General features: G+C 42.9%; 1 protein-coding gene and 1 long non-coding RNA gene across 3 annotated transcripts; both read left to right on the top strand.

The window, feature by feature from the left end:
• The first annotated feature begins 12194 nt into the window (after positions 1–12194).
• On the top strand, positions 12195–31758 carry LOC115482456. 2 transcript variants are annotated; one of them, XR_003944088.1, is made up of 4 exons: positions 12195–12321; positions 24763–24870; positions 28816–28953; positions 31706–31758. It is a non-coding gene; the product is annotated as an uncharacterized LOC115482456 (long non-coding RNA). The 2 variants fall into 2 exon arrangements; XR_003944089.1 differs by lacking the exon at positions 31706–31758 and adding an exon at positions 29545–29688.
• Positions 31759–31820: 62 nt separating this feature from the next.
• On the top strand, positions 31821–106111 carry SPAG5 (sperm associated antigen 5). The gene is made up of 15 exons (XM_030222216.1): positions 31821–33390; positions 39551–39743; positions 40830–40946; positions 46317–46409; positions 55246–55380; positions 60932–61004; positions 76774–76900; positions 80247–80379; positions 80574–80707; positions 85529–85697; positions 86915–87029; positions 87236–87319; positions 98109–98232; positions 104386–104517; positions 106031–106111. The coding sequence occupies exons 1-14, from the start codon at positions 32054–32056 to the stop codon at positions 104501–104503; spliced, it is 2952 nt and encodes a 983-aa protein (XP_030078076.1). The 5' UTR covers positions 31821–32053; the 3' UTR covers positions 104504–104517; positions 106031–106111.
• Positions 106112–119971: the final 13860 nt, after the last annotated feature.

Genomic DNA, 119971 nt, shown 5'->3' on the forward strand with positions numbered 1-119971 from the left:
TGGGAACTCCCCAGCCAATGTCAGGGTTTTGCAGTGTGTGCAAGCTGGGATTCCCTTAAGCTACCCACAAAGCTCAACTGGGGACTAGCTGTCCAACTGGACTGGGAGCAATGCACTCAAACAGAGGCTGAAAAGTGTGTCCATTCACCTGCTGGAGATAGAGAACGTCTCTTGGCATCCAGTCCAGCTCCTCAGTATTTTCTATCTCCACCTGCTGGTTGATGGATACAGTTATCCCACAGGTTCTGCAATAGGGAAACTATGAAACGGAATAACTCAATAACAGCAAATTTAAGAATACTTTGATACATGGAATGACAGTTTGTTAAAACCAAGTGGTCAGCATTTCTTCATTTGACAATATTTGTACCTTAGCAGTTACTCTTATCTGGATTATTAACTTTGGAATCCCATGTAAATTCTCATTAAGAAGTCTTTCTTCTTGATGAAAAAAAAACTTAGGAACATCAAAAATATGTTTTATACCTATACCTTTGGGCCCATTCTTGCTTTTGTCAATCTTAGATTGTAACAGTATTTATGCAGGTTGGCAGAAGAATCTGATGAAAAAAAAATTTAAACAGTACAAAACACAGCAATACGCTTGATTTTTATTCAGCTCATAAAAGTGATAAATCAAAAACAATGCAATCTGACCCCCCCCCCCCCCCCCACTGCTTCATAACATCTCACATCCCACTTAAACTTCATGCTTCAGCAGGGTATCTTCCCTAAAGAAAAAGGCAACATCCTGCTCACCCCAATACCAAAAGACACCAAGAAAAAACAAACAAACGACATTACCAACTACTGCCCAGTAGCATGTATCCCATAGTAGTCAAACTAATGGAAGGACTGGTGACCAAACAACTTAATGACTACATAAACAAATTCACTATACTACATGAGTCACAATCAGGATTTCGACCCCTACACAGCACCGAAACAGTACTACTTACTCTCCTATACAAATTCAAACAGGAAATAGCACTAAGCAAGAGCATTCTCCAATTTGACATGTCAAGTGCGTTCGACATGATTAACCATAACATACTGCTAAGACTCCTAGAATACTTCAGAATAGGTGGTAGCACTTTCAATTGGATCAAGGGTTTTCTAACCACAAGAACATATCAAGTGAAATAAAAAACAAACACATCGTCACCATGGAAACCAGACTGCGGAGTACCACAAGGATCACCACTATCACCGATACTTTTCAACCTCATGATGACCCCACTAGCTAAGACCTTATCCACCCAAGGCTTTAACCCATTTATCTATGCTGATGACGTTACATTATACATCCCCTACAAACATGATCTGGCAGAAATCACCAACGAAATCAAGCTCAGCTTAAACATCATGAACTCATGGGCAAATGCATTCCAACTAAAACTCAATACAGAAAAAACACACTGTCTCATCAGCTCATCCCAATACAATACATACAAATCCACAAACATCAATACCCCAGAATACACCCTCCCTATCTCAGACAGCCTGAAAATTCTCGGAGTAACAATCGATTGTAACCTCTCACTAGAGACCCAAGCAAAATCCACCATAAAGAAAATGTTTTTCTCAATGTGGAAACTCAAACGCGTGAAACCATTCTTCCCGAAGGAAATATTTCGTAACTGATACAGTCAATGGTACTAAGCCACACAGACTACTGTAATGGAATCTATACGGGATGCAAGGATCAAATCATAAAGAAACTTCAGACCACCCAAAACACAGCAGCCAGACTTATATTTGGAAAAATGCGTTTTGACAGCGCCAAGCCACTCTGAGAAAAACTACACTGGTTACCAATCAAAGAACGTATCACTTTCAAAATCTGTACAACTGTTCATAAAATTATTTATGGCGAGGCACCGGAATACATGACAGACCTCATCGACCTGCCAACCAGAAACACCACAAAGTCTAAACCTCCACTACCCAAGCAGCAAAGGACTCAAATACAAATCCACTTATGCATCCAGCTTTTCTTACTTAAGCTCACAACTATGGAACACACTGCCAAAAACAGTTAAAAACTACGCTCGACCACCTAAATTTCCGGAAAGCACAAAAGACAGACCTGTTCAGAAGAGCATACCCCACCGACCCAACATAAAAACACCTGAATACATGCGACACAACGTAACCAAAGACCATAATGGTCATTACCTGACTCTTCCTCTCCAAGTTCCCCCCAATTATACCTACCATACATGTACCTCATTCTACCACTATTATCAAAAACAGCGAAGATGACGCAAAAAAGGAAAAGGAAAAGAGAAAAAAAAGAGAAAAAAGCAAAAACGAGAACAAAATTAATAAAGAAATAAAAAATAGAAAAAATAGATGAGGAAAGAAAAAACTAAAAAATGAAATGGTAGGTAAAATGTAAAAATAAGAAAAAAGACGACACAAGCAAAATGCAAAGGATAAAAAAATGATGAATTTATTAGGGTGATATGACTCGACACAGCTGTGTTTCGGCCCAACTGGCCTGCGTCAGGAGTCTAAATAAAACAAATTAATTTTAATTTAAACATGTAAATATACAATAATATATTTTTGAACAGTGAAGTAAAATAAAAAATAAAAAACAAGATAAAAGATGTACTACGCTCAATGGTACAGAATTTCTTGTAGGACGTTTTTGTAAAAGAAGAAATCTAACTTAATACAATATATAAAAAAAATTTATAAAAAAAACACAAAGAGTGAACACAGAAAGTACATGTTTTAAAGAAACTGATAAATAAGTACCAATGACTCTGCTTTAAATTTATCTATCAGTGAATTTCATATTATCAGCATAAATTGTATCTTTAACAAAATTTTTTGAAAAAAACAATTTTTATATTTTGCATTTGAATTAACAAAGTTTCTAAATATCTTACAAATCTAAACGTTCTGTGCATATATATATATATTATAATGCAAATTAATGGTCATAATAATATTAAAAAATGATATATAAAACCCTAATATAGGGTGCAAATTAAGAAAAAAGAGGATGATCTTAATGTCTAGTTTTAAATTTTACCTGTTACACCATATATGTATTCTCTGATAATGGAAGTCCTTGTGAAGTATTCAATTAAGCACGCCTTTATTCAGTAACACTCTACCTTTAAAAAGGCTGTGTGCACAGTTTAAAAAGAGTCTGTATAACAAAAGAAAAAGCAATATGTAAACTATGCAGGAAAAGCAATATGTAAACTATGAAGAAAAAGATGTTGAAACTATAAAGAAAAAAATATTTTCAATTTTGCTAAATTTATTGTTGTGCGTTGTTATAGATGATATGTCTCAAATCGGTTGTTTACCCGCTTCTACGGGCTTCAAGTTTAGAAAAAATTTTTAAATTAGGAATAATGGTGGGACACGATGTTTTTTATAATGTAACGAGCGAAAGTCTCTCAAGTAAAGTGGTATATCTATAAAGAGAAGTCTTTTGAACAACACTGATTATATTTATTGCAAGTCTATCAGCGAAGTAGGGATTGTAAATGATATGAAATATTTTTATATTCAGCTACATGATCTGTGCTGTATAAATTTTTCTTATGGTCAGATTAGTAAGATCAATTCTAACCAATTTTAATTCCTCAGGAAGTTATCTAGTTTATATAATATATACGCATTACTATAAATTTATATGATGTTGATAATATATACTCTAAATTTAATCTCTTGTCTCTTACCGTTGTGGAGGACTCTGATGTTGTTGATATATATATATCTCTCGTGAACAGAAGTTCTAACGATACTTGTGTTCGCTGGCAATCAACTATAGTGGCGTGTGCATTTTTCTTTTATAGGGATGTTAAGTCTACTGAACACATCGCTGCTCGCGTCATATCCGCATTGTTTGAAACAGCATCTCCCGCCAAAAGTAAACTGTAGCTATTGTTTGAAACAGCATCTCCCGCCAAAAGTAAACTGTAGCTATTGAACGTCACTTCCTTTATCTTAAACTATTTAGATGATGATGTCTATTAACCCAATCAAACGCACAAATGACTATAAACATAGATAATATATTTATTAATGAATTCACTTACATATCGTGAATAAAGTGAAAATAATAAGACAATATCCTTAAAACTTGTAATATGATTTCTATTAAATGAATACCCATGTTTATAAATCAAACTTTGTTGTTCAATTTGTAATTAGACAAGTTGTTTGTGTTCGTGATTTGAAATTGAATAATGAACATAAAAGATTGAACATCATTAAAAAAAATCCCAATATGTTACTAATTGAATTTTGATTGTGCAGTTGGTAATTAGACAAACTGATTATACTCGTGATTTGAAGTGAAATAATAAACTTGCAAGATTGAACGTCATTGTAATGATACCAATGTATCGCTGATTACCTGTAGATATATTGCTAATTAAGTCAATACCCTTGGGAATTAGACAATAATATATGGCTATTAAGTTGAAATAAAAATTAAAAATTAAAGATTTAACTAACTTAATCAAATACAGTTAAGTCTTATAATATATGTTTAATAATACTGGTCAATTGTTTTATCTATTTTCTTCTGCTATTTTTTATTTTTTATTTTAAAACAACTTGTCTAACAATGGCTAATAAAAAATTTTTTGTATCATCTAAAACGTATAGTGGATAATGAAATATTATTTCTAATCCTTAATTTTATTGACTATGGACAATAAGTTTAGAAGTAAACTATTTTCTGATCTAAGGATATCACTTTAAATATATCTAATAGAATAGTACAAACTACATCACTTCACAAAATGTTTAATCACAAAGTACTTGTATTTTTTAATGTTGTATCAAATAAAATTATATATAAAAATGTTATATACCATCTTACATAAAAATTATTTATATTTGTAAAATAATTGTATATTGATCATTTTAAAATTAAAAATCGTTACTTATAGGTGTTTGAGGTGTCGTATATTACTCTTATATAGATTGTTATGAAAATAGTGATCTATATGTTAAAATTAAAAACTTCTGTTGGAATTTTGAATATAATGAATTGCATGATAGAGTAGATAAAATTCATAAAAAATCTGTATGTCAGTGTTCTACAAGAAAAATATATTTTATAGAAGCAACAAACTATATTCTGAACAAAACTTTCTGTGTTCACTCTTTGTGTTTTTTTTATAAATTTTTTTTATATATTGTATTAAGTTAGATTTCTTCTTTTACAAAAACGTCCTACAAGAAATTCTGTACCATTGAGCGTAGTACATCTTTTATCTTGTTTTTTATTTTTTATTTTTTATTTTACTTCACTGTTCAAAATTAAAATTAATTTGTTTTATTTAGACTCCTGACGCAGGCCAGTTGGGCCGAAACACAGCTGTGTCGAGTCATATCACCCTAATAAATTCATCATTTTTTTATCCTTTGCATTTTGCTTGTGTCGTCTTTTTTCTTATTTTTACATTTTACCTACCATTTCATTTTTTAGTTTTTTCTTTCCTCATCTATTTTTTCTATTTTTTATTTCTTTATTAATTTTGTTCTCGTTTTTGCTTTTTTCTCTTTTTTTTCTCTTTTCCTTTTCCTTTTTTGCGTCATCTTCGCTGTTTTTGATAATCCTCATTCTACCACAACATCACATACATGTACCTCATTCTACTACATCACCTTGTATTCGTTATACCTTGTATTTGTTCAGACCGGAATCGGCTAACGCCGTTAATGGAACTATGTAAGCCACATTGAGCCTGCAAAAAGGTGGGAAAATATGAGATACAAATAAATAAATAATTATAAAAAAAATAAAGTGTCACCATTGTTGCTGGACCTCCACTGGTTACCAGTGGAGGCACGTGTATATATATATATATTGGTCTAGGATTCTTCAAGGGAAGGCTGCAGCTTATTTGTCAAATTAGACACCGATAAGAATAGGGGTCTATGCAATAATTTTCAACTGCATTATCCCAATCCGAGTGGTTTAAAGTATAAGACTATTGTTTAAAATAGTTTTTTTCTATCAAGTGCCTGTACCTAGAAGAATTCAAAACTATATTATTTTTAGGAAATCTTTTTAAAAACTTTCCTTTTAAAGACATTTTTAGGATAACTTTGAGTCTTGCTTGAAGTCAGAACTGGTAAAGGGATTAGTTATTTTTATTATTTTAAACTTGTATTGTCAATTTGCAGGGCCTGCCTGCTCCTCTTGTTTTCTATGAGCTGCACTGAACCCACTGGATAGTTGCTGTATATAAGAACCTAATGTAATGTAATATAACAACAAGGCAAATCATCCAAGAAAGATGAAAGGCCTACTCCTCACAAAATAAGAACAAAAAAATATTTAGTAAACCAAACCCTTAGAACTAAGAATAAAATGGTGATATTTATTCATACTTGTTGAATTCCTTCCTTGATTCCTTCTAGTCCAGTTTGCACAATCCATTGGTGCAAACTGGTCTAGCGGGATGATAAGGAATACTCTTACAAAACAAAAATTTCAGGTTTAACTTTAGCTCTGTGTTCAGTTATTTAAGGCTCAATTTGCCTTGTTAAATAATAAAATGCATAACACTTCCATTTCAGGGACTCTGCACATCACCCACATCCACTAGACTAAGGCAGCTATTAATACATTAATTGAACAAATATTCTCAATACAGAGTTAGACCAAGGAAAGAACAACTATGCGCATGGTGAGCACTCTGGAGGGCTGGTGCGAGGGAAAGGGGGAGCACTCTGGAGGGCTGGTGCGAGGGAAAGGGGATAGTGGGTCTTTCAGCCGGCATCATCCCTGTTCATTCAGCCCAGCTAGGAGAACAGGGCGCCATCTAGGGATCAAACTGCCAGGGAAAGCTGTAATGCAGGAAAAAAAACTACACTCCCCAGAAGCCAGTGCAGGGTCAGCTGAACTCCCAGGAGGGGGAGGGTGGAGTGACTGATTGGGAGATGAGGTCTGATCCTGGAGATGGGGAACAGCTGATGGAGCTTGGGGAGGAGGAGATGGGAGTGGAATAAAGAGGAGGTAGAAGGAGAAGGTAGAGAGGAGTGCATGGAGGTTGGAGGGCTTGCTCAGACTTCCACAGGAAAGGTAAAGGCTCTGGTGGCAGGAGTGTGGCCCAAGCTGTGCATACTTGGAGAGGATAAAATAATCCAGTGGGGAAGCCACTGGTGGAAGAAACTAACCCATAAACTATCTAAGGGTAGAAGATAGTGCTGATGAGGGGAGGCTACAATTGGGAGCAAGACAAAGGTTTGCTGGGTGTGATATTCTGAGTAAAGATTGGACTGTGTTAATAAGCTGAATGTGGAAAAACTGAACTGACTCTTGCATTCTTGATGAAGAAACTGCTTTAAGATTAAAGCTGTATTAAAAGATGCTGAGAAAATAAAGACCTGTGGTTTTCAAGAACTATAAGACGGCTGGAGTTTTGTGTTTCCCAGTCGTGAGCTGATCCTGGGCGCAGGTCAGCTGGGCAGCAGTTAAACTAGGACAAGCAGTGCAGCAAGGCGGTGGTTGCAGCTCGTACCGGGAAAAAGCTAGCCAAGCTAAGCAGGGTCGACCCCGGCTCTCACCTGGGTGACCTGGTTACAGCATGTACTCTAATGCGGGCACATACCTATTTATAAAGTACACAACAAACATGCTACTCAAACACAGACTTCTTTTAAAAAGTACTCCTGTTAGCACATATACTTACACATGCATGTCTACACAATTTTATAAAAGAAGTGAAGAACTTCACACACAGAAAATGCTTTATGAAATTATTAGTAAAACAGGCCCGTTTCTGACATAAATGAAACGGGCGCTAGCAAGGTTTTCCTCGGAGTGTGTATGTTTGAAAGACATGAGTGTGTGTGTGTTTGTGTCAGAGAGAAAGAGAGAGTGTATGTGAGAAACAGAGAGTGAATGTGTGTGTGTGGGGCTCCGAGTTCCATGACTCCCTCCCCTCCGAGTTCCAGGCCCCCCCCCCTCTCCTCTCCTTCCCACCGAGTGCCATGCCCCCCTCCCTCTCCTCCCCAGCATGTTCTATGCCCCCCTTTCCTCGGAGTGTGTATGTTTGAGAGAGAGAGTGTGTGGGTGAGAGATGGAGTGTGTATGTGAGAGAGAATGAGTGAGAGACAGACAGACATGTAACCAGATATTAGCAAGTAAATCAAGAGGCTCGAGACAACGGATCCGAATCAAGAAAACTTTATTGCTAGCAGTGATGCAGCTGAGTGGCTCAGTAACACTGCATGCCCTGTATCATTTGCCACTAACATTTATAGGTTTTATCAGCAGTCATGCGCATTGAGTTCACAAAAAATTACACAGAAGTCAGGAAATCGAAACTTCTCACACAGTTCATTTTCATTACACAGACCAAAGGAATATACTGATAAGCATATGGCAGAAGCGAAACTCAGCACAAGCTATAACTGTTATCTGGTTGCACCTGCATCCTCTAGGCAAACTGTCCTTTTTGCAAGCTTCAGCAGTTCAGCTAACTATTACAAGTTATAGCTTCTTTAGCTAAAACACAATAGAGTGTTGTTTATAGCAAAAGCCTAACCCTGAATCTCCAGTCTCTGTAAAGCTGCCCCCAACAATCCCCCCTTTGATACTTTATCATCTTCATAGTGGAAAGTATCATATTCTTGATTCGTAGGTTTGACCACGGAGCTGATGAGACCTTTAACCTTTCCAATGCTCAACCGGTGTGGTTCGTAGCTGCGAGGGAGAAGAAAAGGTTAGCCCTTCACCAGCTTGCTTATAAGTATCACCATTGTCGCTGCCCCTGAAATACAAGAAAAGCAGTTACTGGGTTGGTCCGACTAGGTGGCCCTAAACCCCTGCTCCGGCGATGGTTGCTTCACCGGTTTGAGACGGGGGGCTCCTAGTGATTCCCCCCCCCCCCCTTTGTAGCCGGACTAGTCGCAGCAGGAGTGGTGGCCCTCTAGCCGATCCTGTAGGGAAGAGATCAACAGTCAGTATCAGAGGTAGGGGCGGGAGAGTATGTTTGCAACGACATAATCTGGATGGCAGCCCTGCGGTCTGCTATACTTTCCATCATTCCCCTCACGAAGTTCATCAAAAGGGGTACAGTACAGGGTACAATTAGACAGAGCAAGAGTATGCCCGCTAGAATGACAAACATTCCCTTTAGACCACCCACCCCTGAAAACCAGTCCCCTAAGTTTTTTGTCCAATCCCACTCGCTCTTCCAGGTCTGTACTGGGACGTGGGCCATCTTCACCATGCGGTCAGCTATGTCTTGAATAGCCTTCTCCGTGTCATATATGAGGGTCTTAGTCTGATTCACATAGCCCTCCGCCTGACGTGGCACTATCTTTATGCATTTGGTGCAATTTGGGCTTAGCGAGGTGGCTGCACAGGAAGGGCATCCTAGGGCTGACAAGAGGACTATCAGGAGGCAGGTGGTCACTAGGGACTGATCTTGCTTCTTTGGATCGTCATCCTTAGGCCTTCGTCTCGAGTTATTCTCCACCCCGAGGATGCAGGCCTCGGAGATGCAGGCTTGACTTGGGTCCAATGTATCCATGTTGGATTTCCTGCAATTTTAACAGCAGTCGGGGTGGTTAGTAAGACAAGGGATGGCCCCCTCCATTTGGGTTTCAAACAATCAGCTTCATTCCATTCTTTAACCCACACCTCGTCCCCTACCTGAAACTGATGTATAGGGGTGGTCAGGATTAGAGGGCCTATGCTTTCCGTGTAATTCTGAATTTCCTGCACTGTTGATACATAGGCCTTTCATTTGCTTCACTAAAGAGTTCTCTCCCTGTATCTGTAATGAATCAGGAAACGAGGGTAGGGGTGGTGGTTGGCCATACATCATTTCATAAGGGGTGAGGCCCGTGGCTCTGGGCGTGCAGCGGAGGTGCAGCAGAGCTAGTGGGAGGAGATCTGGCAAAAGCCTAACTCTGTATCTCCAGTCTCTGTAAAGCTGCCCTCACTAGACAGTGTGTGTGTGTTTGTGTCAGCGAGAGAGAGAGTGTGTGTGTATGTGAGAGACAGAGTGAGAGTGAGTGTGTGAGAAAGTGAAGCCTTCAAGCCTTGAAGCATTCGTGTGCTCTGTAAGGCTCCATCTCCTCAATTGACGACACGTAGTTCCGGAACGTTGCAGGAATGCTTCAAGGCTTGAAGGCTTCACTTTCTCAGCTTCAGAATGTTGGAGGTGCGTTTTATTATATAGGATATTCAAAATCGTTAAAAGGGAGTTTTTGTTTTTCAAAATCACAAGAGTAAAATAGAGCTACAGGGCACAGAAAGGTATTGCATTTAAATTCAAAAGCAGTAAGTGTGAGAAGATACAGTGCATGTGCAAGTCCATGTATGCACCCTCATCCTTCCCGTTTCATCTGCCCGCAACCTCGGAGTCATCTTCGACTCCTCCCTCTCCTTCTCTGCACATATCCAGCAGATAGCCAAGACCTGTCGCTTCTTTCTCTTTAACATCAGCAAAATTCGCCCTTTCCTCTCTGAGCACACCACCCGTACGCTCGTCCACGCACTCATTACCTCTCACCTTGACTACTGCAACCTACTCCTTACTGGCCTCCCACTTAGCCATCTATCCCCCCTTCAATCTGTTCAGAACTCTGCTGCACGTCTTATATTCCGCCTGAACTGATATACTCATAGCACCCCTCTCCTCAGGTCACTTCACTGGCTTCCAATCAGATACCGCATACAGTTCAAGCTTCTCCTTCTTACCTACAAATGCACTCAGTCTGCAGCCCCTCATTACCTCTCTACCCTCATTTCCCCTTACGTTCCCGCCCGTAACCTCCGCTCACAGGACAAATCTCTCCTCTCAGTACCCTTCTCCACCACCGCCAACTCCAGGCTCCGCTCATTCTGCCTCGCCTCACTCTATGCTTGGAACAAACTTCCTGAGCCCTTATGCCAAGCCCCCTCCCTACCCATCTTCAAATCCTTGCTCAAAGCCCACCTTTTCAATGTTGCTTTCGGCACCTAACCTTTATACCTTTCAGGAAATCTAGACTGCCCCTATTTGACTGACTGTACATTTGTCCTTTAGATTGTAAGCTCCTTTGAGCAGGGACTGTCCTTCTATGTTAAATTGTACAGCGCTGCGTAACCCTAGTAGCGCTTTAGAAATGTCAAGTAGTAGTAGTAGTAAAATAGAGCTACAGGGGCACAGAAAAGTATTGCATTTAAATTCAAAAGCAGTAAGTGTGAGAAGATACATTGCATGTGCAAGTCCATGTATGCATTCCTAAAGGGGAGTATAACTTCAAGAGTCTAGGAGCGATTTTGGCAGGCTCCTAATGCCCTCTGCTGGGCACAGGCAAGGCCTATCACAAACTGCAGCTCAGGGCGGGAATTCTCTCCTTAGGGCAGCCATTATTAAAGCTGTCCTGGGGGAACCCGCCACAGGTTTTCAGGATATCTGCAATGAACATTCATGAGATTGATTTGACCGCACTGCTTCCTACATGCAAGTTTCTCTCATGCAAATTCAATGTGGATATCAAGAAAACCTAACTGGTTGGAGGTTTTCTCCTCCCCCCCCCCAATCCTCAAATCAGCTCCCGGACAATTCCGCCACGCGGGGGAAGTGAATAGGTCAAAATGAATATCTCTGAAGTGCGGTGTCAGTGTTGTCAGACAAACCAGATGCTCAACAATCTGATAGTCTGCTCTGCACTTCCTCAAGCCCAAGTCTGCCAGCCCGTCCGTCTCTGGCTGGTATCTCTCTGGGTCTCTCACTACTCGGTTTGGCATCTCTAGACTTTCTCAACACCCCCATCACATATTCTCCTCCCCCACCCCTTCTTTATTGCCTTTTAGACAACTATGTACAATGCTCCTCGCTTCAAGACTGTTGTTCATTGTCTTACCTGTATATTGAAAATCAATAAAAAAAAAATACTAGACAAAGAAAGAACTTGTTTTTGAAGTCGCCTGCAACCAGCCCGAGGATCTCCTGATTGGTCTCAACGTTTTGACGTCATTGGTAATAACCTCCTTCCTTGTCCTGCCCCCTCTAACAAATTTCTTCTTCCTCTCTCCGCATTCGCCCTGCAAGAAACGAGAAATTACGTACATCGGGTCGTCGGAGGAGGCGGGGCGTTGGAAAGCGTTGAATTTGAAGGTAGGAGGAGGAGAGGACGCGGGGAATTTGAAAATGAGGGAGAGAGAGACGTCGGATTGTGGCGGGGGCTGGGAGGGAAAGACGCTGGATTAAGAATGTGGAGATTTGATGGACTGGAGAATGCAAGAGAGGGCTCGCTGATAGACCGTGGGAGGGTTCTTGGTCCTTGAATGCGTGTGAAGAGTTGTTCTCGGCGGGTAAAGGCAGTCAAGTACGTGCGATTTTGTATCCCTGTGTGTAGTTTTGACTTCACGTCGTCGGGACGGTGTAAAAGCCAGATCTCCGGGATCTTCCGGATCTACAAATGAACTTTAGACTGGAGCGCGTCTTTGTTTTGACGGCCGCTGCTGCTTACAGTACACTGCAGCGATCACCAGCCACAGCCCAGCACTGCGGCGATTCTCTATTCTCCTCTTTTCGTGGCGAATCTTCAAGGAGGTTAACCAAGGAGGTGTAATAGCCTGGAGTGGAAGGGAGCTTACCTAGTCCACTGACACTGTAAGTTACGAAGACATTTGATTAATCTCTGTTTCCACTCTCCCCGCGCAGCCGTCATTGCCGTTCACTCAACACACAGCAAGCAAAACCTGTGAGCTGCTGCATCCACGTTGTTCTTTATTGTCGGTCCATCTGTAACAAGTACTGTCTAACACTGTTTTTGTTGGATAGAGCATAGGCGCCCGGTATAAGAGGCTTGGACAGGCTAAGCCTCCCCTGCAGTGCTCTGAGAGGTTTAAATTGTTGATTCCATATCATCAAGCTGATCAATCCATAGACTGGTGGGTTGTGTCCATCTACCAGCAGGTGGAGATAGAGAGCAAACTTTTGCCTCCCTATATGTGGTCATGTGCTGCCGGAAACTCCTCAGTATGTTCTCTATCTCAGCAGGTGGTGGTCACACACAGCAGCAGCTCTGGCTAGGCCTCCAAGCCTAATTTTTAGGTTTTGTTGAGTGCCTGGGGTTGAGGGCTCTTTTGAGCAAGTGCAAACCTGGTGGTGCCAGGTCCCTCCTTTTCTCCCCCCTCCCGCTGGCTCCGTTTAAAAAAAAAAAAAAATTTTTAAACGTCCTTAAAGGCGTTTATTTCGACATTTATTTAAACGTTCATTGCAGCTACTCACTGGGACACCAGTTCGTTACAGCTCGGAGCGGACAGCAGGTAATTTTTACCTTTTTATAGCGGGCAGGGGGTTCCCCGATTCTTCTCCTCGTGGCATATGGCGTCGGAGGGCGAGGGCGCAAAGGGTCGCTCCCTGGATCGCTTGAGCGCTTCTAGAGGGGATGCGGGGGTCTTACAGCCTGATTCGCCCTTGTTGGGTGACAGTTTCGTGACCGATGAATGTCCCGGTCCTTCCTCCGGCGTGGCGGTTTTTCCCGCCATAAGCGCCCATCCCCCGCTCCTCGCCTCCGCCATCTTGGCCGGCCACGCGGCTCGGACGGCTTCTTCGTGGGCCGCCCTTGAGGTTGGAGACATTAATGCCATGAATGCCCTTAATTTGGGCGAGGGCACAAAAGCGGCTAAAGTTAAGCGCCGCTCTTCCCGCGCGGCTCCTTCGCGGAGTGTCGCGCCGGACGCCATTTTGGATGCGCAGCATGTCTCTCCCCCGCTCTTGCGAGCGCCGGTTGAGGGTGCGTCTAGGGCTGTTGCCCAGGCTGCGGAAGTGCACAGTCTGGGGGGTTTCTCCCCCGTGTTTGTTTTGCTGCTGCATCAGGCTTTCCTCATGCAAAACGCTGCCCCTGCTCCCTCGTCTGGTAAAGAGGTTGAGGTTCCCAGAGGTAAACGCCCTCGGGTTGATTCCCAGGCCTTGGAGGACTTTGTCTCCTCCGATGTAGATGAGGGCAGCGTGTCTGAGGTCTCCCAACGGTCCTTTGCGGATTCCTTGGAGGAGACGGATCCCCGCTCGGATGGAGCGGATGACCCCTCTGCAGCGGCTCTTTAGCTCAGAGGTTTTGCCCAACCTGTTAGTGCAGGCCATGGGCATTTTGAAGATTTCCTCTCCGGAGGACGTCTCTCCCTCAGCCCCTGTTGGCTCTGCCATTATGCTGGGGACGAAGCGCCCGCCTAGAACCTTCCACATGCATGATGCCATGCACTCCTTAATTTCGGCTCAATGGGATGTCCCGGAAGCGAGCCTTAAAGTGGCTAGGGCTATGTCCCGCCGCTATCCTTTGCCTGAAGGTGAACGTGAGGCCTTTCTGTGGCCTACCGTGGATTCTTTAATCACTGCGGTGACTAAGAAAACGGCGTTACCAGTGGAAGGTGGCACGGCCCTAAAGGATGCCCAAGACAGAGGATTGGAGGCGGCCTTAAGGTCGTCCTTTGAGGCGGCTGCTTTAAGTTTGCAGGCCTCAGTTTGCGGCTCCTATGTGGCCAGGGCGTGCCTGACTATGGTGCAGCGGGCTTCCCCCTCGGATCATTCCTTGAGGGCTGTTTGGCCGGCCCTGGAATCGGGCTTAGCCTATTTGGCAGACTTGCTGTATGATGTCTTGAGAGCCTCAGCTAAAGGCATGGCTCAGACAATCTCTGCGCGGCGGTGGCTTTGGCTGAAACATTGGTCTGCTGACCATGCCTCTAAATCCCGCCTGGCTAGATTGCCTTTTAAAGGCAAGCTGCTCTTTGGGGTCGAGCTGGACAAAATCGTGACCGATCTCGGCACGTCTAAGGGCAAGAAGTTACCAGAGGTCAGGGCTCGGGCTAGTACTCGCCCTGGTACCTCCAGAGGACGGGCTCAGGAAGCCCGTCGGTACCGCCCGGGCAGGTCGGGCTCCTCTGCCCTCTCTTCCTTCAAGAGGAACTTCTCCCCCAAGCAGCATTCCTTTCGCAGAGACCGCCGTCCCGGAGGTGCTCCCTCCGGTCCTCCCCCAGGGTCTCGTACCCAATGACGGGGCCTTGGTCCACGCCTCAGTGCAGATTGGAGGACGGCTGTCCTCGTTTATGGGCGAGTGGACCACAATAACTTCAGACGCTTGAGTGCTGGAAGTCATCAGAGACGGCTACAAGCTAGAGTTCTGCCGACCCTTAAAAGACGGGTTTGTACTCTCTCCCTGCAAGTCTCCGGTCAAAGCTGTGGCAGTGCAGCAGACCTTGGACAATCTGTTCCGCCTGGGGGCGGTCGTTCCGGTGCCAGAGAATCAGCCTGGCAAGGGACGTTACTCCTTTTTCTTTGTGATTCCAAAGAAAGGAGGTTCTGTACGGCCTATCCTCGACCTCAAGGGGTCCATTGGGCCTTGAAAGTTCGGCACTTTCGCATGGAGACCCTCCGCTCTGTTATAGCGGCAGTGAAGGCAGGAGAGTTCCTGGCATCCTTGGACTTCAAGGACGCGTACTTGCATATTCCCATCTGGCCTCCTCATCAACGCTTTTTGCGTTTTGCAGTACTGGTCGACACTTCCAGTTCAGAGCCCTCCCGTTCGGGTTGGCTACTGCTCCGCGGACCTTCTCCAAAATAATGGTGGTCATCGCGGCCTTCCTGTGGAAGGAAGGAGTTCAAGTCCATTCTTATCTGGACGACTGGTTGATCCAAGCCCCTCTTATGCAGAGTGCGGCAAAGCTGTGAACCGGGTGGTTGCTCTTTCGAGCTCCCTGAGGTGGATCATCAACTGGGAGAAAAGCCAGCTGCGCCCGACTCAGTCCCTGGAGCATCTGGGAGTTCGATTCGACACCCAAGTGGGCAGAGTGTTCCTGCCAGACAATTGGATTGTCAAGCTTCAGGCTCAGGTGGACTAGTTCCTAGTAGCCTCTCCTATTCGGACTTGGGACTATGTGCAGCTGTTGGGCTCTATGTCGGCCACGATGGATGTAGTGCCCTGGGCCAGGGCTCATATGAGACCACTTCGACAATCTCTGCTGCTGCGCTGGACTCCGATGTCGGAGGATTATGCTGTGCGCCTTCCCTTGGACCCAGCAGTGCGCAAGGCGCTGAGCTGGTGGACACAGACAGACAAGTTGTCTGCAGGAATGCCTCTGGTGACCCCGGAGTGGATTGTCGTCACGACGGACGCCTCTTTGTCGGGCTGGGGAGCCCTCTTCTTGGGAAGGACAGCGCAGGGGCTCTGGTCTCCTGCAGAGGCAAAGTGGTCTATCAACCTCCTGGAACTCAAAGCCATTCGGTTGGCGTTTTTGGAGTTCATCCCGGTACTGGCGTTGAAGCCAGTACGGGTCCTGTTGGACAATGCCACGGCTGTGGTCTATGTCAACCGCCAGGGAGGTACCAAGAGCGCCCCTCTAGCCAAGGCAGCCGTGAATCTATGCCAGTGGGCGGTAGCGAGCCTGGAGCAGCTGTCAGCAGCCCACATTGCCGGAGTCATGAATGTCAAGGCGGATTTTCTCAGTCGACATACCTTGGATCCCGGAGAGTGGCAGTTATCGGCTCAGGCGTTCTTGGATATCACGAAGCGCTGGGGCCAGCCGAGCCTAGATCTATTGGCGTCATCAGCCAGTTGCCAAGTGCCGCGTTTTTTCAGCAGAGGACGGGACCCTCGATCTCTGGGAGTCGATGCTCTCCTCTAACAGTGGCCAACACAAGAGCTTCTCTATGTGTTCCCGCCCTGGCCCATGTTGGGCAGGGTGCTAGACCGATTGGCAAAGCATCCGGGCTGGATAATCCTGGTGGGGCTGCCAGTGGAGCAGGGTCTGTTACATCAGAGTCCCGTGGTGATGGAGGATCCCTCCCCCTTTGGGCTTACGGCCTGGCTATTGAGCGGCAGCGTCTGAGGAAGAAGGACTTCTCAGACAAGGTCATCGCCACTATGCTGAGAGCGAGGAAGCGCTCTACTTTTACTGCTTACGCCAGGGTTTGGTGTACCTTTGCAGCGTGGCGAAGCAGGCTCATTTTCTTCATTCACTGCTCCAATTTCTTCAGTGTTGGCATTCCTGCAAGAAGGTCTGGAGAAAGGCCTGTCGCTCAGTTCCCTTTAAGTCCAGGCAGCGGCCCTGGCTTGCTTCAGGGACCGCCTGAAGGGTGCTTCCCTGGCTTCGTAGCCAGATGTGGTGCGTTTTCTCAAGGGAGTTAAGCACCTGCGCCCTCCTCTGCACTCAATGGTGCCTGCGTGGAATTTTAACCTGGTGCTCAGAGCATTACAGAAGCCGCCTTTTGAACCCTTGTTGAGGGCATCTCTGAAAGACCTGACATTGAAAGCAGTCTTTTTGGTGGCTATCCTTCAGCCAGAAGAGTTTCCGAGCTCCAGGCACTCTCATGTCGAGAGTCTTTTCTACAGTTCACTGAGGCAGGAGTGACTATTCGCACAGTGCCTTCCTTCCTGCCCAAGATTGTTTCTCGCTTCCATGTGAATCAGCAGCTCTGTCTCCCTTCCTTTCGTAGGGAGGACTACCCAGAGGAGTACTCTGCTCTTAAATATCTGGATGTGAGACGAGTCATCATCAGATACTTGGAAGTGACCAATGATTTCCGGAAATCGGATCATCTGTTTGTCCTGTTGGCAGGTCCTCGTAAGGGTCTGCAGGCTGCTAAGCCTCCAGTGGCAAGATGGGTCAAGGAAGTCATTGCCGCGGCTTATGTGGCCGCGGGGAAGGTGCCGCCTATCCAGCTGAAGGCTCACTCCACTAGAGCTCAGGCGGCCTCGATGGCAGAGGCCGGGTCCGTCTCCTTGGAAGAGATATGCAAGGCGGCAACTTGGGCATCGGCCCATACATTCTCCAAGCATTACCGCTTGACTGTGGCGGCACGGGCGGAGGCCCGGTGTGGAGCTTCAGTGTTGAGTTCAGGGATTTCTATGTCCCGCCCTGGGTGAGTACTGCTTCGGTACATCCCACCAGTCTATGGATTGATCAGCTTGATGATATGGAAGGTAAAATTATGTATAATCATACCTGATAATTTTCTTTCCATTAATCATAGCTGATCAATCCATAGCCCCGCCCAGATATCTGTATGGTTTCTATTCTGGTTGCATTTCAGGTTCAAGTTTAGTCTTCAGTTACTTCAGGAAGACTTCGGGTTCAAGTTTTTTCACTTGGATTCTTCAAGAGTTGAGACGAGTTTGTGTTACAGTGAGCTGCTGCATTCCTCTCCCCTCCGTTTTACGGGGCTGGATTGAGACATAAATTCTGCCGGCACTCCCTCCCGCTTCGTGCGGTTGTAGGGCAGTTTTGTACCCCTCCCGCTTCGGCGGTGCTAGGGTCAGTCAGCTCCTCCCGCGGTTGCGGTTGCAGGATAAGCCAGATCCCCCCGCATCGGCGGGTGTGGTGTCCCTCCCCCGCTCCACGGGGATGAGCTGGACGGATTCCCCTCCCCCACTTGTGTGGGGATGAGCTGGGTTAATTCCCCTCCCCCGTTTCGGCGGTGGTGAGCTGGGCAGAGTGTCCCTTTGTGGGTGTAATTCTCTAAGTGCTGAGTCCTGCAGATGGAGCTTTGATATCGACATACTGAGGAGTTTCCGGCAGCACATGACCACATATAGGGAGGCAAAAGTTTGCTCTCTATCTCCACCTGCTGGTAGATGGACACAACCCACCAGTCTATGGATTGATCAGCTATGATTAATGGAAAGAAAATTATCAGGTATGATTATACATAATTTTACCTTTACCTCTATCCTCACAGCAGGAGATGCAGTGAAAGCCCTCTAGCCTTGTGTAACCAATTGTAGAAATTGGTTTATAGTTTGTTTACCTTACTGCTGGGGGAGGGGGGGGGGTTGGCTGGAGGTGTCCTGGGTTGCCAGGGAGATATTTAAGGAGGATGACTTCCTGACCTGCACTGAGGACAGATAGCAGCAGAATCGGATACTGGACCAGCATGATCAGAAAGTCACCAGACAAAGGTAGATCATTTTATTTTAATTTAGGTGTTTGGAATATGTCCACTTTGAAAATTAGGTGCTCAACATTAAAAGTTTATATTTATTTACTTATTTATGGCATTTTATCCCACATTAAACATGAATTAGGGTGTTTTGTGGCTCTACATGAGAATTGTGATGATATGATATCCCTTGTTTCATATTGTTGACTCTCTGCATTTTCCGTATGGGTGTTATATTGGTGTATTAGGTTCTGCCCAGTGTAATATTTATGGTACAGTAAGGTTCTGAGTGTGTTTTTGCACAAAGTTGTGCATAGTGTTTTGCAGTTGAGCGATTGTGCTTAGAATATGCTTTGAGCAACCACTTTATTCTTTGACATCATATGATACATATCTAATATCTACATTTAATAAAAGGTATTAATTGTGACTTTTATTTTTATTTATTTTTTCTGTGTGTTGTCAGACAATTATGGATTTAAGGTCCACCCCTGGCCCCACCCCTAACCCCGCCCCCTTTAGCCTCCCCAAACAGTTGGGCAGTGTCTTTACAAGGTGGAGGAGAAAAGACAAAATTGGATATCACTAAAACAACTTCAAAAATATTGTAGCTATTAGAAAAAACAATTATAAATTCAGTAGTTTGTGCTCATATTTTTCTTCAGTGTTATTCTATACAATTCAGATGGCCAGATTTCAGTGAGAATATTCTGTTTCCTGATGGGTTTATCTTAACTGGTTGTAATCAGCCTTGGGAAGCCTGGAGTTTATAAAGACGATGGAATATATTGAAATTAAATGGAAGTAGAATTAAACTCTCCTTTCATTGGGGCACATGAAATCACATTTTCATCTGTTTTGTAGAAGTTTGCCTTTTAGATACACAAATGGATTATTCTGTTTTGGAACATGTTTCAAGGGCAAGTGATTTTATAACTCCAAATAAAAATATTTTGTTTCATGCAGATCTCTTTTGTTTAAACATAACTAAATGGGCTATAATCCCCAAATGCAGTCCAGTGGTTTTCTTATATTTTGTTCTTGTGATGTCTTATACTGTGCCAAAACTGAAAACTCTTATCTCCTTGAGGATAAATGAGAGGACATGGGATAAGTTTATCTAGTCCACAGGAGACAGTATGACTATAAAGTTGAAGCCGGGCCCCCTACAGCAGCCATCTCCGTTTGTCAAAAACAATAGCAAAGTAGATTTGCATTCTCTCTTGTAAGGGGGGGGGGGGGGGGGGAGAAGATCTAAGAGGAGTTGTGGGAGCTGGGCTGGTGGAATTTTCAAGGGTATGTGAAGGGGGGGAGGGTTATTTTCAAAATATATTTGTCATTACTGCAGAAGCTGCTTTGTTATTTCAAGTGCTGTATTGTGGTTTTCATTGAAGCTCTAGATGCCTGCTTTTTTCTTCATGATGACAATAAAGATAGTCCTCTATAAAAATACTTGCAAAAGTTTTAATGCCTATGTGTGTCATTTGTTTTTAATTTGACAAAAATGTCATTTATTTTAAAGCTTCCCCTATGAACACACAACATAACATTTTAAATCAGCAAAACAGCATTAAAAATTATTGTACCTGCTAGACACAACAGAAACTCTTTGCATATGTCCAAAACTTTCTGGAAGGGCTGCTCACACCTAAATCCACCTGTATTCATTGTCTGAGGGGCAGCATACACCTAGATTCAGCTCTGTTTCTCATCAGAACGGCCACATCCCTTCTGATCGAAAAATACACCAGGATCCTGGTGTATCCATCCCTTCTGATTGAAAATACACCAACCACTTGCCCCTGAAACATGTTCAAAACAGGGAGACGACACTGGGTGCCACATATGATCCACAGGTCTGGAAAAGAATATTTAAACGTTTATTGGCATTTTCAGTAGCTACTCCTTTACTGGAAAATGGGTATAAGATGTTGTATCAATGGTATATGACCCCGAGCCGACTTTTCCGCATTTTTAAAAATGGATCGGCACTCTGCTGGCGTAGGTGCGGGGCAGAGGGTACATTCTGGCATATCTGGTGGGATTGCCCAATGATACAGCAGTTCTGGCAGGACTTACAGTCCAGACTGCAGAGCGGGATGGGGCTGGTGATAAAGTTGGAGGCTGACATATGTCTGTTAAATTTAGTTGCAAAAGAGAGTAAAGGCTCCTGCTCAGCACTTTTACGATATATTGTTACAGCAGCCAGGACTTTAATTGCAAAGTACTGGAAACAACAGACACTGCCCACTGTGGACCAAGTGCTCACTAAGGTGGACTATTGCTGTATGATGGATAAATTGACTGCCATGCGAAGAGGAGGAATGATGAGATTTCTTAAAACCTGGTCCACTTATGTAGAGTGGCGAGGGCTTACAGAATGAGGAGTATATTGGGTGATCTTGGTGGCAAAACAATGTGTAACCTTTTGATGATGTGTTCCTGAGAGGGGGGGGAGGGGGGAGTTCAGGGGGGTTTAAGGTTTTTTTTTTTTTTTTTTATTTGTACTGGTACTGCATAATGTATGGCATACACTGTCAATACGCGTTAATGTATGCTCTGAAAATTGTTAACTTTAATAAAAAGATAAATAAAAAAAAAAAGAAACATGTTCAAAACAGAATAATCCATTTGTCTTATCTAAAATGTAAACTTCTACAAAACAGATGAATATGTGATTCCATGTGCCCCAATGAAAGGAGAGTTTAATTCTACTTCCATTTAATTTCAATATATTCCATCGTCTTTATAAACACCAGGTTTCCCAAAGCAGATTACTATAACAGTTAAGATGAACCTATAAGGAAACAGGATATTCTCACAATCTCACTGAAATCTGGCCATCTGAATTGTATAGAATAACAGTGAAGAAAAATGAGCACAAACTACAGACTTATCATTGCTGTTTCTACTAGCTACAATAATTTTTGAAGTTGTTTTAGTGATATTCAATTATGTCTTTTCTCTCCCACCTTGCAAAGCACTGCCTATCCAACAAAAACTGTATTAGACTTGTTACAGATGGACAAACAATAAAGAACGACAACTTGGATGCAGCAGCTCATAGGTTTGCTTGCTGTGTTTTGAGTGAACGCCAATTACGGCTGTGCGGGGCAGTGGAAACAGATTAATCAAATGACTTCCTTGCTTTCAGTGGACTAGGTAGGCTTACTTCCACTCCAGTCTATTAAACCTCCTTGCAGATTCGCCAAGAAAGAGAATAGAGAACTGCAGCGCTGGGTTATGGCTAGTGATCGCTGCATACTGTAAGCAGCGGTGGCCGTCAAAACAAAGACGCGTTCCTTCTGTCACTAAACTTTTATTACCCTGAGAACGCTAGTTCCCGCTAAGTCACGCCCCCTGTGATGTAATGTTACTGTCGCACGACAGGGGTTTCACAACTTTGAAGGAGGACAAGATTGCTACGCAGATATGAGGATCTGGGAGAATAATCTTCAGCGCTGAATGCATCAACAGTCTTTTAAAAACAATTTTTTTTTGGTGGATATGTAAAATGCCCCTATCTAAACGACTGGACAAAGAAAAAAATGAACTTTTAAAGGTGTTTTTAATTGAATCCGGGAGGATCCCGCTATATCCGTCTTTTACCTTTTGCCCACATCTATCTAAAAAAAACAAAACAAGGAATGTGAGATTCCTCAATTCATACACTAAATTCCACCTCCCCTGGTGTTTATTTTATAAATATGTGACTCAAACAAAGCTAGTCCCATTCAGTCTAACGCCCCCTTGTTTGTAGCGTTCCGCTGCTGTAAGGAAATGTCATTTATTAAGAGAGAACACGCTGGGATCCTGAAAATTTTATATTTTCATCATACAGACACATATTGGAAACTATAAGTAACATCTAATACTGGGATGTGTTTGCTTATTATAGGAGTTGTTTGGGTCATATATTTAAAGTATTTTACAGAGCAGTGCAAACAGACCATCACAAAACATTCTGTCTGATGTTAAAAAGAGAAAAGGGCACAACTGTGTATCTGTTGACTAGGAAAGGCAGATGAAAAGAAACACCTTGTTTTCAGCTGTGTAATAAAAGGAAATAAAATGAATGAATTTATCTGACCATGGTAGAGGGGAATTCTAAATAGTTAGTAGACAATAATTTACTTTTCAAAAGACTTCTGGGTTTGAGTTTCACTGAATCTGAGCCCAAGTATATTTAGCAGAAGAGTGAATATCCCTCAGCAACTTTGGCTGACTTGCATGACATATGCTGAGTTGTGCTTGTGCTGCATGAACAAAATTTCTTTGAGAGTCCTTGCTCAGCCCCACCCCCCCCTTATCCCCATGGTGCACTATCATCTTGCCTTGGTTCCCCCACCAACCACCCATCCCTCCCAATGGTGCTTAGTCCTACCACCACCAGCACATGGTGCACAGTCGCCTAGCCCTGCCTCCTGCTATGCATGGTGTTCACTTTATTTTTCTTTCCTGCTGAAATCGCACTGCAAGAAGAGAGAGTTGGCGGCTGCTTCCTTCCCCTGTGCCTGCCTAGAGAGCTGACTGTTTATATGAGACACCTGAGGCTATACAGAGACCCACTGCAGTTGGTTTTAGGCAGACACAGGAGGAGGAAGCAACCCAATATGCAACCATTCACTCTCTGCTTTTGCAGTGTGATTCCAGCGGGGGGAGGGGGAGAGGGTGAACTGTGCAGCTTGGGTCTCTACTGAATTTTCACTGGAGTCTGGAGGGGGTGCATATGCTTGAGATGGATTTGCATACACTATCTCCATTGTATGCAAATCTCTTTCATGCATATTCATTGTGGATATCCTGAAAACCTGACTGGCAAGAGAGTACCCCAGGACTGACTTCAGAAATGCTGGTCTTACTGGGTAAGTCACTTAACCCTCCATTGCCCCAGGTACAAAACCTGTATATAATATGTAAACCTCTGATTGTAACCACAGAAAGGCGGTTTATCAAGTCCCATCCCCTTTTCTCTTTCCCAAGGTCTAGCTTTTCAAGCCTTTTTACTATTGGTTGCAGACAAGGCACTTCTTGTACTATTGCACAATGCAACAGCAGTGGCTTACACAAACAGATAAGGAGGCACAAGAGGTCAGCCTTTGGCAGAAGAGGCCGCAACCCTTCTAGGTTGGACAGAAAACCACCTAGGAGATATGTCAGCTGCGCATGTGGCTGGAGTGGAGAATGAGCCAGCACGAAATAGAAAAAAGATGCGAATCGCCAATGGCAATGTTGAGAAAAATAATTTAGTCACCACATTAGTTAAAATAAGCCTGACACAGCCGCATTTCGCCCTCCTAAAGGGCTGTGTCAGAGGCTAGCATATAACAACTGTAAAAATACATATATGTATAAATAAATCATACCAGAACAGCGTACTAAAAAATAAACATATTATAAAACATAAATAAACAGATAAATCACACAAATCTATACATACTCCAGTGCTGCAGTAAAACCAATTCCACCTACTGGACTAAAACAACTAAAAACAGTGGCTTAGTGTATGAAATGATGGAGAACCAAAGAAGTATATGGTACAGCATATAAATGAGCAGCATCAGCTGCCGCCCTTGGAATTATACTTTATGGCCGAAAATGGATGTCGTTATTAATCACATGATTAAAAATATATATTTTTCTTTTGTCCTTTCCTACCCCTAAATACTAATTTGTTTTAGCAAGGAAAGAAGTGCACATGCTTAGCAGTACAAAAAGCCTGATGACTTATGAGTATTTAAAACTGACCATAGCATTCCATAGTGGATATCTGTCTTTGAATTTTTCATATTCGCATCCAATCTCATGAATTGTGGTCTTTAAATTGTATATTGATTGTATATATATACCAGTATCGTGATATAGGTAACTATGATTGATTGTTTCTTAGCCCTGATTTGAAGAAAAGTGAAACCTACATTTCCTGATTGAAGGTGGGAGGATGTGGACTGTCAAAGAAGCTGCATTAGATGAAAATGAGCTGGGACCTCTCCAAACAGTGAGTAAATACAGCATCTCAGCTTTGTCTGTGTATGTTTTTCGTAATAGGAAAGACATTGGGTAGGCGAAATGGGTTCTTTGGTCTTTGGTATTATGCTGTTTTTCTATAGAATTTATAGTGTCTTTATTATTATCACCTACAAGAAAATTGCACATGAACCCTTTCTCAACAATTTAATGGTGATTCTTTATTGTCCACCAGACTAGTCCAGATAGACAGGTTTTGCTTTTCAGCAGATGAAGACAGAGAATAAAAACTTGTGGAGCCTTCCCTAAATAGGGCACCAGGTAGACTGCAGCTTTTCAGCATTCTCTTATCTCCAGCAGATGGTAGATGGGCAACTCATGTAGGTGTGATGGATTCTGCAGGCGCTTCTAGGGTCCAGTTGAGCTGGGGGTGGGCTCTCCTAGGTCTCTCTCTGCTGGTCCCTTGGTACTAGGGGTGATATCCTTAGGAGTATGAATCTCTCTTCCTTTACTTGCCTCCTCTCTCTTTCCTTTCGGTGTCTGTGATGAAATAAAAAAATGGAGATGTTTGAGAAGAAGTAGGAGAGAAAGTACTGCACAGGTGAGTGTAGTGACTACACCAGCAACCAACTTGTTGCACACTGGGTGTAGCGTTTTTCTATGGGCTTCAGCTGTGGAGAGAGCCAATCAGCAGTCACATCAGAGTCTGCAAAGTGCTGTTTGTACTACAGGGGAGCTCAATCACAGCACTTGCCTTCCAGAGCCACTCAGAGGAAGCTTCTATGGGTACCCCTTGCACAGAGTGAATCAGTTTTGAGCCTGACAGGGGTGAGCCATTTGTTTGAGGAGCCGAAAGGAGAGTGACTGCACATGATCAACATGGAAGCAGTTGCCTTTTTAGCAGCAGAAAGCTGCATGTGTTAGATGGCTTTGAACCTCCTGCTTTGGCTCCGGAGGGGGCTTATGGAGGCTTGGCTCTCCAATGAAGTACTTCGTCTTAAGAACATAAGAATAGATATATACAGGGTCATCAGCCTAGTATCCTGCTTCCAGCAATGGCCAATTCAGGCCACAAGTATGTGGCAGAATCCCAGAGTCCCAAAGAGTATCTGTTACCATATCCCCCAGAAATTAGTTCCAGAGCTTAACTATTTGTTGAGTGAAAAAATATTTTCTCTTCATTTTAAAAGTATTACCATGAAACTTCATTATTCATGTTTACTTGCCACTGTAAATTCTTATCTGAGCTCTTGCCATGGAAAATCTCTGAATAACAAATATCAACTGTCACCCAAAAAAAAATAATGGAATGAATGTATATGTTGTAATATTCACACCTATTGAGTTCTTTTCACCAACATTTTCCTTATCCAAGGAAAGTTACAAACTCCCAATAGGTTCTTCATCCTTTTTTAACAGAAAGTGACCGTGTAGCATTTCCTCCTCCTCAACAGAAGGCACTAGAGAGCCTGAACTCTTCCACAAGAAAAAAAATTCATAGGAAAGTTTTTGTTTCAAGTGCTTTATTTCTCTTTCAAAATCAATCTACAAGACTCCCCTTTAATTCAGGGTGAATAATCATAACACATTTGTTATTTTGTCCAACATCCCCTCCTCTGAGGTTTTCCTGATAATGTCACATCTGATACCCTCCTTATGCTACCTGGCACTCTTTCTGGGGAGTACCACTTGACAAACAGTTTGCACAAGATATGCAAATTAACCACTTAGAAGGCAAATCTTCTCTTACAGGCTATAGTATACTTTAATTATTCTGAAGGGGTAGTTTTGCACCAAACACTTTAGTAAGTACTCTTGAACTTGAGCCCTCCACTTATGTAAATTAACTATTCTAAGTGCAAATACCTGACTCTTCTTCTCCCTTTCCCTCCCTAAGTTCCTCCCAATTGTACCTACCGTACATGTACCTCATTCTACCACAATATCACTTTGTATTCATTCATACTATGTATTTGTTCAGACCAGAATCAGCTAACACCGTTAACGGTTATATGTAAGCCACATTGAGCCTGCAAAAAGGTAGGAAAATGTGGGATACAAATGTAACAAATAATAATAATCCACTTCAATTAGCTTCTGCTAACCATTCTGTAGGGGTTCTTCTTCTTTCAACAAACAATTCATTATAGTGAGAGATGAGTCTTGGATAAAAACAGCCATCAACCCTTGGACAGGATTTTGCTTCACCTCCAACTTTTGCCTGTCCTCCACCCCCGGCTGTTAACATCAGAGTCTTACTTCAAGGCTCACAGTGTTCCTTATACTTCTCATTATTCTATATTTCAGGTAAGACCTTGTCTGTCTTTAGAGATCCTTTCCTTTGGTATCTAGTCATTAGTTACTTGGAATCCTTCATGCTTCTTAGAGGGATCCTTCTGCTCTCTTCTTGGGGATAAGCCCATTTTTAAAGGGCTGCTTCCTACCAACCCCATCCTTCCTGGGTTTCTCCTATATTCTGGAAAAGATACAGAACTTTATCCAATGGGCTTACCTTCTGAAGGGAGCTATTCCCACCTTCTGCCATGGGCCCTCCCTTTTCTACTTAGTACAGGGTTAACCTCTGCCCCCTCCCCCCCAGCTCTCTGTGTCAGGGCGATCGTTGAGGCAGGGCTCCCTTTAGTGGCCTCTATAAAATAACACAAGTGCCTCCACCATTAGAATGCCCTCTAGTGGTCACTACCCATGTAAGCAGGCTGCTTCTACTCCTGAGCGTCTTCTAGTGGCTCCCTTCAGGTCATTACAGCTGTCTTCCACCCTAAGAGCTCCCTCTGGTGGCTGGATCCTGTTGACGCATGTCCTATATTTATCACAATATATAATCCATTTGGGACAGAAGCTTCAGCATCCTGTCTCTTAGCTGTAAATAGCTTAGGCTGGGGAGGTCCTTCTCATTTTCAACTTCTAACCTTGCTAGATGTCATATATTTTCCTTGTATGTAATTAGCAGGGTTTTTTTTTTCCCAAATGCAGATGACCTGGATTTTACTTCTCTTTCAGCTGGCCTCTAGACTGACATATGAGTTTTATCTTTAACATCCTTTTACTTTGTAATACTTCAGATTGGATGTTGGATTTCATGCTCTAGCAGACATCTGTTCACTCCAGCTCATTGGTTTTTCTATTCTAGTCTGTCTCTGCATACTGAAGCAAAACTAGTCAGGCCTCTTGTTTATCTCTGTCAACTTAGCCAAGTCAGAGAGGTGAATAGCAACACATGGTTGCTTCTTCATTACAGACATAATATTTATTCTCTCAATTCTACGGAGCATTACTTTCTGATAAGGGTTTATAGGCCCACTCATATTCGGGACTGTCCCATGGTGGTGATGGTAGAGAAGGAAAAATTATCTTACCTGCTAATTTTCTTTTCTTCAGTCCTACCAGACCAGTCCATTGTCCCTCCTTGGCATATCTTTGGGGTGTTTAGCCATTCTACTGCCTTTTTATTTTATTCCAGTGATGTCATCTGGTTTTCTGAGGGTTTCAATCTTGGGTTAGCACGTTAATCTGAAACAACATGTTGCTTTGTCAGTCAAAATGCTGAACCTGTATGCCTCCATGATGCCCTTAAGGAATGAATCACGTGAAACTACTTTGATTCTCTGTCTCCATCTGCTGGTTGAGGACAAAACCCACAGGTTCTGGGTTGGTCTGGTAGGAATAAAGGAAAGAAAATTAGCAGGTAAGATATTTTTCCTTTCTACAGATATGGTGGTGGTAACTTTAGATTCTATTAATTAGTAAAGCATTGGCTTTGACTGAGGAATCCATAGGCTTGTATGAACTTGTACAGATACTTAATTATAACAGAAAGTGTGTGTGTGTGTGTTTGTGTCTGTCTGTCTGTCTGTCTGTCATTAGCCCGAAATAGACTGAAGTTCAATGTGGCTTATAAACAAACAATAAAGTGGTATATCAAATCCCATCCCCTTTCCCTTTTTGTGTTATCTTCTAGCCTCAGCAAAAGTCATCAGGAAGAAATCCACTTCAGGATATCACAGCCCAAGCTGCTACTATCCTAGAGCCAAACATTTTGGCTGCTGCCCAATCTTCTGTATCCAAGCTGTCATCTTTGACTCCATTACTGAACACGGTAAGTTTAGAACCACTCTTAACTGATGCTCTAACCAGTACTATTAGCACGGTACTTCACTTTAACATAACTACAAAACTGCATAACACCCTCCAAGGTGTGCACAAGTCTAGTAAATATGTATGTTTTCTTTTAGTGAAACAATGTTGTGCACTCCTATAAGATTCCATTGCATCATACTACCCCTTCCCCCTTTATCCATAGTTCACCATCTCCTCTTTCCCCCTCCCTTCCCTGCATGTAGTCCAGTGTCTCTCCTTTCCCTCCATGCTCCTCCCCCAGGTGTCCAGCATCTGTAACTTGGGCACCTACATTTATGCAACAAATGCATGTGTAAATTATAGAATACTAGCACTTATGTCTGTCAGTGTTACATCCTGCTTGTCCCTGGAGAACTGTAACGTACTCACTGATGGGTGATGTCCTCCAACTGAGGTCCCAAAAAACAAATGGGCAGGCAATCTACAAAATCCAGGATGGGCAACAAAACAGCAGATCGATTGGCACAAAAAAGAGTCCAAATTTATTCACCACATAAAAATATAAATGCATAAATAATTAAAAGCCCACTGGTATGGCTTTTTTTCACAGCCTTGGCAGTGCTGCACAAGAAGGCTTGCGCTTCTGGCTTTAGCCTATAAAGGAGCTCTTCAGCTTCCCTTGGGCTACAGAGGAAGAGCTCACCACTCAATACCCTTTCCAGCCCACATACGAGACCATCTCAGTCCTTGGTCAGCTTTCATCTGCTCTTTCATTGCCATGTTTCTGATCATTAAGAAGGTAATTTTATAGCAAGATAGGGTGCATAAATGCATATGATGTGCCTGTTTTATAAAGGTGAGACAGGCTAATAAAATTCTCAAAATATTAACATGGACCTCAGCAGTGTCACTTAGATCTGTCTTCATTGCTCCAAGATTTACACACCCACCTTGTCGCTGGTCCTGTATTTTAAGATAGCTTTATCAAAAACATCTGTTCAAAATTTCTTTACTTTAGGAGCTTAAATTATTGAAATATTGAAAAATTCTAACAAGATAAATACTCATTTTTAAATGCTTGGGAAAAACCCCCAAATTTCAAACAATTACAAAAAAAAGTTTTAAGAGAGAGAGTTTAAAGCTGTACAAGCATAACATGCTGACTACGCCATCCTGACTGGTAACTAATACACCTTCCAAGATGGCCACAGTGTTCTTTTCACCCCTTTTAACCAAAATCTAGAAAATCATCTGACTCAAAGAAGCCAGTGAGCAGAACCCACAAGTTAAACCAAAGTCATCCACTTTATTTCCACATTTAAGCCATCTAAAGCACAACGTTGGATTTTCCAGCTGGGTACTGTATATGTCCCGATGGCTTAAATGTGGAAATAGAGTGGATGGCTTTGGTTTAACCTGTGGGTTCTGTTCACTGGCTTCTTTGAATCGCATGATTTTCTAAATTTTGGTTAGAAGGGGTGAAAAGCATGCTGCGGCCATTTTGAAAGGTGTGTGTGTGTGTTACCAGTCAGGATGTCGTAGTAGGCATGTTATGGTAGTATAGCTTTAAACTGTTTTTCTTAAAAAGTTTTTTTTTTTTTCTGTAATGGTTTGAAATTTGTTATCATTAATGATGTGGTTTTTTGCAGGGTAAGTTCCTTGATACAGCCTTGTGATAAAACATGCTGGACACAATCCCCTGACTGACTAGAAAATTGTTTCTTTTTCAAACATCTAAAGATGAGTATTTATCTTGTTAGAATTTTTCAATAATTTAAGCTCCTAAAGTGAAGAAATCTTTAATGGATGTTTTTGATAAAGCTATCTTAAAATACAGGACCAGCGACAAGGTGGGTGTGTAAATCTTGGAGTAAGGAGTTATGAAGATAGATCTCTAAGTGACACCTCTGAGGTCCATGTTAATATTCTGAGGAGAGTTTTATTATGACTGTCTCATTACTTGTGCTTTAAACTCTCCTGGTATCTATTATCTGCCTATGTTTTATAAAGGTACACACATGTGCCTATTTAAAATTATCTTAGGGCAAGGGTATTCAATGTCGGTTCTCGAGGTTCACAATCCAGTTGGGCTTTCAGGATTTCCACAACGAGTATGTATGAGATCTTACATGCACTTCCTCCATTGTACACAAATAGATCTCTTGCATATTCGTTGTGGAAATCCTGAAAACCTGACTAGGACCTTGAGGACCGACATTGAATACTCCTGTCTTAGGGAACGTAGGCGCACACATTTATACCTGCTCTAAGGCAGGCACAATTGTGTGCATATATATATACAAGTAATAAGTGTACATGCACATATTTTATTTAATATGCCCAAAAGTGCCAGTCCATCCCCTCTGTCTCTATTCTCTGCTCTTGGAAATGCCTACTCATATATCTCATAAAAGCAGGTGTTTCTGTGTGCTTACACCATATGTGCATATGCCTACATGCAATTTCATAAGTAGTTAAACTCATAAAATGCTGTTCTACACACTTGAATCTCTTATAAATTACCCCTTAAAATGGTTGTTTTTTAAATGATGCCTAGTAGGTGGTCAGAGAGAGAGGGGAGGGGGCTGAGGGGCTAAAGGCCATGTTTTTAGCTCCTGTTTATTATTTTCACCATGTAAGGTTCATTTATTTCCTAGTAAGTGCTTAATAAATCTTCTGTGAAATAGCTGCGACTTCGTAAACATGCTTACATCCTATGGTCATTTTACCTGTTATATGGTTTTTCCTAATTTTTGTATTTTTTTTATCAGACTGACTACCAACCTAAAGCGTCATTGAGCAAAACTGAAAAGTTAGAATCTAGGACAGCTGCAGACACTGACTCGTCCATAGTCTATCTTCAGCCCAGCACCTCTCCCACAATATTATTCAGTACTGATCATAACCCAGAAGAGAAACTTAAGTCTGTTCTAGATCAGTTAGCTCTGGAGAATCATGACTTTGAATGCTGTGAAGGCAGGATTTCTCAGCTTTCTGAGTCTATTTCGTGCTTCCAACTGAGTCCATCTGCAGATTTTGCACTGCTCAGAGAACAAGAACAAATAGACATTTCAGCTCTGGATCTGTACAAAACCTTGGTTCCTGAGTCACATGATCTAATGACTTTAACTTCACAAGTAGAATGTGATGGTGGTGAGGTAGCCTGCATGCTAGGGATGCCTGGAGGTAATGAAGTTGGGATAGTTGAAAACACTGAGAATGAGATCAGTGAGACACTTGAGTCTTCTAAAGCAAATGCTTGTAATTTCCTAAATTGCACTGCAGTGCATTGCAACTTGGAAGCATTCAAGAGCATACAACCTCCCTTGGAATGTGACTTATCTTCTGTCTCTTTGACACACATTTCACCCCAGGCCCCTCTTCTCAATGGTAGCACAGATGTTGCTTTTAGTAAAGTCTTGGCAGCAGCACAGTCTGATCCTGTGGTAGGTGAGACTTGTAAGGTAGATACATCTATTCTCTACTCAGCTGATCTGGAAGATGGAGATCTGTTTGTTCATGATGCAACTGAAGAATTAAAAGCATTGCTGGATGTTTCCCAGCTGTGCAAACTGATGGCAAGCTCGCCACAAGTCGCTAAAGGACAGGAAATTGACCATTTTTCTAGAACTGTAAAAGCAGATGGCATTCCATTCACAGAGAGTACATTTCCCCTAGATATAACTTATTCTGAAAGCTGCCTATCAAATACTAAAACGTCTGAACACTCAGCACAGGATACATGGAGTTCTTTGACTGCCAGAGGAGATTTGTCAAAATCTTTCACCTCTAATTTGTTGCACCTGCATGAAGATGGAAGCTTGGGGTATTCTTTAAACAAAGTTGATACTGCTGAGGACAGATGCCCCCAAACAGAGAGTGATAGACAACATCTGTTGCAGTTAAAGGAAAATGACCTTCAAACCAAGACCCCTCACACAGAGAACAGATCTACTTCAAGCTGCAAAGACCAAGAAAATAGAGGAGAAACTGATTTAATTGTGAAAAAAGAGGAATACATCTGCAATTTCATCCTTCCTTCAGGAGATGAGAGCCAGAGTCTAATTTTTTCTGAAGAAGAAAAGAAGGAAAGACTTTCGATTCATATGCCTGCAGAAGCAGACACCTTGACAATGCCCAAGATCAGCAGAAGCATGAGCCCAGTCATTAGCTCCAGTGCAGTGACATGGGTGACCCCCATTATGTTACTGGAAAAGAGCACGAACACTTCAGTAGCGTGTGAGGCTGTGAGGTGTGGCATATTGTCGCCAGTTTCACAGCGATCTAGCAGTACCAGCATAACTCCTGTTACTAGGTCCTGTGCGGTGACATGGGTGACCCCAATAGCCCTACTGGAGAGAAGCATGAACACATCTGGAGACTTCAGCAGGATCATGGGGAAGGGAGAGACATGTGTGAAGGACAGTGCTGCTGAAACTGACTCCCTGCTCTGGAAGTAAGTGCTTTATAAAGCAAACTTTATTGCAAGAAGTACTTTGCTCTCTTCTTTGTAATGTGCCATTTCTGGATGTATTGTAAACTTCCAGTATGGAAGACATGAGATGACATGGGACCTGGGCTGTACTCTGAAACCTGCTCAATCTGAATACATATTGACACATGATATATAAACATAAGTATCCAGGATGTGCTATTGCAATCCAGAATTAAATTGAAATACCAAAGACAACATACAGTAGCTAACTAGAAGATCTAGTGGAAATGTAAGCACGCATGCAGCCAGGCCTGTCTGGTAAGCTATCAGGAGAAAGTAGGCGGTCGGGAGTTCAGGCAATGACCACACTAGTAGGGGATAATATTCAGCCTGTGGTGATCAGCTGTTTAAAAACTGGTGTTTTTCTACTCATTGGGCTGACCACTGTGAGTAGACTTGACCCTGGATATTCAGTTCTGGATCATGTCCAGCTGGGCTCCAGCATTGAATATTTGGATATGTGCAGTTACCCAGAAGATATTCAGACCAGTGCCCAGTTAGGTTATCCAAACATTATCTAACATAAAAACATAAGTGTTGCCATACTGGGACAGACTGAAGGTCCGTCAAGCCTAGCATCCTGTTTCCAACAGTGGCCAATCCAGGTTCTAAGTACCTGGCAAGGTCCCAAAACAGTGCAATACATTTTATGCTGCTTATCCTAGAAATAAGCATTGGATTTTCCCCAAGTCCATCTTAATAATGACTTATAGACTTTTCTTTTAAGAAGCTATCCAAACCTTTTTAAAACCCTACATTCTCTGGCAATGAATTCCAGACTTTAATTACACGTTGAGTGAAGAAATATTTTTTCTGATTTATTTTAAATTTACTACTTTTAGCCTCATTGCATGCCCCCTAGTCTTAGTATTATTGGAAAGAGTAAACAAGCGATTCACGTCCACCCGTTCCACTCCACTCATTATTTTATAGATCTCAATCATATCTCCCCTCAACCGTCTTCAAGTTGAAGAGCCCTAGCCACTTTAGCCTTTCCTCATAAGGAAGTTGTCCCATCCACTTTATAATTTTCGTCGCCCTTCTCTGTACCTTTTCTAATTCCACTATATCTTTTTTTGAGTTGCGTTAACCAGAATTGAGCACAATATTCGAGGTGCGGTCACACCATAGAGCGATACAAAGGCAACATCCTCATTTTTGTTTTCCATTCCTTTCCTAATCATACCTAACTTTCTATTTGCTTTCTTAGCTTCTGCCGCACATTGAGCAGAGGGTTTCAGTGTATATCATTGGTGACACCTAGATCCCTTTCCAGGTCAGTGACTCCTAATGTGGAACCTTGCATCATGTAACTATAGTTCAGGTTCCTCTTTCCCACATGCATCACTTTGCACTTGCTCACATTAAACGTCCTCTGCCATTTGGATTCCCAGTCTCCCAGTCTCGTAAGGTCATCTTGCAATTTTTCACAGTCCTCTTGCTATTTAACAACTTTGAATAACTTTGTGTCATGAGCAGATTTAATTACCTCACTAGTTACTCCCATCTCTAGATCATTTATAAATATTTTAAAAAGCAGCATCCCAGCAAAGACCTCTGGAGAACCCCACTATCTACCCTTCTCCTTTGAGAATACTGACCATTTCATCCTACTCTCTGTTTTCTATCTTTTAACCAGTTTTTAATCCACAATAGAACACTACCTTCTATTCCATGACTCTCCAATTTCCTCTGGAGTCTTTCATGAGGTTCTTTGTCAAATGCCTTTTGAAATCAAGATACACAGTATCAACCGGCTCACATTTATTCACATGTTTGTTCACCCCTTCAAAGAAATGTAGTAGATTGGTGAGACAAGATTTCCCTTCACTAAATCCATGTTGGCTTTGTCTCATTAATCCATGCTTTTGAATATGCTCTGTAATTTTGTTCTTTATAATAATCTCTACCATTTTGCCCGGCACCGACGTCAGGCTCACTGGTCTATAATTTCCCGGATCACCTCTGGAACCTTTTAAAAAAAAATTAGGATTACACTGGCCACCCTCCAATGTTCTGGTACCATGCTTGATTTTAAAGATAGACAATAGTTCTGCAATCAGTACTCAGGGATGAATACCATCCGGTCCAGAAGATTTGCTACTCTCCAATTTGTCAAATTGCATCATTACATCTTCCAGGTTTATAGATATTTCATTCAGTTTCTCTGACTCAGTTTTGAATACCATTTCTGGCACAGGTATCTCTCCCAAATATTCCTCGGTGAAGACCGAAGCAAAGAATTCATTTAATCATTCCGCTATGGCTTTGTCTTCCACAAGTGCCCCTTTTATCCCTTGGTTATCTAGCAGTCCAACCGATTCTTTTGCCGGCTTCTTTTAATATACCTAAAAAAATGTTTTACTATGTGTTTTTTGCCTCCACGTAATCTTTTTTTTTTTTTTTCCAAAGTCCCTCTTTGACTTCCTTATCAGCACTTTTTCATTTGACTTGCCATTCCTTATGCTATTTCTTATTATTTTCAATCGGGTCCATTTTCTGAAGAATTTTCTTTTAGCTCTAATAGCTTCCTTCACCACACTTTTTAACCATGCTAGCTGTCGTTTGGCCTTCCTTCCTCTTTTTTTAATACATGGAATATAACTGGCCTGGGCTTCCAGGATGGTATTTTCGAACAGCATCCAAGCCTGATGTAATTTTTTGACCTTCATAGCTGTTCCTCTTAAGTTTTTTTTGTTTGTTTGTTTGTTTGTTCACTGTTCTTATTTTATTATAGTCTCCTTTTTGAAAGTTAAATGCTAATGTATTGGATTTCCTGTGTGTATTTATTCCAAGGCCGATATAAAATCTGATCATATTATGATCACTGTTATTTATCAAGCGGCCCCAGCACCATTACATCCTGCACCAGATCATGCACTCCACTAAGGATTAGGTCAAGAAATTTTCCTCCTCTTGTTGGCTCTGATACCAGCTACTCCATAAAGCAGTCCTTGATTTCGTCAAGGAATTTTACCTCCCTAGCATGACCCGATGTTACATTTACCCAGTCAATATTGGGGGTAATTGAAATCACCCATTATTACTGTGTTCCCCAGTTTGTTAGCCTCCCTAATTTCTGATAACATTTCTACATCTGTCTGTTCATCCTGGCCAGGTGGACGATAGTACACTTCTATCACTATCCTTTTCCCCTTTACACGTGGAATTTCAGTCCATAGGGATTCCAAGATGTGTTCTGTTTCCTGCAGAATTTTCAGTCTTTTTGATTCAAGGCTCTCCTTAACATACAGTACTATCACTCCACCAATTCGATCCTCCCTGTCACTACAATGACAGTGTCCCACTGATTATCCTTCTTCCACCAGGTCTCGGAGGTGCCTATTATATCTAATTGTTCATTTAGTGCAATATATTCTTTTTTTTTTTTTAAATGTTTATTTATATTTATTGAACATACACAAATCGCACAGAAATAATTGTGAACAAACAGTATCGACACTTCCCTCTGCTACATCAACATTAGTTTTTGTTTTGTTTCCATTACTCTGTAATCCCCTTATATGCCCCTTACCCCCTCCCCCACCCTCTACCCCCTTCCTCCCACTTAGTTAATTGTCAAGGCAGGGTCCGGCTGCGCCGACCACTCAATATATGAGTCCCATATTCGATGATACACTACCAGGCGACCTTATCGCATCGCCGTTAGCTTAGACATTAGGTGAATGTAGTCCAGTTTCCTTATAACAGTCCTGAGTCCCGGCAGAGTTTGTTGTTTCCATGCCGCTGCTAGCACCAACTTGCCAGCCACCAATATCTGGGTAGCCAGCTGATACATATATTTTTTGGACCCCTGGGGTCGCATATGCAAAAGGCAAAAGTCCATTGTCATAGGAAAGTCTGATTTCGTTATGCTTATAATCAACCTCACCACTCCTGTCCAATACTGTTGAGCATGAGGACAGGCCCACCATATGTGAGCCATATCTCCCAACATTTCACATTGACGCCAACAGAGAGCCGACCCCCCTTTAAACATTTTAGCTAATCTCTGTGGTGTGTAATACCAACTATACAATATTTTGTAGCCATTTTCTACAAGAGCATTGGAAATTGACACCTTAAGCAACGAAACAAACACTCGTTCCCATACTGAGTATTCATGAGAGACCCCCAGTGATTAGTGCAATATATTCTAAGACTTCCATCTTATTTCTTAGGCTTTTGGCATTCGTATGTAGGGGGGAAGGGAAATGGGACTTGATATACAGCCGTTCTGAGGTTTTTGCAACTACATTCAAAGCGGTTTACATATATTCAGGTACTTATTTTGTACCAGGAGCAATGGAGGGTTAAGTGACTTGCAGTGGGAATCGAACTCAGTTCCCCAGGATTAAAGTCCACTGCACTAACCACTAGGCTACTCCTCCATGTAGACATTTCAAACTGTTTGTTGTTCCTATTTACATCCTGTTCAACTGTTGACAGTGATAATTTGCAATCTTTTAGTCTGCTTTTTACTTAGACACTTGGTCTTCTATGGTCTCTATTGCAACCTCGCTATCGGGATACGCTGTCTTCCCTGTTTTGGTGATACCTTTGAAAGATACCTTGTTCCGAACCTTGCACTTTTGAATGATTGTCCACCAAGCTTTCTGCTATCCCAACTTTATCTTCTCACTTAAGCAGCTAGCAGACTGAATATCACCACTAACCAGTTAAGCAACTGCTCTGTCTAAACTCCGCCCACAGACTGCTGTTTGGCTAGCTGGTTTGCAGATGGATTAGATTTAGCTCACACAAAGTGAGTTACTATACCCAAATGTTTTTTTTTCCAGTTCCCAGAGGGCTTGCAAGATCACAAGGAGCAGCAGTGGGATTTGAACCTGGCTTCCCTAGTTCTCAGCCCACTGCCCAAACCTTTAGCCTATAACTGTCTTATATAAGGTGAAATCTTCCAGATGGTCTCTCTGGGGTGCATCCTTAGGAGTGTGGCCAGGATAACTGGGCAGATTGGATAGATTAATTGATTCATTTTTCTCTGGTCATCTGCTATTCTATTGTGTATAATGGGGGGTCATACTGATTTCTAAGAATTGTACAAATTAAGCACACTTTTCAATTTGTAACCATATACTCTTCAATTGCATTTAATAAAACTTTAGCAAAGCAGGTCTGCCACAAAACACCTAGCTACCTGCCTGGGGTTACCCTTTGCCCACTTAGAGGGTGTATCCCCAGCATAGCTCAGGTCTGCCTGCACTTGCCACTTGTGCTCCACACTAGCACCCTCCTCCCACCGACTGGGTCACAATCGCTTCTAGGCGAGTCTTCCACTCTCAACTTATCCCCAGTGATTTCTAGGTTACTGGGACCAAACTCCCTGTGGTTCCACAGTTCCCAGAAAGCACTCGCAGACCCGACACACAAACCACTAGGATTTATTTTCAGACCAGACAGGCAGAGGCAGTGAACAATTGTTTATTGTCTTAAAAATATATTGAACAATGAACAAAAAATGTGCAATCACCGAAGAATAACAGGTAACTGAAATATGGATAAATTATAACACTAAACATCTGTTTTCTTTCTAAAAGTACCTGGGGACATATAACTGTTCACCGAGCCTCAGCAAAGAGATCCGTCTCTCTTTTCTCCATGGCTAAGACTGGGGTGGGGGGGGGGGGAACTGTAAAATCCAAATGAAAAGAGCTGGGCCAATTGGAGCCCAGTCAACAAGATTTAAAAGTATACTGCTCACAATACAGTAGATCACTTCTTCACTGAGTGAAACTAAAAGAGGGAGCATTCACTTTTCTATAACAGCTTTAACATAAAACATGCACCATGTGCTGGCCACTAGAAGAAATACAATTCAGGAATTAATTAAGGCAGGAAAATATCCAATACATTTTACAGGCTTAAAACACACTTTCTTTACAACATCAAATTAAAAAAAGAAAAAATGTAGATCATTGTTTGAAACATTGCAGATGTTTACATGATGAGATAATCACTGTATCATAAAGACTTTGAATCACTGTTTCCAAATGAATCTTAAACAAACTGAAAGAGGTCTTCAGGAGGAACATGACAAACCTTTCTATCTAACTGATTTGCCAGTGATACTGTAAAATGAGGCTTTGTGATTTCTTGATAGCTTTTCTCGAGAGAATTTGAATTCCATGTCCAAGAATGAGCTGGAGAATCACTTGGAACACACACTCATTATAATAGAAGCGCTCTCGCGGCAGCTACAGGACTGGCAGCGTAACGGGGGATTGGTGACTCATCTGGGACCTTCAGAGCAGAGAGAGACCTTCACTCAGACAGATGAGACTCATGCAACTCAGGTAAAAGAGACATACCAAAGCTCCTTGTAACTTTGGGAGCACATTAATGTCGTGCCACCATTAAGAAAGACACTATAACCTACTATCTGTTCCCTGGGTTCTGAAAGATTCTGTTTCCCTTTCCCTCCCCCTCCAATTGTAATGAAATGAAAAGTAAGTGCTTTATAAAGCAAACTTTATTGCAAGAAGTATTTTGCTCTCTTCTTTGTAATGTGCCATTTCTGAATGTATTGTAAACTTCCAGTATGGAAGATATGAGACATCTCTTTAGGCTGTCCAAAATCCCGTCTGAAAAAACTTCACTCTCCAAACTGCTACCATTTGCCTTCTCTGCCATACCCACCGTACAGATCATGTCTCGCTGCTGCTTCAACAACATCATTGGCTTCCCATGGAACAGCGAACTGTTTATAAAACACTGCTTCTTACTTTGTGTAGGCTACCCTGATTACTTATCATCCCTTACTATCTCTTATGCTCCTTCACCCTCCCTCTGTTCTCTAAATAATCATTGCCTTGTCTTCCCAAATCCCAAATGGGCAATTCTAGAATCTACCAGACACCGAGCTTTCTTTTTCGCTGCACACGCCAGACCTGAAGGTTTATTATCCTGATCCACAGGGATTTCTGCCTTACTTTATTTTTCTTTCTTTCTGATACTCAGGCTATTTCTGCTTTATATATTTTGCTTTGTTTCTTCGTATGATTGAGTCTACTCTTTCCTATCTGATATTGTAGTTCCTTTCAATCTTTGTTTTTGTTTTAATTTTTAGATTGTACACCGCCTTGGTCTGCCAGTCACAAAGGTGGTATAGAAAGTAAATAAAAATGAAATGATGAAATGTAAGGGGAAAGGGCCTATATTCTGTTTTGTTTTCTTTGAAGGAGGAAGTACATTCATTGTAGAATGTATCGTCACAAACTCTGCAGAATACATCTGTTTTAAGCTGTTCTGAGTGCTTTTTGGAAGACAGGGGCATATAGATGTCAAAAGAAAAGAAATTTTAAAATAAATGTTTAGAATGAATGCCCATATTTAATCTCATCTGGCTAATCCTATATATGCATGTGCAAAACACTTTGTAGGAGAAGTACCACTACAATCTGTATGTTAAAGCCGTAGAAAAAATTAATTCACTGCAAAATTCCAAGCAGGATGAGGAAAGACTGAAAAAAGAACTGCAAACGGCATTTGAGAGCTTGGTAAGTACAGCTTCAGAGGTGAAGGGAGGAGTGATGTCAGTTGTGATCTGTATATAGCAAGCGGTGTAAGTTCAATTGAGGGGCCCCCAGGCAAAATTTTGCTTGGGGTCCACCATGGGAGTGGGGAGGGAGAAGAAGACTTCCATTCCGTCTGTTCACCTCATCTTGCCTTGCCTATAAGCATGGCAGAGTATAGCAAAGGTTACTTACTTTTAAATAGAGCTGAACTGAAACTCTTCTCCCCCCCCCCAATCCCCCTCTCGCCACACACCCCCACCACCAGAAGAAGTCATGATGGTCTAGCAGCCTTTTTGGGGCAGGAGCAGTCTCCAATTGCTCCTACTCAGGCTAGCCACACTCAAAATGGCTGTCACAACCTCCCAAGGCAGCCATTTTGACTGCAGAGCTGGCATGGGCAGGAGCGACTTGGGCTTCTAACTTAAGGCCCAGGGAGGGCCTATGGGTAGTGGGAGGGTGGAGCTTGTGTTTGGGGAGGCTGGGTGGCTTAGAGGGACATGCCTTCTGGTGGGGGTGGGGGTCGAGGAGCGACAGTTTCAGCTGAAAGGTTTCATCCAAAACCAAAAACCCCAGTTTCGGTTGCCTTCTACTTTTAAATAAGTTACTGAACTACCTCCCTTCGGCTTTCTCCAGTGAAAGTATTTCAGCCCTACCTCGAACAGCTGAAGGAGCTCATAAGCTTCTTGCCTCCCACTCCCATTTCTTGACAACAGCTGCATGATTTCACTGCTGCTGTTGTGAGGGTTTGGCTTGCAAGTGGGAGGTGAGGAGTTTGTATGGTTTTCGGGTGGTGAGGGGGGAGACTTAGGGCTGAAGTACTTCTATTGAAAAAAGAGGGTAGTAGCATAACAATTTATTTAAAATTAAATTCAAATCATTTTTGATAGCTCTGCATCTATCACCGCAGTGTGGGCTTGCTGGCCTCTTGACTGGCTCCTCCCAGATTGTGGGGGCTGCTTGGTCAGATTTCTACTACTGCTGTATAGTAACATCTTTGGAAACTATCTGGTCAATATTCAGCTGACGATGGTCAGTATTTTTTTTTTTTTTAGCACTGACTGTGGCCAGCCAAATTAAACCCAGATATTCAGTGTCAGCCATGTCCAAGCACTGGCATTGAATATCCAGGTCTGACTGGACAGTTGCTGGCCACTAGGATATTTGCAAATTCTGGCTAAATATCGCCAGGGACCTACATAAGGGGGTTATGTCTTTCCCCTCCACATGATCCCAACATGTTCGATTCCCTCCGCCTGACCCCCTCCAACTTGTGCAATTCCTCTAACAGAACACCCCATGCCTATCTTCACATCATAGTAACATAGTAAATGATGGCAGATAAAGACCTGTATGGTCCGTCCAGTCTGCCCAACAAGATAAACTCATTTTACATGGTATGTGATACTTCATATGTATACCCAAGTTTGATTTGTCCTTGCCTTTCTCAGGGCACAGACCATATCTCCTTGCCTTTCTCAGGGCACAGACCTCAGAGAAGAGGACATTTCTCTGGTACATCCCTGGTGGTCAGGCAAAAGTGAACCCTAATCGCTGCTGCCCCCTGCCTGCTCTAGTGGAAAAATGGCCACGGCCTCTTGCAGGGGACAGCCTTCCATATAACGGCCCTCAAAAACAGACAGTGGAGGAGTGGTCTGAGAGCAGAGATGAGAAGGAGCTGGGAGTTTTGCAGGTGCAAGCCCTTGTATGGAAGGCTGACCCCTAGAGGTAGTACCATAATACTACCACTAGATGTCATGGCCACCATTTTTCCATGATTTTGGCTCACCATTCCTTGTCGATCACCCCTTAGACCACTAGGGATGTGAAAGTAGACCCCAGGGGACCTCCTAGGTTTGGGGAGGGGGTTTTTGGATGAGAGGATCTCACATGTTGGAGTCTCCAGAGAAGCACACAGGCTGCTACCTGATGGTAATGTGGGTGTCTGTGGGTATTTTGTACTGGCACTCGCATAAGTAAGCAACCAAGGACAGCCTTTTATGCAGTCCCATTTGGTCACTTTCTATGCGCCACTGGCAGTGAATATTGCTGGCACCTGCATAACTTCTGGCTCCTCCTGGACTGCCCAGTTTTGAGATGGCCAGATAGTGTTGCTGAATATCGGTTGGAGCCTCTCCTGCCTGTTTAATCCTTTTGAATGTCGGGCTCTACAGTTTTATAGAATATGATGATATTAGACCAGTGGTTCTCCACCTTTTTCAGTCTGGATACACTTGACGGATGATACTTGTATACATGACACACCTGCGTTCATGACCCTTATGGACCTTTGGTCTGATACAGTATGGCAGTTCTTATGAATTAAATTTAAACATTCTCTGCATCCACAAAAACCCTATCTCTCCCCCCTCCCCCCAACAGGTGAAAATCTGAATTTGCACGCACTATAGCACTAATTTCTATGATTCAAGCGTGAACCCAGCCTAAGAATAGGAAGACCTACAAATATTACACGGGGTCCTAAAACACCAATAAACCTACCACTGGCAAAACAGTGGGACTGTGAAACTGCTACAGAGTTCTACACAGAAATTACATGCAAACAGAATATCACACCTCGATCGCTCACAATACAGAACAAGGGATGAAAAATTAGAAATATAAAGACAAAAATTGAACTGAGAACCCCAAGAAGTCAAACTAGGTAGGTACCACAACATGAGAGAAATAAAAAACAGACATGCATTTCATCCTGTATTGAACAAGGTACAAAGACGTTTGTGATGCACATTTCCCTTTTTCTACTTTTGTCTAGGCATTTTTATTTTTCAAAGCACACTGGTCCCAGTTTTTCTTTTCTGCTTTCCTGTCTGTCTTCTGCTCTCTTTCCAGTGGGTGCTGTCCATATGCCCTTTTCTCCACTTTCCTCCTCTTCCACCATTCCCTCGCTACAACTGTCTGACATATTTTCTCTGTCTCTTTTTGTTTTTCTGTCTGCTTGCTCAGATTTCACCCTTATTCTTCAGTCCTCTACCGATATTTCACTTACCTATCAACATTCCATTTCCTCCTGTCACGTACTAGCTCTCCTGTCCCTCTCCTTCCCTGGCATTCTGTTCCCTTCTCTTTCACCCACTCCTCATTACTACACTTCTACCCTCCTGTACTCACCATCTTCTTCTCACTCATCTCCTTGACAACCTGTCTCCCACATGGTTCCATCATACCCAGTATCTCCCCTCCCTCTCCTTCAGCTCCCTGTCCAGCCCCTCTCCCTTCTCCTTAATTGTCCAGCAGCAGCACTAACCCGATGTCTGGGTCAATTTGGAGCTTTTCTCTGCCGTTGCCTGCCCCGCTGACGCAACTTCCTGTTTACACCTGGGTGGAACCTACAAGAGAAAAAGCTCTGGGTCAGGCCAGGCATCGTGTTAGCACTGCTGCTGCCAGACAAGTAATGAAGTTTGAAGGTGGGAGAATGAGGAAGAAGTACTAGACTTGCGAGGGGGAGCTGTGAGAAAGAGGTGTTAGACTCACGGGAGGGGGGGGGGGGGAGTTGAGAAAGATGCTGCAACCTTTGGAAATAAATGGGAAAAGAAAACAGACAATGACCGCATGCCATTGGAGCCACTGCTCTGCCTGTGTACTGGCCCCACACAAGACACCTGTTTGTTCAGAACTAATTAATTAAACTAAGGTGCATGAAGAGGAGTTGGCTTATGTAATGTTCCTATTTGTTTTCCTCTCAGATTTTCTATCACTTTGAGTGAGTAGATGAGCATTTACATTCCCACACTTAAACTAACACCAGCTCCCCCTTATCTTTTACTAGTCTATGGAACCTCTTCCCACTACCCTCTATTTTTTTCCAAGTATGTTTAAACTCAATCTTCCATATACCTTTGACCAGTCCAAATGTGTGGATTTAATGCTCCTCTACCACCAGATGAAGACATAGAATTAGTCTGATGGCACATTGTGCAAGAGAGGTCTCTATCTTTCTATACCTGGATGATATTCTTGTTGGTCTCTGTATCTTTCTATATTGTTTATTTACTATACCGTTACTTATTGCATTGGCAAAGCAGAACAGTTTACATTGTAAAATATACATTTGGAACACAACATACAAATAAGAAATCCAGTAATTGATAGGAAAGCACAGCAAAACAGAAACATCCATACTAAAGAAGTGAGTGGACAAAATATAATACCATTCATACTAAAAACTGAGATTATAATGCTGCTTATTGAAATAGCACATTATGTCTGTGTTTCCCTTTATCATGCGATGTGTTCAAAACATACTCTGGGAAAAAGTAAGTTTTTAAGGCTTTACGGAAGCGGGTATATGATTCTACTAATCTATTATCTGTAAGTGACCGGAGTGTGATAATCAATGTGATGTAACCTTGTTCCAGTCTAGAATGTACTTCACTTAGAAGGGAAGTCAGAACCGGGATAAACATAAAGGAATCCTGTTCAGAAGGAATGGATCCTAAGGAGCTTAGCCGAGATTGGGTGGCAGAGCCGGTGGCGGGAGGTGGAGATGGTGCTGGGCAGACTTATACGGTCTGTGCCAGAGCCGGTGGTGGGAGGCGGGGATAGTGCTGGGCAGACTTATACGGTCGTGGCCCTGAAAAGGACAGGTACAAATCAAGGTAAGGTATACACAAAAAGTAGCACATGTGAGTTTATCTTGTTGGGCAGACTGGATGGACCGTGCAGGTCTTTTTCTGCCGTCATCTACTATGTTACTATGTCTCTGTACTATGGCCTTTCCTAAAACCTGATTATCTGGATGATAGTCTTCAAGGTGCCAGGATATATGGCCACTTCATTTCACATTTTAGCTTCAGCAATACTTTGAATGCAACCTCTTTAGTAGCACTTGAAGCTCCAATATAATTCTTTACAGGCAGAATTTGTTATACTGCTATTCTAATTAAATATCAAAGTAGTTTTACAATATCTAAAAGTTACAGAAAGAATCATAAGTTTAGGGTTCAGTACTCAACAAAGACCAAAGGACAGGTTTAACAAATGGAAAGAAATGTATAGTGCAACAATTCAAGCCAGAGGACAAACATATAACTGTGACACATGAGGAGAACAGCATCTGCAAAGACTAGAAACCCTGAGCTTTATTTCTTAGGGTTCTAAGAGAGATCAAGGTTTGAGCAAAAAGCTATGGGGCTCATTTTCAAAGCACTTAGCCTTCCAAAGTTCCATAGGTTTCTATGGAACTTTGGAAGGCTAAGTGCTTTGAAAATATATGTCTTCACACCTATTTTGAATTTCTTATGCAAACTTTCTTGATATTTATCTCTAATGGCAGTGAATTCCATAATGGATAAGCATGGGTTTTTTGTGTGTGTATTGTGTTTTTTCTTACAGAAATCACTATATGATACATCGCTCAGCACCTTTGAGTCTGCAGAAAAAATCTATCGGATGACCCAGGAGGCAAAAAAAGCAATGAGCCAAGATGTAAGTTACCAGCAACTGTGGTGGTACATGGGGTTATATATTATCCTGTTTGAGAGCATAGACACACATTTAATATTAAATTATTAATTTTAACTACATATAGCAAGAAAATTTTACATAATTGGCTGCAGAGTTTCCATTAGAATAATTCAGTAAGCACTGTGTTGCACTCCGATGCACACTGTATGTAGGTGTATAATCACACTTCCTGGATGCTGAAAGCTGTAACGGACATGAATTTATTCTATTATCAGTTCATAGCCCTGCTATTCTGAAGTTCACAGATAAGTGTATAAGTTATTAGTTGCAGAAACTCAAATGCTGAAAATGGGTCATGAAAATATGGCAAACAACTCAGAAACAAATGACAAGTTTGTACCACTCCTGTGGCTATATGAAAGCAACTCGATGCCAGAATTATAGAGGGCATTTTTCAAAAGTGTGCAAAGAGGTAGAAATTTATATTTACCCAAGAACTTTGTACCAGTTAATAAACGGAAATATTTTTCCTTTGATAATTGCCCAGGAAAAGGTTCTACAAGTATTGTTTCTTTGGAAAATAACTGTAACCTGTATAGTTTTGAAAATTCAAAAGTATGCTGTAATAGCATGTAAGAGTAGCCTGGTTTGGGGGCCTGTGGTGAAGCTCTTTCAGATGCCCAGAACAGAAGAAAAGTTTTTATTTGATACAGAACAAGGAAATGCTTCCTAGACTGGGCTTTTTCCCCTTGCTCTGGCCATGGGGTTTTGACTTGCTTCCTTGGGCTTTCTTCCCAACTTCAGGCTCCCCAGCTACGCCCTATTAAATTGGGATGAGCTTTTCCTTAAGGAGAACTAGGGATTCCTTTTTTATCTCTTAACTAATATTAGTGTATACTAATGCATGTAGTAAGGGAAATAGTTTTGGATCTAGAGACTACTACTACTACTACTTAACATTTCTAGAGCGCTACTAGGGTTACGCAGCGCTGTACAATTTAACAAAGAGAGACAGTCCCTGCTCAAAGAGCTTACAATCTAATAGACAAGTGAACGGTCGGTCCGATAGGGGCAGTCAAATTGGGGCAGTCTGGATTCACTGAACGGTAAGGGTTAGGTGCCGAACGCAGCATTGAAGAGGTGGGCTTTAAGCAAAGACTTGAAGACGGGCAGGGAGGGGGCTTGGCGTAAGGGTTCAGGAAGGTTGTTCCAAGCATAGGGTGAGGCGAGGCAGAATGAGCGGAGCCTGGAGTTGGCGGTGGTGGAGAAGGGTACTGAGAGGAGGGATTTATCCTGTGAACGGAGGTTACGGGCGGGAACGTAAGGGGAGATGAGGGTAGAGAGGTAGTGAGGGGCAGCAGACTGAGTGCATTTGTAGGTAAGAAGGAGACTGTGATTGAATAAGCTGATTTAGATTTAGTGGCAGTCATGGATACATGGTTCACAGAGAACCATGACTGGGATATAGTTATACCGGACATGGCCGGTCTTAGCAATTGCTGGGTCCTGTGCAGACGTAGTTCAGTGGGCCCCTCTACATACCTACCCTCGTCCGCCACCATAAACCATAATTTATCAGAGTTTAAAAGAGTTTAGAGCTCTCAGAACCCCACCATTTCAGTGATTTTTTTTTTTTTTTTGTATCCTGTCAGCTGCCGAGCCCAGAGCCTCCTCGCTGCTGCATCCCGCCCTTTCAGAAGCAGGAAGTGAAATCAAAAGGGGGCGGGTTGCAGCAGCGAGGAGGTTCTGGGCTCTGTAACTGACGAGATATGAAAATCGCTGTCGCTGCCAGATGCTCTGTACTGAAATGTGGATACACATTAAGATACGGAGCAGGGAGTTGTTCCGAGATAGACGGACAGAACGTGCCAGAGATGCAGGGCCCCTAGGAGCGCGGGGCCATGTGCAACCACCCCTGTCACCCCTGCCTAAGACCAGCCCTGATGCTGGGCTATAATCTATTGAGGAAAGACAGGGTAGGAAGAAAGGGAGGGGGAGGGGCTTTGTGTTAAAGATAATATTAAAGCCACACAATTGCAGGACCTGCAGGATAAGGAAGAAGCACTGTGGGTCAGTCTGGAAAGAGGGAATGCACGTACTCATAAATCAGATATTACACTTCCCTTTACCCAGTATCACTGGTTGCCTGTATTCTATCATGTTCAGTTTAAGATTCTCATTCATAAAGTTCTGCATTCTGGCATCTCTCCCTATCTTTTATTGTTGGTTGTTCCCTATGTCCCCCCTCCCCAAGATTTCTTTGTTCTGGGTTTCTGCCAGGTACTTGTGACCTGGATTGGCCATTGTTAGAAATCAGATAGTTGGCTGGATGGACTATTGGTCTGACCCAGTATGGCTATTCTTACATTCTAATGACTGCCATTTTCATATTCCATCAAGTGGTGACTCAATTCTACTAGACAGTCTGCCTTTTAATGTACTGCTCCATTGTTGTGGAATGCCCTTCCATCCTCTCTCTGTCTCGAGCTTTCATTTGCAAAGACTGCACTGAAGACCCATCTATTCAGGTTGGCCTTTGGGGATGGGGCGGGAAGCGCTCTGGTAACAAGAAAGTCTTTAACCCCAGTGCCTGATTGATACTGTTTGAATACTTGCTTTTTGATGTGACCATTCTGTTTGTATATTTCCTGCTTACTTTCCATTTATGTAAGTTGGAGTCCTTTCTGTTTTCCTTATTAATTTGTACACCACCTTGTTATGCATCAGGAAAGGCAATATAGGGGCTCATTTTCAAAGCACTTAGCCTCCCAAAGTTCCATAGGTTTCCAAAGAAACCTGTGGAACTTAGCCTCCCATAGTGCTTTGAAAATATGCCTCATAGTAAACCATTAAAATTAAGCTAAAAAAAGATTTTCATTTGCTGTGTTGTGCAGAATTTGGTCTATAAAGAATCTTCTTTTAGTGCAGAAATTCAACATTCTTATCCATTCACCAGTCATTTCCGGAATCAATTATTGTAATATATTTTGTAGTGGGCTCCCTGGAGTACTGCTTTGTTGGCTTTAGCTTATTCAGAGTACAGCTGTTAAAATTACTGAAAGGGATTGTAAATGTGATTGAGTTTCACCCTATCTAGTAGCACCACATTAGCTACCTGTACCATATCATATTAACTACAAGATTTTGGTTTTGTCCCATTGAGCATTCCATTTGACATGGCCAGTCTGTTTGGCTAACTGTCTGATTCCCTTCTGTCCCTCATGTGATCTCAGGACCTCACAAGCTTTTTAGCTTTCAGTTCTCCCCTTCCCCACCTTGAATTCATTTCAAAAGCATCCATCAGCATGTGTTTGCATTTTCAGATCCTTCACTTTGGAACATACTTCCTTTTTATTTACACATATACTCTTCAGGTAGAACAAATGACAGGCAAACATTCAGAATATGCACAAAACTCTCTAATAAATGAAAGATAAGGAAAAAGCCTCAGAACCTTATCCTGGCCGTCTTCCAAACAGTGCAACGGGGATTTGGTAACTTCATCAGCATAAAAAAACCTTCTCTCTTCAAAATCAAAGTGCTCTGTGGAATGCAAATTCTCAGAAAGAACTTTACAATAAAGAGACTTATCTGCAAGAAGACGAGTTCCAGTCCAACTGACAATGGCCAGCATTTCGCATTAAAGCTGCCTCGGAGTTCTTCCGGACTAAACCAAACTAAAAAGAAAACAAAAATCAGAAACTCCTCCTGAACTGTTCACAAAACCAAATTAACCACTGAATACCTTTCTCAATCGAGTGCAATATCATTTCATTCAAAACCACCTTCACAAAGATGGCCGAGGGATGCCAATGAGTGTCTTACTACTACTACTACTTAACATTTCTAAAGCGCTACTAGGGTTACGCAGCGCTGTACAATTTAACAAAGAAGGACATTCTTTGTAAGCTCAAAGGAGCTTACAATCTAAAGGACAAAATGTCAAGCTGGGCAGTCTAGATTTCCTGAGTAGAGGTAAAAGGCGACATTGAAGAGGTGGGCTTTGAGCGAGGATTTGAAGATGGGCAGGGAGGGGGCTTGGCGTATGGGCTCAGGGAGTTTATTCCGAGCATTGGGTGAGGCGAGGCAGAAAGGGCGGAGCCTGGAGTTGGCGGTGGTGGAGAAGGGTGCTGAGAGGAGGGATTTGTCCTGTGAGCGGAGGTTTCGGGTAGGAACGTAAGGGGAGATGAGGGTAGAGAGGTAATGCAGATCGAGTGCATTTGTAAGTTAGTAGGAGAAGCTTGAACTGTATGCTGTACCTGATCGGAAGCCAGTGAAGTGACTTGAGGAGAGGGGTGATATGAGCATATCGGTCCAGACGGAAGATAAGATGGCGCAGCAGAGTTCTGAACGGATTGAAGGGGGGATAGATGGCTAAGTGGGAGGAGTAGGTTGCAGTAGTCTTAACTAGCTTCATCCAATGTAATATCCTATCTAACTAAAAATGTTTCTTAACTGTTCCCGCTTAATAAACAGCGTCATCAATCAGTTACAGCCTCAGTAATATGATCTATCACACAACATTGTAATTGCCTGAAAACGTGATTTCTTTCCAAACAATGTTCCAGTAATGGAGCTTGCAATTTATTACATTTCAAGCAACTCTTTTATGTTCCATTAAACGAGTTTTGTATTAATAAGAGGTCTGTCATATTAAATAAAAGGACAAGGACATATTTATTTATTTATCACATTTGTATCCCACATTTTCCCACCTATTTGCAGGCTCATTGTGACTTATATAATACTGTAAAGGCGGTTGCCAGTTTGGTAGATATACAAATACAAAATAGTGTAGTAAACAATGAGGATCATGTGTTTTAAGCACAAAGGGGTAAAAGGTAGGGAGGGTTATAAGTGTCCAATACGGTCCTTGGATGTGTTGTGTTGCAGGATGTAGGCATTTATGTTGGATCCGTGGGGTATGCCTTTTTGAACAAGTTGGATTTTAGTGATTTTCTGAAGTTAAGATGGTTGTGTATTGTTTTCACAGCTTTTGGCAGTGCATTCCATAGTTGTGTACTTAAATAGAAGAAGCTGGATGCATAGGTCGATTTATATTTGAGACCATTACAATTTGGGTTGTGTAGATATAATCATATACACTACAAAAGAGGAAGTACAATATGTTGTAATTTTCGTTATATGTTATAATTTTGTTAAAACTTGATGAGATCACAGCAGTTCAAGAAGTTATTTTTTTTGTTAACTTTGATTGAAATCCTTATATACCATCATTCCTTAGGAGGAGGCTTTAGAGATTGTCACTGAAGTTTTGGATTATGATGCTGACACCAGAAGAATACCAACTGCATTTCTACGGGAACTATTATCTCTGGCAATGCATAAAATCTATTTAAGGTATCGAGATATTTTCAATAGATCTCTGGTGTAACCGTGGGGGCCACTATTATGGCTCCTTCTGTGGTGAATCTTTTTATGCAAAAATTTGAAGAAACGTGACTTTCATCTAATTCTTTTAGTCCTTATATCAAAATATGGCTATGATCTATTGATGATATCTTTGTAGTGTGGACTGGCTCTGAAAAGGCTTTATTGGAATCTCATAAATGGTTGGATTCACATCATATCACTGTTAGATTTACTATTTCCTATCATCCTACTTGCATATCTTTTTTTTTGGACGTGGAGGTCGTGAAGAATGGAGATAATTTTGAAAACAGTTTTTAGGAAACACGTTCTTGGAACATTCCAGCAATCATCCAGTAATACTACGACAGTAGTTTATCATTTTTCCAATTTGCACGTTACAACTGGATCTGCAGCAATATTGATGACTTCAAAGGCTTACAATTTACAAGAGTGCTTGAGTGTGAGAGGTTATCCTCATCAGGTATTACGGCATGCTTATAAACGCACGGTTTTTGAACAGAGACCTTTTATTTCTACCTTGAGATAAAACTGATGTGGATCATGCTCTTTATTTGTCCTACAGTATACACCAAGAACTGCAAAGATTCTGCATATACTCAAGAGATATTGGTGCATCCTTGAAACTGTTCTGGCCTTTCAGGACTTTTCTTTTTGAGAATGGCTTATAGCCGACAACCTATCTGAAAAGAATTATTGAGTCCATATGATGTTCATAAAGTACCTAAGTTTGTTGCACCTTTATGGTATCATTGGAGATGTCAGGAATGTAGTATTTGTAGTGTTACTATGGAATTTGATGGATTTGAAGATCCTATCTATATATATAAAAGGCAACCCCAACGTTCTGAAGCCTCCACGGAAGTTGAGGCGCCCGAGATATCCGGTGTGCCCTGGAGTGTGTGCACCGCCCTCGTGTCAAAACGTCATGACGTCGAGGGCAGAGCTATTGACACTCGAGGGCCGAAACGGCCCACACAGCGAACAAGGCAAGTAGCTTCGAGGGACGGAGGGAGGGGGCCCCTTGCTAGCGCCCGTTTCATTCCGCTCAGAAACGGGCATTTTTTCCTAGTTTCTTATAAGAGGTTTAAATTACAATATATAACAAACTGTACTTCCTCTTTTGTAGTGTATATGATTATATGTCCTTGTCCTTTAGTTTACATTGGACAGACTTCTCATTCATTTAAAACTATTTAATGGAACATAAGAGTTGTTTGAAATGTAATAAATAAGCTCTGTTAGTGCAACATTTTTTAGAGAGAAATCACATTTTCAGTCAATTACAATGTTGTGTGATCATGTTACTGAGACTGTTACTGATCGATGATGCTGTTTATTACAGCAGGAACAATTTTAGATTTAGTGGAATGCTTTCTATTACATTTTCTGACTTTTCTTTTTTCCTGAAGCAGTTTTTTAGTGTCCTGTTAGATAGGATAGGACTTTGGATGAAGCTAGTTAAGACACTCATTGGCATCCCTCGGCCATCTTTGTGAAGGTGGTTTTGAATGAAATGCTATTGCACTCGATTGAGAGAGGTATTCAGTGGTTAATTTGGTTTTGTGGACAGTTCAGGAGGAATTTCTGATTTCATGTTTCGTTTAGTCCGGAAGTACTCCGAGGCAGCTTTAATGCGAAATGCTGGCCATCGTCGGTTGGACTGGAACCCGTCTTCTTGCAGATAAGTCTCCTTATTGTAAAGTTCCTTTTGAGAATTTGCATTGCACTGAGCGCTTTGGTTTTGAAGACAGAAGGTTTTTATGTCAATGAAGTTATCAAATCGCCGTTGCATTGTTTGGAAGACAGCCGGGGTAAGGTTCTGAGGCTTTTTCCTTATCTTTCATTTATTAAAGTCTTGTAGAGTCTCCTGCATATTTTGAATGTTTGCCTGTCATTTGTTCTACCTGAAGAGTATATTTTGATTTATTTGTGGGTTCTCTTCTATTCTATGATTAGGGTTATACTAGTATAGTAGTCCATTTTATTTACAACAGAAACGGTCTTTTTTAAATTTAAGGAGAACCTGGAAACATGTTTTGTTTTTTGGTCAGACAGTTACATAAGTAATGATGGGGAGACTCTGGGAGCCTGAAGAATAAACTCAAAATGGTCATTTCTAATTTTTTTAAAACATTTTTTTGTCTTTTTTAATTATGATTATTATTTAAGTTTATGGCTTATTTTTTAGTCTTTTTATTGTAGCCACCTAAATGGGCTATTTGCTTGAAAGGCAGTGAAAAATTTTGTAAATTAAAAGAAACAGAATAGTACCTGACAGCCCATTTACCCTCCCCCCCCACCCCCATTCGGTATTGGTAGACATTTTAGTATCAAGAAAAATCCTCTGTTGATTGGGCTCAAAGAAAATATACTTTAAATGTAAAAACTTGACTTACTGATTTTGACCATCTAAATGCAGGTTAATTTTCACCTACAACTCTTTGCAACTGAAAATTCATCTAAGATGGCCAGCTAAGGTTTAGCTGGCCATCTTAGATGCTTCAGGTCCCGCTGAAGTGCAGCCCTTAGTTTTACATGTTTTTAGTATTTATATAGTTTAACATACAAATCGGAGTATATTGCTGTGATCTACATATGAAAACTCCCATATCCCCTCCCCTGTCCCTCCCCTCCCCAACTCCCTGCTCTTATGTCTTTTCTGTTTTCATCCTGCGATAGTCCCGATACTGCTGCCCCCATGACTGGGTCGATGGTATATTTCAGTCCATTCGCTTTTAGCAGTGTTCAGAGTCGTGGTGTCATCAACTGGGGTGCATCAAGGTCAATCCCAGCCTGGTGTCTCCACTCCTTGTAATTATCCCAAATTTTTGAGAACTGGGCTAATTGTCCATTTTTTAACGCCGTCAACTTAGACATTTGGTAGAAGTAGTCCATTTTATGTATCACTTTCACTGCTGGGGGAGTCAATTGTTGCTTCCATGCTGATGCCACTGCAATCTTGCTCGCCGCCAAAAACATGGAGGCCAATCGATGTAGAGGTTTCGAAAGTCCTGTGTGTTTTTAGTCTTTTTAATTATCAGTGTGAAAAAATATCACTCAAAAGTAAACTGAGTAGATATGGCTTACAATCACAGTATCTTTACGCAGAAAATTGTAAAAGTTTCCTTTTTACAAAGTAGCTTTTACTTCTTGAGGCCTGCTTTAAGGCAACATCAAGAAAGTGTGTTACTGTTAAATTAGTCCTCCTAATGGTCCCTATTGGTGAAGAGAATCTTAAGTGGTACAACTGTAAGGATATTTATTAGTATTATGAACAGATCTACTATCTTGAGCTGTACATTATTACATACCTGTCTCAGAGCCTCAAATTTCCACATGTGTGCCATAGAGCTGTATTTGGTCACATATCTGTATCTGCCATTGTGCTGTCATTTGTCTTGGGGAGATTGCCATCATGGAACTGGTTCTCTACCTTCCTACTGCTGAAATATTTATGCTCCAGGTTTGCCGGATAAGGGAGTTTCTGTCAAAGCATACAAAGCTACTGCAGAAGATCAGTGTGAAGATGCAGGGCTGTCTGCAGCTGCGAGAAGAGATGAAATCTCAACTGGAAGAGGCCATCCAAACTAAGGAAGCGGTAATATAAATAGGGGGATTATATAGGAAACCACCTTGTACTGAATTTCTGAAGGGCAGAGGAGTACTAGCCTACATGAGAAAACATATGAATATGAATGTAGCTCTGTTGCTTCTATCCTGTTTTAAAGCTCCAGTTGTAATTAATGTTCTGAATACATTTATCATAAAAAATTAAAGCTTTCTTAACGTCTCCTAGACCAGTCCACATCTTGCATGTTCTTGAGTCCATTGACCAGCAGGTGGAGATAGAAAATACTGAATTGTGCTGTGGTCTTAAGGACCAGAAGGGTCTCAAAGCTTCAAGCCCTTTCCTATAGAAATCCTTTTCTCTGCTTTACTGAATGTGGAATTTCTATTTGCATGGTCCTTTCCTTTCTGCCAAAGGTTTTCATATGAATCAGTCAGTAGATTTGCCATCCTTTACCAGGGACAATGTGGTATTCAATTTGCTGCCTTCAGACTTCTAGATGTTAAGGTGTTGATTAGATAGATAGAGTTAACCAATGAATTCCAGACATCTGATAGGTTCTTGTCATTTGGGAAAGGAATTTGATACACCGCCTTTCTGTGGTTGCAATAAAAGCAGTTTACATATTATATACAGGTACTTATTTTGTACCTGGTGTAATGGAGGGTTGAGGAGTTGCAATGGAAATCAACCTCTATTTCCCTTGGTTCGCAGGCCAGTGCTCTAACCATTAGGCTACTCCACTCCTATTTGGTTAGGCAGGAAAGATGAAGTGGCCTCCAAAGCTACAGTTGGTAGGTGGCTGGCGTCTGTGGTCACCATGATCCATTCCGGCGTCGCCAGAGGCATCCCCCTCTGCTGAGTTTCCGGAAGCAACTACAAGCGAATGGCAAATCGTGTGCGTGGAGTCCAAGGAATCTGGAACATGTAATCAGCAGGGATAATTGCAGGGGTCGCATATGGCTCTTGGACCACGGTACCACCTCCAATGTTGCTGCCATCAAACCCAACACCTAAACGTAGTCCCATGCCTTGGGGGCAGGGGTTTGCATCATGTTGGTTATCTGACCCTGTAGGCGCAGGTTGCGGGGCTCCAGCAGGTACACCCTGCTCACCTGAGTGTTGAAAAGTATCCCAGTTATTCTAGAGACTGCTACAGAGTAAGGTGGTATTTCTTCATATTGACCACCCAGCTGAAGGATTGCAGCAAACAGACCACCTTCTCGGTTGTGTTTGGGCCTGTTTGTGCTGGGCCTCAGAACCAAAAACCCAATACCTCACCCATACAAATTCCCCAACTGATTTCTTAGGACCACTTGCCTGATAAGTACCAAAAACAGCTATAAACAAAAGAAGCTTCTCACGTTAATAAAGTGGAGTGGAGGAAGGGAAGGGAAATGGGACCTGATATACTGCCTTTCTGAGGTTTTTGCAACTACATTCAAAGCAGTTTACATATATTCAGGTACTTATTTTGTACCAGGGGCAATGGAGGGTTAAGTGACTTGCCCAGAGTCACAAGGAGCTGCAGTGGGAATCAAACTCAGTCCCCCAGGATCAAAGTCCACTGCACTAACCACTAGGTCACTCCTCCACTCCAGTGGTTAGTGCAGCGGACTTTGATCCTGGGGAACTGGGTTAGATTCCCACTGCAGCTCCTTGTGACTGTGGGCAAGTCACTTAACCCTCCATTGCCCCTGGTACAAAATAAGTACCTAAATATACATAAACCGCTTTGAATGTAGTTGCAAAATACCACAGAAAGGCAGTATATCAAGTCCCATTTCCCTTTCCCTTCCTTTTATTCTTACCGGAGATGGGAAGGCGGTAGACCGAGAGGACATGAAATGAGATTTAAGGGGGGCAGACTCAAGAAAAATGTCAGGAAGTATTTTTTCACGGAGAGAGTGGTGGATACTTGGAATGCCCTCCCACGGGAGGTGGTGGAGATGAAAACAGTAATGGAATTCAAACATGCGTGGTATAAACATAAAGGAATCCTGTTCAGAAGGAATGGATCCTCAGAAGCTTACTCCCCCAGTGGTCACCAACCCCCTCCCACCAAAAAACAAAACTTTTTTGCCAGCCTCTATGCCAGCCTGAAATGTCATACCCAGCTCCCTGACAGCAGTATGCAAGTCCCTGGAGCAGTTTTTAGTGGGTGCTGTGCACTTCAGGCAGGTGGACCCAGGCCCATCCCCCCCTACCTGTTACACTTGTGGTGGTAAATGGGGCCATCTCCTCTACACCCGGTGATTGATTTAGCCGGCCCCAACCGTATTTCGAAAATACAGTTGGCTCCGCCCCCTTGCGGCACAGGCCCCGAAGTTGGCCAGCCAGCGCCGTTCGATTATGCCCCTCTGTTACCCAAGAATATGAAAAATAAGAAATTAGTAGCATCAAATCAAAAGCAGGGTATTAAGTGAACATAAACAAAAGAGATTTGCCATGGAAATAGACGCCTATTCCTTAGTATGCTGAGGCAAACTGAGGAAGACTGTCAGCGTTTCCTCCTGCCTTTCAGACCAGGCATTTAGTTTCTCAAACCAAAGTAGAAAGAATTATTTTTTTCCAGGAATATGTCATATAGGGTATGTCGTTTGTCACAATTGCCAAAAGGTACATAAAAAATATTACATTTGCTTAAAAGATAACATTTCAGTCCTTTTGTTAAATAAACACATCCTCAGTAAAAGAATCCTTATCTCACTTCAAAGGGTCAAGATCCAGTTCTCACAGAGGGCCAGATGCACTAAACTTAACGAGCCATTAACGAGCAAGTAGTAAACCCTGGCATGCACTAAAGATTTTTTCCGATGACGGTAGCAGCTAACGAAAACAGAATGCAGATGAGCAAATTGTGTAGAAACCCTATTGTAATGAGAGACACTAACCGTTTCCGATTGCCTTAACGCTGGAAAATCTAACGAGAGGCCAGCAGGGAATCAGTGAGCTTGTTCGCAGAGGACACCCTCTGGACCCACAAGAGACATGCACATGCTGTATAGGACCCGCATACCGATGACTAACTGTAGGCATAAGGTCGCCACCTCAAGTGCCATCTTAAGGGAAGACTCCAGCTTATGATCCTGTGGGCCTTTAAGAGCTGTACCCCCTTCCACCAGCAAACTGGTCTTTTTTGTGACTGCCATAATCAAGGAGTTCTCCGTCAGCATCCGAAGGGATTCTAAGCCCAACGAACGCAGGGGCTAAAGGCGCGCCATAGCCCGTGCCACTTGAAGACCAGCGTCCGGTTCATCCCACTGCACCGAAATGAGGACCTTCATGGCCTCATGAATATAGAAGGACTTTGAGGGACTCTTGGTCTCTGACATAATGGAAGGGGTAGAAGACACTGCAGATGCAACATCTGAAGGGGAAATGTTCAACACCTCCAGTGCCTGGATAATGAGGGAGGGTAACCCTTTCCGGAACAGGCATGCCATTGTGGGATCGCCCCCCTCCAGCGGTAATTCCCCCCTCCTCAAGCGCGTCCAAGGGTATCTGAAGGGATTCCCCCGACAGGTGGCCCTCCTCTGTGTTAGAGTGCCTGGAGCTGCTATCTGTGGCCCATGGGGCCTCCACCCATGGTCTCTTAGGCAACAGCGGAGGGAGGATGTCCAGGTGCCCCTGGGGGCATGGAAACCTGGAAGAGACTTGACCCCCGTACACTTCAGTAAAAAAGCCTTGTGCATTAAAAGCACAAATTCTGGGGAAAACTGGGCAGCATCGGCTCCACCAGTCCCGTCCCCTGAAGTTCCCACCTCCCGGTTTCTGCCTCCGCTAGACCTGATTCAGTAAACTGCTTCAGCTGTGTTCCTGCTGCTGCGGTAAAACCCACATGATTAGAAGGGGGAAAGATGGCACCCACAGGATCACACAGCAATTCTTTGGCCAGAGTTCCACCAAAACAGCCTTGGGCGACTCAGTGCTTTCTGCTGCCGACATTCTCGCTGCAGAATCCAGATGCTGCAGTCCCTGCAATCCTGATGCAAGCATACTTTGCAGCTCCCAGATACTGCTTTCTGGCCCCCATACCGGGAGCAGCCCTTTTTCTGATTCTGATGGCGCCAACATGCTTTCCCCTTAAACAGCTGGCTAAAACTAAGCCCCCCCCCCCCCCCCCCAATGTGCTGCTGGTTTGTTTTCAGCCCAGTGCTCCTGTGGTTTGTCCTTTGTTAGAATTTTTTTTTTAACCCCACTCCACAGCAAACCCCTTTTTTTTTTTTTTTTTTAACTTGAGAAACGGAGGCATGAGTGAAGCTGGGAGCAAGCAGACCAAAACTACACAGCCCACGGAGATGGGGAGGGGGGGGGGGGGGAAGGGACCTGGCATCACCAGTTGTGCCCCCCAAAATACAACAAAGGTAGCCTCAACCCCAATTCAGGCTCAACAGCACCTCAACAGAGCTGCATGGGTATGACCCTCCACCTGCTAGATGGAGAAAATACTGAGGTTAAGCTGGCTGCACATGACCACATATAGTAAACCTAGGAGTTCTGTCTATCTCCACTTCTGGTAGAGGGACATAACCCATAAGTCTGGATTAATCTGTGGAGCGTAATGGAAGGAAGCCGTTTCATCTGCTTATCTTCTTGCAGATATGCAGCCTTCATTAATTCTTAAATTCTCTCCACATGGGGAGTGGCAACCTCTTAAGCAGAGCTAAGGGTAGTCTCACCATTGGATATTTGTAGAACAGCTGTGTGGTCCTCCTTACATAGCATTCATTTTGTAAACATTATAGAACTGGATATTTTAACACAAGCAGGATGCCTTTCTTGTGGTGTCAAGTTATTGAGGGCAGCAACCGTCTTATTTCCCACCCATATTGAGGACTGCTTTGGGACATCCCACAAGTTCTGGACTAATCTGGGGGATGCTAAGGAAGGAGAAATTAGATCTTACCTGCAAATTTTCTTTTCTTTAGTCCTACCAGACCAGTCCAAATACCCACCCTTCCTTCAACATTCAGCTGCAATTTTTTAAAAGTTTCATCATGGCATTGTCTTCTACATTCAAGTTCAAGTTTGACTAGTATGGTGAAACATTAACATTTCCTTGTGGTCAAAGAATTAGAAGGAAGAAAGTATTCCTCTTCTGAGCGTGTTCACAGCTTTATCATTATACTAAATTGCTGAAGTTTCACACGGTCCTTAGAAAACACATAATTGTGCTGTGGTCTTACCTCTAACCGGCAGGTCAATGAACTCAACAATCTGCAAGTTCTGGACTGGTCTGGGGGATTAAAATAAAGAAAATTAGCAGGTAAGATCTAATTTCTTCTTAGTTGAAACAGGTCATGTTGAAAAATATATTTGGTTTTGGAAAGAAAGTCAAAGGAAGGTACATATTGCAAGAATAAATCACTTTACATATCTATTTAAATCTACTTTTAATCATTCTTCATGCTACTTTCTTCTGCTAGTAGATTTTCTGTACAATCTGCTGGAGGTCAGCTGGTGTTCTGTTTAAGATCTACCAGAACCCTTTTACTTGTGAAGCAATTCAGACTTTGAGTTCACAGTCTGCTAGGCCACCTCTCCTGCATAAAACATTGATTTGTGCTTTTGTTCTTAGGTATGTGCTGAGCTAGAAAACTTGATAACTCAAAATGAGCAGATCATATTGGAAAGAAAACGACTGGCAGCAGGTGTGTACATGCTCATAACTCCTTCTAATATGATATCTTTTAGTCAGTCTCTGCCATCATCCAAAGCAAATGCTATGTAGATTAATGTCTTAAATGAAGTGCTTCTTTTGCAAATGTTACCTTGCAGGAGCTTCAGCAAGAAGGCTATGACTAGCAGGTCTTTCATTTCATGGGAAATGTGATTTCTCTGTACTTAGGTCCCTGAAACCCAAGGCAGCATGATGGCAGCAGCAGTGTCTCCAAAGTAGAGTCTGATGGGGGAGGCGAGATAGAGCATATGTACTTGAATCAAACTTAGGGAATGGTTTGCTGATCTTAAAAAGACTTCATTGTATACAAATATGAATTGAAGGATGCAGTCGTGCACATGGAGCACCATGAGCATGCGACTTCAGAGGTGCGCAAAAGTTATAAGCAGTTGCTGCAGGATCAGGAGACACCGGAGGACTTAGAAAATTGGTTCTGCAGGAGCAATCTTAGAATAAGAAGTGCCAGAACTGGATAAATATAAAAATTGCACAGAATTAGTGCAAGAGATATGTGGTATTTTTCTCAAAGAAGAGGGTCGAGAGGAGATGGGAGCCGATATGAAAGTAGGACCCCCCCCCCCCCCCCAAAAAAAAAAAAACCAAACAAACAAAAAACCAAAACACTCTCCCCAGAGATATGATTGTATGGCTCACTATTTGTAGAAGGAGGTTCTGAAAAGGTTTGTCAGTGGAGGAAGCATAGGAGCAATTGAGAAAAGAGGGATTTGTCAATATTTGCAGTGGAAAGTAATATTAAGTGTGTGTTTATGTAAAAGGGACTGAAGAAGTAGTGACAAGATGGAACATCCCTTCAGCTTTTCCTACAGAACAACCTTCCAGTTATGGTACTTTGCTCACATCCAAGCCTGTAATACCTCTACCGCTTACTGACCGCTGGTCTACTAGCCCTGCATGATGGCATCCCATCTTCTTTCCCCTGAAACCCTAATATCTGCCCCCCCCCCCCCCAAGTTCCTAACCCTCTTGTACCACAGGCTGCTCTTTCCTTTACTGTCTTAAAGGAATTCTTTTCATCCCTTTGTCCTCCATTATATTATATTATGTAAACCGCTTTGATGGATATCCCACAAGCGGTATATCAAGCCTCTAAATAAACTTGGAATATCCTACTGGACAGTGGGGGAGGCAAGGAGAGATGCAGGGATAAGATTGAGCTAATACAATTACAGCAAGTAACAATAATATGCAAGCAATTGAGGAGACTGCCTACACATTCAGAGCAGCCAAATGCATTCCAACAAAGTGAACATTTGGCAGGAGGAAAGCAAGAAGCACTATGAGACTTGAGGAACTGGGAGACTTGGAAAGACAAACCACTGACTGGAGGGAGGAGGGGAGAGTGAGACATGGAGGGGAGGGAAATTAAACTAAGTGCCTGATTTGGGAAAATGGTGTAGAGTGAATATTAATAGCAAAGTGAAAATGAGAACATTGAGGTGAGGTGAATGGTGCAATAGAAGAGAAGTCTGAATGATGAAAAATAAATGGAGAGTAGGCGTGTCACTGGTGGGTTGCTTTCCTCTTATTGATATAGTGCAAAAAGAAGGCCCTACATGGTAAGGGGGAGGAGACAGGGTGGTGGGGAGGGTATTGGAAGGGGGAAGAGAGGTGGACATTGAGAAGAAAGGAGGGGAGTGTGTAGTCAGGTAAACTTGCTGGAACAGGTGGTTGAAAGGCGGATATCCTAGAAGAAGTATACAATGGGTTCCTCTGTGGGAGAAGGTACTCTGAATGTAAAAGGCCTCAATTCAGCTTGCAAATGAAAGCTGCTACTTAGAAATTAAGGCTTAAGATGTAATAGTAGTATTTATCCAAGAAACACACACGATTTAAAAAATAGATGCGAAGGCTTACTGTGAGATAAGATGTATTTGGAGTTCAAACAGAGAAGGAAGAAAAAAGGCAGAAAAAAGGCAGGAGTAGCAATATTGATTGGGAAGGATTTCCCCTTTCAAGTTAAGGAGGTGACTAAATATAGGATTTGGTGCTTAGAGGGCTGATGGAGACATACACTCTGATATCTAGAGGGCTCTGAACCCTAAACAAAAGGACTATTCTTTCTACTCCAGCCCTAGTACGTAAACCAGAATTAACTACCTTTTTGTTGCTAGAACGTGGATGCAAGAAGCAAGCATGGCCCACATTGACCCAATCACTTGGTCTGATTGTGTTCCAATATGGGCTGAGTTACAGCAGTTAGGACAAGGGAAGGATTAAATGTACTGGTGATTGAATGATGATCTGCTTAAATATGAGGCCATAGTAGAGGATATCTATAGATGCATTGTTTGTGCTCAGTATTCCATAATTGGTTTAGAAATGTAAGGTGAAATAATGAGCAAAAATGGGCTAATAATATTGGGTAAATGGGGTTGATATGTTATGAGATGGGTTGAAGGCGATATTGAGGAGAAGATGCTTGTTATGGGCTGTAAGGAAGAAAAGGAGAGGCTCTTTTTATAAGGATCTAGAGAAGATAGAAGGGGGATATGGGTTCGAAAGAGTAAGGACTGAACTGAGAAATCCCTGACTATCAGTTAAACAGGGTCCAGCAGAAATATTATGAGTTTGACAACAAACATGTAAATTGTTGGACATCCATTGTGGTCAAAAATGGTGATTGAGGATGTTGACTTGAGGGATTGAAGTAGAACATTAAATAAGGAATGAAGGGGTTGAATGGGGCAACCCACCTGCACGGTTTTCTTTTGTTGTCGGGGTTGAGTGGATGTATGTGTTGATGTAGAAGCTGAAAAACGGTAAAGGAACAGGGATGTTGAGTGTGGGGTGCTGGTGGAGGTGAATGGCAAAGAGGGTGTGGAAAAGTGTTAATGGAGATGAATAAAAGTATGGAAAATGAGCTCACGTGTGTGGAGGTGTTCTAAAATATAATAGGAAAGCCGGATACTCAAGGAGTGGTGACCTAGATGGAGAATGTGAATAATGATTGAATGACATGTTATAATTGATTTTTATTAAAAAGTTATGTATCAATCGATAATGTTGTTAGTACTTAAACATATATAATTTGAATTCTTTATATACTAGTGACTTATTACCTATATAACGTTGTACAAAATCTAGTTAACAAAAGTTCATTATATATCAATCATTAATAAGCATTAAATTGTCAATTTCGACTGAGTGCCATTTCTTGTATAAAAATGTTATGAATTAAAAAATGCCGAGTTGAGCTTAAACTTCAGCAGAAGACAGAAGAAATCAATATTAAAAGAGCAGCTCGACTTACATGAAATTTGTCAAACTTCCTAGCAAGTCCGTAGGCTGAAAAAACCACTGTGACTGACAAAGGAAGTTAAATACAGGAAGTTGAAGTTCAAAGGGCAAGAAAAAAAGATTTTCAAAATTAATTTTATAATTTAAAAGACCTATCTCGGGAGGATGTAATCATGTCAATTAAAATGTGAATCGGATCTAAGAATTAATATAAAAACAAGATAAAAATACAGACGAAAGTAAATGACGTCAGTTTTGCATCTAACCAATCGCGTCCAATAAAATCTGTATGGATGAAAAAATAATTAAATGACTCAATAAGCTGAACAACAGTGCTACTATGCTACTTTAAAAGCCTTATAAAAGATTATAATTTGTAATACATTTAGAATGCCAATCGGTGATGTCAATGGTGCAGGTATACCAAAAAAATGTGTAAAGAAAAAAATAAATATATGTCATTGGATTATTGTTCGTGTTATTTGTTTGGGTCGTCACTTTTTTGAGTGTTTGGCTGTTTTTTTTGTTGTATTTTGGAGGGCTTCTGTACAGGTGAGTTCATTTTTTATATTTTATATGTTTATTCATTTCCATTGGTGTTTTTTTGCATTTTCTTTGTTGTTCATTTCCATTGGTATTTCATATTCGATATCTTTGATTGTTTTTTTTTGTTGTTTTTCGGTTTTTGCGTCAGTGCATGTGTCTGCTTGGCCTTGACGGTGGAGGAGGGCTGTGTAGGTGGGTGTTTGATTTTTTTCATTTTTTATTTGGTGTTTTGTTTTGATTTTTTGGGTCAACATTTTTGGTTGTTATTTTTGATTGCAATGGATGTCTGTGTGTGGGCTGAACCATTTGATGTTTGTGGTTGACATGTTTAGTGTGGCAGATGAATACTGTGTCATTTCATTGATGTGTGTGGGATGATTGCCTTTGGGTGTTGGTGGCTTTTGCGTGTGATGGCTGTTTTGCATATTTTTTATATTTGTATATGTTTTTTGTGTGTGTTGTTGCCTAGAAAGTTTTTTCATTGATTTTGTATTGAGTATATGTACATGATATATTTGTAATTTTATATGTTCATCAACATTTTGATTTTCATTTTAATCATACGTGTATTTATATACATTTAAATTTTTTTTATATGTTATGTCATTTATCTTGTAGCCCCTGACGCAGCCCTGCTGGGCGAAACACGGCCTGTGTTGGGCTGATTTGATTATTTGGTTTTCGTTCAATAAATTTATGTTTTTCATCTAAAAAAAAACAAAAAAAAACCCAAACATGTAAATTGTTAGCTAGGAGGCTAAAACAGACGCGTTTATAAATTTTTATAAATCAGGAGAAAGGGGGATGTAATGCAGTATTGGGATGAGAAACTCAAGGAACAGTTTGCAAAATTGTTTTGGCAATTATATGCAAGGAATATTGGAATTGAGGACTAAAAGTTGAAGCCTTACCTAGAGGGTTTGGTTACTCCGCAAGTAGCAGAGGTGAGGGAATATAGGGAGGCAAAGATTACCACCCTAGAGGTATTACAGGTTAATAAAGACTTCCAGAGGATGATATCCCAGGGATTGACAGGCTTACCTACCAGATGTTATAAGAAGTAAGGGTCTTAGTTGGTGGTTCTGTTGGCCCATATGTGCAATGAAGTATTAGAGGAGGGATTATTTTCTTTGTCCATGTGAATAGCAAGAATATCTGTAATATATAAACAGGGCAGAGCAAAATGAGCAGTGGTTTATATTGGCCCATCTCATTATTAAAAACCAATTTTTTAAATTTCTGCTCAACTTTTGACAAATAGATTGATGAGAGCCCTTCAAGTGTTGCAAGAAATAATTTATACTTGGGGATATCTAGAGCACTCACTAACATTTATAAGTTTCAAGATATATATATATATATATAATGAATAATTCTCCACAAGTTGCCCTATGAAGCAACAAGATTCACAATTGCAATGAATTAAATATTATCTCTGTTGAAATGCAATATCCTGCGCTGCAAGATTTAAAAGCGTGTGCCCAGGACACACAAGACCATCTATTTAGCTTCAGAAAAGGTTTATTTAATATACAAATCATGTAAATAATATTGCAAGAGGTAGTTCTTTTAAGGATCTGGGCACAGATAATTTGTGCCAAAAACAACAAAGTAACAGGTTTAAATCGAAGGTTTTTAACTTACAGAAAAGTCTTTGTTGCAGAATTGTTGAAGCTGAGAGAGAGTGAAGAAGGAATCCTCTCTGCTGAAGGAGTACTTTTCTTTTAAAGTTGGTTGCTGGAGCCTGGAGAGAAGTCTTGTCTGGATGTGTATGTGTGGAGCTCAGCAGAGGAAACGGGTCCCAAGAGCAGCAGATTCCTAAGAGAGTGAGCTGGGCTTTTCCAGGCTTTTTATACAGTCTGTTTGCAGGGAAATATGAGTGCATGTCCTGTGTGCATTTGCTTCCTGATTTGCAATCGACCCTGAGTAGTTGCAAAGCATTGTGGTATCTGGTCTCATGTCTTATGACATCATAAGACTTCCTGTCTGGATTTTGCTGACAAATTGAATCTCTGTGGCCGATACACATTATACTTTCCTTTTGTCAATAGGTGTGTGGATTCCCACCTCCACAGGTTTTCTGTCTCCTTGTGTCTACTGGTTGCCTTTTGATCCTTTGTTCACCCACAGGAGGAAGGCCTTTTGATCAGAGGAAGGGAGTAAATTTAAAAACACTCTTTGAAGTATCCTCTTACTTGTTTGTATTTGAATAGTTCTTTTGTTAAGAGTCCTAGAGGTGTTAACTACCTAGCCAAGCTTTGGCTGTCAGAAGTTTCCCAGGAAAAAGGGAGGGGGAGGTGAAATTCAGATCAGTTTCCCTGTTGCAGTTACAATTAGTCTTTTAAAAACTGTATTTTTATATTGTTATATATTTGTATCTGATTCAGCCCAATCAACTGACATACTGCTCAATAATTCTGACACCATGTTACACAAGATTTGATGAATATGGATCAAAAGGAATTTATGCCAGGAAGACAGGCAAGCACATGTAATAAATTCTTTATTACATGTGCTATACTGCTTAAACTGACACACAGAGCTAGGCAGTTTACATGTAAAATAACTAAAACAATATAAAGATGAGAAAAAGAACTACAGTGTTAGGATAGAAGGGAAAAAGAAGATAACACTAGTATACCAAGCAAATAAAGGAAAAAAAACCCAATAAGAAAATAAAAAAAGAAAGAAGGGGAAGGATAACGGGGAAAGGAGTGAGGGCACCTGAACTCGACCATCACTGTCTGAATTCCTGCCTAAATAACCAAGTTTTTATTGCAATTTTGAATCTCGGAAGAGAAAGCTCTCCACGGATTTCCAAAAGGACATTGTTTCAAGATGCCAGGGCCAAAAAGTAAAAATCACTGTGACCCGTTCGTTTGTATTTGGCAAATTTAGGGAAGGAAGTACTATACAAAGTAATCGCATAGGGGATTGTCAAAGAGGAGAGATATGTCAGAGATCACAAACAAAAAGATTTAAATGCAAGTATGAGTACTTTATATTGGATTTGATAAGATATAGGGAGCCAATGAAGTTTCAGAAAAAGAGGTGATAAGTGTCATATTTCCTAGCGTGACAAGTAAGATGAGCTGCGGTATTTTGTTTGGTCTGGAGCTTTTTTTTAGAGCAATTTGATGTAATCCTGTGAAAATGACATTACAATAGTCAGTCTTTGTGGTCAAGAGGGACAAAACCAGAGTGTGGAAGGAATCGTGATCCAAGAATTTTCTTACACAGCATAATTATTTAAGCACAAAAAAGCCTGAGCAAAACAGAGAATAAATATGGGGAACAAAAGATAGACAAGAGTTAAATTACCACTAAATAACAAAATGATTGAACCAGAGTGATAGACGTGCCCAAGAGTGAGACATTTTGGAGAGGGCTAGGCAGATAACTAGTGATCCAGGAAGCAACTGTTTTTTGGGGGGGATTCAGGACCACCTCTTGTGACAATAGCCTATGAGCTACTGCATCAAGACGGGATTGAAATGTAGAAATACCTGAACTAACTGAGTCTGTATAATACAAAAGAAGAATATCATCTGTATAAATGTATTTGGAACTAGAAAAACCCTGAATAAGTCAAGGGACTGAGAAACAAATTAAATAGCAACGGAGAGAGAATGGACCCTTGTGGACCACAGTGGAGAGAGTGAGGGGCTTCTAAAGATTCAAGATGAGGCAGAAGGAGAGAACGATTGATCAAATCAAAGGCTGTGGAAAGGTCTAAGGAAGCAACAAGTGCACAGTGATTTATTATCAAGATGAGAGTGGATTTCACTTATGTCACTAGCAAGAACTGTTTCTGTGCTATAAAGATTATGATAACCAGATTGATGAGGATGAAGTGCTAGAGTTTTCTCAACAAAATCAGAAAGTTCACAAAATGCCACTTCCTCACGGATTTGGACAAATAACATACATTTGAAACAGGATGATAATTGCTTGGATCAGCAGGATCCAAGGTAGCCTGCTTCAAAAGAGAGTGTACAATAACCATTTTCCAAAGACTGGGAAAGTCATCACTTGAAAGACTGGGGTTAAGTATGGGCAAGATGATAGGAAGAATACCCAAACTATAACAGGAAAGCCACGATAAAGGCAGTAAATCTAACTTTCAAGCCGATGGCTTCATATGCTTAACTTATTGGGTGAGAGAAGACAAGATAAGTAATTGAAATGAATCCCAGGTGGCAGAGCCCATGAGCTTGACTGGGGTAGAAAGGGGTGAAGGAGGAGGCTGAAGTGGACTCAGCAAATCCTGCAACATGGAGATCTTGGGGCTGAATAATTGAGCTAAAGTATCTGCGGAAGGTCTGACCAGTAATTCAGAAGGACGGGGTGCTGTGGTAATGGATTTATAAATGGAAAATGGTTCCTTAGATGAACAAGGAGTAGTCGTGATACGATGACAGTAATACATTGATTTGACTTTGTTCAAGTGAAAATTAAATTCTCGACAATGTTGATGATTTAAGACTAGAAGACTTGAGTCAGAGCTGTTCAGCCCAGTGTACTTGATGCTCAAGAAACGAAGCATGCCTGTATATCAAGGTTTATGAGAGTGCAACGTGATTGAGTAGAAATGAAGAGGAGCAACAGAGTCAAAAGCTTTTGAAAGCATAGCGTGCAAACAAGTGACCTGGGTGTCCAACAATCCCGTAAAGAAATTCAGGGAGGTTGGAAAAGAGGAGAAGGCAAGGAAGGCAGGTCAATGTGTTTGAAAGGTCTCAACCAAAAAACAGCCATAAAAGTGTATGAAACAAAGAATAGCAGGGAGAAAGAGGAACCCCCCCCCCCCCCAGCAAAAATGATCTGTCTAGGAAAGTGGCCCAGAAGAAGTCACATTTGAAATATTGACCAAAGAATCAGTTGAGCGAATCAAATCAGAAGTATGGCCAGCTGAGTGGGTAGGTAAGGAAGACCCACTGCTGAAGATTCAACTCGACGAATGAGAGAAACCTGGAAGAACATGGTAAGTGAGCTCAGTATGTACATTAAAGTCACCCAAAATAGTGAGATTAGAGGAGTCGGTGAGAGATTGAAGAAGCAGATCCCAGGAATCAGAGGGAGGACAGTAGCATAAAAGGACATGAAATGGAGTGGATCCAAAGATCATCAAAATGAGTGATTCTGAATAGGAGAAAGAGAGCCAGAAAGCTCAGCCATGGGAATGTTGGACAGAAATATGACAGCTAGGTCTCCACCAAGTTAGAGGCCCTAGAGGAGGAAAGGTAATCATACCCCAGAGGGAGGGAATATATAAGATAATGATATTCAACCCGTTTTAACCAGGTCTCGTTAAGAAAAAGAAACTGAATATGAGATTGCAATAAGAAATCTTTAATGAATGTGGTCTTTGATCTGAAGGAACAACAGTTTAAAAGGGCAGCAGAGAAGGATGCGAATCCAGAATGAAGAACAGAAGAACACTTGATATGCCGGAGGTAGCGCACCTGAGGAAGCCGATGCGAGTATGAAGTGAGAGTGGGGAGATGGCCATACAACACGGGATGCTGCAGACATCCAGAAGCTGAGCTGTAGGAGGAACTTCAGCAACATACCCGAAAACTGAAAGCAGCACTAGAACAAGCCTAACCACTAAGCAAAAAAGGGGAGCCATATTCAAGGACTAAAAGGAAAATCCTAAAGAAATCTATTACAGAAGCCTTGCCGTTCGGAGCCTCACCTGGCTAAGCAGGATGCCCCATTTGGGGGGAGGTCGGTTATTGTGGCAGCAGTGGCCTCTCCCACCCATCTTGAGGACTGCTTTGTGACAGGGGACAAGTTTCTTGTAATACTTTTAGCTATGGATGCAGAAGAAGCTTTTTCATCAGGTTCCATTGAGATTTCTTGTTTGAAGTTTTATGTACGATAGGACAAGAGCCCAACTTCCTTAAGTGGGTACAAGAACTATGGCTCTGGAAACGTGTTAAATGGGAATGGGACTTGATATACCGCCTTTCTGTGGTTTTTGTAACTACATTCAAAGCAGTTTACATAATATATACAGGTACTTATTTGTACCTGGGGCAATGCAGGGATAAGTGACTTGTCCGGAGTCACAAGGAGCTGCAGTAGGAATTGAACCCAGTTCCCCAGGATCAGAGTCCACTGCACTAACCACTAGGCTACTCCTAAAATTAATGGTAGCTACTCTTGACACATTTGTGCTGGATCTGAAGACTAGACAAGGCTGTCCACTCTCCCTGCTGCTGTTTGCTTTCATGATGGAGCCATTGGTGGTGATACGAGCAAACTCAGATATCACAGGAATAAAAGTAGGAGAAGAGGAACATAAAGTAGTGTTATTTGAAGACATTATATTTTTTTCGCTTAAAACCCTAGATATCCCTTCCAGTAATGAACTTAGGAAATATGAGGCGGCCTCTAGGTTTTAAAATAATATGGATAAAGCAGAGGCAATGAATATAGGTTTGAGTCAGAAAGTGGTAGCAAGGATTCAAGGAAACTTTCCATTTAGGAGAAACACAAAGCAATAAAATATCTGGGAGTATTTATTACTTGTGACTTGATCTATATGAGGTCAATTACAAACCAATAGTAGGCGCAAATCATAGGAGACCTCGAGAAATGGCAGGAGGGGGAGATCTTATGGCTGAGAATGGAGGCAATGGTAAAAAAAAAATTGTGTTACCATGTTTACTGTATGTATTTCAGATACTTCTATTCCAGATCCCTAATGTTGTTTTGAGAATGACTCAAAGGAAAGTATATCAATTTGTATGAAAAAACAGCCCCCTTGATTAGGAAGGAAGATGATATACTCTGCCAAAGATTTGGGAGGGGGAGGGGAAGTCCCAGGCCTACAGGGATTTTATTTGGTAGCACAGGTGAGATATGCTAGATTGGAGAAAGGACAAGGTCTCCAAGAGATTTGTGCAGATGGAGCAGTGGTCCATAGAGTGTTTCCTGTGGATGGAGAGGTCAAGAAAAATCAGTTAATTAACCCTTACACTTGGCATATATGATGAGCAGGATGAGGAAGTTTTCAGTCCTGTCCTCCCAACAGCACACTAAGGACTTCCGGCCAGGAAGGATAGGAGAGTCTCTTGCTAGATGGGCTTTTGGTGGAAACACCATCCATAGAACCGTAGATATTGAGACTGAGGAAGGTGGTACTGATGGAGAAATTAATAGCTATAAGGCGAGAAACATATAGTAAATTTGAAGGGTGATGGCGTGTGTTATTGACATATTTGAACAAAAATAGCCGCCTATTCCATACTGTAAGAAAGCAGAGGAGGGAGGGAATACAGGGGGTAGGAGCAGCTGGGGAGTATTGTTATGGAAATGCGGAAGCTTGTTTACACTTTGAGCTGGAATAATCTAAAGAGAGGGCCATGGCCATAGTAGACAACAATTAAGACAAAGGGAAATGGGGGGGGGGGGGGGGGGAGCGAGGAATTTGAACTGTTGAAGTATTTTTGGTTGTAAACACTATGTGCCAGATTATACTTTGCTAGAGTTATAAATTAAAAAATTAATTGTTTTGGGGAAAAAAATGTCTTTGATCCTGAATCTCATCTGAAGAACTCATATTCTGTCATTGTCATTCCAAGTGTAAGCCCTGCCTACTCAGATGATAAACTCTGAATTAGAGGCTGACCGAATTTCGGTTTGTTACAAATCCTTTTACTGTCCGGTTTTGGTTTCGGACAGAATGCTACGGCCATGGTTTTGTTTTTGGACAAAGCTGACCATGTGTTTTTGGTAGATGCCAAAAATTTGTTTTTTGTCCTGGTTGTCTCCCTCCCTCTCCCTTCCCTCTGAACAGGAATTGCCTCTCCCCCCTGCCCACCTGTAGGTGCCCCCCTTGGACATATCTTACAATTCCTGACAAACTAGGGGTGTAGTGAGGGCAGAAGTGATCCCCAGTTGCTCCTGCCCAAGCTGGCTCTGCTCTTAAAGTGGTTGCCTTGACCTCTAGTGGCAATCTCGTGAGACTGTTGCAAGAAGTCACGGCAGCCATTTTGAGGGTAGAGCTGACCTGGGCAAGAGAGACAGGGGATCACTCCTGCCCTGATTACACCCTAGACCAGTGGTTCCCAAACCTGGTCCTGGAGGCACTCCAGCCATTCAGGTTTTCAGGATCTCCACAATGAATATTCAAGACGTTACAAGACTTATGAGGAGAGACTTGATGACCTGAACATGTATACTCTGGAAGAAAGGAGAAACAGGGGTGATATGATACAGACTTTCAAATATTTGAAAAGTATTAATCCGCAAACGAACCTTTTCCGGAGATGCGAAGGAGGTAGAACGAGAGGACATGAAATGAGATTGAAGGGGGGCAGACTCAAGAAAAATGTCAGGAAGTATTTTTTCACAGAGAGAGTAGTGGATGCTTGGAATGCCCTCCCGCGGGAGGTGGTGGAAATGAAAACGGTAACAGAATTCAAACACGCGTGGGATAAACATAAATGAATCCTGTTCAGAAGGAATGGATCCTAAGGAGCTTAGCCGAGATTGGGTGGCAGAGCTGGTGGCAGGAGGTGGGGATAGTGCTGGGCAGACTTATATGGTCTGTGCCAGAGCCGGTGGTGGGAGGCGGGGCTGGTGGTTGGGAGGCGGGGATAGTGCTGGGCAGACTTACACGGTCTGTGCCCTGAAAAGGACAGGTACAAATCAAGGTAAGGTATACACAAAAAGTAGCACATATGAGTTTATCGTGTTGGGCAGACTGGATGGACCATGTAGGTCTTTTTCTGCCATCATCTACTATGTTACTATGAGAGAGATTTGCATGCAGTGGAAGCAATGCATACAAATCTCTCTCATGAATATTCATTGTGGATATCCTGAAAACCTGACTGGCAAGGGTGTCGCCAGGACCAGGTTTGGAAACCGCTGCCCTAGACCATTGAGGATTGTAAGGTAGTTGGGGGAGGGGTGGAGCTACTCTTTGCTTTTTGTGTGTGATATGATTGCAAGTGATGCAGTTATGATCTTACTTAGTAGTTTACATGGTAAATAGAGTGCTCCAAATTAATGCTTTTGTACAAAGATTTAGCAGGAATTTGTCTGTAAATTTGGGATGATAAGTTCCTTAGGAGTTAGCCTATGAGAAAGAAACCTGTAGTGATTGTTTTCAAGCACAAGTACTTGACAGCTTATAGTGTTAGTAGGGAAAAATTGCAATTAGAAAATAATTTGAGAAATGCTTTTGTTTGCAATTTTTCAGAGCATATAGTCCTTGCGTTCAGTAACATTAATGGCTTTTTTTTTTTTATTCTGAATTGCAAATCAGGCTAGTATGATGTAAACAGTGTATGGATTTCTGTATTTTATTTTAACCACCACCTGGTATTTGCTTCAGAGATATAAATCGAAACCCACAATATGCAAATAAATCTTACTTTCTACCATCGGAAATATGGGAAGGAAAAGACTTCAGACACTTGATAGCCACTCATTCTTATTTAGTAGTGGGTATTGTACTGCTCAGCCTTTACTTTTGAAAATTGACTTTTTCCAGTATAAAGCTGCTGGCGAGCATCCTCACGAGTCATAAAAACCTCCCCAATTTGTGCCTTCTTATTTTTTTATTATTTTTTCTATTTTCTTTCTATTTTGACATTCTTATGAAAATCACCAGGCACTTATCTGTTATGTAGCTTGGACTAATGGGTAACGCCTGATAGCGAGCCCCTGTTTCGCTAATGCTTCATAAGGAGCAGGTCCCATAGTCTCTTGAAATGCCCTGCAAACATATTTATTTTTATTTATTTTTGTTACATTTGTACCCCGCGCTTTCCCACTCATGGCAGGCTCAATGTGGCAGGCAATGGAGGGTTAAGTGACTTGCCCAGAGTCACAAGGAGCTGCCTGTGCCTGAAGTGGGAATCGAACTCAGTTCCTCAGTTCCCCAGGACCAAAGTCCACCACCCTAACCACTAGGCCACTCCTCAGGTAACGCCTGATAGCGAGCCCCTGTTTCGCTAATGCTTCATAAGGAGCAGGTCCCATAGTCTCTTGAAATGCCCTGCAAACATATAAATAATATCCTGTTAGGAAACTTTATAGAAAGTTTAAGAAAGTCCGTGGACCAGCCCTCTAGCCTCTCTATTTCACATACCTGTTCTCATGCTGACTTCTATCTCGTATGAAGTTCTCCTTTTTTAACAAGATAAAATACCAACAGTGAAAAGAGTTCTCTTGCAAGGACACAAAGAATGCAAGAAATGTAAATTCTGCCCAATTATGATCAGAGTGCAGTACTTCATCAACCCAGTAGATTCACGAAAGTATCTATTAAGATTCGACACGAATTGTGAAACGACACACGTAGTATATATTTTAATATGCACATGTCCTAAACTATAGGTAGGGAAGACCACACAGCCACTGAAACAAAGGCTTAGTGACCATAAACACAATTTGAATCATGTTCGTCCTGAAGCTCCCTTAGTTTCTCATAGTATGGAAATGGCACATAAATTTGAAGAATATAAGTGTATAGTTATAGATCATATCCTAGCAGGTCTTAACAACCGGGTGGAGTGGAAAGCCTTTTTGTGAATACAGAGAGGCGATAACGAGGAAAACCGAGGGGAATAAGGAGGGTGTATTATCCCTTTAAATTTAGTATAAGATACTGATTGGCCGACAAAGTCGGCATCAGTTTAAAAACCAGCCGCCATTTTAGAAAGGAGAACTTCATATGAGATAGAAGTCTGCATAGCAACAGGTATGTGAAATAGAAAGGCTAGCGGGCTGGTCCACGGACTTTCTTAAACTTTCTATAAAGTTTCCTAACAGGATATTATTTATATGTTTGCAGGGCATTTCAAGAGACTATGGGACCTACTCCTTATGAAGCATTAGCGAAACAGGGGCTCGCTATCAGGCGTTACCTGAGGAGTGGCTTAGTGGTTAGGGTGGTGGACTTTGGTCCTGGGGAACTGAGGAACTGAGTTCGATTCCCACTTCAGGCACAGGCAGCTCCTTGTGACTCTGGGCAAGTCACTTAACCTTCCATTGCCTGCCACATTGAGCCTGCCATGAGTGGGAAAGCGCGGGGTACAAATGTAACAAAAATAAATATGTTTGCAGGGCATTTCAAGAGACTATGGGACCTGCTCCTTATGAAGCATTAGCGAAACAGGGGCTCGCTATCAGGCGTTACCCATTAGTCCAAGCTGCATAACAGATAAGTGCCTGGTGATTTTCATAAGAATGTCAAAATAGAAAGAAAATAGAAAAAATAATAAAAAAATAAGAAGGCACAAATTGGGGAGGTTTTTATGACTCGTGAGGATGCTCGCCAGCAGCTTTACACTGGAAAAAGTCAATTTTCAAAAGTAAAGGCTGAGCAGTACAATACCCACTACTAAATAAGAATGAGTGGCTATCGAGTATATTTTATTTTAGTAAGAATCTATATCATGCTTGTTTTTAATCATTTTTATAACTAAATACAAAATGGGAAACATCTCAGTGCTACTTTCTCTTGTTACTTGCGCACAGTTTGGGTAAGCATAATCATCATCATGTTCTCACAGAGTTCCTGTCTGAAGTCTTTGTTAAAATGGCTCTCCCAATTATCAGCTTGTGCTTGCAGTTCCTGGGACTGGAGGGTGGTAATCTTCTGTGGGTTTAGCAGAGGACTGTTGACTGCAAGCTTTGACAATCCCCAGTGAGTCTCATTGGTTCACATTCACACAGCCAAACTTTAGTTTTTGGTTTCAGCCAAAGGCAGCAAGTTTCAGCTGCAGTTTCGGTTTTGGCCAAAACTGAAAAAAAAAAAAAAGCTGTTTCTCGGCCTCTACTCTCAATTATTAAATTAAAACAAGCAAAGATTCTGTAGACAGAGTCCCTGCACCATGGTGAACTTGATGGTAGTGGTATTGCACTGCTGTGCTGATGTTTAACACTTGCATTCTGTGATGTGCTATTCTCTACAGAACTTGCCTCTCTGATGACAGAAAGCAGCCAGGTGAGAGCAAGAAATGAGCACTATGTGGTTGAACTGTCTTCGAGAGAGGCACGCATCAAAATTCTGGAGCAAGCTCAGACTGAGGAGAGAGAACGGTGAGAAAATAGCTCTTCATGTGCTTTGAATCCTTATAGCAGACCATCATTGGAATTATATGAACAATTAATTGCAGTGTGTATGGGCTATAATGTCTGGATGTAAACAAAATTGTAATGACTCTATCCCTGCTCTTTCTGTCCTGCATTTCTATGGGTCATGGAACAGTGCTATTGTAGCAATGGAAATTCTCCATGGAAAAGCAGGATGTTCATCACAACGGCACTAGTTCAGATAGGATCTTCCAGATCCCAGAGAAACTTAGAAGGCTTTTTAAGGGCACAATATAACTTGATACAATTCAGAAAATTCCTTACAACGTTTTTGTTTTAGAAATGTGTTGCATATGAACTATCAATTGTGTGATGTTCTGTATCTTTGTTGTAATTTTTACCTTTTGGTTAATCATTCATATCTTCTTGGTTGGGTAGTATATCCATATGCCAGCTTAGATAATTAGAAAATCGTTGGTGTAAACATCGGTCAACTAATCTTCTTTCTCGATATAGAATCACTCAGTGTATTTATAATTTGGAAATGAGAAGAGCTGAAAAGTTCTTTTCTTCAGAATTAGTGTTAAAGAAGGATAATAACACTCAACAATGTTTCTGTCTTGTTATAAACCTTACTGATAAATATGATAGAGCTTTGCTGTCTACGTCTGCTCCTTCTGCTGATAGGCTGCAAGATTCTTTAGAGACAAGGTTTCATTATTACTTAATTCCCTTAGTAAGTTTAGGCCTGTGAATACTCCAGATTCTTCTCTGTTGGATGATAATGTTGGTATTCAGAACGATTTAGGGGTTTATAGACAGTGAAATTTTAGCACTTCCTAAAGCCCAGTGGAGATCTTTTATGTACTTTGGAGAAAATTATTTCACTTCTGAAGCCATTTTGTTCTGCTGTCGATACTGTTCCTTCAGCTAGGATTAAAATTTCAAAGCAAGGTTTGTCTCCTCTTCTCTTCTTTTATCAATGGTTAGTCAGAGTTTGTCTTCCAGTTTGTGTCCATCTGCTTGAATACATGCCTTGATTCGTCCCATTTTGAAAACTTCATCTGCAAATGTTGCAGATCCAAAAAATTATAGACCTATTGCCAATTTGCTGTTCAAGAACGTAAGAATAGCCATACTGGATCAGAAAAATGGTCCATGTAGCCCAGAATCCTGATGCCAGCAGTGGACAATCCAGGTCACAAGTACCTGGCAGAAATCCAATTAGTAGCAACATTTAATGCTACCAATCCCGGGACAAGCAGTGGCTTTCCCCATGTCCAAACCTTTGTTAAACCCAGATACGCTAACCGCTGTTACCATATCCTCTGGCAGCAAGTTCTAGAGCTTCACTATATTTTTGAGTGAAAAAAAATATTTCCTCCTGTTTGTTTTCAAAGTATTTCCATGTAATTTCATTGTGTGTCCCCTGGTCTTTGTACTTTTAGAAAGAGTGAAAAATTGATTCACTTGTACCCGTTCTACACCACTCAGGATTTTATAGACCTCAATCATATCCCCCCATCAGCTGTCTCTTTTCCAACCTGAAAAGCCCTAACCTCTTTAGCCTTTCCTCATATGGGAGGAATTCTATCCCCTTTATCATTTTGATACTAAAGTGCGTGGTAGCACGCTGCCATTTTCTGGAGAGTGCTTTTCACTTAGAAAACCAGCATAATCTCTACTTCAATCTGCCCTGGTGCCATTAATTGTGTATAGTGGAAGCTATTGAATACACCGTTTAGGTATTTGAGTGATGAAGATCACAGTATAGCCCCTGACGCAGCCCTTTTGGGCAAAACACTGCTTGTGTCGGGCATTTTATTAGATTGAGATTCTGTAATAAAGATTTGTTTTGATTTACCACCAGTCTGCTTTGTTTCTTTCCACTAGATGGACCATTGGCCTGACCCAGTATGGCTACTCTTATGTCCTTATGTTCTTTGCATACTATGAACGTATCCCCACTTATTTAAGTAATCTTGCTATTCCATACACGCCATCAAGGGCTTTGAGATCCTATTAGAGGTTCAAAGAAGAGCGACTAAAATGATAAAGTGGATGGAACTCCTCTCATATGAGGAAAGGCTAAAGGGATTAGGGCTCCTCAGCTTGGAAAAGAGACGGATGAGGGGAGATACGATTGAGGTCTACAAAATCCTGAGTGGTGTAGAACGAATAGAAGTAAATCGATTTTTTTTTTACTCATTCCAAAAGTACAAAAACTTGGGGACACTTGAGGAAGTTACATGGAAATACTTATAAAACAGCCAGCTAAGTGGTCAGCTACAACATCTTGGTTGCAAGAGCTACCAATCAACATTCCAAATACTGCCCAACCTCACGCTCTCAGCTGATTATATTTTGCTTGTCCATAGAGAAAACAGTTACCTGTAACAGGGTTCTTTGTGGATAGCAGGATAAATATCCACATAATCCCTCAGCTATACAACAGATTGAAGGGGGAAGAGCAACAGGCAGGAGCATTTGCACATGCCCAAAAAGACACCTAAGCCTTTCTGAGCTCTGGGAGAGCATATCTGAACTGGCAGTATTATGTGATGTCGTACATTGGCTGATTTTATCCTTCTTTCCACAGAGAACCCCCGTTACAAGTAAGCAACTTTCTAATTCCTGCTTATGTCTCTGTTATACACATACATAAGAGAGACAGTTATTCACAGATTGAAAGATTCTAAGAGACACTGTTATGTTTGTTTATTTAACTCGCATTATAAAGGGGAGTTTATGATGTGAAAACAGAGGCCTCCATCTAAGAGTCCACTTGACAGACTCTAATAGAATTAAAGTCCTCTTACCACGTGAGTAACGTGTACATTGAATTCCCCTCTTCACAACAGTATTATTTAGTTTATCATTAGTTCAGTAAATTAGCTGTTCTTTCTGTAATACCAATTGCCTATTCTCTTCTCATTTCCACTATTCATGATGTATTGTAAGCCACATTGAGCCTGCAAAGAGGTGGGAAAATGTGGGATACAAATGCAACAAATAAATATATAGTTGCATTATTATGATGAGTTTTGTATACTAGATACACCTAATTGGCAACATTTCCTCCGAGCATAACTGTGGCTGATCACACTCAGCAAGAGGTTGGAGAAAAGTTTCGTTGTTTCATCTTGATTGCAGATTTTAAAGGCTTCTGAACATCAAATTCATTAAAACTTGTCCCCTGAATAGTATTTGTATAATTAGTTTCTTCTGCCTATTAACTGCAGTTATGGCTTTAAAGAATCAAAGCTCTTTGTGTTAGGAATGAAGTAGGGAGCGTAGAGGATATAATCAATACTCTTATTAGTTTGAATGTTTATTTCCATGCTCTTATTAGATTGAAGCAGTTGCTGTCTGATACCCAGCGACAAAAGCATGAGCTACAAGACCAAATTTATCAGCTGGAGACATGTAATGAGCAGATAGATGACCTGCAGACCCAACTTTCTGACTATGCCAAAAACAGAGAGGTAAAAAGGGTGGTGAATCTTCTGAGACCATGATCTGTGGTAGCATGGAGGGAGAAAAGATGATTTCTTGCTGGAATAACAGTTGCAGTTATCAGCTAGTAAATAAAAGTTATGCACTCATCTCTGAGAAAAGTTTTCTTTAGAAAACATTGTTGCACTCTTAGTAAATTCATTTCTTTCTGCGCTTGTCTCAGCTTCTTGAGGAAGAGAATTATGTGTGCAGGGAGCAGCTGATAGAAATTGAAAAACAACTGAAATCCAGCTTATCTCTCATATGGGAAAGCAACCTACAGCGTGAAGAACAGAAAGACACCATCCAACAGCTACAGTAAGAAAATATCTTCCATGAGTGATTGGGAAGAACAAGACAAAAGTATAACTATGTCAAAAACTATATCCTGATACATGGTGACTAACAAAAATCAAAAGCACAATTTCTGTTATTTCCTTGTCATCCCTCCAGAGCAATCCAGATGTGTGGGGTTTATGCTCTTCCATGAGCAGATGGAAAGAGAACAACTGGCTTGTTCACATCATGATATATAGGGTTCTGTGCAGTCCTCGAAGCTCCAGTATAAATCCTGGTTGAAAGCAAATCCTCAAAAATAGACCCCCCCCTCCTTTCACAACAAGAAGGCTCCAAACTGGTTAACTGCACCCAAGTAACTTGACTTCAACAAATTCAAGGCATACACCATCAGAAGGATCACTGAAGGAGGAGGCTCCCTACCTCTGCAGAGAGCATTGAAATAAAACGGAATAGGCTAAATCTAGGAAGGTGGGCTTCTGGACTAGTCTGGAAGGACTCTATTTAAAGGAAGTGAGTAGTCAAGACCTAATTCCTTATTTTCCTACAGACCAGTCCAGATGCATGGGAGGGTATCCAAGCTGTACATTACCTATGGTGGGATCCTGCATTGTTGAATTACTGGTTTATTCAAGTATTGACAAATGTGACTATCCAAAATTATAAATCACTATTTTTTGACTTCCCTATTTGCTATGCCAGTATTTGATCACGACGGAATGGCGGGTGTGGCTCTGGCTACCTAATTGGGCAGATTAGATGTGGGTCTTTAGCTGTTGTCATTCACTATGTTACTTGTCCCCTGAATAGTATTTGTATAATTAGTTTCTTCTGCCTATTAACTGCAGTTATGGCTTTTAAGAAGCAAAGCTCTTTGTGTTAGGAATGAAGTAGGGAGCGTAGAGGTTAGAATCAATACTCTTATTAGTTTGAATGTTTATTCTGGCTCCTCTACAAATATCCTGAAGGGGATTCAGTCTGCAGTCTCGCCTTAAAACATTACTTGTCACAAAATGCCTAGCCACCTGCTTGGGGTTACCTTGCAGCCACTTAGAGGGTCTAGCTCCAGCACAGCTCAAGTCTGCCTGCACCGCTATGCTGTACACTAGCAACCCCCTTCCACCGACTGGGTCGCAACCACCTCTGGGCGAGTCTCCCGCTCTCAAATTATCCCCAGTGATTTCTAGGTTACTGGAGGCCACACTCCCAGTGGTCCCTAAGTTCCCAGAAAGCACTCACAGACCCAACACACAAACCACCAGGATTCTTTATCAGTGCAGATAAAGAAGCAATAAACTAAATATTGTTTATTGTCTTAAAAAATTGAACAGTGTACAAAAAAGTGCAGTCAGCAAACAATAACAGGTAACTGAAATATGGATCAATTATTATTATTATTATTTGTTACATTTGTATCCCACATTTTCCCACCTATTTGCAGGCTCAATGTGGCTTACATAGTACTAGAAATGGCGTTCGCCAGTTCCGGTATGAACAAATACAAGGTGTTATTGTGGTAGAATAAGGTTCATGTGTGGTAGATATATCGGGAAACAGAGAAGAAGAGGGAAGTTGGGTGTGTCCGTTACGATCTTTGGTTTTGTTATGTTGCTGGTACTCAGGCTTTTATGTTGGGACGGTGGGATATGCCTTCCTGAACAGGTTTGTTTTTAGTTCTTTCCAGAAATTTAGGTGGCTGTACGTTGTTTTTACTACTTTTGGCAGAGCATTCCATAGTTGTGCGCTTAAGTAGGAAAGGCTGGATGCGTATGTTGATTTGTATTTGAGTTCTTTGCTGCTTGGGTAGTGAAGATTTAGGTATGTTCGTGCTGATCTAGTTGCGTTTCTGGTTGGCAGGTCTATGAGTCTGTCATGTATCCCAGGGCTTCGCTGTAGATTATTTTATGAACCAGGGTGCAGATTTTGAAAACAATACGTTCTTTGATTGGGAGCCAATGCAGTTTTTCACGGAGGGGTTTGGCGCTTTCGAATTTCGTTTTTCCAAATATAAGTCTGGCTGCTGTGTTTTGAGCAGTTTGGAGTTTCTTTATGATTTGTTCTTTGCAACCCGCATAGATTCCATTGCAGTAGTCTGCATGGCTTAGTACCATTGTGTTAGGTTGCGGAATATTTCCCTCGGGAAGAATGGTTTCACACGTTTAAGTTTCCACATTGAGTGAAACATTTTCTTTATGGTAGATTTTGCTTGGTTCTCTAGTGAGAGGTTCCGGTCGATTGTTACTCCGAGAATTTTCAGGCTATCTGCGATAGGGAGGGTATAACCTGGGGTGTTGATGTTTGTGGGTTTATATGTGTTATATTGGGATGAGATGATGAGGCAGTGTGTTTTTTCTGTGTTGAGTTTTAGTTGGAATGCGTTTGCTCATGAGTCCATGATGTCTAAATTGAGCTTGATTTCATTGGTGATTTCTGCCAGATCATGTTTGTATGGAATATATATTGTCACATCATCAGCATATATGAATGGGTTAAGGCCTTGAATGGATAAGGACACTTGGCTAGTGGGGTCATCATGAGGTTCAAAAGGATCGGTGATAGTGGTGATCCCTGCGGTACTCTGCAGTCTGGTTTCCAAGGTGAGGATATGTTATATAACACTAAATTATAATTATAACACTAAACATTTGTTTACTTTCTAAAAAGTACCAGGGAAGATCAGGACATATAGCAGCTCACAAGTTATCAAATGTAACTGTTTACAGAGCCTTAGCAAAGAGATCTGTCTCTCTCTCTCTCTCTTCCTAGCTAAGACTGGAGCAAAATCCAGCACTCTCCAAATGAAAATGAGCTCCTGAGCCAATCAGAGCCTAGAACAAGAAAATTTCAAAAATATACAGCTTCTCCTGTTTGTGTGCTAAAACTAAAGAAAGAACATTCACAGGGGGAGGGACCCAAACATAGGTGTAACACCCCAGGGGGAAAAAACTGGGCCCCACTGGACCCAGGGCCCCAAAGCACATTTTTTTTTTTTTTTTTACACACACGTACAGGGTACTGCAACAGAATAAAGTTTGGAAGGAAAAAATCCTACGACCCAATAACAAACTACCTCACCAGACTCTTGGAGACTGCACAGGCTGTCAACTGCTACCTCTGCTGAGACTGAGAAAATACTGGCTAGTGGAGGTTCTGCACAGGTTATATATACAGGCTTCAAAAGCTTAGTGTTTTCTCAGTCTCCCTCTGCTGGTAGGAGGACATAACCCACGCGTCTTGACCGGTCTGGAGGGTCTAGAGGAAAGAAAATTAGCAGGTAAGATCTAATTTCACCTTGCTCTCTAACAGCTTTACAGCAAAGAAGCACCACCTGCTGAACAAATAGGAGAAATACACTTCAAGACATAATTAATGCAGAAAAATATCCAGTACATTTTACAAGCTTAAAACAGGCTGTTTCTTCACAATACTTTTTTGGATTGGTTTATGGACCTCCCAAGAGTGTAATTTTCTGCATTAGTGAGCCTGTGAGATAGGGAATAGCTTAACATAGCTCTGCTTTCCCCTTGTCTTACCTGAGCCTTCCCCTCCTTGTTTCCCTTTTAGGGTATGATTGAGAGTTCTTTTCCATTGTTTTTATGAATTTTATAATGTTAACCGCTTTGATCAGACTCTGGTTTAGAGGTATGTCTTTGTACCCAGGAAGCTACCTGAGCCTGGATAGAAGGCACTCAAATTTCCTAAAGCACCATTCAGCCCTTCAACACATATGCCAATGTTGTTCTCTGTCGCCATCTGCTGGTAGAGGAGCATAAATCTTTGTATCTGGCTGCTTCGGAAGAAAGGAAATTAACAGATAAGACTTTTAATTTTTCCTTTGGCAAGGCCACTAGTTTTGTGTGGGATCTTAAGCCTGTTGATGTGTGAATAAGTAAGTTCAAATCAGGTTTTCCCCTTGGGTATTGTACTTTCAGGATTTTGGGTTCACTGATGCATTAAAGTTTGTTATAAGAGGCAAAAAGGATTTTTGCATTTCATTAAGGTGACCATATCACCATGTTTGCCTGCAGGCAACATCAAATTAGCTTTTTGTAGTATGTGATTTGAAATATGTTAAATAATTTTATTTTCTCATAGTAATATATTTAATGCAAAAATATCAGTGATAGCATGAGAATGTTAAAATAAATTCTGCTTCAGTTTCTGTATTTGTAGACTCATAAAATAGGTTTAAATCAGTGGGGTGTGATGTAGATATTATCCCATAGCTCATAATTTTTGTGTATTTGTGGTATTAACCTTCAATTCCAAGTAGCGCCTGGGGGACCAACACTAAATTAATAAGAAATTCTAAAATTGATGGTTATGGCATTGTGTTCCAAATGTTCTTCAGGCTTTTTGCTGGGACCGTGGATTAATCATGCAATTAAAATTTTTAATCGTGGTTGGTCTATTGTTGTGCCCTGCCCTTGTACAAAACAGGAAGCTCATCAGAGGAGGCAGGATTTGACTGCAGGAATTGCAGATGCTGCCTGCAACACTAACAAGTTTAGAAAATGGCCGGAGGGGGGAAGAGAAAGAGATGCTGGTCCACTGGGGGGGGGGGGGGGGGGGGGGGGAAGAGAAAGAGATACTGGTCCACCGGGAGGGGGGGGGGGTCGGAGGAACAGCATTAGATGCAACACTGGATCTGCAGAAGTTGGGGAAGGGAAGGGAGAGCCTACCCAGTAGGAAGGAGAAATATCAGAACTGGGGAAGGTGGAGGGTAGAGTGGCATGGAGTAATAAACTTAATTTTTTTTTTTAACTGTAAGGTTAATTGTGATTACAAATTTTAATCATCCAGCAGTCCTGCTTTTTTTTTTCTTTGTGTTTTTCCATGAAGGAAAATTAAAGAAACCCTACAAGAGGAGTTGGACACCACTAAAGCTGAGGCCCGGGACATGCTGCTAAAGATGGGGAAGGAAATATCAGATTCTTTTGGGCAAATTACCCGAATGAAAGAGAAGCTGCTGGATCTCTCTGGCTCTTTGAAAGCAGCACTGCATGAGGAGGTAAGGACAGATAGACCCAGTAAAATTATTCTACTCACAGCAGAGGAATGCAGCCATGCCCACTGAAGGGGAAGGGATTGTATGGCAGTGTAAGTATGATGTATCCATAGACTGTGGCTGCATTCTCTTGCTGTCTACAGAGAACCCCTGTGACAGGTGTGCAACTTCGTTTTCTACATTCAGGATGTAGAATTAATAAGATGGAGATGAGCAAGACTAAGCCTACAGTAGGTATCAGGCAAGTTCCCACCGGGACATGCCACCCACCAATTCCCCCTGGACAATTCCCACCTAGGACTATTCCCCTCAGACCAATTCTCACCCAAGGGGGGACAGTTCCTTCTGAGGACTATTCCTTGCTGGCTTTTTCCCATTCTGGAAAGTTTTTTTTTTCTTACCGGGATCTAGTGTTCGGTCTTTTTTTCCTCCATCTTTTGGGTTTGTTTTTTTTTAAATATGTCAGAATTTGCTTAAACAGTGCTGTATGCATTGGAATTTGCATAAACAGCATTGTTGCATGGAGGTGAAGCTGTGTGTCGCTGAGCGTCATCCAGGTTTGTAGAAAAAATGAATTTGTGATCGTGTGCAAGTGGATGGGAATTGTACTGTTTTTGACTCTGAAGGTTTTTAGGAAAGGTAATTGTCTGGGTTTGAGAAAATTAGTGAATGTATTTGGAATCGGGTTTTAACAAACTCAGCAGACCATCAACCTGTGCTTTTACCTGTTTATTATTTAAAAGTATGATGTCCGATTATGTGACTTTATAGGATTATTTTGTGAGGGATGATATTGGGGTAATCATGATTGTTGAATTTATTTTTTTTTGGGGGGGGGGGGGGTGGGGAGAAAGGAGACTTGTAGGAGCCTGAAAAGTAATTAGGATGGGAGCACAAGTTTCAAGGTTTGCCCAAAGTAACTAATGCCCTTAAGGGGTGTTGATAGTCAGGGCCAGTTCATCACCTTCAGGGAAAATTGAAAAGCAAACTCTTCTCTTTCAAAATAATTCTTAGTTGATATATCTACAAGGAACTTCTATGTTCTGTTCATAATATAAGGAGAAATGTCTTTTTTTTTTTTTTAAGCATATTTTTTGACTCGCATTATGTAGTATGGAATGTTTTATATTGAATGGCTCTGTGTAGCACTGTGTACAGTGACTGCTGTTTAGAAACTTGAAATGTTAATGGAGTAACTCTTGTTTGTGTGTTTCTTGCAGGATCTTGCTGCTGATAATAGTGTGACCCGTACCCCTGCCAGGTTTGCCATTCACACTCCGACCAGCTCCTTTGTTGGTAGTGTTTTAAAAGCAGCACAGAGAGAAGCAGAATCAGGTAGGAAATGCTTTCTCAGCAGTGATGCAATACCTAGTGTAACTAGTACTGAGCTTGATTTCCTTCCCAGTCCTCAGCTTTAGTGTGTGAGGGAAAGTTGCGTGCAGAATAGGCATTTGGGAGGGGGCATATTGTGATCAGGTTGCTTCGTGTTGAGGGGAATGTTTGTGTGTGTGTACCCCCAGAATGTATTTTTCTTATTACAGACAATGAAGAGGAGAAATCAGATGGACCAATGAGTGAAAAGAGTGCATTCACAAAAGTCCAACCCACAACTCCTAAAGTACCAGGTATTCTTTCTATTTATTCAAGTCATTACTATTCTCTGCACTTTATCAGATGGTAGGATGTGAAGGACTAAGTAAAGCTGACCTGGAAGTTGCAGAACAACCACCTAGCCACTTCTAGTTAGAAGTCTCATGTCTTAGGAAAAGGAAGGGTGTGGTAATCTTCTATTGTGAGTCTGCCCTGTCTGCTACCTTTCTTATGTACCTGTTTTTAATTTTGATTCTATCATTGTTTTGTAAACTGCTTTGTATGTATGTTCTTGAAAATACAGTGTTTAAAGTTTGTGAATAAGTTAAACTAAAAGATGTACACCAGAGAGAAATACAATTCTTGTCAGTCCTATAATAAACTACAGCAAAATACTAAACCACTATGCTACTTCCCTGAAACACGTAAATGGTATGGGGAATGAAAGGTGTAGCATTAACCTGACACAGTAGATCCTTCTGTTCTAAATGTATGAGGTATTTTTCAGATAATGGGATTCTCTTTGGACAGCAGGATAAAGACAGCCACACGTGACATCGCCAATAATGCCGAGTGTCAGCTGGCAGGGGATGGTGGGGAAGTTTGTGAACACAGATGCTGCCTGCAACACAAACCAGTTTAGAAAATGGCCGGAGGGGGGGAAGAGAAAGAGATGCTGTAAACAACTTGGCTTTTTCCATGGACAGACAAGATGCATCAGCCACAAAATGGTGGCTTCCAAGATGAGGGTTATAAAAGGATTATGTATTTGGTTGTAGCCTTTTACCCCTTTACAACCCAAGCAGAATACTGTGGTAGGTTGAAGAAGGATGGAGATTGTTTTAAATCCCTTATTAAACATGAGACACTGATGGGGTTGTTATCCAGTCAGATATAGTATGCATCAGTAGTAACGAGATGTACCCAAACTGAATTTGTCTTCAGGCCGGAGATGAATGGAACTAAAAGACACTAGAAAGACTAGTATAGAGAGCAGGTGAAAGGGTTTTGAGAATCATTCTGGTGCCATAAGGTGAAACGTTTCCATTTGGAGCTCTAAGACTTCCTGGTGGATTGTCTCCTAGAGATAAGTATAACATATAGAGATGATTGAAAAGTTGAGGATAAGAACCTTGCAAGATCGTGTTGTTAAGGCTAAGGCCTCGGAGCTGGGGATGAGGTCTCCACAAGCATGGCATTCTGAGGGGACCATAAATGGCCAGCTGCTGCAGGCAAGAATACCTTTTTTATTATTCTCCAGACCAGTTCAGATGCATGGATATGTGCTACTCTACCAGCAGATGGAATCAGAAAATGAATGATTTGATGGCATCAACCTTTTATAGGGTTATGTGTAGCCTTCACTTTTTCAATAGTTCTCTATCTTCAGCAGATAGTAAGCATGCATACCCATGTAGTTTGGAGCAGGCCAGGAAGAGTCTGGAGTCACTGGAATGGATGATCATGACAATGGATGCCAGCCTTACTGCCTGGGAGGGGGTCATTGTTTGGGACAAGGGGCACAGGGACTCTTGTTGGAGGAAAAAGCATGGTTGATCAACAGGCTAAAAACCAGAGCTATATGTCTGACACTGCAAACCTTTCAGCCATTGGTCCATGACAAAGCAGTGCGAGTGATGTCCGACAATAAAATGGTGACTGATACTTGTTTTCTTACAGCATGGTTGTTAGTGAAGTTACTACATGACAGTTTGTAACGATTAAACATGTGGAGTTGTCAATAAAAACTGTTAAAACTTAAAAATGGTGGTGGTATATGTGAATCGCCAGGGCAGCACGAAGAACCCACAGGTGGTAACAGAGCAGTGGAGGAGTGGCCTAGTGGTTAGGGTGGTGGACTCTGGTCCTGGGGAACTGAGTTGGATTCCCACTTCAGGCACAGGCAGCTCCTTGTGACTCTGGGCAAATCACTTAACCCTCCATTGCCCCAAGTACAAATAAGTACTTGTATATGTAAGCCGCATTGAGCCTGCCATGAGTGGAAAAGCGCGGGGTACAAATGTAACAAAAAAAAAAAAAAGCAGTGTTAATGGAGTGGGTGTAGAAGTTCACCTGTTGAACCTGTTCACAGCACACGTGGAAAACTTTTTCGGGCAAGTTCCTTAACAGAAACTGGCTACAACTTGAACAATGAATTCTGTGGCATGAAGCCTTCATAAACCTAGTGTGGTGTTAGGGACAGTCAGTAACAGACCTGATGTCAACAGTGGCCAATATGAAGGTTCCCAGATTCTTCAGTTGCAGAAGAAAGAATTGTGCTCTTGTATGTCTAGGATCCAGCATTGGACTTTGACTAACATGCTAAAGTGGAATGCCAATAAGATAAAAGTCCTTTTGTTCAAGAACCCTAAGGTAGATGTACCTAAAACTATTCTACTATTTTCTGGTAAATCTTTACCAGTAGAAGACAAATCGAGAGTCCTTGTAATTATCCTAGATTAGTTGCTCTCAATACTGCCTCAGATAAACCATCTCTGGCAAAACAATTTTCAAACAGACAATTACATTTAATTCAATCTTATTTTGATGAAACCTCTTTTGCCTTGCTTTTTCGGATGCCGATATTATTTTAGCTTGATTTCTATAATGTTCCTTATTTTGGCCTATCTACTAGGTTATTAAATAAACCAACTTATCCAGAATACTTCAGCCTGGTTAATTTATAGGATTAAGAAATTTGATTGTGTTTTGCATTTTTTAGCAAAACTACACTGGCTCACTGTGCGGGCTAGGATATATATATATATATATATATATATATATATATATATATATATATATATATATATATATATATATATATATATATATATATATATATATATATATATATGTGTGTGTGTGTATTTTTTTTTTAATCAGCTTGCTTGGTGTATAAAACTTTTTATGGTCTAAATTCTGAATTAGCAATCAACCTATTGATGGTTCCATTGTTAAGTCATTCTTCTTGTCTACAGGATCAGTTGTTGCTTTACCCACCCATATCCCAAAGGAGTTCTTTTTTTTTGAGAATTTTGAATTATTTGTTTTCTTTTCGTGACTTCTTTTTTGGAATTCTCTACTTTTATTCATAGATTTTATCTATCAAGTTGAAAACTCTTTTATTTGGTAAATTTTGATCAGGATGGTTTGGTTTTTTTTTTTTTGGTTATATATATTTTTTTTTATTTGTAATTTTAATATTTATTATTTTGTAATCTATTTCTCAGAGGACAAGCAGGCTGCTTGTTCTCACGATTGGGTCGACGTCCACAGCGGCCCAGGAAACTGGCAACATTTTGCAATCAAAATAAAAATCTCTCTAGAACGCTCCGGTGCATGGGCAGAGCCCACCGCGCATGCGCGAACGGCTTCCTGCCCATGGCACGAGCGTGACATCGTCAGTTACTTTTTTTCCGCGACTGGGGTGACACAGAGTTTTTTCGCTGTGTTACCTTCGGCCCAGGAGATCATAGCGTTACCATTTTCCCTTTTGCTTCTTCTTCTTTTTGTTTTCTCAAAATTAAAAAAAATAAAAGTTTTTAGTCCCTTATTTTCTTAGTTTTCTCACTGAGTATAAGTTTTCTTTCTTTTCATCGCGACCCTCTTTTAGGCTGCACAGTCGGGTTTTCTTTTTCCATTTTTTTGTGCCTTTTAATTTCACAGCCGCCGTTTTACCGTCCATGTCATCGAGGACACCCAGCGGCTTCAAGCGTTGTACTCGGTGCAACCGGACCATCTCGGGTACCGACCCCCACTCGTGGTGTCTCCAGTGCCTTGGGCCCAATCATCTTCCAGCTGCTTGTAAGCTGTGTCCTTTAATGAAAAAACGGACCCAAGTGTCTCGGGAGGCTCAACGAGAAAAACCTTTTGCTGATCGATCCGGTCCTTCGACTTCAGCATCTGCTTCAGTTCCGAGGTTGGTAGCGTCGATGTCGAGGGAAGCATCAACTTCGAGAGCACAGGTAATGGCTGCCGAACGACCAAATCGCGCTGGGAGCAGCGAGGCATCGAGTGGGTCTCCACCTGTCTCGAGGCCTACTGCTATGCAGGCCCCCCGGGACCAACCTTTGTCGGACCCGGCCCCGAGGAGGTGTGAGGATTCCACGTCCTCCTCTTCGGTACCGAGGAGTCTTGATGACAGGCGTCAAGCAAAGGCTAAGAAGCACCATCATCGATCTCCTTCCGTGCGCTGTACCGAGAGCTCTGGGGAGCCAAGGGGTTCGGCACCCGAGAAGCGTCGGCGTCGGGAGGACCGCTCACACACTCCATACAGGAAGTGCCGATGCGTCTGTCTTCTGGCAGCCTGGTACCGGCTCTTGAGCTCCCTTAGATTCTGCCACCGGCTCCTGTACCAGCCCTGCAGCCTTTTCCGATGGAGGCTCTCTATGAGCGCATCAGGGCTTTTCTTCCAGAGCTTCTGGAGGGATTGCTGCGCCAGTCTACTTCAGTGCCAGGGGTGCTTGCGCCTTCTGCATCGTCTGTTGAGGTGGCATCTGGTCCTTCACCTGTGGTGAGGTTCCCAAACTCGGTGCCGCTTGCAGCGTCAGCTGCCACCCGGCTGAGGAAGCTCCGCCGCAGTCCAGGCAGGGGTCGACTTCTCGACATCCCCCTCAAGGTCGTCATTCTTCGATGTCGAGACAGGCTCGGGTTCGGGCTGCTCTTAGAGAGCCTTTGTCCGATATCGATGATGAGCGCTTGTGGGAGGAAGAGGAAGATCCCAGATACTTTTCTGAAGAAGAGTCCCCTCTGATCCTACTCCACCCATTGAAAGAAGGATGTCTCCGCCTGAGAATCTTTTTTTTTTTTTTTTTTTTTTTTTTTTTTTTTCCTTTGTTCGGGAAATGTCTAAGGATATTCCCTTCCCTATGGAGGTTGTGGATGAGTCCAGGGCCGAGATGCTCGAGGTCTTGGATTATCCTTCTCCTCCTACAGAGGTTGCAACGGCTCCCTTGCATAACACACTCAGGGAAGTTCTTATGCAAAACTGGTCGTTCCCTCTCTCTAATCAAGTGGTCCCCCAAAAAAGCTGAGTCCCAGTACAGAGTCCACGGAGAGCCAGTGATGGTGAAGTCTCAGCTACCTCACGATTTTATGGTGGTGGATTCTACTCTCAAGAGAGCCAAGAGTATTAGAGACTATGCCTCAGCGCCCCCAGGCAGAGAGTCTAGGACCTTGGATTCCTTTGGGAGGAAGACTTATCAGGCCGCTATGCTCGCAGCCAAGATACAGACATACCAGCTCTACACGAGCATCCACTTGTGGAACTCGGTGAGGCAACTGTCCAGTTTGGTCGAAGCGCTTCCTCCAGAGCTCGCCGAACCTTTTCACCAGGTGGTCAGGCAGCAGAAGGCGTGTCAAAAATTCCTGGCCAGGGGTACTTACAACACTTTTGATGTGACATCCAGAATAGCTGCTCAAGGTATAGTGATGCGCAGACTCTCATGGCTGCGTGTCTCTGACCTGGATCATAAGATCCAGCAGCGAATGGCAGATGTTTCTTGCCAGTGGATAACCTTTTTGGTGAAAAAGTAGAGGATGTGGTTGATCAGATCAAAAAGCACCATGATGCTATGGATTCTCTCTCCTGCCGGGCATCTTCTGCTACCACCTCCTTATCTAGGAGGTTTTTGCAGGGAGGAGGAGTGCTCCCTATTCCTATAATAGGCATAGGTACTCTCCTGCTTCTTGGCAGCCTACCCAGGCTCAGTCCCAGCGCGCTCGTTCTTGTGAACAGCGTGCACCTACGGCCCATGTGGCTCCCCAGCAAAAGCAAGGGACGGGTTTTTGACTGGCTCCAGTGCAGCATAGCCACAGTGCAAGTGTCCGTTCCAGACGACTTACTGGTTCGAGAGAGGTTAATATTTTTTCACCAAAGGTGGCAGCCTCTTCAAATAGTCCGGTTAGGATACACCCTCAATCTGGAATTCGAACCTCCAAATTGCCCACCAGGAGCTCATTCTTACAGCTCCTAGCACAGGCAGGTACTTGCAGAGGAAATCTCTGCCCTTCTAAAGGCCAATGCGGTCGAACCCGTTCCACCAGGGGAAGAAGGGCTGGGATTCTATTCCATGTACTTCTTTGTGCAAAAGAAAACAAGGGGGATGCGTCCCATCCTAGACATAAGGGCCCTGAACAAATTCCTAGTCCGAGAAAACTTCGGGATGGTTTCCTTCAGCACCCTTCTTCCCATGATTTAGGAAAATGATTGGCTATGTCTCTGGACTTAAAGGATGCTTATACCCACATCTCAATGCTCACTGGAAGTATCTTCGATTTTTGGTTGGGAACTCGGCACTTTCAGTATTGTGTACTGCCCTTTGGCCTCGTGTCTGCGCCCAGGGTTTTTGCAAAGTGCCTGGCTTTTGTTGCAGCATCGCTACGCAGACTGGGAGTGCATGTGTTCCCTTGACGATTGGCTGGTGAAGAGCACCTCGGAGGCAGGCGCTTTACAGTCCATGCGGATGACTATTCAAATGCTAGAGCTACTGGGGGTTGTGATCAATTATCCCAAGTCCCATCTCGTTCCGGTTCAAACTTTGGAGTTCATTGGAGCTCTTTTAGACACACAGACGTCTCAAGCTTATCTTCCCCAGGCAAGGGCAGACAATCTCCTGGCTCTCGTATCCATGGCTCGAGCGTCTCAACAGATCACAGCTCGGCAGATGTCGAGACTCTTAGGACACAGTCAGCCTTATTTTCGAAAGAGAAAGATGCCCATATTTCGACCCAAATCGGGAGATGGGTGTCTTTATTCCGTGGGCGACCAAATCGGTATAATCGAAAGCCGATTTTGGTCGTCTTCAACTGCACTCCGTTGCAGGAACGACCAAAGTTGACGGGGGCGTGTCGGAGGCATGGTGAAGGCGGGACTGGGGCATGGTTATAGGCCGAGGAGAGATGGCTGCCTTCGGCTGATAATCGAAAAAGGCGGTTTTACCGCGATTTTGGGTCACTTTTTTTTTTTACCCTTTTTTTTTCACGAACAAGTGCCAAAAAAGAGCCCCAACTGCCCAGATGACCACTGGAGGTACTTGGGGATGACCTCCCCGGACTCCCCCAGTGGTCACTAACCCCCTCCCACAAAAAAAAAAGAACTTTAAAAACCTTTTTTTCCAGCCTGTATGCCAGCCTCAAATGTCATCCCCAGCTCCATCACAGCAGTATGCAGGTCCGTGGAGCAGTTGTTAGTGGGTGCAGTGCACTTCACCCAGGTGGGGGGGATTTGAGGGGCTCAGCACCCAAAGGAAGGGAGCTATGGACTTGGGAGGTATTTTACTTTTTTTTTTTTTTTTTTTTTTTTTTTACTTTTTCTAAGTGCCCCCTAGGGTGCCCGGTTGGTGTCCTGGCATATGAGGGGGACCAGTGCACTATGAATCCTGGCCCCTCCCACGACCCAATGCCTTGGATTTGTTCGTTTTTGAGCTGGGTGCCTTCGGTTTCCATTATCACTGAAAAACGATACCGCCCAGCTCAAATCCGCACAAATCCAATGCATTTACCTGGCACAAACCGTATTATCGAAAAAAATGATGGACGCCCATTTTTTTTGAAAATACGGTATGTCCCGCCTCTTCACGTACCCGTTTTCTGACATAGACGCCCATGGAGATGGGCGTTCGCGTTTGATTATGCCCCTCATTGCCTCCACAGTTCATGTAACTCCCATGGCACGTCTACATATGGGATCAGCTCAATGGACCCTAGCTTCCCAGTGGTGCCAGGCTACAGGGGATATAGAGGATGTGATCCATTTCTCCACCAACTTTTGCAGTTCCCTTCAGTGGTGGACCATTCGATCCAATCTGACATTGGGACATCCATTCCAAATTCCTCAGCCACAAAACGTGCTGACGACGGATGCATCCCTCCTGGGGTGGGGAGCTCAGGTAGATGGACTTCACACTCAAGGAGCTTGGCCCTTTCCGGAAAAGGGTCTTCAGATCAACCTCCTGGAATTACAAGCGATCTGGAACGCTCTCAAGGCTTTCAGAGATCAGCTGTCCAACTAAATCATTCTGATTCAGACAGACAATCAGGTTGCTATGTATTACACCAACAAGCAGGGGGGCACCGGATCTTGCCATCCGGATGTGGCTTTGGGCGCGCCGTCACGGCATGTTTCTCCAAGCCACGTACCTGGCAGGCGTAAACAACAGTCTGGCCGACAGGTTGAGCAGGATCTTGCAACCTCACGAGTGGTCACTAAACATGGGCGTTGTCCACAAGATCTTCCGAGCGTGGGGCACCCTCTTGGTGGATCTTTTTGTCACTCAGATCAATCAAGTCCCTCAATTCTGTTCCAGACTTCAGGCCCACGACAGACTAGTGTCAGATGCCTTTCTCCTGCATTGAGGAAGAGGCCTTCTGTATGCGTATCCTCCCATACCTCTAGCAGGGAAGACTTTGCTGAAACTCAAGCAAGACCGCGGAACAATGATACTGGTTGCTCCCTTCTGGCCTTGTCAGATTTGGTTCCCTCTTCTTCTGGAGTTGTCCTCCGAAGAACCGTGAAGATTGGAGTGTTTTCCAACCCTCATCACCCAGAACGAGGGGTCGCTTCTACATCCCAACCTCCAGTCTCTGGCTCTCATGGCCTGGATGTTGAGAGCTTAGAAGTGGCCTCTTTAGGTTTTTCAGAGGGTGTCTCCCGAGTCTTGCTTGCTTCCAGAAAAGATTCCACGAAAAGGTGTTATTTTTTCAAATGGAGGAGGTTTGCCGTCTGGTGTGACAGCAAGGCCCTAGATCCTTTTTCTTGTCCTACATGGACCCTGCTTGAATACCTTCTACACTTATCAGAGTCTGGTCTTAAAACCAACTCCATAAGAGTTCATCTTAGTGCAATTAGTGCTTATCATCAACGTGTAGAGTGTAAGCCTATCTCAGGACAGCCTTTAGTTGTTCACTTCATGAGAGGTTTGCTTTTGTCAAAGCCCCCTGTCAAACCTCCACCAGTGTCATGGGATCTCAACGTCGTTCTCACCCAGCTGATTAAAGCTCCTTTTGAGCCACTGAATTCCTGCCATCTGAAGTACTTGACCTGGAAGGTCATTTTCTTGGTGGCTGTTACTTCAGCTCGTAGAGTCAGTGAGCTCCAAGCCCTGGTAGTGCATGCACCTTATATCATGTTTCATCATAACAGAGTAGTCCTCTGCACTCACCCTAAGTTCTTGCTGAAGGTAGTGTCGGAGTTCCATCTGAACCAGTCAATTGTCTTGCCAACATTTTTTCCCCGTCCACATGCCTGCCCTGGTGAGGACAAGTTGCACACCTTGGACTGTAAGAGAGCATTGGCCTTTTACATGGAGTGGACAAAGCACTATAGATAGTCTGCCCAGTTGTTTGTTTCTTTTGATCCCAACAGGAGGGGAGTCGCCATCGGAAAACGCACAATCTCTAATTGGCTAGCGGATTGCATATCCTTTACTTATGCCCAAACTGGGCTATTTCTAGAGGGCTCATAATGTCAGAGCCATGGCTGCTTCAGTGGCTTACTTGAAGTCAGCTTCTATAGAAGAGATTTGCAAGGCTGCAACGTGGTCATCAGTCCACACATTCATATCTCACTACTGCCTTCAGCAGGATACCCGACACGACAGTCGGTTTGGGCAGTCGGTGCTGCAGAATCTGTTCAGGGTTTAGAATCCAACTCCACCCTTCTAGGCCCATTTTTGTTCTGTTCCAGGATAGAAGAATGAAAGCTGTGTTGAAACAGTCCTTTGAGACTTTAGCGCTGGCCTTCAAGATACATGACCAGAGATTGGAGGACCTCTAGATGAGTCCGTGATAGGCATCAGGGATGCAGGGTCAGCTTTCTTGATGGATGCACTCTGATTTGAGCTTCAACAAAGAATTATGGTTGCAAAAATAGAAGCCCATCAGTTGTTGTGACTCCAAAATTCATTGGATGATGCGTCATCCAAGGTACATTGGGATTAATAGCCTTTCCATAGCAGGCTGTTGTTTGGAGAGGATTTGGAGAAGAATGTGAAGGACTTGGACAAATCTAACGTTCCAAAACTCCCAGTGCACAAGCAGTTAAGGATATCAAGGCCTTTTCCCATTAGGGCCACCTGTGTGATTTCTGGAAGTACTATCCAGAGAAGCCTGTGGTGCCTCAGAAGTATCAGTTTCAAGGGAAAGGCTAGTCCTTTTAAGGAAACGAGAGGTAGAAGAAATGAAGGCCTGGACTTGTGATGTTTTGGGGGGAAGGTCCATCTTCCAGTGGAGGTGTGGTCTATCATCTGGCATTGTTTTAATGGAAGTGGACTCTGATCAGTTTGGACTGGTGAGTCTCAAGAGGTCTTGTGGAATGGTTTTACACTCAAATATGCTTATCTTACAGATGCTTTTGTGGCATCCTCTTGCCATCCCTTCCTTCAGAAATCTTCAGTGAAGGGATTGGGGTAAGCAAAAGAATCCATCCTTGTGGCTAGAGCAGATAGAACAGCCATATGGGGAAGAGTAGTCAACAAGAGTGAGAATAACTGCACAAGCTCTTGGAAACATTGATAGATGTCATTGATTTGATTTTCATCATTGTGTGGCTGACACATCCTGCTTGTCCATGGAGAAAAACTAGCACCCTTTGTCCTTGCTGAGAAAGTTTCTCTGAAGTTATAAGTTGTAGGGTTTTTTTTTTTCTGTGTTCTCTTGTAACTCATTAATCAGACCTGGATAGTAACATATGATCTTCCTTTCTGGTACTGCTGCAGTATGAGGAAACTCATGTTCCTTTTTCTCCTGGGAGTTTAGGGTTGTTTAATGTTATGTATGTAAAACTGTTGGGGTTTAATGTCATCTTTCTCTCTGTTCTGGATGCAGACTTCGAGGTGAGCTTGCCAGATATCCTATTTGAGCTCAGAGGCATTATAGCAAACCTGAGCATCACAGCATCCCAGCTGCTCCAGAATAAAACTCAAGAAATTCACAAGCTGAAGAAGGAGCTGTGAGTTCAAAAAGGGCTTGGTTGATTTTTGTAGAACACTTTAATTTTAGAAATACTTTAAAGAGCCCTGTTATGAAATTACACCCATGCCAAAGCCAGAGTTGATATTAAAAGCAAGACTGGAATGGGTGTGGTGATGCCAGTACCTCCAGAGGAATGAAGGCAGGGAAGATATTCCATCTAATTTATTGTCCTGAAGCCATGCTTTCTCCAAGGACGAGTAGGGATACTGAAAGTCTCACATGTGGGTGACGACAGCCAGTGGACCCTCATGTGGGAACTAATCTCCAGCTTTTGTTTACCACAGCTTTTGAGAATGAGCACCGCACATGCATGCCTTCCTGCTTACCACTGTCACGTGGAACCTAGCCAGTCGCCATTTTTCTGAGGAGCAAAACAGTCACACTGGACTAGTGCTCCTTCTCAGCTCACAACAAATTGCATATTTTTTAAAAAAGTTATTCATTCTTCCATGATTTTGTTTAAGTCCTGTTATTGTTGAATGGGGTCCTTTTTTTCTGTCCCTGTACACTTGCTTTAGTTAGGTTTTTCTGGTGTTTAAAGTTTCCTTTCTTTTGCTGTTGCCCCACTTTTGGCTTTGTTGGCCTGGGCACCTGGTCAGGTATTTTTCAAAATTAAGTTGTTTAGTTTTGCTGGATCTATTTTTCTGGACACGTCCCAGAAAGTTTTTTCAGTGACTTTAATAAGTGTTCCGGGTGTAAAAGGACAGTATCCATAATGGATATTCATAGTTGATGCCTGCAGTGCTTGGGATCTGATTATGATCCCTCTCAATGTTGTGTTTGTTCACAGATGTCAAAGAGAGGAATTCATGGTCAAGAGAAGCAGTGCAAATCTATTTTTGGCCCCAATAAGTTGTAGGAGTGATACAATCACCACTAGATGTGGTAGACTAGAGACGTGCAAGTAAAAATTATATTATACTGTAAAAAATATTATACTCGCATTTATTCACATCTCGTAAAGAACCAATTAATATCCAATTAATTGGTTCTTTACGAGATGTGAATAAATGTGAGTTCATACTCCTAATGTATGTATGTACCATAAGAAGACATAGCTATAATAAAAGCACAGAGAGTTTATTTACAAGAGTATAACAACAAATGTCTATTTACAAGAATGAAATAATGACATATAAGAAATGTTCATAAATAACGCTCTTTGAAAAGAAAACTCACACTTATCAGAATTTAGTTAGTACAAACACATACTTTACCCTATTGGCAACTACCTAATCGGTTAACCCATAAGCAATCACAACTTTTGACCATACAACCTGCATGTATTGACACGGTCTCTCAGGGACAACTGAAGAAACAGCGTTTGTCTTCTTTAAATAAATACATAAGTAATGTCACACTGGGAAAAGACCAAAGGTCCATCGAGCCCAGCATCCTGTCCCCGACAGCGGCTAATCCAGGTCAAGGGCACCTGACAAGCTACCCAAACATACAAACATTTTATACAAGTTATTCCCGAAATTGTGGATTTTTCCAAAGTCCATTTAGTAGCGGTCTATGGACTTGTCCTTTAGGAAACCGTCCAACCCCTTTTTAAACTCTGCCAAGCTAACCGCAAGGTAGTGCTTGCTCAGGAAGGCTCAAGTGTTCATTGAGCTGATAGAAGATCAGATGAGTCTTAAGAGGCTAAGGGAAGGGTCATTTAGCGATATCCATCTTTTACACCATTCTGTTTTCAGTAATGACTGATCTGATAACATTTCAGTAGGTGATTGACAAGAAACCACAAGAATGTCTTTGATATCATTGAAGATGCATTTCGTGGAATTCAGGGCTCCGAACAGTTTTATGACATTATTTCTAGGGTTTACCCCAGAACTCAAGCTCCAATGAGTCTGGTGGCTTAACAGGCACACGGGCATGTTCAGGCAAACAGCAGATTTTATTCAGAGCAAGCATGACTCTGCAAAATATTTAGGAGTAGAAAGGGTCTTTGGATTGTAAGGGCAAGCACTGCAGGATTGTTGATTTCTTTCAAGTATCCCACAGATGTAACACAGTCAACTTATTGGTGATATGATGGCAGAGCTTTGCATCCCTATAAAGTCCACTCCCTTAACATCGACATCAGAAGCATCAGTCTGCATGGTTCCTAGAGCTGCAATGAACAGTGGGGACACATTGACATTGAGTGTCTCAGTCATCCTCAACTTTAAATATTGACAGAGGCCGTTGTGATCAGTCATAGTCCAATCCCCTCCTGAGGAAGAGAAAAAATTCATCCTTGACCTCTTCGATGCTGAGGGATAAGGATGTCAGGTGGGGCCTAGGACTAACCTTCATCAAGCTCCCTCAAAGTGTGGTGCAGAAAGCTTCAAGACTCCAAGGTCACTGGTGCCCTCAAAGCAACCATAGCGTGAGGACCGCTCATTCTCCATGGTATCGGAAGGGGTGTGACAGCCTCCAAGAAGTCTAAATCTAGTTCCCAATACATCTCAAGTAACTCAGGAAGACATGGCTACTCTGACTGGGATGCCATCACCTTTGTTGATGGCAGCTGTTGAAGAGTAGCTCATGAGCAAATTTGAGGAGCATATGGAGCAGTTCTTTCTTGGTGTGAAGCTTTAACTTCAAGGGCATTGGTGCAGAGACTTGAGGTGTTTCAGCTGATACTTGAAGTTTATTCACTGCCTGTAGGAGACACATTGACGCCAAGGTTTTGAAGGGCTTCAGAATCAATGTAGACTGTGCTAGTATCAATATCCAGTTCATTGGGGGAGGAAGTTTCTCCAACACATCAGTGCCTCGATGCTCCTGGTCCAAGCCTGACCAAGAGGTCAGTTGCTCAAGTAGGTGCTCTTGAGTATATGAAGAGGGGTCAGGGATCTTCTTGGAGGAGAGGTCCACTGGTCTTCCTTCCTCCTCACACAAGAGGCACAGATCTTCCCCAGAGGAGCTTTTGCTCATTGAGTTTGTCAGGCAGATGGCAAAGAACATCCCATTTTCTTTAGAAAGAGGTAACCAACCAGGAGCAAAAACATTGGACATCCATGACCTTCCTAAGAATGCTGTGGTGGTGCCCATTCACTGAATCCTTAGGGAGACGCAGATGAGACATTTGGGAGACCCCATCCCCTCCTACGTACCTCCTGCTAACAAGAAGGTTGACTCTATATAGAGTTCAAAAGGCTTTACTTTTTGAGAAGCTACAACTTCCTCACCTTTCCATGGTGGTTTAATCTGCTCTCAAAAAAGCCAAAAGTACTACCAGCACTTCATGGATATGTACTTGCAGAAACTATATATTCAGTGTATCAGAGTTTGACACTATCCTCAGGAGAAGGCCAGTTAACTCCACAAGCTAGTAATCAAGGAAAAGTAGTGCAGAAAACACATGGCCTATGCGAGCTATGATATTTTCGATATGGCATTGAGAGCCTCAGCTACAGGGATTGGAGCCTGCAGAATTGCATGGCTGCAAACTGTAGACTTCAAGCCAGAAGTTCAGGAAAACTTTGCTGTCATGCCATGCTGTGGAGAGAATCTCTTCAAAGAAAATGTGCAAGAGGCTGCTACCCTCATCAACCAGCACTCAGACATCTTCAGATCTTCTCCAGGCAGACTCCTAATCCTGCATACTTTTCTAGGATATAGGAAGTCCTCATTACTCTCACAGGAATAGGTACCCTCCGTCCTTTCACTCCTCCCAGACAACTTAGTGACCTCTCTCTTATCTAAGACAGCAGAGAACCCAAAAATCCCAACCAGCTTCAAAATCAAAACCTGGGATTGGGTTTTGACTGTCTCCAGCAGAACATAACCTCAATCCCCATAGCAGCACCAGATGACCTGTTGTTAGAGATTTGAGACAGTTCCTCCACATTGCCTGAGAGCATCAAGAATTGCTTACAGTGGATCTCTCTTCCCTCTTACACACCAATGCAGTCAAACTCATACCACCAGGGGAAAGAGGGAAGGGACTTCATTCCAAGTACTTCCTGATCACAAAAAAGATGGGGGAATTTCATCCCATTCTAGGCTTAAGGGCCATGAATAAATATCTGGCTATGCAAATGTTACAATGCTTTCCCTAGGCAACATTATTCTCCCATTCTTCAAAACGGGGACTGGTTTTGCTTACTGGATTTAAAGGATGCATACACCCACACATAGATACAGCCAAGTCGCAGGAGGAGATTCATAGTAGGGAAACACCACCTCCAGTACCATGTACTGCCTTTTGGCCTCGCATCAGCACCAAGAGTGTTCACAAAGGGAGCAAGCCTGTAACTTGGTGCCAAGATGTAACCACCATAATAGGGCATGCTTAGCACCAACTCTATCTTCACTTAGGTACTCCTAAGCTGTTATAGAATACTAGTGCAAAACTGTGTTGGTGGGCTGAAATTTTACATGCTGCCACTTACAACAGATCAATGGGTAGTGTAAGCTGGTGTGCCTAAGTATGCCATGCAATGCGATCAAGTGATAGTGTTCTATAAGTTGCTTGCATCACCTGGTGACATACCCACGCTTTGCCTATATGTATGCCCTCCTCACAGTAATATGCTAAGCAACTTTGGTGCATTCTTTATAGAATAGCAGCTAGCCCTTTACACATATAAATGCCAATTATTGGCACCTCCGACATGGGTAAGTGGTAGCATTCTGTAAACTATATGTATACTTGATGCCTGATAGTGAGTGCCAAGTTGCAGAATGAGGGAGGAAGTACTTAGCAGTAGTCATAGCACGCAACACAGACTAGGGGTGCACATGTTCCCATACTTATAAAACTGGCTGATCCAAGAGTATGTCAGAGGAAGAGGCAAAAGTATCAATGTGCAAGACCATTTGAGTGTTTGAGCTACTAGGATTCATTATAATCCATCCCAAGTTGCAGTTGAATCCATCACAGAAATTGAAGTTCATTGGAGACCTGCTAGACATGACTCTGGCTTTTGCATTTTCTTCCACTATAACAGATAATAGTTCTCATTTCTGTGGTAGTAAAAGTTTCACAAAGGTATCAACTAGTCAGATGTGAAAGAAGTTAGGCCACATGACCTCCACAGTTCATGTTATTCCCATGGCGCACCTCACTTTTGTTTATCATTTTGTTGCTCAAAAGTTGGACGTTTCACTTTGGGAAATGACTATTCATTTTGGACATTTTCAGTGCAGCCATAATCAAACAGGAAATCTAGAAGGTTTTTATTTTTTGATTATGGCTGTGAGAGGGCTGGGGGTTTTTTGGACTTTTCTTTTTTTTAATGCCCCTCCACATCTCTCCTCCCACTAGCAATCCTAGTGACCTAGGGCAAATCACTTCACCCTCCTTTGCCTTGGGTTGTAAGCCTTTTTGAGCTGCAAAATTAATAAGTTAATTACAGTATCAGAATTTGAATATGCCTTTAGCTCATATTTGCAGATGACAAGAGAGGAGGAGGGGAAGGTGTATCAGCCTTTTACTTGCTTGATATTTGAAGTGGTGAGTAGTACTTGAGCTGCATTGCTATTCAAGCAACCCTAGCTATTCAAGCTGCAGAGCCTGATTCTTTCTGGCATGAAAGAAAACCAGGGACCAAATGATTTAGTAGGGGCTTCTGCCAATTCCTTGTGGTGTTTTGTATTTTTGGATGACAAATGTGCATAAAACTACAGACTCGCACATGATCACCCAGGAAATATATATAATAAATACCTTTAATATGATGCTAACAGAGTACTACATGCTTCTGGTTACAGGTAGAGGAATTTCATAGCAGCCTCTAACCTCCCATTCATGGAGAGGGGGCATGAGGGATCTGAACTGCATAGACTTGCGGCTAAGCCCCCACACTTCATAGTGCAATTATACTCTTGCTCTGCCAGGCCCAAACAGGATAGGATGTATCCAGGATGACCAATCAGAACCTGCCCACATACACAGAACCTGCCCAAGGTAAAAGGGAGATGAAGGCTCCCTTGAATGTAGCAGGGGGATTCAGTGCTAAAACAGTGTAAATAGGGCATGTCAGATAAGGAAAAACAGGCAAAGGTAAAAGATTAACTGAAGGCCTTGGTTACTCAAGCAGCCTTTTCATTCTTCAACCCCAGGGATTTATAATTACACTTAGATGGAAGCATTTTATTTACAACAGAAATGTCTCCTGTTTACTGCCTGCAGCTCTGACCTCCAGGACAAGCAATGGAAATTGAACTCTCAATACACCACCGAAATCAGTAATCTGAAAGAAGAGTTCATCAACTTAAAATGGAAAAGGAAAATCGGTGCAAGATCTTGATTTCCAAGGAACAGGCAAGTGTAGTAGTTGAGTTGGTGCCATAGTAATATGATATGTGAAACTGAGAGACCAGCTGAAGGATTACTGGGCTGAGGAGCTGTTTCTGTTCTGGTGACTTTTGTCCAGGCTGCTGTGGAAAAATAAATAGAAGACAGAGAAGTCAAAATGCCCCTTCCAGATCTCTAGGCTTGCATAGCACATTATAATATCTGTCTCAGATCTTGCACAGAGGAAAGGGTCTTGACTTCACCTGCATTTGGCTGAACAATGTACAATTGCTCTTCATTGGTGAATGCCACATGCTGCAGCTGAATCGGATTGAGTATAGAATATGTGGCACATCTTTGTGTTGGAAAAGCTTATTTAGATAAGTATATCTAAGAGCAATTTGCATGGTTCATAATTTTCTTCTCTATTTATAATATAGACAAGTGGTTAAACTCTGCCTATGACATCTCTTCCTTAATGCACAATTGCTTCAGACTACACCATTAAGTCAAAAGAGATGTGAAATGTGCCTTGTTTATTGTGTAATTAAGATCTTCTTTTTATTTGTACTTCTAATTTTATGATCTTTTTACTTCATGCTTTGTCTTACAAATTTTCAATAAAAATTAAGTGATCAAAAAGAAAGCAGATGCCACATAGATTAGGCAGATCCCACAAGAATGTGAATATGGCCTTTGTTAAGTGTAAATATCAATGGCTTCTTCTCAATGTATGATTTCTGGAACCTCTAATTTCCCTCTATATCACACTCTGTTCCCAGACTCAAGAACTTAAAACACTATAGTATCTTCACTTATTACAAGAGTGTTTTATCTACTTCATAGTAACCTCAGCTGTGCTCATTGCCAGCAATGTTTTTATGGCAATGGATCAAGCACATACTTCTTCATTGGCTCACTTTTAATTATTTTATATTCCAAATAACTTATTTTTATATATATATATATCTTGAAATACTCATGTTTTATGAGCTGTATCAGGTCAGGGGATTGTTATCGCCCGACATGCATGTTTCGCCCTTGTCCAAGGCTGTCTCAAGGACTGACCCCCCTTTGCCGTCTTTAGCGTCAGCTTTGCTTTAAGGCAAGGAATTCTCTGTCTTTGGCATTTGATGTTGGAGAGAATCAGAAAAATGTTTAACTGATTATGCTCAAGCTATAATGGCTTATAAAAATCTGGCACATGATGTAGCTGCCTGTGTTTAAATGTCATGGAAGTATGTTTCCAAGATAGGTGGTTCTACCTGAGCTATACACCCATAGGAGCTGGAAGAAACTGATAACTCGGAACATTCAATGTTCTCTCTGGGCATACTGAGAAGAATATTACCTTCTATTAAAAGAGGTTAATTTGCAGAAGCAGGCAGATGCCCTGCATGATTAATGCAGTGAAGCACTTTGGGGTTCTGGGAGTTCATGGGACTCCTCTTTTAACTTCCTGTGAAACGAGGAAAATAAGATAGAGGGTAGCATATGGCTTTTGTTCATCTTTAAATTTCTTCTTTCTTTTTTTATTCAGACCTTGAAGCAGCTGCAGGAGATTATACAGGAGCTGGAGAAGAAATATTTGCAGTTGCTACAAGAGAGAAGAGACACAGAGGTACACAGTTAGTTCTCATTAACAATGTCCAGCATGGTTGAACTGCTCATAAAAAGAACCACTTATAGCTCTTATGTCTCAACGTCATCTGAAACTTAACATGGCCAAAACCGAGCTTCTCATCTTTCCCCCTAAACCCACCTCTCCTCTCCCCCCTTTCTCTATTTCTGTGGATGGCGCACTCATTCTCCCTGCCTCATCAGCTGGTAACCTTGGGGTCATCTTCAACTCCTCTCTCTCCTTCTCTGCTCACATTCAGCAAATTGCCAAAACCTGTCGTTTCTTTCTCTGTAACATCAGCAAAATCCGTCCCTTCCTCTCTGAGCACTCTACCAGAACCCTTATCCACACTCTTATCACTTCTCGCCTAGATTATTACAACCTGCTTCTCACTGGCCTTCCACTTAGCCATCTCTCTCCTCTTCAATCAGTCCAAAACTCTGCTGCGTGACTCATTTTCCGCCAGAGTCGCTATGCTCACATTAGCCCTCTCTTCAAGTCACTTCACTGGCCCCCCTATCTGTTTCCGCATTCAATTCAAACTTCTCTTACTGACCTGTAAGTGCATTCACTCTACCGCTCCCCAATACCTCTCCACTGTTGTCTCTCCTTACGCCCCCCCCCCCCCTCGGGTACTCCGTTCTGTGAATAAATCTCTCTTGTCTGTCCCCTTCTCCTCTACTGCTAATTCCAGACTCCGTTCCTTTTATCTCGCTGCACCTCATACCTGGAATAGACTTCCCGAGCCTGTACATCTAGCCCCGTCTTTGGCCGTTTTCAAATCCAGGCTAAAAGCCCACCTCTTTAATGCTGCTTTTGACTCCTAACCACTACTCACTTGCCCTGTACCCTTTTATCCCCACCTCTTTAATTCCCTTACCTCTTAGTTGTTCTGTCTGCTTGCCTGTCCTATTTAGATTGTGAGCTCTTTGAGCAGGGATTGTCTTTTCATGTAAGGTGTACAGCGCTGCGTATGCCTTGTAGCGCTATAGAAGTGATAAGTAGTAGTAGTTATAGCTAGCCAGGCTGTAAGGTTAAAATCTGGGTGTTAAAATTCGAAGCAGCCTGGATTTTGCCAGGATTAATGCTGCAAGACTGCCAGAGAATATGGTAAAGGTGGTTAGCTTAGTGGGGTTTCTGTACGGCTTCCTAAAGGAAAAGTCCATAGACTATTATTCTCATTTTCTGAACTTTTTTGGGAGACTTGGGGTCCACTGGGTTCCTCCACATGCTAACCCTCATCTTTCTTCTGTCCATGAGCCTTGACTGGCCTTTTTGGTCACAAGAGCCAAGATTACATGGTGCCCTTATTGGGCAGAGCTCAAATATCTTGTTCTTTGTCTCCATCTGCTGGTTGATGGACAACACCCACAGGTTCTGTCTGATTGTACTAAAAGAGAAAAAATTAGCAGGTAAGTCTAATTTCCCCTTTTGAGCTATGGAAATCCTACTCTGTTAGATCTCTTTTGGACTTTGCAGATTTAAAGCTACTTGTGCATGTGTTGGTCCTGTGTACGAATAATTCTCCGAGGACAAGCAGGCTGCTTGTTCTCACTGATGGGTGACGTCCACGGCAGCCCCTCCAATCGGAACACTTTCTAGCAAAGTCCTTTGCTAGTCCTCGCGTGCCGATGCGCACCGCACATGCGCGGCCGTCTTCCCGCCCGAACCGGCTCGTGCCGGCCAGTCTTCTTTTGTCCGCGCTCGGTACGGTCGTGTTTCGCCGTTCGCGCCCCAAAAAGTTGACCTCGCGCGTCGTTCATCGACTTTGTTCTCTAAAAAAAAAAAAAAAGGAAAAGGTGTCGGGAGGAGGCCTTTTGGTTTTCTCCCTTCCCGTACTTCGAGTTTTTTGCCCCGGTAAGTTTCCTTTCGTCGTCGGGGTAGGCCCTATTTAGGCCTCGGTCGAAGTTTTTCTACCCCCTATTTTTGTGGTGCCATTTTCGCCATTTCGAGTTTTGATCTCGCCGGCGCGATTTTTCCGCCCATGACATCGAAGTCTTCCAGCGGCTTCAAGAAGTGCATCCAGTGCGCCCGGGTAATCTCGCTCACTGACAGGCATGCGTTGTGTCTTCAGTGTCTGGGGGCTGGGCACCGCCCTCAGGCCTATAGTCTGTGTTCCCTCTTACAAAAGCGGACTCAGGTAGCGAGGTTAGCCCAGTGGAACATTTTCTTCTCGGGCTCTTCGTCGGCATCGGCACCGGGAGTATCGACTGCCTCAACGTCGTCGGCGCCCGGACCTTCATCCTCGCCCCCGATTGCATCGAGGCATCAGCCCTCTGCATCGGGGCGACATCGGAGGGCTGCGTCGGTGTCGGTGGTATCGAGACCTCCTCGTCTGCTGATGTCGTCGGACGGTGGTGCTTCGTCTAGAGTGCAGGTGAGGGCTGTCCATTCCCCTGCTGGTGGCGGTGAGCCTTCGGGTGGGTCTCCCCCTACCCTGAGGGCTCCTGCGGTACAGCCCCCCCGAGACCGACCCTCTTCGGCCTCGGGCCCGAGGAAGAGACGGCTGGATTCTACGTCCTCCTCGTCGGTGCCGGGAAGCTCCGGTGACGTGCTTCGTTCCAAAAAATCGAAGAAGCATCGTCACCGGTCCCCTTCCCGTGTCGGCACCGAGAGCTCTGGGTCGCCGAGGGAGTCGGCACCCAGTAAGCATCGGCACCGAGAGGACCGCTCGCCCTCTGTTCAAGAGATGTCGATGCGCTCCCCTTTGGACAGCCCGGAACAGCCTCCACGCCCGGAACAGGTTCTGACATCGACTCCTGCATCGGCTTCCATGTCTTTTTCCACAGCCGCTCTGCACGAGAGCCTCCGGGCCGTTCTTCCAGAGATCCTGGGAGAGCTGTTGCGCCCTTCCCCTCCGGTACCGGGGGTGCTTGCGCCACCGGTACCGTCGAGCGAGGCGCCGGCTGGCCCCTTGCCCGGGGTGAGGTCTCCGACATCGGTGCCGCTTGCGGTACCGACTGCGGTAGCCTCCCAGGAAGGCTCCCCGACTACGTCGGCGGAGGGAGCTTCGCCGGTGCGGGCGAGGGAGTCTACCTCTCGACGCTCCCACCGTGGCCATGGTTCCACGGAGTCGAGTCGGGCACGGTTGCAGACACAGGTCCGTGAACTTGTGTCTGACACCGATGGTGAGGCCTCGTGGGAAGAGGAAGGAGACATCAGATATTTCTCTGACGAGGAGTCTGAGGGTCTTCCTTCCGATCCCACTCCCTCTCCTGAAAGACAGCTTTCTCCTCCTGAGAGCCTGTCTTTCGCTTCCTTTGTCCGGGAGATGTCTACGGCCATCCCCTTCCCGGTGGTTGTGGAGGACGAGCCCAGGACTGAAATGTTTGAGCTCCTGGACTATCCTTCTCCACCTAAGGAAGCGTCCACAGTACCCATGCACCATGTCCTCAAAAAGACATTGCTGGCGAACTGGACCAAGCCTTTAACTAATCCCCACATTCCCAAGAAGATTGAGTCCCAGTACCGGATCCATGGGGACTCAGAGCTGATGCGCACTCAGTTGCCTCATGACTCTGGAGTTGTGGATTTGGCCCTAAAGAAGGCCAAGAGTTCTAGAGAACATGCTTCAGCGCCCCCGGGCAAGGACTCTAGAACCTTGGACTCCTTTGGGAGGAAGGCCTACCATTCTTCTATGCTCGTGGCCAAGATTCCGTCCTACCAGCTCTACACGAGCATACACATGCGGAACAATGTGCGGCAGTACGCAGGCTTGGTGGACAAGCTCCCCCCTGAGCAAGCCAAGCCATTTCAGGAGGTGGTCAGGCAGCTGAAGGCATGCAGAAAATTCCTGGCCAGAGGGGTGTATGACACCTTTGATGTTGCGTCCAGGGCCGCTGCTCAAGGTGTGGTGATGCGCAGGCTCTCATGGCTGCGTGCCTCCGACCTGGAGAATAGAATCCAGCAGCGGATTGTGGACTCGCCTTGCCGTGCGGATAATATTTTTGGAGAAAAAGTCGAGCAGGTGGTAGAGCAGCTCCACCAGCGGGACACCGCATTCGACAAGTTCTCCCGTCGGCAGCCTTCAGCCTCTACCTCTACAGGTAGAAGATTTTTCGGGGGAAGGAAGACTTGTTCCCTACTCTTCTGGCAAGCGTAGGTACAATCCTCCTTCTCGACAGCCTGCGGCCCAGGCTAAGCCCCAGCGCGCTCGCTCTCGTCAGCAGCGTGCGCCTCAGCAAGGCCCCTCGGCTCCCCAGCAAAAGCAAGGGACGAGCTTTTGACTGGCTCCAGCAGAGCATAGCCGACATCCAAGTGTCAGTGCCGGGCGACCTGCCAGTCGGAGGGAGGTTGAAAGCTTTTCACCAAAGGTGGCCTCTCATAACCTCCGATCAGTGGGTTCTCCAAATAGTCCGGCAAGGATACACCCTCAATTTGGCCTCAAAACCTCCAAATTGTCCACCGGGAGCTCAGTCTTACAGCTTCCAGCACAAGCAGGTACTTGCAGAGGAACTCTCCGCCCTTCTCAGCGCCAATGCGGTCGAGCCCGTGCCATCCGGGCAAGAAGGGCTGGGATTCTATTCCAGGTACTTCCTTGTGGAAAAGAAAACAGGGGGGATGCGTCCCATCCTAGACCTAAGGGCCCTGAACAAATATCTGGTCAAAGAAAAGTTCAGGATGCTTTCCCTGGGCACCCTTCTCCCCATGATTCAGGAAAACGATTGGCTATGCTCTCTGGACTTGAAGGACGCCTACACGCACATCCCGATACTGCCAGCTCACAGACAGTATCTGCAATTTCAGCTGGGCACACGTCACTTCCAGTACTGTGTGCTACCCTGTGGGCTCGCCTCTGCGCCCAGAGTGTTCACCAAGTGCTTGGCTGTAGTAGCAGCGGCACTTCGCAGACTGGGGATACACGTGTTCCCATATCTCGACGATTGGCTGGTGAAGAACACATCCGAGGCAGGAGCCCTGCAGTCCATGCAGATGACTATTCGCCTCCTGGAGCTACTGGGGTTTGTGATAAATTACCCAAAGTCCCATCTTCACCCAGTGCAGAAACTCGAATTCATAGGAGCTCTGCTGGATTCTCGGACGGCTCGCGCCTATCTCCCAGAGGCGAGAGCCAACAACTTGTTGTCCCTCGTCTCGCGGGTGCGAGCGTCCCAGCAGATCACAGCTCGGCAGATGTTGAGATTGCTGGGCCACATGGCCTCCACAGTTAATGTGACTCCCATGGCCCGCCTTCACATGAGATCTGCTCAATGGACCCTAGCTTCCCAGTGGTTTCAGGCTGCTGGGGATCTAGAAGACGTGATCCACCTGTCCACGAGTTTTCTCGAATCCCTGTATTGGTGGACAATTTGGTCCAATTTGACTCTGGGACGTCCCTTCCAAATTCCTCAGCCACAAAAAGTGCTGACCACGGATGCGTCTCTCCTGGGATGGGGAGCTCATGTCGATGGGCTTCACACCCAAGGAAGCTGGTCCCTCCAGGAACGCGATCTGCAGATCAATCTTCTGGAGTTACGAGCGATCTGGAACGCTCTGAAGGCTTTCAGAGATCGGCTGTCCCACCAAATTATCCAAATTCAGACAGACAACCAGGTTGCCATGTACTACGTCAACAAGCAGGGGGGCACCGGATCTCGCCCCCGTGTCAGGAAGCCGTCAGCATGTGGCTCTGGGCTCGCTGTCACGGCATGGTGCTCCAAGCCACATATCTGGCAGGCGTAAACAACAGTCTGGCCGACAGGTTGAGCAGGATTATGCAACCTCACGAGTGGTCGCTCAATTCCCGTGTAGTGCGACAGATCTTCCAGGTGTGGGGCACCCCCTTGGTAGATCTCTTCGCATCTCGAGCCAACCACAAAGTCCCTCAGTTCTGTTCCAGGCTTCAGGCCCACGGCAGACTGGCATCGGATGCCTTCCTCCTAGACTGGGGGGAGGGTCTGCTGTATGCTTATCCTCCCATACCTCTGGTGGGGAAGACTTTGTTGAAACTCAAGCAAGACCGAGGCACCATGATTCTGATTGCTCCTTTTTGGCCGCGTCAGATCTGGTTCCCTCTTCTTCTGGAGTTATCCTCCGAAGAACCGTGGACATTGGAGTGTTTTCCGACCCTCATCACACAGGACGAAGGGGCGCTTCTGCATCCCAACCTCCGGTCCCTGGCTCTCACGGCCTGGATGTTGAGAGCGTAGACTTTGCCTCTTTGGGTCTGTCAGAGGGTGTCTCCCGCATCTTGCTTGCTTCCAGGAAAGATTCCACTAAGAGGAGTTACTTCTTTCTATGGAGGAGGTTTGCCGTCTGGTGTGACAGCAAGGCCCTAGATCCTCGTTCTTGTCCTACACAGACCCTGCTTGAATACCTTCTGCACTTGTCTGAGTCCGGTCTCAAGACCAACTCTGTAAGGGTTCACCTTAGTGCAATCAGTGCATACCATTACCGTGTGGAAGGTAAGCCGATCTCAGGACAGCCTTTAGTTGTTCGCTTCATGAGAGGTTTGCTTTTGTCAAAGCCCCCTGTCAAGCCTCCTACAGTGTCATGGGATCTCAATGTCGTTCTCACCCAGCTGATGAAACCTCCCTTTGAGCCACTGGATTCCTGCCATCTGAAGTACTTGACCTGGAAGGTCATTTTCTTGGTGGCAGTTACTTCAGCTCGTAGAGTCAGTGAGCTTCAGGCCCTGGTAGCCCAGGCCCCTTACACCAAATTTCATCATAACAGAGTAGTCCTCCGCACTCACCCTAAGTTCTTGCCAAAGGTTGTGTCGGAGTTCCATCTGAACCAGTCAATTGTCTTGCCAACATTCTTTCCCCGTCCTCATTCCTGCCCTGCTGAACGTCAGCTGCACACATTGGACTGCAAGAGAGCATTGGCCTTCTATCTGGAGCGGACACAGCCCAACAGACAGTCCGCCCAATTGTTTGTTTCTTTTGATCCCAACAGGAGGGGAGTGGCTGTGGGAAAACGCACCATATCCAATTGGCTAGCAGATTGCATTTCCTTCACTTACGCCCAGGCTGGGCTGGCTCTTGAGGGTCATGTCACGGCTCATAATGTTAGAGCCATGGCAGCGTTGGTAGCCCACTTGAAGTCAGCCACTATTGAAGAGATTTGCAAAGCTGCGACGTGGTCATCTGTCCACACATTCACATCTCATTGCTGCCTGCAGCAGGATACCCGACGCGACAGTCGGTTCGGGCAGTCAGTGCTTCAGAATCTGTTCGGGGTTTAGAATCCAACTCCACCCCCCTAGGCCCATGTTTGTTCTGTTCCAGGCTGCACTCTCAGTTAGTTGGTAAATTTTTTAGGTCAATCTCAGTTATGTCCTCGCCGTTGCGAGGCCCAATTGACCATGGTTGTTGTTTTGAGTGAGCCTGGGGGCTAGGGATACCCCATCAGTGAGAACAAGCAGCCTGCTTGTCCTCGGAGAAAGCGAATGCTACATACCTGTAGAAGGTATTCTCCGAGGACAGCAGGCTGATTGTTCTCACAAACCCGCCCGCCTTCCCTTTGGAGTTGTGTCTTCCCTTCTCTTTGTCTTGCTACATACGAGACTGGCCGGCACGAGCCGGTTCGGGCGGGAAGACGGCCGCGCATGCGCGGTGTGCATCGGCGCGCGAGGACTAGCAAAGGACTTTGCTAGAAAGTGTTCCGATTGGAGGGGCTGCCGTGGACGTCACCCATCAGTGAGAACAATCAGCCTGCTGTCCTCGGAGAATACCGTCTACAGGTATGTAGCATTCGCTTTACTGTAATTGCCTTGTATAATAATCTCTCTTTATCCAGTTTGAAGCGCCTCTAGATCTTTCAGAACACAGCTGTAAAAATTCTTCTTATGCTTGTTGTTATAGCCATGTTATACCTTAACTTACACACAATCATTGGTTCCTGTCACACTGCGCATTTAGTTTAGTTTAAAATATTTCTGCTGGCTCATCATACTTTGCTGGTTATCCTCTTTATTTTAGTTCTCTTTTGTTGTCATGTATTCCTTCACAGTCATATTCTTCAGAACAAGGCTTTTTGATTATTCCTTCTCCTTTTTGGGTTACGCTTTGTGGCTTGTGAGAGTGCCATGGAATATCTGGACCGCTCTCTATGGAATTCTCTTCTTATTGCAGTCAGGGCAAGGGCCTCGATGAATACATTTAAGTACCAACTGAAGACCTTTTTTTTTTGGGGGGGGGGGGTTTTGTTTTTAAACTTTTGATTTGGGTGGCCATTTATTTAGACTAAGGGCTTGGTTTATCCATTTGAGTCAACTGGTATGTTTCCTTCCTTTCTCTCTTTTTGTTTTTGGATTTTTATTTTTTAAATATGTGTTCTTTTTATATATCTTCTTCTTTTGCACTTCTGTCAGGATTTTGTCTTATAAAGGCAATTTTATAACTTGCGTGCATAAATATACAGAATCCACTAAAGCACAAAAGAATGGGGTGTGGTGGAATCACAAATATCAATAAACATAAACTCAAAACAAAGTAATTCACTCCAAATTATAACAAAAAAAAGGAAGGAAAAGCCTCAAAGAGCTCTAAATACAAAGATTTATAGCGCTAATGTGATCAAAAACGATCTACTCTTCATCATTGGGGAAAAAAACTTCCATTAAGACATATGTTTTTATTTTCTTATTTTATATTTTTCAGTTTCAATGTCCATTTTTTTTTTTTTTAAACATCAAAGTGCAGCAATCAAAAAGGCATTTCTTATATTGCTCAAAAGCTCCACTATAATAGATAAGTGGAACTTCAATTCTACTGATTCAGACATCAAATGTACTTAACTTTGAGAAGCAAATGTAGAGCCAACTTCTTCAACCTTTTCTTAAACCCCCGCAGCAATGGTGGCTAGAGTTTCACTTAGCTGCTTCAAGTCCAAAATAACTGGACAATATGTTTCTCACAGGTAAAGACAGCACTTCTGTTGCACCCGACTGTGAGGTGGTGCAATGTTTATGTGACTGCAGTTATGCCTGGTACATAAGTATTGCCATACTGGGAAAGACCAAAGGTTCATCAAGCCCAGCATGCCGTTTCCAACAGTGGCCAATCCAGGTTACAAATTCCTGCCAAGATCCCAAAAAAGTACAAAACATTATATACTGCTTATCCCAGAAATAGTGGATTTTCCCCAAGTCCATTTAATAATGGTCTATGGACTTTTCCTTTAGGAAGCCGTCCAAACCTTTTTAAAACTCCGCTAAGCTAACCGCCTTTACCACATTCTCTGGCAACGAATTCCAGAGTTTAATTGCATGTTAAGTGAAGAAACATTTTGTCCAATTCGTTTTAAATTTACTACATTGTAGCTTCATCGCATGCTCCCTAGTCCTAGTATTTTTGGAAAGCGTAAACAGACGCTTCACATCTACCCATCCAACTCCACTCATTATTTTATAGACCTCTATTAAATCTCCCCTCAGCCGCCTTTTCTGCAAGCTGAAGAGCCCTAGCCGCTTTAGCCTTTCCTCATAGGGAAGTTGTCCCATCCCCTTTACCTTACTGAGCAGAAGGTTTCAACGTATCATCAACGACGACGCCTAGATCCCTTTCTTGGTCCGTGACTCCTAACGTGGAACCTTGCATGACATACCTACAATTCGGGTTCCTCTTTCCCACATGCATCACTTTGCACTTGCTCACATTAAACGTCATCTGCCATTTAGACTCCCAGTCTCGTAAGGTCCTCTTGTAATTTTTCACAATCCTCCCGCGATTGAATAACTTTGTGTCATCAGCAAATTTAATTACCTCACTAGTTACTCCCATCTCTAGGTCATTTATAAATATGTTAAAAAGCGGTCCCAGCACAGATCCCTGTGGAACCCCACTAACTACCCTTCTCCATTGAGAATACTGACCATTTAACCCTACTTTCTGTTTTCTATCTTTTTAACCAGTTTTTAATCCACAATAGAACACTACCTCCTATCCCATGACTCTCCAATTTCCTCTGGAGTCTTTCATGAGGTACTTTGTCAAACGCCTTTTGAAAATCCAGATACACAACATCGACCGGCTCACCTTTATCCACATGCTTGTTCACTCCTTCAAAGAAATGTAGTAGATTGGTGAGGCAAGATTTCCTTTCACTAAATCCATGTTGACTCTCATTAATCCATGCTTTTGAATATGCTCTATAATTTTGTTCTTAATAATACTCTACCATTTTGCTCGACACCTACGTCAGACTCACCGGTCTATAATTTCCTGGACCTCCTCTGGAGCCTTTTTTAAAAATCGGCGTTACATTGGCCACCCTCCAATCTTCCGGTACCATGCTCGATTTTAAGGATAAATTACATATTATTAACACTAGCTCCGCAAGCTCATTTTTCAGTTCTATCAGTACTCTGGGATGAATAGAGATAAAAGACTAAGGCTACATGCATATGAGAGAGTATTTTTATTTGCTTATCAAGTACAGATACAATTAATAGTTTCTCATGAAGAATCAGTACAGTTACCTAAAGAGATATTCACTGTCTGCATCTCTGAAATACCATTCTAATTCTGCTGCTTATATCGTTTCAGACAATGATTTACAAGACTTTTTCTGCAAACTATCCTTCTCACAGATCTCACCATCTGCTTTCCTAAACCTAAAGCACCTTCTTCTTTTTTGTTTACACTAGTTTCTTTCCCAAGACCTGCTTGCCTGTAAGGGTATCATAATAGACCATAAATTCCAGAGTCCTACATGCTTGTCAATCTCTGATAGATTCCAAAGTCATACAGACTTATCAATCTCTGGCCTTTTAACCCATTCCATAGTGCATGACTGTGCTCATAATTCTACAATTTGCATACAATTGTTATTGGCTTACGCTATGCTAAGTGATGCAAGAGCAGCGCAAAAAGTGTCACCCTTGAAAGTGTTCCTGATGTGAGAAGCATACACTGAATGATAGAACACATACCATAAAATATTTAAAACTCACTAGTTTATATTTGTTTTAGTATTAGTTGGATGGGTATTATGAAACATTTTTTTAAATAAAAATATTTTTTAAAAACTGTCAGTTTATTAATAGTTACTTCTCATCAGAGTCTGACCTGCAGCTTTTCTTTTAGAATTTGTACAGTGAAATATCTCAATTGAAAAGGTCGCTGCAGCTCCTTGAAACAGAGAAGTCTGTACTGCAGGAGGAGCTAGCAAAGAGTGAGGAAACAAGCAGGAGAGACTGGCTGCAAAATAGACTATCACTGGAAAAGGAGGTGAGTGGCACTTGAATGTGTACTCTTGCACCTATTCACAACACTGGAGGGCACTCTGGTGGCAGTAAAAGCTACTGGTCAGATCAGAATGTGGTGCTAGATGAGGAATACCTTAGTATGTCTAAATGTACTGCAGTCTAATGTAATTGTAGCATAGAGTACATTCAGGGTTATAAGTAGTGGTGTGTCTGGAGTACAAGATATATTTAATATGTAACATTGTTTCTGAGGGGGAGATTTTTTTAAATAACAGCACAGATCTGCTCTGTCTCTTGCTGGCACTTTAGTGCCACTTGTAATACTATCTGAGCCATTCTGCTATATCTTACTAATAGGAGTTTTTCTGTCCCAAAGGTGACCAAGCTGAGACTGATGTACCTGGATGCAGAAGATTCAAAGTCTGAAATTATTTCAAGAACCACAAGAAATGTAAGGAAGGGGATGGTTGCACACTCAAAATATTGCCAGCAAGGCCTATGTAGCCTTTACTCAAATAATTTTGTCTGGCAGAGTAACTGAAATGGATAGATCTGGTGGTGGGTAGCTTTACTACTTTCTGTCTGCATAGGTGCTTCCAGGCAGGTGGGAGAAGATTTAATAAACATCCAGATACAAATGGAGATGAGATTATGCACCTTTCCCCAAGTGAGAAGTACATATAAACTGGGGTACAACATTCAGTCTGAAGGCTATGCCTGCTGGCCTTAAATGGAAGGAACATGCCAATTATCCACTTCTATTGTCTCCTGCCTAATTGTGCTTAAGCAGAATTCTCCATAGACAAACAGGATATACATCAGCCTGACAAAGCCAGGTCAGACCACTTTCCCAAAACCCGAGGGAGTCTAGAAAAACTCTCTGGGCATGTGCAAGTGTGAAAAACAAAGTAACAAGCAATGTCATTTAACTATAGATGGAGATCTTGGAGACGCTCCAGTATGACATGACTATGCAGTTGGCAGCGTCCCGCTGGAACTTGCTGCCACTTAGGAGGCAAAAGTTGGGAAGGAAGTGCTGCTGAGGAAGGGTCTTCACCATCCCAGAAAAAGCAAAGCTGAAATCACCTCTATCCTGTTGGTGGATCTAAAAGACCACTTCTGAGCCTGGAACACTAGGCCAAAAGGGAAAGTCCAGCAGTACTTGACTTGCTCCTCATATAATTTTGTGGTTACATCCTTGAGTTCCCTATGGCGTTTTAGCATTACTGGGGAGAGATCGGAAAAAATCTCAATAGGAAATGTGTCCCAGTTAAAGTTATGCACGCTGCCCTATAAACAAGTCTCTTTGGGTAAAGTGGTTGAGATTCATTCTTTGGCTGAAGTGGAGATGGATCCAAGGATAGGCCTGGTGAACAACTTTGGCAAGGAGAACTGGATGGACTTTGATTTAAATCTGAATCCTATGCTGAAGCCTGAGTGCAGCTGTGGTACAGAGTGTTCTGTCTGACTACAATGACTGGGAACTTGAAGAAATCAAGTCCTTTTTCTTTTTTTAGAAGTCTTTATGGAGTACTAGTAAAAAAGCCCCATTTCTGATGCAAATGAAACGGGGGCTAGCAAGGTTTTCTTCTGTGTGCATGTGGGAGTGTGTGTCCCTGCCCTTTGCCCTCTCTCCCTTCCCCTCTGCCCTCCCCCCTCGGAGTCGAGTCCTTCAGTGTTAAGTTTCCTGCTGTGCTGTGTTTGTGTTACAGAGATAGTGAGGGCTTCTGCCCTCTCTCCCCTCCCCCCTCTGAGTCCTTCACTGTTACAGAGAGAGCGATTTGATTTCGTGCTTTGCTGTGTTTTCCTTCACTGTTTGTGTTACAGAGAGAGCGAGGGCGGGGCAGACACTCATGGGGAAACCGGATATCTCTCCCCCTTCACACTTCCGGCTGGAGGCTTCATTTAGAACGTTGGTGGTGCCTTTTATATATAGAGATTGGATTTCCCCACTGCTGAAGCCATTGTGCCAAAGATGACTCCTCCTCTAGATCTGATGGGGGCATAGGCAGCATAGGAGAGAGCACACTCTACAGAAAAGCTCAAGTGGGAGAAGCAAAAGCCCTAGCAGCCATTGCCAACAGCACCTATTCAACTAATGTTATCAATAGTTCAAAATGAATCAGTCCATCACTGCCGAGCTTCAAAGTCTCCATCTCAACCCCATCCCCATTACAGAATTGTGGAGAGAATGGGGTTGAGATGCAGACTTTGACGCTCACAGAGGAGGCAGTGATGGACTGATTCGTTTTGGACTATTGATAACATTAGTTGACTAGGTGCTGTTGGCAATGGCTGCTAGGGCTTTTGCTTCTCCCACTTGAGCTTTTCTGTAGAGTGTGCTCTCTCCTATGCTGCCTATGCCCCCATCAGAGCTAGAGGAGGCGTCATCTTTGGCACAATGGCTTCAGCAGTGGGGAAATCCACCTTTGGGTTTGCTGATGCAGTGGAAGCAGAGTTGTTACAGAGTGTTACAGAGATAGTGAGGGCTTCTGCCCTCTCTCCCCTCCCCCCTCTGAGTCCTTCACTGTTACAGAGAGAGCGATTTGATTTCGTGCTTTGCTGTGTTTTCCTTCACTGTTTGTGTTACAGAGAGAGCGAGGGCGGGGCAGACACTGTAACAGTGTTGTGGGAGAACATTCCCTGCCAAAGAGGAGGAGTGCTTGTCTGAAGAGTAGGTTTTCTCAGTTTTACCAGATGCCTTCTGA

The sequence above is a fragment of the Microcaecilia unicolor genome, chromosome 13, assembly GCF_901765095.1.
Source record: "Microcaecilia unicolor chromosome 13, aMicUni1.1, whole genome shotgun sequence".
NCBI classification, from domain to species: domain Eukaryota; kingdom Metazoa; phylum Chordata; class Amphibia; order Gymnophiona; family Siphonopidae; genus Microcaecilia; species Microcaecilia unicolor.

Bases quoted from the DNA above. Each gene is read 5' to 3' on its own strand.
- SPAG5 (XM_030222216.1), top strand. From the start codon at position 32,054: ATGACTTTAACTTCACAAGTAGAATGTGATGGTGGTGAGGTAGCCTGC. The intron at 80,708-85,528 runs GTAAGAAAATAT...TTTTCCATGAAG, and splicing joins GACACCATCCAACAGCTACA to GAAAATTAAAGAAACCCTAC. The intron at 87,030-87,235 runs GTAGGAAATGCT...TTCTTATTACAG, and splicing joins ACAGAGAGAAGCAGAATCAG to ACAATGAAGAGGAGAAATCA.